The 124,868-nt window shown below is 37.9% G+C and overlaps 4 protein-coding genes across 5 annotated transcripts; 1 reads left to right on the top strand and 3 right to left on the bottom strand.

Moving 5' to 3' along the window:
• Nucleotides 1-3,752: 3,752 nt before the first annotated feature.
• si:ch211-220i18.4 (SRSF protein kinase 3) lies at nt 3,753-19,099 on the bottom strand. 2 transcript variants are annotated; one of them, XM_053481998.1, is made up of 12 exons: nt 19,005-19,099; nt 16,673-16,761; nt 16,442-16,550; nt 15,697-15,784; nt 15,535-15,622; nt 15,233-15,339; nt 8,082-8,205; nt 7,947-7,993; nt 7,758-7,865; nt 6,581-6,650; nt 6,402-6,494; nt 3,753-4,668 (listed from the first exon to the last, which is right to left on the bottom strand). In XM_053481998.1, exons 1-12 carry the CDS (start codon nt 19,040-19,042, stop codon nt 4,484-4,486), a joined length of 1,146 nt encoding a protein of 381 aa, XP_053337973.1. In that variant the 5' UTR covers nt 19,043-19,099; the 3' UTR covers nt 3,753-4,483. The 2 variants fall into 2 exon arrangements, with proteins under 2 accessions (XP_053337973.1, XP_053337974.1); XM_053481999.1 differs by having other exon boundaries at nt 16,673-16,758.
• Nucleotides 19,100-22,334: 3,235 nt separating this feature from the next.
• Nucleotides 22,335-81,302, bottom strand: plxnb1a (plexin b1a). Its single transcript, XM_053482680.1, has 38 exons — nt 81,119-81,302; nt 51,514-51,588; nt 49,930-51,043; nt 49,616-49,798; nt 47,115-47,243; nt 46,902-47,002; nt 46,676-46,808; nt 46,394-46,550; nt 44,640-44,748; nt 42,313-42,421; nt 41,511-42,116; nt 41,096-41,230; nt 40,864-40,992; nt 40,678-40,771; nt 40,354-40,520; nt 40,017-40,168; nt 39,827-39,932; nt 37,835-37,977; nt 37,517-37,693; nt 36,675-36,909; nt 36,032-36,274; nt 34,582-34,758; nt 33,869-34,017; nt 33,673-33,773; nt 33,364-33,581; nt 33,091-33,269; nt 32,782-32,848; nt 31,921-32,067; nt 31,566-31,731; nt 29,954-30,057; nt 29,567-29,651; nt 29,290-29,462; nt 28,977-29,137; nt 28,077-28,224; nt 27,881-27,945; nt 25,912-25,987; nt 25,668-25,742; nt 22,335-24,649 (listed from the first exon to the last, which is right to left on the bottom strand). Exons 2-38 carry the CDS (start codon nt 51,561-51,563, stop codon nt 24,545-24,547), a joined length of 6,468 nt encoding a protein of 2,155 aa, XP_053338655.1. The 5' UTR covers nt 51,564-51,588; nt 81,119-81,302; the 3' UTR covers nt 22,335-24,544.
• Nucleotides 81,303-85,917: 4,615 nt separating this feature from the next.
• On the top strand, nt 85,918-94,594 carry zgc:171775 (STKc_p38 domain-containing protein). The gene is made up of 12 exons (XM_053482447.1): nt 85,918-86,143; nt 86,855-86,984; nt 87,841-87,899; nt 88,827-88,938; nt 89,061-89,090; nt 89,471-89,518; nt 89,642-89,756; nt 90,305-90,376; nt 92,639-92,718; nt 92,871-92,949; nt 93,568-93,741; nt 93,912-94,594. The coding sequence occupies exons 1-12, from the start codon at nt 86,025-86,027 to the stop codon at nt 93,971-93,973; spliced, it is 1,080 nt and encodes a 359-aa protein (XP_053338422.1). The 5' UTR covers nt 85,918-86,024; the 3' UTR covers nt 93,974-94,594.
• A 5,840-nt stretch (nt 94,595-100,434) lies between these two features.
• krt5 (keratin 5) lies at nt 100,435-104,588 on the bottom strand. The gene is made up of 9 exons (XM_053483193.1): nt 103,878-104,588; nt 102,682-102,890; nt 102,516-102,576; nt 102,339-102,434; nt 102,054-102,218; nt 101,840-101,965; nt 101,519-101,739; nt 101,178-101,236; nt 100,435-101,084 (listed from the first exon to the last, which is right to left on the bottom strand). The coding sequence occupies exons 1-9, from the start codon at nt 104,571-104,573 to the stop codon at nt 100,786-100,788; spliced, it is 1,932 nt and encodes a 643-aa protein (XP_053339168.1). The 5' UTR covers nt 104,574-104,588; the 3' UTR covers nt 100,435-100,785.
• Nucleotides 104,589-124,868: the final 20,280 nt, after the last annotated feature.

Raw genomic sequence — 124,868 nt, 5'->3', positions numbered from 1 at the left:
ACTTGATGGAGGGCTTTAGGAAGGACAAGGCCACTGATTGTCCACCAAAATGCCACAAGGATGATCCCTGCACTAAAGGTAAAAATCATCTCTGCATGGTCCAACATTAGCTCTGATACAAGAAGCAATTTCTGCCTGAAATACGTACCCAAATTTAGGACATAAAGTTTATTATTAATTATTCAGAGGCTGTAGTCACTATTATTCATTTCTTTATTAAGTTGAGTGATTCTTTGTTTGGGAAAGAACTGTAATCTTCTTACAGAATAACAAAACCCCGCTGCAACCAAAAATTTTTTTAATTTGTGCTAAATGTGCACTGCATTGTTCTTCTTTTGGCTTCTCCAATTAAGGGATTGCCACAGCAGATTATTGGATCTGCATACAAATTGGCAAAGGTTTTGCACCGGATGGTCTTCCTGATGCAACCCTCCCATTCTGTCTGAGTTTGAGACCAGCACTGAGGATGCCCTGTATCCAGTTGCTGGATTTGGGCATTGGCTGGGAATCAAAGCTTATACATGGCTTAGTCACCATAATATAGTGTACTAACTGTAATATAGAGAGATTTAACACATTGGTAATGTATTAGATGACCTAAAAAGGCCTGGAAATGTTTAGATATTTTTTCCAACCATGGCAGCCTCATGGAGCTATTAGTCTCTGGAGCCAAAATGTTTCCAAATTCATATATTAATGGTGAAAGCACCATTAAAGCCGAGATAATTTACAGGTTGAGGTTAATTACAGGTTGAACTATTTAGGTCATAGACTCTGAGTGCTTTAACAAAGGTTCCTGTATGAGCTCTTCTTGTTAGTGTATAATCTTATACATTTTTTTAAAAATCCATACTTCTCTGCCAACTACAGTATATAAAATATAGTCAATGTAATGCATTGTGGGTGATTAGGCACAGGATTTAGTCAGGTGATCTGACCTTCCTGAAACACCCATGGACCAAAGTGTTTTTAAAGTTTACAATTTTTAAATATGAGATTTTTTAATATAAATAAAGCAATGGTTTAATTTAATTCAATTTGAGTTTTACCGCGTTTCAGGCAGGATAGGGAAATAAGTATTTGCACTATTGTTTTTTTTTGTTGATGTTATTTTTAGATAGAATATCTATAATATCTATAATTTCTATTATATATTGCAGAATATAATTACACATATCTTTTGTATTTTTACTTATAAATATGATCAAGGGCTAATATAATAAAAAAGACTGGTGTGTTGTTTTTATTTTAACTTCAACATGTTAGACTTACTGTATGTGCAGATGCTCAGTAATGGAAACTCATTTCATGAATTTTCAAGCACACAGTTCTTATGTTTATGTTGCAAAACACATTTTGAAACTCTAAAGTAAATGAGCCAATAGAGAACATGTGATTTTTATGAACTACAATGCCAATTATGCTGTTAAAAATTTATGATAAGTTCAGTATTTAAAAAGGTCAGGCTAAATTGCTGACAACATCAGCCAACCCAGACATGGCAGACTTACTCCCTCCATTAGAAAAAGAAGATTACTTGCGGAACATGATAAGATGACAAGTGAATATAAAAAGAGAAATGTGCAATGGTTATAAATTGGAAATGCAACAAAGCAAATTCTGCTAAAAGTGAATCTTCTTATTTAAAAGGTTTATCAAGCATTTATAAGGCAAGCACAGCCCCCTGATATAATCTAGTTTATACAACAGTTGGTTCCGACCGACCGAGTAATCTGATTGGACGAGAAGCTTTCTATAAGTGTTGATATAGAGATTTATTAATTACACTAACAATCGTTTGCCAGCATGTGTAAAAGTAGATCCGCAGTACTGGAAAAAGCAGAGAGCAGCTCTCTTCCATTATTTACATTCAAACCAGTTAGGAAAGCACTTTCAGCAAGAAATGACGTCTTAAACACTTGTCTCAACAATTGTTATTATTTATGCCTGAAGCAAGCTACAAAACTACCTAGCATCTGACACAAGGCTGAATCCTAAATCCCTCTTTAATACATGATCAAAGGAACCACTTGGAATGTCTAAAAAGGGATTGCACACCTTTAGTCCACTACCTAACCAAAAGGTTATCTGTAAAGCAGAATAAGTGGAAATATAAAGTAAATCTTTGTGTAAAAGTTTCTTAGGGCTTTTCATCACCTCATTGGTTGGTTCTCCTGAATTTTTGGCTACATATTACTCATAAGATTTTAAAATGACTTTCACTCCCTTTAATTACATTTAATTGCTCTTTGGTAATGGTTAGTCTCCATGTTCTGGCTCCATCTGGTACTTTTGGTTTGTGTAGAAGTACCGCATATAGTGAATTATCTGCACGGTTAAGTGGCAGTTGTTCTTTAATGTATCGTCTCCCAGCAAAAAGACATGATTGAAAGGCCGGTTCCAGCTCCACCAGTTTGTCATTGTTAACCCAAACCCAGATACAACATACAAGTTCAGACCACTTACAGAACCACTTACAGAAGTACTACAACAAATATTATATACAAAATTCAAATAATAAACCTTTTCTAAATATACAACATACATGTAAGTTAGAAAATGACTGTACAGTGTGCAAAATAGGCTGGCCAAGGTAGCACAAAAAAGTATATATACTTTAAGAGGTGTGCGGTATATTGTGTTAACATAAAGCATCATGCTGGTTCAAGTAGTAACATGTAGGTAAGTTGGTCAGATGGATTCTGTGCCATGATCATGAGGCCAGCTGCAGTTACAAAGAAACTGTTTTCTACAAACGGGTTTTAATCCTAATGGACTGCAGTCTCCTGCCAGAGGGCAGTTTTTTATACACACAAAAAAGGTTGTGTCTGGGATAGAAAAGGTCGGCCACAATCTTTCCCACTCGCTTCAAAGACCAGGAGTCACACAGTTTCCTGTCTGTTCTTGTGCTTGCCAGTCAAGGCAGTGTACCAGATCGTAATGAAGCAGGTCAATGACTAGACCACTTGTTAAAGACTTTTTCTCTTGTATGGGATATATCTGAATGCATTCATTCAGATCATGGAGCTCATATCGCTAAATAGGGTATGCAGGAATTCATAAAGTTGTTAAATATTCAATGGAAGCTTCATTGTAGTTACAGGCCTGAGGCTTCTGGACGAGTCACATCCAAACATCAGAACGACTCTCTGGAACTGTAATTTTCCACGCTCTGCAAGAGTGCGATTTCATGGGTAGATGCACTGATAGCTTTTTCTGCAGCACTGTCCCACAAGATGGGTTGCTCTCAGACCGTACGAGATCGTCAAGGGTCGACCACAGGGTTAGCCAGGCACAATTGATTTTATGTGCAGTTGAAATACTGTGGGGGGCTCACTGGGGAAGTTCAGTTCTGCTCAACAGTGTGTCTTGGAAGTGTGAATCTCACCTGAGAGGCCATACTATTGTACCAGGACATTCGGTGATAATCAAAAATCATGTAGCTGGACTATTGAAGAGAAAAAGGGCCTGGACACACGTTTCCTTCTGTAAAATAGTGTCACCTTCTAAATAGGGTCATAAAGTTTGCAAAACTTCTGGCTACGTTTGAAAAAAATATGTTTTTCTTAAGACTGCAAAAATAGTGACATGAGATGTGCACTCACAGTATATGAGACAACCAAACCAAGTGTCTGCAATATGTGATAAACACCATTTAGGACCTTCACTCATTATTACATCATTTATTTATTCGTTTATTTATTTATTTATTTATTTATTTAGAAAAACCAAAAAAAAAAAACAAACACTCTGTATTCGTCTTACTATTATCAATACTTGTTCTGCTGTTTGCGGTGAAAACATAAAAACTCTAATAACATATTACTGATACTGAATTGCATATTTACATTGATACAAACACATCAGCAGATTGATTTATTCATTGTGACAAAGCTGGACGGTGGATTTATAGCAATTCGAAAAATAATACGAAAATTCACACTAATAATGACAATTTGGGCATAATATTTGGGCAAAATAAATATATAAATAATAATCCTCTAATAGTTTGTATGTGTTTAGTAAAATCAATTCATGATAATACTTGTATAGTTATCATAATAACCCTACATTATCGTAAGGTTGGTGCTAAGTTTTTTTCTATTTATAAAAATAAGCAGGAAAAAACTTTTGGCTAGTGCAAAAAATAAGCCATATTCGACATCATGTCACATTTAGACATTCGCTGATTGTAAAAGATTTGCAGTATACTAGCGAACATGAACATTTTAGATATGGTTGTTTATCCTTTACTGTGTACAAAAAAGCTATAATTTCTACAAGGCACATATTTGTGTGATATTCTGTCTCTTATCATAGTCCATGATCCCTGAGCTGGAGTACAAAAGCCTCATTGTCTAAATGATTATAATACAATAGAGATTTCTGAATGAAGAATGACATTTGTTACACATGAACATTTAAATCTAAAAGGTAAAATATTTTAAGAGTTTTATGAGTCAGAGGGGAATGTACAGTAAGGTCACAATTTCAGCCATGGGTGTTTGAGACACTGAGCGGCTGTCACTCTTTGCTCTGGCAGGAACTCCATCATCAGGAGCAGAAGATCTGCGAAGAGAGTTGCTTCTTGAAGAAGGAAGTGATATTTCTCTATCAGGACTTCATACAACCCCCAGGGACGAAGTGTATGAATTCTCTGCAGGTCTCCTGTAGCAGCATACATAAGACACAAGAAAATTTTAAAAAGAAAATTTGTTTTAGCAGCATTTTTCCTTTAGGGGTATTTCCATTGGGCTCTAAGTCATTCACAGGCACTGCATAATGTTTATTTCTTACACCTTATACAATTACGCCAGCCTATAAATAGGACTCAGTAGTTAGTGTCAGTTGCGAAATACATTCTCCTGAGATGTTATTCAGTATGTTAAACTTTTATTCTGTCTGACCTAGCCTGTTATTTGCCCTGTTTCAACATATTGGAGATTGACCAATCTCTGCCTTTGACCTCCACTTTGGATACACCAGTGTTTGGTTTGTTTGCCAATTTTTGTATTTGATTAAATACTGTTTTTCGCTGCACTTTCATTTATCCTCCTTCAGTACATGTAAATTATATGTCATCATACCACGAAGATAAAAACACATATTTTTATGTACACTACCGTTCAAAAGTTTTAGAACACTTTCTAACTTACTTTCTACATTGTAAAGGAATGCTGAAGGCGTCCAAAAAATGCATTAATCTCCTTTGAACAGTTAATGGTGAGATGTTTCTGCTACTTATGCTCTGTAAAGACTTCATAACGCCTCTAGTCTGAGGTGCTGTTAATTGGTCATTTTTCAGGCTAATAACTCTAAATGAACTTCTCGTCTGCAGCAGAGGTAGGTTTTGGTCTCGCCCTCCTGGGATGGCCTTCATGAGAGCCAGTTTCATTATGGTGCTTGAAGGATTTTGCAAATGCACTTGACAATACTGTTCTTGCAAGAACTATTACAGAAAGGCTGACCTCTGCGTCTTAAAATAATAACAGCTAACTGTAGTTTTTGTTGTTGTTACGTAATTACCTAATTCCATATGTGTTATTTTATAGTTTTGAAATCTCCAGTATTGTTGTAGAATGTAGAAAACAAATGACAAAAAAAAAAGAAATTTGCAAGTGTTTTAAAACTTTTAAACGGTAGTGTAGGTGTTGACTATTTGCGATGGTTTCATTTGTGTTTATTTAACTTTATTTTGAAAAAAAAAATAGTTATGATACCATGTTTAAAACATATAAACCATTGTGAAAACTTTTATATGTAAGCTTTATTTTTTAAATGCTTCTTCATTTAAAAAAGCTCCATTTGCATTTAATGAAGCACCGTTATAATGCAACTTCATTTTATGAAGCCCACATCATTATGTGTACTTTATACTATCTCAAGGTTGTGACTGTGCAGTTAATAATACTAATATTAATAAAATAAATTTTTTAAATAAAAAAGGGATTAAAAAAATTAAGTATGGATTAATAGACCACAACTGATACTTTAACATGATCATTAGCTCTTGTTTATGTAAATACAAAGTCACATACAGCCTCTAATATTACTTTATTAATTTTTCCCCCCAGTATGCTTTATAAGATATTTATGCGGTGGTTATGAATGTGTTATAAAGGCATTAGGTACCCTTCAGATAAACATTTTACTGTGTGTGAATGTGATTTATGCTAATTAAATCCTCTAAAAATTAAATACTGATTGCTGTTACATGTTGTCAACTACTTCCAGTAGTGATCACAAAACCCAAGCCAAACAAAGGGAAATGGCAAAAAAAAGAGCTAATTTACCTTCTTATTTAGTCCCTCTTAATGTAATACTGTGTATAATGGTTAAAAGTTCATCATACTTTTTAAATATTTTAATATTCTAAAAATAAATACTGCTTACTTGCTTACCTTTGCTGTTGAAATACTTTGATGAATATTTCCCAGACAGAGCCATTGATGCAGGGATCTTACCCAGGAGCTCAATAATATGTGCTAGATGGTCTGAAATGTAAACATTGCTTGATTATTTATTCATTGTTTTTTTATTGCTATTTTATATAGTAATACCTATATTACTATAAGTATACCTTCTTCCAAAGAGAAATTCCTTCCAGGTTTGGGCTCAAATAAAGGGTCGCCAGTGGCAAGCTCAAACGCCTATTGGGAAAAAAGAGCAGAACATTAATGTGGCTTTGAAAATTTGCACTCTAAAAGTAATTATAGCTGTTAAGCTTTTACACATGCCCAAGTATTTTAATGGCAATATTATTATTACAATAAATTGAAGTTCAACATATCCCATTACTATCTCACTTATTTTTGTTTACCTTCCATATTTCTTTCAAGTGAACATTCTGCATTTATTGTTTTTGTTTATTTATTTATTATAGTAGCTAGATTTTGACCTATGAATTTTACACTTCTATCAAAGTGCACATTAAGCTACTACCATGCAGTCGGGAGGGCTAAAGACTATCATATGCTTCCTCCAAACCACGTGACACCAGGCGAGCGCATCTTTTCGAAATGTTCGCTCACACACTATTGGGAGCGGCATAACACTCTCAGAGGACAGCGTTATCCGCTCCTTCCGCTTGCATAAGCTCACAGACGATTGGCTGAAGAGCCATGATTAATGTGGGAGCACTAAGTACCTCTCATCCCTCCCCTCTGAGAGGGCTTGGCCAATCAGCTGTGAGAGGTTACAGCATCACCCGGGAATCAAACTTACAATCTCTGAATGATCGGCTGAGCCCTTTACCATTGCGCCACTCAGAGGCCGTTATAAGTTTTCCTGCTCTGCACGCAGACTTAAAGTTGTCTGAGACTCATATAAAACTTCCGCAGTCCAACTGAGATAAATGAAGTTGGTATATTTCAAAGATATAAGGGTGGATTCAGTACAAATGTAACTCTTTTATTTCATAGAAGGTAGCTGTATGGCTAACCGGAACTAGCCGTACAAAAAATGTATGATACGTAAGACCTATGTTAACTTACATGCACCTCAATGTGACTGACAAAAGCCTTGAAAAAACCCAAACTATCACTTTAAACAATTTGCAGTTAGCTTTGTAGCAGCTTTTATAATTTTAATATTCAGTTGAACTATCACATACTGTATAATCCAAGTATAATTTAAACTGATTTTCCATCTTTACATCCCCTTTAAATTCATCTCCACACCACCATAGCTAAGTACTGGCCCAAAGCCTATTATAGTCAATTTTTTTCAAGCTAAATCTACACCCACAAGTGACTCACCATGCAGGCTACACTCCAGATATCAGCAGGAGGCCCGTAATCAGAACCGAGCAGAACTTCCACAGCACGATACTGCTGGGTCTGGATCTTCTCACAGAAGTGCTTGTACTGGAACAGGGTGAGTCAATTTTTTATTTTTTTGGCGATGCAATACTGTGATACACAGAATGTTTGAAGTCTTACACTCACCACCCAGCAGGAGCTGCCCAGGTCTGTGATTTTCACTGAAATGTTCTCTAGATTTGTGTAATGAAAGACAAAGGGTAAAGTTGACTTATTAAATACATTTATGTGGTGGTTAATATATGTTATGCTCTTTTATACCTGGATTTATGTATGTGGTGTGTTCCAGAGGCTGCCGCCCCAGACAGAGCAGAATGTTCTCAGGCTTGATGTCTGCATGGATGATCTTACAGTGTGTGTGCAGATAGTCAAGACCCTCAAGCACCTGTGAATAAATTCATGCAAAGAGGCTTTTATGAAATCCTGACCAAAATATTGAATGTATTAGAATTAGGGCCAATCATGCTAATAAAACACAGATAATGTGTAAGGGGAAGTGGTGGCTAAGGTGGCTAAGGCTCTAGGTTGTTGTTTTGGGAAACTGAGGATCTGGTGTTTAAGCCCTGCTGTCGGTGGGTTGCCACATCCAATACTACCCAGCCCCTGCATGCAGTGCCAGTCCCAAGCCCAGATAAAATGTGTGGGTTGTGTCAGGAAGGGCATCCGGTGTAAAATTCACCAAAGTTGAGTGTGGATCAGATGGTTCGCTGTAGTGACCCCTTGACAGGAGCAGCCGAAAAAAAGTTTTAATGTGTAACTTCTGCATGGTGCTGCCCTGACATTCTTGACCAATGGCAATTTTATTACTGGGCTATTGATTCATTTTAATCAATGTAGTTTTCACAATTGTAGTTTGGTTCATTTGGTTTGAACCAAAGCGTATAGTTATACATTAGTTCTCTTTCAAGCATACGTTTCGGTGTCTCACTATGGGATACGCCCCTTCCGCGTATTCTTCAGAAGTCCTATTACACTACGCCAGCCCCAATTGGCTGGCAGTTGTGTCTGGGAGTGGCCTCCCCCCCCTCCGTATAAAAGGGGCAGCACAGCGTCACTTTGCTATTCAAAAACCTCTTCTCGCTTCACACCAGAAGCCTATCTTTCAGAACGACTAATCACCACACCGTCTTTCGCCTAGCTCCTTTTATCGACACTCCAGTTGATTCTAGGACCGTTTAAAAACAATATGGCTGCAGCAACGCAGACCGCTAAGGCTAGAGAGGGAGGAGACGTGCGTATTTGTGTTTGTGGGAACAAAATTTCGAGCAAAGACACACACCAGGTCTGCTCGTCGTGTCTTGGGCTGAAACATGCGCAACTAGCGCTAGACAACCCCGGTTCATGCGAACACTGCGCACGCTTAACCGCGAAGAGCCTTCGTCGCAGGCTAGCGCGCCAAGCCAGCCTGTCGGGCCTCGACCCACTCCTCTCACCTAGCCCCACTCCAGCTGCCACCCCACAGGTATCCATCCTTGTGGAGCTGCCCACCACGGCAGCCTTATCCTGGGGTGAACAGCTCGACGTCTGCGCCCCTCTACCCAGTGTGCTCAGCACTGACGAAGAGGAAGGCGCGCTAGACTTCGAGGAAGAGGGTCAGTCCGACTTTCTCCTTTCTGAGGAAGAGGAGGATCTCGAGGACTCCCCTTTCCTTCCACCCCGGAGCCGCTGAAGCTATGGACGGGGCACCATCCCCGCTCCTGAGCGTCGACCTGTAGGACGTGTGCAAACGCGCCGCGGAAAAGCTGAATATTCAGTGGCCGACTGTAGTGGCAGAGACTGCAAAGTCTCGCTACGAAGGTAAGAGGCTGCCGAGAGCGAAACGGGCGGCACGGCAGCTCCTTCCAGTCTTCCCAGAGCTCCTGGAGGAGCTCGCGGTGACATGGAAAGAAAAAAACGTTTACGAGCAAGACGCCAGTGCAGGGGGGATCTGCACTCGACGTGGAGGGCATGGAAAGAGAGGGACTTTTCAGGATGCCCCCCATGGAACGGTTAGTGGCTGCGCACTTGCTCCCGAGACACACGGCGGCTGCAAATCCGTCGTTGCCGTCGAAAACGGAGCGCTTCCAGTCAAACATGACGGAACGCGCATACAAGGCAGTCGCGCTATGCGTCAGAGCTCTAAACGCGACCTCTCTGCTGACCGCGTACCAAGCGGAGCTGCAGGACGAAGCCTCGGCCACACCAGGTCAGACACAGTGGGAGGAGATCTGTATAGTGACAGATCTCTCTCTGAGGCTTCAGAGGTGCGCGGTACAAGCCGCGGGGAAAGCAATGGCCACGATGGTCATTCAGGAGAGAGGCCGGTGGCTCAACTTGGCGAATCTCTCCGACAGAGAGAAAGAGTCTATCTTGGATGCACCAGTGGTGGCTGACGGAATTTTCGGCTCGGCTCTCACCCTGATGCAAAAGAGATGTGAGGAGAAAAAAAGGGATGACGAGGCGCTACAGCTTTGTATGCCCAGGAAGGCACAGGCGGCCCCCCCCCCCCCCCCCCCCCCGCCACTCAGGCAGACCTTCGCACAGGTCACAGCCCGCCCTTCCCCCAGTTATCGCATCCCCAAACGGCAGAGGCCGAACACAACTTCAGCTGGCCAAGGCGGAGTCGCAGAGCAAAGATCTCCCTGGCAGAGAAGAAACTATCCGCCAGCGGCAACTCAGACGGCACAGCCTGCTCCTCAACCCCATCCTCATCCTCAACCCCATCTTCAGGGAGTGAGGAGGAAGAAGAAGGCCGTTTGATGGGGTCTTTCCTCGGGAAGGGAACCAACAGCCCCCCATTTCGCTAGTTCCCGACCCTTAAATGTTGAAAAGGACGAGTTCCGAGGTCCGAAGTTGTTCTGTGTGGAGGGGAGAGCCCGGGTGGGCCAGGGGCAAGACAGTAAAGCGAAAGAGGAACGGTGCAGCAGTGTACATACATCAATGTATCACAAGCATGTCTCACGTTCAAACCCCAATAAAGCTTTTACTGAACCCCCCAAAAATATCAAAAAATATATCTCCCCAAAAAATGTTGCAAAACATATCAATAAACCAAAATATAACGTCACCTCGGGAAGCTGTCGCTCTCACAGAGGTGATGGATCACACAGATTCTGTCAAAGCGCTAAGTGCTCGCGCATGCGCAGTACAGACCACAGAACCGTCCGTGACTCAGCCGCGCGAGGGCGCCAGAACACTGCAGATACGCAGCTGGCAAGAATGCACGCAGTCCCGCTGGGTATTAAAGACAATACAATTCGGGTACAGACTGCAATTCGCAACTTCCCCTCCAAAATTCAAAGGGATAATTCATTCCCAGGTGAAGGGGGAGTTGAAGCATGTCCTTCAGGAGGAAATTTCCTCTCTGTTGAACAAAAAGGCAATAAGAGTGGTTCCACCAGAGGAGAGCCACAGCGGGTTTTACTCGAGATATTTTCTCGTTCCAAAGAAGGGAACCCAAGCCCTCCGCCCAATACTAGATCTACGTGCGTTGAACGTATACCTAAGGAGATACAAATTCAGAATGCTCACGCATTCTACACTCCTACAAATGGTGCGCCAGGGAGATTGGTTCACATCAATCGATCTGAAGGACGCATATTTTCACATAAAGATATACCCACCACACAGGAAGTTTCTGAGATTTGCCTTCCTTGGTGTGGTATACGAATATCTGGTGCTACCATTCGGCTTGTCCCTCAGCCCCAGAGTATTTATAAAATGTACAGAAGCGGCGCTCACCCCGCTCAGGGAGAAAGGCATTCGTCTCGCTACTTACATAGACGATTGGCTTGTGACAGCTCGCTCGGAACAAGAAGCGAGAGAGCACACAGCGATACTTCTGGAACATATACAGAAACTGGGGCTAAGATTGAACACAGAAAAGAGTGTTTTAACTCCCACACGGTCCATAGTGTATCTGGGACTGTCGCTGGACTCAGTGAACTTCAGGGCGCGACTATCGGCAGACAGGGTGAAAAGATTCACCTGTTGCATGACCCACTTTCAGAGGGGAAACAAGGTTTCCTTTCGTACATGCCTCAGATTATTAGGACTGATGGCCTCAGCCCTGATGGTTATCCCGCTAGGGAGACTACATATGAGGGAATTCCAGCGCTGGGTAGCGTCCCAAGGGCTGGACCCGGTACGTCACTCACGGAAAAGGGTAAGAGTGACGTCAGAGGCAGTTCTGGCACTGCGCCAGTGGAAACGCCCGAACTTCCTGACTCAAGGGGTATCCATGGGTGTAGTTCGGCACAGGAAGATAATAACGACGCTGTCCGGTTGGGGGGGCATTCACGAGGGCAGAATAGTGAATGGGAGATGGGGTCAGCATATGACCAATCTTCACATAAACTATCTAGAAATGCTAGCTGTTTTTCTGACGCTAAAGCATTTTCTTCCTTTTCTGAAAGGAGAACATGTCCTTGTGAGAACGGACAACACGACAGTTGTAGCCTACATAAATCGTCAGGGAGGCCTCAGATCACTCCTTCTGCACACGTTAGCACGCAGACTGATCTTATGGGGCAGTGTCAACCTTCTATCCCTGAGAGTGACACACGTACAGGGTGTGATGAATCGGGGCGCGGATCTGCTGTCCAGGGGAAATCCCCTCTACGGGGAGTGGAAACTGAACAGAGAAGTGATCGAACAGATCTGGGGCATGTATGGCAGAGCGACAGTGGATCTGTTCGCGTCCCAAGACAATGCCCAGTGTCACCTGTTCTTTTCCCTGAAGGACCAGAGCGCGCCCCTGGGAATAGACGCGCTAGCACACGAGTGGCCTCGCACTCTCCTATACGCATTCCCACCGATAGCGCTCATATCACCAACACTCTGCAGAGTAAGGGAGGAAGGTATGAGACTAATACTAATAGCCCCGAGATGGCCGGGGAAACACTGGCTTGCAGAGATTATACATATGCTGTACGACGAGCCGTGGTCTCTCCCGCAGCGCAGAGACCTTCTGTCACAAGAGGAGGGGGAAATCTTCCATCCTCATCCGGAACGACTGGCACTATGGGCCTGGCCCGTGAGTGGTCCAACTTAAGTAAAACTGGTCTACCCGACAGTGTTATCAAAACCATACAGAATGCCAGGGCGGCATCAACTAGATCTCTTTATGATTGTAAATGGAATGTGTTCGAACGCTGGTGCGCAACTAGACACGAGATTCCTTTTCAGTGTTCAGTGGCAGTAGTTCTTTCATTCCTTCAGGAAATGATAGACAAAGGCAAAGCGTTCTCAACCATAAAAGTGTTTCTGGCTGCTATATCGGCTTGTCACATTGGTTTTGATGATAAAACAGTGGGACAACATCCTTTGATATGCAGATTCATGAGGGGCGCGCGCCGCGCCCTGCCGGTCTCTAAACTACTTACCCCATCATGGGATTTGGGGTTGGTGCTTGATGCATTGTCTATGTCCCCATTTGAACCACTAGACAAGGCTGATTTCAAGGCACTGTCTTTTAAGACTGCACTATTAGTAGTTTTGGTCTCAGCGAAGCGCGTGAGCGAGATTCATGCTCTTTCTGTGCATCCAGCATGCTTACAGTTCATGTCCGGGGATGCAGGAGTAATTATGAAACCTAACCCGGCGTTCATGCCTAAAGTCATTAATGCGATAAACCCTTTTGAGTTAAGGGCCTTCCATCCACCTCCTTTTGCTTCATCAGAGCAGCAAAAGCTAAACACGCTGTGCCCTGTGCGCGCTCTGCGCATCTATACAGAGCGGACCAGAGGTCTAAGGGAAAGTGATCAGCTGTTCGTTTCTTGGATGAAACCTCGTACAGGGAAGCCGATCACTAAACAGCGCTTATCACATTGGATAGTGGAGGCGATTTCATTGGCTTATTCCAGCAAGGGTCTAGAACCCCCAACTGGCGTACGCGCGCACTCGACAAGGGGAATGTCAAGTTCCTGGGCTCTTTTTAAGGGAATCACATTACAGGATATATGTAAAGCGGCGAGCTGGTCATCTCCGCACACATTTGCCAGATTTTACAAACTGGACGTTACAGCTCAGACTTTAGCTCATGCAGTACTGAGCGTAGGGACAGAATCTAAAGACTAAAACTCGTTCAGCCCTGAAGGCTTTGGGTATGGTTGGCAGAAGACTTCAAGACAGGCTATCTGACAATACGGGAGTTAGAATATCCCATAGTGAGACACCGAAACGTATGCTTGAAAGAGAACAATAGGTTACTTGCGTAACCCCGGTTCTCTGATAGCATTAAGTGAGGTGTCTCACCAGATGACCCTCCTTGCTGTGTGAAGCGAGGAAGAGGTTGCTTGTTTTGAATAGCGAAGTGACGCTGTGCTGCCCCTTTTATACGGAGGGGGGGGAGGCCACTCCCAGACACAACGTCACGTCTGCCAGCCAATTGGGGCTGACGTAGTGTAATAGGACTTCTGAAGAATACGCGGAAGGGGCGTATCCCATAGTGAGACACCTCACTTAATGCTATCAGAGAACCGGGGTTACGCAAGTAACCTATTGTTCCGGCTTGCTCGTCCTGGTCCACACTGGCGTTTTCAACATCGGTCCAAAAGACACAAAAGAAGGCATGTAGATTATATATGGTGGTATCTTTACCAGCTGAATTACACTGAAAACAACACAAGCATGCCCTCATTCAATTAATTAGAATAAAAATAAAAATCAAGCAGCAATCTTTAATCATTTGATACACTCTCTCCTCTCGAGAGCACAGGAACATGCATGATAGTTCAGGAAAGCTTTATTCAATAGTGAGAGTGCTCAAAAACATAGGACTTTTCATTTAACTGTTCAACCCTCGTACATTAGTGCATGTTTTGCACTCTTTATTTCAAATGCAGCCTTGCTGTGATATCACGTGTGCTCCTGTACCCTTGTGTTCTTTCCATAGTGATGGTCTTTGGATACTCGTTAAATTTAGCATTTAAGTTGTCAGTGTTAAATTTATTAACAACATTAGGTATTTCATTTTTTTTCCTTTTTAATTTCAGCACTTTTAAATAATGTAGCAAGGTTGTTTTTTTATTATCTCTGCCCATTTAAATCTGCCCACTGTCTCCAGTAGTGTTTGCAGACTTGGTTCAGTTACATATCTTCGTTCAGTGGTGCATGGTCACATTTCGCTCAAACTGCAAAGTTTGTCTGTTTAAACAGAACAACTGCACCAAATTCAATTTAATCAAACCAAACATGTCAAGTGTGAACACACCCTTAGTTGTTTATCAAATAATTAGGTTCAACAGTTTAGAGTAAGCATAAATAAATATAAATATCTCAGTTTCAGCTAAATTAAAATCCACAAAATAAACATTTAAGACTTATATTAAGACATATGAGCTATATTCATTTTAAGACAGATCACAAAATTTTTAATAACATTGGAAACAAAATGTTCAGATCAATAATGTCATTCTATTGTTTTGACTCACCTGAGTGATTATTCTTCTGACACATGTGAGTGAGAGGCCAGGCTGGCCGAAACACACTTGCCAACAGCGCAGATCTGGACCCAGCAACTCCAGTACCAAACACACATCTGTATCCAGAAGTCAAGCCTGAAAACGTCTGCGTTCACTTCATGCCACATTTTGGTTGCAAATGATTAAAATGGAATATATGCTAACGTTATGGATCCATGTAGAGGAGAAATAATTAATGAGTCTGCGAGCGCTATAAACGATTTGCCTTTAGTGGGTGTGTGAAGGAGGATTATAGGGTTAAAAAAGGATACGGATGCCATTAACACCAGCTATTTTGAACTCATCCAGCAACTGCACAATGTGTCCTCTCAGTGGGTGGAAGGCAGAGGGACTGCTGGCCTGGAGGTTCAAGAGCAACAGTCATGTTGGGTAGAGAGAGATAAAGAGCGAGAGATAGAGCAAGAGAGGCTCACACAGCGCAGGAGGGTTAACTCGTCTTGGCCAGCCTGCAGAAAGCCAGGTCCACTTTTCAGGACTTTCACTGCTACATGCCTTCCAGACCTGAAACACACACACACACACACACACACACGCATGCACGCCCGCACGCATGCACACACACACCCACACACACATACACAAACTTCAATGTAAAAAATTGTTATGGCCATTTTAAGCACATACACATATACACACACACACACACACACACACACACACACACACACACACACACACGCACGCCCACACACACACACCCACACCCACACCCACACACACACACACACACACACACACACACACACACACACACACTTCAATGTAAAAAATTGTTATGGCCATTTTAGGCACATACACATATACAGACACACACACACACACACACACACACACACACACACACACACTTCAATGTAAATAATTGTTATGGCCATTTTAAGCACATACACATATACACACACACACACACACGCACGCCCACACACACAAACACACACCCACACACCCACACACACACACACACACACACACACACACACACACACACACACACTTCAATGTAAAAAATTGTTATGGCCATTTTAAGCACATACACATATATATACACACACACACACACACACCCACACACACACACACACACACACACACACACACACACACACACACACACACACACACACACACAGATGCATAGCAAACAACATACACACATACCTGAGGTCCACACAGAGCCACACAGTAGCGAAGTAGCCCCACCCCAGCTTGGATAGAACCTTATACCTCTTGTTAAAAACGTCACCCACTCGTACAGGGTGGTAGCCTCCTGTAAACAATATATACAGAACTGGAGTTGCAGAGGTTTACATACAGTATATATAGTGTGCTGAAAACAGGGCATTCACACTTTTACAATCTGAGAAAGTGAGCATAATAAAAAGTGCAAACCATCGCAATATTCTCTTGGATCCTCCTCCTCTTCTGTGTTATAATCACTCCTTTCATCAAAATAAGGAGCTCTTTTAATATAACACCTACTTTGGGCACACACACACACACACACACACACACACACAAAAAAAAGCATATTGGAAATCTCTATTTAGTGCTGTTGTTCATATAGTACTGTGCAAATGTCTCAGGTATCCTGTGTTTCTGATTTGCATAAACATTAGTATTGCAGCAAAAAAAAAAAAAAAGAAAATAAAATCTTACAGAAAGATATTTGTAGGCCAGAAAAAAAAGCAGCAAATCTTCTGGTTTTTGCAAGCATAAAAAAGAATAAAGTGCAACAGAAGTCCTCAGAAGGACTGTTTCTGGTTCTGCAGGATGATCATCAACACTAAGCAGCTAATGTTCTTATAAAACTGCATAAATTGCACCAGAAACTATATATTATATATAATATATAATGATTAATGTTTATAGTCATTTTTATTTTTTAAAAAATATGTGCCTAAGACTTTTGCACAGTACTGAATATGAAAGTCAATTAGAAAAAAACTTTTGAATGGATTTTAGTGACAGTGTGCTTTGGGTTTTCCAACAACATTTCATCATAACTATCTATAATTTTTTTTTTTTTAGCATTCTGATCTACTGTAACTCTTCTGTGGGATCAGACCAGATGAATCAGTGAGCTTTAGGTGCCCATGACCCATTGCTGGTTCACCATTGGTAGGTACTAACCACTGGATACTGGAAACACCCCAAAATACCTTCTGTTTTTCATACATGCTCTGTTGTCAAGGCATTACAATTCTTTCCTCGTCAGAGTCATTCAGATCCTTTTACTTGGTCATTAATCCTATTTCCAACACATTAACTTTTAAAAACTGAGTGTACACTTGCTGCTCATGAGATAATAATAAGATAATCAATACAGCTAATTTCACCTGTTAGTTTTTTATTTTATTTTATGGCTGATCAGTGTATAATTACATATGTACTTGAGGAATTGGGGACAAAGGACCAATAAGTCTGAATCCCTGGCCCCCCAGGAACTCCCTTAACTCCTCCTAGCCCAAACAGGTGGAAGTGGCTTGGAGTGAGGTGAAGACTGTACAGGGATGTGGCAATAACTCCTAGCTGTGTTCATGTAATGTGAAAGTGATGTTCATGAAAAATTGTGTGTACAGTTCCCATATGAATCTCTTCCGCAAGTTATCCTTCGATTTTCAAGGATCAAAGGTTTCACTCGCTGAATATTTACAGGAACAACTGTAGTCTCACCTCTGCAGTACCACCTCGCTCAGCATCGTCATTCATGGAGATACGGCATAATTAAAATGTTTTACTGCGGCTAAGAGTCTCATCACCGTACTCTGCCTGATGTCTTCTGCAAACTGTTTTTACACTTTCATTTCTTTTGAAAGAAATTCCATCGCAAGTTCCGGTTTGACTTGAATGGCCCTCATATAATGAAACATTTCTATCCTGATGAAAGAAATTGTTTCCAGGGTGACAGAGTCCCCATACACAGAGGACAAAGACTCATTGATTGGTTTGTTTAGGAATGAAAATGACATAAACCACATGCTATCACCTTCAGAGTTATCAGATCTCAACCCAGTGTGTGATTTTGGACTGATGCGTTAGACACTGCTCTCCATGCCAACTGAAGGAGCATCTTTAGAACTGACAGTATTCATACATCAAGTACAGTTCCGGAGACTTGCCAAATTAGTTCTGCTCTGGTAGCTAATTAAAGGCCATTTTTTTTCTTTTCATAGCCAATATTTTTAGATCATCATGAGCACAGCAGTAAGATGGACACAGTGACCTCCTCGACTGTTAGTACTGGGTTCCCAGGCTAAAAAGCATAGCATGGATTTTGGACAGACTGGACAGATGCATATTTTCTCTGCTCACTTCCTAACTTGCTTTAGAAGTTTGTATGAATTCAGTCTTACCTAAAGGCAAACAGCACTTAATAAGAATAGTATCACCAAACAGAACAGTACATTTTCAGTTGGCATATTAATGCATGCAAGAAACAGTCTGTACATTCAGTGAATAATTATGGATTTAGTTGTTCTACAGCAGTTGTTGGATCTTTGTTGCTGTTTTCACAGATACTCTAAAAACAGCATTAATGTTTTTTTTTTTTTTTATTATAACTAAACTGACAGCAAGTCCCTGTCTCCATTCCAACTCCAATAATAAGGTGATGAGTGAGCAAATGGTGCATAGTTACAATGTGGGTTGCAAAGTTTCAAGATGGTAAAATGATTAATTAACACATTAACATTATTACCATAAAGTTCTGTAGATTACTCACTTTTTACTGGAGGTGTGAAGGCTGCTGCTGGTCTGCATGATGGTGGGCTTGGACTTCAGTTTCTTATAAAAACTTTGCTGTGTGCTGTGGACTTGTCACTGGGAAATCTCTCTCTCTCTCTCTCTCTCTCTCTCTCTCTCTCTCTCTCTCTCTCTCTCTCTCTCCAGTATCCACCTCTACCCCCTACCCCCCTATCCCCCCCCCCGACAATAATAATTGGCCACTTGTCGGGTGTGTAAATGTACTTCACTCGGACACTAGGTTATCAGCAAGCTATAAACGGTACTGACTTTAACAAACCAAACATCACAATCCTTAAACACACACCACACAACAATTTCCATCCCATGATGTGAAGAGTTTGGCATGCTGTTGCCAGCCAGTGGGAAATGATATTGTGTTTCTGCATTGTGTGTGTTGCAGAACTGAAATGAGAGAAGGAATAAATATTCCCCAGTAGAGAGATGAAGATGGCAGCCTTCTTGGCACAGACCCTCTATCACCAACCTGTGAATGCTTATTATTGCGGAGAGATCAGGGCACAAACAAAATGGCAAACAACAACAACCTTTAGGTGATATAATGCAACAGAGCAACAAAAGAATAAGAAAACCAATAGTTTAAATGTCTACATTTTAAGACTGATGTGTATTGACTTGAGCTAAATTGCTAGTAGGTGTGACTGAGTGTATGAATGTGTGCATGGTCCTCTATAATGGAATGGTGTCCCAGTCAGGGTGTATATTCCTGTCCCATATCCAGGACCACCACCACCACCATGACCAGGCAAGATGATTCCTGATGATGATTGTATGAATAAATGAATGAATGATTATGTTGTTTTAAAAAAATTGCACATAATTGAATTTAATTATTGAGTGAACTTGAGAATCTTTTCTCACCCTTTGTTGGTGAGCTTAAATATAAATGGTCTGACCCTAGTGACATTGTTACTACAAATAGAAGTGGCAGTCTTTCAAATGGAGAAGTCTTATATAGGTTACTGCTATTTCAATAAACTATAAATACACAGTAAATAATCGAATGCCTATTTCACATATTGTTAAACTTTAAATACTTTGATCCTCCTGCAACATCTTGGAACAATGATTAAAAATAATAACATTAATAATAATTGTATACTGTTAAAGTTTTTGTTTATTTAAAATTACTTCATGAAGTATAAAATCCTCAAAATCCTAATAAAAAAATAACTGATATTTATATTATTCTGAATATTGTACTATAAAGCTTCCGTCATGCAGAAAGCATGCAGACACTCGTGCTGTTCGTTCAGCTAATTTTACACACATCAGTTTATCACAAGGTCATATTTTAGTTCAGGGTCCTGAGTGACATGACCTCACACTTTGATCTAACTGTACTGGAGATTCCTTACATGGTAAACACAACGTCTCCTTTTTAGCCACAGAACCCACATGGATACATTTAGCACATTTAGGAAACAGATAATGCATAAATAAATAAATAAATAAATAAATATTTCTGCCAGATGTAAAAGATACTAATATTTTTTTCAAGTAAAGTCTAGACGTTATGTTGTTAATGTTAGTGCTGACCTAATGTGAGAGATGGACTGTTCCACAATGGAACTGTAACTACAAATGCACACACACTCTCTTCTTTAGCTTGAGATGGACCTCGGAATAACCAGGAGAGTCTGGTCACATGGTGTAAGTGGCCTAGTCAGTGTGCGAGAGTGTAAAAGCTCAGAAAGCATAAAGGACACTAAGTAAAAACAAAATTTTTAGTTTTCCTATAATTTTGGGTACATTCCATGCCTGTTGATAAGTATATATTTATTGAAAGAAAAAAAAGTAAATATATTTTACCTATTAAGGGAAAGCATGTTATGTGCATCCTATGCTTTATACCCAGATTGAAAATTGTCAGAATATTGCAAAATTTTTATGATTAACAAAATAATAAAAAAAATTGAGCTAACAACTACTTTAATTTATTTCAACAGTGTTTTTAAATGCATGTTAAAATGTTAAAAAAGATTTTCACATTTAAATAATCATATTGTCTTTTATTGTTTTCATTGTTGTTTTTATTTTTAATTTCTGTTACTAACAGTTCTGTAACTCAAAAATGATTTGTTGTAATGCCAAGTGACCAGCATCACTTGATCTCCTTCTTTCCTGCGGCTTACATTTCAAACACACTGTTTTCTTTCATCAAAGAAAAAAAAATAAAAATATCTTTGTTATATGTCAATAATAGCTCATTGTCATTGAGTATGACATTTAAACCTACATTTTACACTACAAAACATAAGGTTGAAGCCCATTCCCATCAGTGTTTGATAGGTTGTACATCCTGGCAAGATTTTCTGCTCGCCATAGTTTTTAGGTGTTACAATTACCATACTCTCTCTCACTCTATAAGAAGCAGTCTCTCCTTTCTCCTCTGATTTCACCACTAAGGCATTTGCACCTGAGCTGCTGTTCACAATTTTTTTTTGCACCATTCTTTGTAAATTCTAGAGATTGTTGTTTGAAATTTGCAGGAGATCAGTATTTTTTGAAATTCAAAATACTCACACCAGCCCAAAACATAGTGCCAAGATTTATGCTATGGTTACTGAGATCACATTCTTTTTATATACTCTTGTTTGATGTGAGCATTTTCTGTCTTATTGTATACTGGCACGATTTTATACAGTGTGATGGTGCCACATGATTTGACAATGAACAGGTAATAAGCAGGGCTGAAGCTGTTCCTGTACCGTATGTATGTTCAGTCCATTTGTGCATTTAGAACAAACCTTTTAGATACATGCTGATTAGTGCATGTGCTCATTATTGTATGATTATGGTAGTGCTATAATAATTTATGCTGGTCTGGCCCACTTGACATTGAACTATCTATGTTTGATCTACACTATATAGGCAAAAATATGACAATTGCCTTTTTGAATGTCAACTTACAGATGTAGTTTTACTGTTGCATCTTCTGAGAAAGGTTTTCCACTAGATTCTTCAGTATGGGCAGGAAGATTTGCTCATTCAATAACAAGAGCATATGTAAGGTCTGACACCGATGTTGAGTGAGGAAGCCTGGGATGCACACAGCTTTCCAGTTGATCCCAATGATGTTTAGTGCAGTTTTTCAATGCCAGACTTGACTTTATGGAACATATCATTCTGCAATAGACTTGGGCATCTTAGTTCAAATGAAAGAAAATTCAATGTTATATTATATAAATACATCTTGTACAATTTTAGGCTATGAGCTTTGTGAGTGTGATAATCATGTGTCCACAAACAGGAAGCGGCAGATTATTAAATAAAAAACAGACTCCTAACAGCTTTATTAAATTGGCAGTCTACATACATAACTTCAACTTAACAGTTCAGAAAGTGTATGGCTTATTACATCACTATGTAACATAAAAGCCCAGGTAAAAAGGACAGTGTGAATATATATGGTAAGCAAAAACAGCTCAAAATTACTATATGGATAAAGCATGTTTTACAAAATAACACTGTAACTTTCATGTGTAGTACAGTGAAATTAAGACATACATTTGTAAAAAAAGAAAAAAAAAGAAAAAAAGAAAAGGCAATTAATTAGTCATGGGGGTCCAGAGCAATTAAAAAGAGGCTCAGAAATCATTTTACGGGAATTTGGTCTTCACAAAAATCAACTGCTAGCAGCTAGTCAGAAACAATATAAATAAATAAATAAAACAATGTGGCACGTTCAAACAGTAAGCAGGGTTGACACAGTGGCTGCTTTACGCATTAATGGACCTGTACGTTCATCTCTTGTTCTTTAAAAGCAACAATGAAATAGATACAAAGAGTTAAAAGATGGCAAACAGTTCATGCATTCGAAATGATCTTAACTATGGCATGCTGTGCTTTACATGGATCCACTGATATATCATTTGATTAATTGCAAGTAAATTCCAGTTGAAATTTTATTTTCATTTTCATATAAAACTGCACAAAAGTAGAATATTCAACAGGTCAATAGTATTTTAAGCCATAAAGAGAATGTGGATAAAAATTTCTTGTAACTGAGCCTTTGGTGTGTGTGTGTGTGTTACATGGGGAAACTAGGCTATTAATACTGAACGGTCAATGATTACCGTGCCGAAATTATAACTGAACCAAGGTATATTAACTAGAACTACGATGCATAAGAACAACAAACTGTAATATGACATTAAAACTTTGAAGTTAACTTTTTTCTTTCTTTTTTATGAGAAGCAAATGGATATCATCATGCAGTGCGGTGTAACTGTGTACTGTAAGAGCTTTATGGCACAGAGCTTGAAAAATACAGTGCAATGTTATAAAGGTTAGTATTCAGAAATTGTGCTCACCCTAACAGTTATGCATAGCAGTGTTGTGGACATGAAGTGACACCAACTACATTTTCTTTCTAATGCTGTTATTTCTTCAAAAACCTCTTTTCAGAAGTAGTGGTATTTCAGTGGGCAGTCTTTGTTCCATTACTTCTGATGCATATGTACAGTAGTTTTTTTGTTAAGTGCATTTTATCATCTTACATATATTACTTGACAATATATTGCCATTAAATGTCCTTTTAAATGTGCCAATGCGTCTTTTAAACAGAAAAAGAACTTCTGCTTCATTTACCTTCACACTCGTTTGCGTAAGCGATAAAAACATTTCTCTATGCCTGAAACTTTAACATTATTTTCTGCTTTAACATTATGTTAAAAAAATGGATAAGGCTAAATGTAGCTTATTGTACATTGTACATTATATTAAACATCAGAAAGAGGAGGCGTGATGTCCAAACATACCTTTTATTTTGCAGTAGCTGTTGTCGTCAGGCTCGTCACTGTTTAAGCACTGAGCACTTGCATGTGTATATTATGTTGTTTTTACTGACCGTGCAGTACCAATACATGCAACATGTATGGTTTTATTTCAAACTTTTCTGTGTGTTACTGTACATTAAAAGGTCAATAAATGAGGCTTATGTAGGTACAAAAAAGGGATGCTAGGGTTTTTGAGAAATAAACCATATGTGCAGTGTTTTAATAAGACATTTAAAGATCTCCTTGTTTCTTTAAAAGGCTAACAAGGAGTTAGGACATCCCTCCAAAATTAGAGGAAAAAAACACAATAAGCTCCTAAGTGCAATGAAGAAACTTACAAAAACAACAACAAAAAAACAAGATTACATCATCCTAAAATCTTCTGAATGTGTTCTCAAACAGTCCAATGGAGATGCAGACAAGCCTGCTAGCATATTACAAATATGAAGTTTCAGTAGTAAGCAGGTAAGCAGCAACAATCCAGCTGGAACTATATCTTAACCTCTTTCAATTTGAACAGACTAGATTTGTTGGACAGACGGCTGCAGTGAGATTCGCTGTCCATTAATAAAGAAGGTTAACACTCAAATATCATTGTAGTCACTTCCCACAGAAGCCCCCATCTGTGTGATCATGTTCCTGGACGTCTGAGCGCTATCTCTGTCCTTCACTCTTGTTTCTTTTTCACTCTCCTTAAATTTCAGCCTGACTTAGCAGGTCAAAGGTCAGTAACTTTATTCTCCACAGCTGCTGCAATCTGCTGAAGCCTATACCCCAGCTGCATCTTCTGAGCAGTCAAGTCTTCCTCTAGAGCAGCGATTATCTGGTAGTGGGAGAGAGAGAGAGAGACACAGTGAAAAATTAATGCAGTTAAATCAATTAAAACCTAGAAACTATAAAGTTTTCACTCAAATTATGTGAAGGATCATAAATGTTTGTTAAATGGAAACTTGGACGAGGCTAGCTCTGCCAGATACACTGCCCTCATCTCATTTGCCAAGGGGGAGGCATTATAAATATTTTTGTAATTAATATAAAATTTTTATGTAATATATTTATAAATTCTAATTTATTCCTTTATATCTTTACATTGGTCAGAAATCAATAATATGTTTACATTTCATACATAGAAGGACCCGAAACAAGTCTTAGAAAAATTTCTGTCTGAGCAGTTATGTGCCAGAGTACGGCACAGCATCTAGCACTTTATTGGACGAGTTTAACGTTTTTTTGCCCCATAAGTTAAGCGTTGCTATATGCTTCTTTTTTCGTATTTATAAGTTAGGCATATAATATCACTGATTAGCTAGTCATCTTACTTTTAGCTTTAAGCTTTTAACTATTTTAACAAACTATTCTCCCGTCAATGATGAGTACTAACACTAGTTTTAGATATTTGTTATATGTGAAAGTTAGCTAAACTTAATCTAGTATATTTTCCTCAGTCCCTGCCCAGCCAAACCCTGACGCCACTGATACAGAGAATGAGTTAACTAGTGAAAGTTCTCAGGTAAAGTCACCCAGCCGGTCAATATTCAGTCATCACTGTCCGATAATGCTAACAAAGCACAGCTAACTAAATTTGTGCACTCATTAACAGAATCCAATTTTATCCTCCTTTTGACAACACACCTTAAGTTGATCTGAAATTATTTCTCCAACTCGATTAATCTGTATTTAAACTGACTATATTAAAATATATATAGAATACTGTATATACTGTAATACTATATATTGAAATCTGTTGCTTTGCTGTTGTTGTTCTATTGTTGATATGTTGCTGTTTCTTTTTCCTCCTGATTTTTTTTATTAAAACAGACTGGATGCCAGTACTATCCTACCTGATCATAATATTTGTTGATGTACTTGTATAACTCATTTAAGGCCACTAGATGATTCACGTCACTTGAGTAATTCTGCAAAGGCATAAAAGGAAGTATGAGAAAAATGACAAATTAAGCTTAAAGAGCAAATAGTCCACAGATAAACAGATTCACGATGTAATTATTCATTTTATATTTAGCTTATTGGCAATGACAAAAGAAGTATCTATCAGATTAGAAAGAGACAAGAGTTCACACTTACCCTGGACAGCTCTGCCAAAACAGAGTTCATTTCTTGGTCACTGGCAGTAATGTTATGCTTTATATCTGCATAATACCTGTAGAAAAATAAGAATTCCATCAGTGCAAAACTGGTTAATTAACATGTTAATTCATATCGGTCATTTTGGGCTTAATTGTACTTGTTGATTTCATGAACACTGGTTTAATGCAGGTGCTGAATAATGCCAATATTGTATCAAAAATACTACAATCAAAAGTTGCAGCCTTAAATATATATCCTGAAATACTTTCAAAAGATATATAGCTTATTCATTTAAGAGTAATCTAACAAAGCAAGTCTTATGCCAAACCCAGTGAGATGACGGAAGTTTATATTTTGTAAAGTTACGGTTTTGTCCCCAGGTAAACTTTTGTAGCCAATTAAAAGAAGAAAAATCCTTTACTGTCATTTTGGGGCAAATATCTAAGTTGCAGGCATAATTTTGAACTTTACCCCTTAAAGGTTTTATTCTATTTAAATTTATTTAATAACTGAGTCTTGTGTTTTGTGAGGTACTTCCTTTTTTCCAACCCTACACGCCAAATTAATGAAGCTCTGTTCATAATGCTTTCAAGATACAATATGGGACAGATTGCCATTTGAGATGACATTTTGAATAAAATATTATGTTGCTATTTACATAGGGAAGGGTATGCATATTCAAAGTCAGCTTATGCCCCTGCTTAAGGCTCACCCCACTCAGATTCTACAAATGATCTGTGCATAGTTCATGCCTTTAAATTCTGATTAAATTCTAATCATATCAAGCTCTTGAATTTAAACATTAAAAATTATGGGACAGAATATATAGACTGCAAATTTCAAATGTAACATAAAAACTAGACAATGAAAAAGGAAAAGAAACTATCATCTTGTATTTAATTCATGATGTATTTAATTCTGACAATGAACATCTAATACGAGTCTTGAATTTCAGCTTGTACACTCCCTGGTCACATAATTAGGTACACTTAGCTAGTACTGGGTTGGACCTCATTTTGCCTTCAGAACTGTTCATGGCACAGATTTAACAAGGTGCTGGAAACATTCCTTAGATATTTTGGTCTTTAATGACGTGATAGGACCATGCAGGTGCTGCAGATGTGTCAGCTGCACAAACATGATTTAAATCTCTACCACTGGAGATTTTCTCTTTTACAGACCATTCACTGTTAACCCTAGAGATTGGTTGTGTGTGAAAATTCTCGTAGATCAGCAGTTTCAAATACTTGGACCAGAGTGGCACCAACAACCATGCCGCATTGAAGCCAATTAAATCACCTTTCTTAGCCATTCTGATGCTCGGTTAGAACTTCAGCAGATCGACTTGACCATTTCTAAATGCATTGAGTTTTAAACAGTTTGAACAGTTATAACTAATGAAGTTGCTATATAATATACAATGCTATGTGGACTATAGGCTATTCTATTATGCTTTTAATTGACTATGTTTTATTAATTCAATTTGCTGATTTTTAAAGAAAGCAAAAGGCTTACCATACTCATATGCCTATAGCTCATTATAAGTACAATGTTTGAAAATTTGGAAAAATCTCCTTGACAGAGATTGTCTCATTATGCCTACAATGATGGCTATTCGTACACGTCTGGTTACATGCTAACTGCCTCTCTTACTTAGCTAACTTAGAAAGGTGAAGCTAATCTAATTCAGATAATGTCTCTGATTAAGATGATGTCTGTGTTCTCTGTTAAAAAAATAAAAAAACTAGTTTCCTTGAGTTTCAAGCGGACAATACTGTTAATAAACTGTCATGTTTATGCATTTATCACTGATCTGCAAATTATTTGAGTATATAAATTATTTTATAGCCTTAAAAATTTGGGGTCAGAATCACAAAAAGTCTGAAACACTTTTGGGGACTCTAAACTCAAAATGAATAATTTTCACATACAACTCTAAATAATAAGAATAGCAGAAAACATTTACCTTTCCACCATCTGTTTGTAGCGTGGGATGTCTCGAGCGTACAACAATTTATTAATTGGAGAATCCTGTACAAGAAAGTACAAATAAAAAACAAAATTGTTTATTAAAAAGCTACGTCTAATATATTCCGTTCTTTTGCTTCAGTTTGCTATCTGTTTAAAACTTTTGATGCCACAGTCCTCCCTGATTGGCTCACCCTGCCCAGTTTGTGGTCAGCGATTGTACAGGAGTCCATGAAGGTCTGAGCGATAACAGACAGCACTGCATCTACATTGTCTGAGGTCGGAACATCAAAGATGAATTGTGGGTTCTTCAAAATATTGATCCAGAACCTCAGTGGGAGACTGCAAAGCATTCATACACAGATAATGAACTGTCAGTTTATTTTTGGCACAGTGTGACAGACTCACAACCAAAACACAAAGTTGGTGCTGATTTTATTTTTTTCATGTTATACATATAGTAGAAACATTGTGTGTGCCAAAGAAGCTAATTCTGAAGTTTATGCAACATGGAAGTGATCATTCTTGCTTCCCCAAAAATTTCAACTTGCTAACTTGCTGCCGTTTTGGACAGATGATTTTATATGTGCCCTAAAATGGCCTTATTTCAGTGTTATACTGTCTCGCTTCAAATTGTAAAAATATAAAACGCAAAGGATTCATATTTCGTATTAATACAAAAATTGGTGTAAGGTTCTAGAAGCACATGACCTGCAAAAAAATTGTAGTGTCCGTAACCACGTCAAATTCATGCTGCAACTTAACAATTTTGCATTTAAGAATATTACACTTTTTCAGGTTTATGTCTTTTCATGCAAAATCTAAACTGGCCAAGTTCCATCTGAATCACAGTTAAAATCGTTAAAAGATTTGAATTCAGAAAAGTTGCGAACACTACATAAAATTGTATTTAACAAATGTGTTTTTTTTTATCTGAAAAAAATATTAATGTGCATGCATATTTACAAAAAAAATCCAAGCATGAATAAGGAGATAAAAAGCATTAAGTATTACGATCCTTTTTAGCACCAACACTAATTTTTTTTGGCAACAGCTTTTATTCCTGCTAACACAGTATATCACGGAGCAATTACCTGTTTGTCTTCCAGATGTGGATGGTTTCAGGGTCAGTAATATTATGGTGTGCTGCTTGGGCATCCAGCAGATCAAAGAAATATTTCACAGCCAGAGGAACTGGACGACTGGTACTAAGAATCACGGTGAACAAGTCGTCTACAAATTTTTGCAGTGTGCCCTGCAACACAGAGACTCATGTTAGTGTATGTATGAGTTGCTACATATTGCTAAGTATGCTAAGTATGCTACCTTTAAATATTATGTAGCGCATGTTAGCATTGTTAGCAGATTGTGTGTGTGTGTGTGTGCGTTTATGCGTGTTTGTACCACCTTCATGGACAGCAGGCGCGTGAGGTAGATCTCTGGTATGGCCTTGGCTCGCTCTCGCTCTCTTTCTCTCATACTCCCTCGTCTGTTTTTGGACAGTTCTGGCTCTTCACTGGCTTTCTCCAGATGCCACAGTCTCATGCCATCATCTTCTCCATCTTCCAGCATTGGGGTTTCTGACAAACAGACAAACAGACAGAGGGTATAAAGTAGAGTAACTTGGTTATGCTATAATATTAATATAAATTGAAATGTCGGAGCACTGTACTGGAAGACTCACTCTCTCCTGGTATATAGTCATGGCTGTCACTGTGGACATTTTTGGACTGTCGTGATACAAGTGCTACTGTGGCACCATCAGGAACCTGACACAGTAATCAAAAACAATGTATTTTCAGGATTTGCAAAACAGCAAGTTTATCAGCTCTTTAACTATAGTCATTGCTGATACATTAAAATTTGAAAAAGTTAAGGGTGATACTTAAGACGAAGCTTCAATTTTTAAGATTTCTGTGTGATATTTTATGCTTTTATTTTTATTTAAATAAGTCATTAAAATAGTGGATTACATCGAAACTGAAAATAAATTGAGTTTATAGTGTATACATTTTTTTACATAACATGTAAAATTTAGACATAACATTACACTTAATAACAAAGAACGGACCTTGTAATGCTGCAAAGTGTTAAGGCGTTTCCATGATCCCTGCACCACGGACGTCAGGTCTTCATCGGACAGTATTAGGTGTCCTGCCGTCCCAGCCCTCCATTCTGTGTTAGCAATGAAAAGGACACAATATAAACTTCTCCTTCTTGAAGACACTGTACAACAAAACAATGTTGATATTCAATCTAAGATTAATCTAACAATGACTCCAAAATTATATATATAAAAAAAAATATGTAGATAATAGAGATGAACCGATCAATCGGCTAATGACCAGAATTGGCTGGATTTCAGATAGATTGGCCGTGACCAGCTGATCAGCCTCAGATATACTGTAAACAATTCTATGCCGAGCATAAGAGCTTTCAAGCCTCTGCAAACTCTTAAGTAAATTCTCTTCTTCTCCCTCTCTGTTGAGCTACACATGTTGTTCCTGAGCTGCCAGTGATCCAGACTCCCTCTGCCCTCCGGACCTGTCTGACCCATCCTGGTGCCCCGCTTCTGGTTGGAGATCTCGTCACATGGATGCCCCGTGTGTCTCTTTGGGATGCGTCTGGTGTCTGGGGATGATTCTCTCTACCTAGAAGACGGTTCTGGCCTCGACTGGTGTTGGCAACTGTTTCTCTGGGGACTTGACAGTTCGATATTTCAGGACTGGAACTTCCTACAAGTCTACCTGGGTCTTCAATAACTTAACATCAACTGTTATGAATGCAAATCAATTCCTGCTTTCTGTTTCACCCAAATGAGGATGGGTTTCCTGTTGAGTCTGGTTCCTCTCAAGGTTTCTTCCTATTACCATCTCAGGGAGTTTTTCCTTGCCACCGTCGCCCTCAGCTTGCTCACCAGGGACAAACTGACCATTTTGATTCATACAAATTCACATTTCATACAAACTTAAATAATTCTTTTGACTGTGTAAAGCTGCTTTGGGACAATGACAACTGTTAAAAGCGCTATACAAATAAAATTGAATTGAATTGAATTAGTCTAAAACTCCTTTATTACACTTACACTAATCCTAAAACACTCGGCTAATTAGTGGAAAATCACATTCGTTATACGTGAGAAGCCACACCCATGAGCTCACTGTCAAGTTAAGTTTTGAGACTTTGGAGGCATTTGAGGAGGTAAAACTGAACTACTTTCAACTTTTTTTTACATATGTTCATCCTATGTGATAGAAGTTAAGTATTTGCTAAGTTTGTTGTAAGAGGACAGAGATGCCTGCTGCTTATTTAAATGTTTACCTCTTGTATTTAACGTTAGTTTTTATTGTTTAAATGTCCAACTTAGTTTCGAAGTGAGAAAACCAAGCATAAGTATTAAAGCATAAGTGATAAAGAGATAAAATGTTATGAGGAACAGGGTATATTTTATTACTCTTTAAACTTTTTTTTTTAAAGGTTTAATATTGTTATAAAATTGGGGAAAATTTTTAGGATATTTTTAAAATTGTGATACCTCCAGAACTAAACCAGCACCTAGGCATTGTGTTAATATCGTATCGGGTGGTGACTGGTGATTTCCATCCCTACTGATTACGGTAGCTGGCTTGTGAAAAGAATATCATTACGTGAGTTCACAGGGCTACAGTATATTAATTGATTACCTAAGTGCACTGAGTCTGTGGAGGGTCTCTGAGAGTATGATGTGCCCTTAGATGTATGCTCCAGGATCTTCTCCTTCACTTGTGTAATGGTGTCACAGTCCAACACTTTTACAGGAACCGTCTGAGACTCAGTTGTTCCTCCACTGGTTACCAGGACATTTAGTGTCTGAAGCACAATTACAAAACAGGGGGTGGATGTAAACAATGCTTTGAAGCATATTATCCGGTTTCAAGTCACTTATGAATAGTAAAAATAGCTTTGATAAAGTAATTATCTGTGATTCTATATATGACTAAAGTCAAACATGTGACTATGTTACTAAAACCTTTATACTGTGTGTACAGTATTTCTTACCAAGATGTGGTATTCCACATCATCGCGCAGCAGCCGGTTGTCATTAAGAGTGTATTTGGCTTTGCTGGTTACAGCATCCACAGGGCCCTTCTCCACCTGGTGTTTTATGGCTCGGAATAACATATAGAAAGACTCGCCTGCGGACTCCTGTGTTACATAAAGAAGGTGAATGAAATACAATACACAGCTCAGCTCGCAATACTGTATAAAGCAGTTTTAATCTAAGTAAAAACTTCTGAGCCTTGCAAGGAAGTCACATGTCGTCTGCTCACTGAAACCCAAGAGAAGCCAGTCTTCACCAGTTTTCCAGACTATACTTTTGTCACTATATATTGTCATTTTAATTCTATATACAGATACACTTATTTTAACTATACAAGTTCAACTGAGAAATAAACTCTTCTGTGTTGCTGTTGTCATCTTTCTCTATTTTTCACCGTGTATTTTGCAGTGAGTGAAACAGCGCCTCCCTAAATTTCACGTGGTAAATGTGTGGTGAAACTGTGTACTGCACTTCTACTGTCCGAAAAAAGGAAGTGCCACCTTGTGGTGCTATGTGGTACTACATTTGGTATCACATTACTAAAGTTCTGACTGTGACAGTACTGTATATTGGATAGTGTCAGAATAAAACAAAAAACATCGAAAGTGAAATATCTAGTGCACAACTCTACTTATGTGAGGGTTTAGTCAAATTCTTATTAATGGTTTAGGGGAAGCTGCAGATAGAATATAAGTGTACTACAATGGACAACGATAAAAAGAGATGACGTCACTTGTTCTGACTTTCTTTAATCAGATTGCTAAACTTAGAGCTGCATATTCCTTAGAAGGAAAGTGAGGTGAATATATGCAACCTACCCTGAGGAATGAATAAAGACAGATGGACATCCAGTTGGTAAGCAGCTTCTCTACCACTGACTCAGTCCTGCAACACAAGTGAAGAGCAGCTGAAATGCAGCGTATGGTGCCAAGGCTTCTAAAATTAGTGTTTCTAATAGCAGTGGACATTTGGACAGAATTTTATTATTTATTATTTATTATTTTTCTAATCACTTTTGCTTAACATGGACTATGTGAGAAGCAAGGTGGGCTTTTAAGGATGGCAACATAGACTTTTCTTGACAAAGACGCTTACTGCTTAGTTTATGATCAATACTGAGCACTAACCTGCGCAGCATGAGTTTGGGGTTTTTGGTGGTGTACTGCTCCACCAAGTGACTCATCAGAGTTTTCAAAATGTCTGTGAAATACTCCAGCTTTTCGTGCAGTGCCACTGTGAGGAGGGAGGCCACGTTCGCACGGTCCCGTGGAGAGAATGTCCTCTGGCTCTCCAAAGTGTGAATGAACTGCACATACACACATGCACATGCATCACTATGCAGGAATTCTATCCTATATTATGTCAGCTGTAAATAGAAAATACTGTGTAGAGGAAGTTACCTTGATGAGGAACAGCTTGCTGTTCAGTAAATTGGAGAGCTGGATGAGGCCTTGCTCTACCGTTTTCCGGCGACAAGCTGGCACATCCAGATCTCGCTTCAGTGGTGACTCCCGGTGGCCGGGGAAGAATATTCTCTCTGCGTAATTATGGTAGTCAAGGAAGGGAATCCCTGATCCTACCAAGTCACTAGACATGTCCATCATCTCTGTCATCAAATCTATCAATAAAGACCAATATTTAGATTTATAACATGGGCTCCGCCAACATTACTATACATGTATATACAGTATACATTGTGCAAAGATTACCAGTGAACTCCTTTTTGCAGCGATCTCGCACGCTCGTCTCTAGGTTCTCTAGCTGAATCTGAACTTTCTTGTAATCCCTCAAAGCCTGTTTACTTTTCCTCCTTATGAACACACATACATTCAACACAAACATGTGCATAAGCATGTACACAAAACCATCACCTACTGTACCATAAGAATTGACCAGAATTTGTACCTGTATATAAGCAAGATGACCAGTACAATAAGAGCCACGATAGACGAACCAACTCCAACGCCCACCTGAGCTTCCAGAGGAAAAATGGCCTGGCCCAGAAAGTCATACTCCACTTTTCCCAGTGAGAAGTTCAGGTTCCCCATCTGTACCTAAACACACATAACACAGGATGCGCTGTAATTGGAAAAATATATCCTACTGATTTGAAAATTCGAACTGGTATTGTAGGCCAAAGTCGAGTCATTCATGTGAAATGAAGCACATTCAAATAAACAGTACACAAAATAATTTATTAGAATCTACTAATAATAGAGGAGAGGATAAAGCGGTATAGAAGACGAGTGAGTGAGAGTAATAAATGAATGGGCAGCATGGTGATTTAGTGGTGGTTTACACGTCCAGGATCTGGGTTCCAGGCCAGGTTCCATGCCCACCTCTGTGTGCCTGGAGTCTGCATGTTCACCCTGCGCTTAGTGGGTTCCCTCCGGGTGTTCCGGTTTCCTCCCACAGTTTAGAGACATGCAGATTAGGCCAAATGGCGTTCCCCAAATTGCCCGTAGTGTGTGATTGAGTGAATAAATATGTGAGCAGTGGACTAGCACCCTGGATAGTGTGTACCCCACCTATCCCAAGGGGCACCCAAGTCTCCTGGTATAGGCTCCAGGCCCCTCGCCTATAAGCATAATCTAGTGAAGCAAAAGAAGATGACTTACTGTGAACTCCAGCTGATGATTTTTGGCTTCTCTTATCTTTTTGGCAAACATCGACAGCTGCTTAGCAGAAGGCTCGCAGTAAAGGTGGTTCCTGGTCAGTGTTTTTACAGCACACACCTCCCCTCCGATCAGAGCCACAACCTCCTTCTCAGACATGGCCAAATTCAGATTCTCTCCCTACACACACGTCAAATCCCAGTTATATGTTTTCACTTAATTTATATATACATATTCGGTACTGTGCAAAAGTCTTGAGTCACCCATTATTTGTTCATATTTTATGTCCAAAGATGCAGACTTTTAAGTCTTTAGGAATACACAGATCGACCATATGATGACCACCGCCTAATATTGAGTAGGTTGCCCCTTTTGCCACCAAAACAGTAATGTGCTGTATGTTCTAAATCCTTTCTATTGGAGCCAGCATTAACCTTTTCAGCAATTTAAGCTACAGTAGGTCTCGGAATACATGGGCCAGCCTTCAATCCCCACATGCATCAGTGAACTTTAACTGCCATGACCCATCACCATTCAATGGTTTTTACTTCCTTAGACCGCTTTTGGTAGGTCCTGACCACTGCTGACCAGGAACATCCCACAGTGGAGTTGCACTGATCCAGTACTCTAGCCATCACAATCTGGCCCTTGTCAAAGACACTCAAGGCTCACTGAAGGGGAGCAAAGGAATGTCTGTGTAGTCTGATCCAATAGATGAGCTACTGTAGCTCAAGTTGTTGAAAAGGATAATGGGTTAATGCTGGGTCCCATACAAAAGTGATAGTGATCACCGCCTAATATTGAAGTTTCAATTCAATTCAATTCAATTTGTATAGTACTTTAAACAACGGTCATGCATCCTCATTTTGCAAATGAGGATGCATGACCGTTGTTAAAAGTGCTATAGACGCTATATGTTTTGGCAAGTTTTTGACTCTCATTTTCAGCCTAGTCCCTGTACCTGACCAGTTTCAGAGCAATGTTTTTTGTTAACCCACACAGTGCCTGAATCATTCGATCATAAAAAACAAGCTTATAGCACGATCTAACTTAAGGCATGAATGAGAAATGGATGCTGATGATGACAGACGATCAGGCCGATGATTAATATACTGGTAATGCTGAATGCTGAGTAGTTGGAACAGAATAGAGGTCAAGTAAGGTTTCTGCTGTGTCTAAATTGTGTTTTTAGTCACTTCGCATTTTACGCAGTTGCAGTAAAACACCCGTTCCTATTTAGTTTAATACAGAGAAATATAGGGTGGCTCAAAACTTTAGCACAGTTCTATACAGTAATAAAACTATGTCTGAAAATGGAAAACTAATAATATCTGTTAATTACATTATATCTTAGTACAACCTAATGTATATAATCAGTTGAAAATGTAAAAGTTTTGGTGAGAAAGCTAAGTGCACTATGTGTTAAGAGGTGAAAGATTACTGTATGTGTCACCTCGACAGAGATGATGCTTCCAGCTTTGTGGCGGTAGGGTTTGCTGTGGTCTCCCTGGTTGACTGGATAAAGGATGGGATTTAGCTCATAAGTGAAGGTCTTGTTGGTGACTGCCTTGAAATTAAAGCGGAGGTTATCCAGCAAGAAATGGACAGTAACAGTGGCATAGCGAGCCTCAGGACCCAGCGCAGGCGTGGGACACAGGAGCAGAGTGGAGTTGTTGATTACACAGTGGTTCTCTGTCTAAAACAGAAAAAGAAATCCACAATTTAAATGGTCTGCAAACAAAGACATTGTTGTTGACAAAGATATAATCAATTTCTGGATTATGTGCTTATGAATTTACAGTGGAGCCTCGATTTGTGAACATAAGTTCTGGTCATAGAACCAGATTGATTGGTTGTAGACCAATTCAGTGTTTTCCATAGGAATACATGTAAATAGAATTAATCCGCTCTGCATCACTATGAACTATATTCAACTTTTGATGTATTTTGTTTATATCACAAGATATAAAACAAAGTATGAAAAAAGCCCTATTTATACAAAATATAATATTAAGAAATACTTATTGACCTCACTGTATACATATATGCACACCCAATCGTAAGCCTATCTACTCACACATTTAGTAAATCCATACCTGCTTAATATCACATATGCTATCTTCAGGACAGTGTGATTCCGGAACAATCCGCCGCTCCCTTTTGAGAGGCCAAAGCCTGTCGTCACTCTTGCCACTTGCCTGTCTCTTGCTTTTCCTTTTTCTCCTTTTCCTGCCCTGAAGTTGTGAACCTAGAGGGGTCAGGGTCACTTGGATGCGAGGGTCCTGGACAACGTCCAGGTTTTCACCAGTAACTTCAATCACACGACCCCCACTGAGCAAAGAGAGAGAAATAAATAAATAACGTTTGATCATGATGGAGAGAAAAGTGGGGGTAGCAGTATGTGATTCTGGGAACCTGTGAGCTAAAGAGGATTATCTAGTTTTAACTAGATTAACTTTAAATCCTGCAGTGTCTTGGCTGGGAGAGTTTGGCTTCAAAGAAGAATGAGTGAAGAGAGTTTGGGATTTAGAAACCTGTTCACACTTTCCTTAAACTTTAGTTTAAGGGCAAAACTAAATCTAATAAACAACAAATCTAAGACCCTTTTCAGACTCCTTACTTAGTTCTGGGAGATAATAAACTGGTGCTGTCATACAAGGAGGAATACAGTTGTGGTCAGAAGTTAACATACACTCATCATGTAAATGAATGTCATGGTGATGTAAAACATACATGTTTAATAGATGTAACCCTAAGAATTCGGAGCACAAAATTTATTTTGAGTTTTCTGACATCCACCGCCCAACCTCACTAAGCACATTAAGTGTGAACTGCTCTGTACAGCCTTTATAACGGCTCTAATCTGAGGTGCTGTTAACTCTAAATGAAGTTCACCTCGGCTAAAAGACTTATTTTTTATGAATGTGGTGTCCTATACCTGAGGAAACTTGCAGTGGGATCAGCCCCGCTGATGATTGGGTCTGGAGTATAGTCATAGAAAGTGTCCTGTAGATGGCGCTCTGCTTTACCAAACCACACAGTTACTTCATGATTTCCTGTTCTATTACTGGCACTGGTCACACATGCAATTTGCTCATCATCCAGTTCTGGAGAGCTGCAAATTCAGTATTTGATCAACACCATTATCAACACCATGGCTTTAAATTACACTAACATTGTTGAAATGTCTACAATAAAGTATAAATATGAATAATTAAGCAATCAGTTCGAGCAAACTATTTGAAAGAGTTTATACCTAGTTAAGATACAGGGCACTCCACCAATCAGAATTCTTATCTCCTTAGACGGGCCTGTTCGTAGATCTCGCCCCTCAATGGTGACTGAAGAGCCTCCTGAAATCGGACCTTTCAGCGGGAACATTCTCAATAGCACAGGGTCCTGAAATGCAAAGATAAGGTTGGCTGGTGCATGACATCCAATTAATTCAGGTCTACTTATTTTACTGTCTGTACTGTTGACATTTTACCTCTCATAAATGTAATGGTATAATGCACATATACTGTGCATCTCAAACAATTTGAATGTTTTTTTAAATGTTCATTTTATATAAAGTTTAATACTTTAAGACTTTTTGTTTAAAACAAATCCAGTATGTCAAAAGTACATTGTCTCAATATATTTGTGATAAACAAGTCCGACCAAGTATTGAGTGCATAAATTAACATACTTTTTAGATGTTGGGCATTTTTGTATTGCTAATCATTTTTTTTTTTAATTCCAAAATAAAAATTAAAATCTAGCCTGTAATCAAAATGATTTAAATAAACTTAAAGTTAAGGTATGCTTTAATTTATTATTTTTATTTATAATTACAAAGTAATTAAAGTTTCTAGGATTTAAAGCCAAAGCTGGATCCTTAAACTCACTCACTTATCTTCTATACCGCTTTATCCTGTATTCAGGGTCACGGGGACCTGGAGCCTATCCCAGGAGGCTTAGGGCACGAGGCGGGGTACACCCTGGACAGGGTATCAATCCATCGCAGGGCACACACACACACTCTCCGGGCCTAATCTACATGTCTTTGGACTGTGGGAAGAAACCAGCGTACCCGGAGGAAACCCACCAAACACGGGGAGAACATGCAAACTCCATGCACACAGAGCCGGGAATCAAACCCGGACCCTGGAGGAGCAAGGCGACAGTGTTAACCACCACACCACCGTGCCGCCGGATCCTTAAACGTTCCAGTAAATTAAGTAATCATCATAATAAAACAAAAACAGGCGTGATATATTTCACTTTATGCTCAACGTTTTGAATTATATTACGACAGAAAATCTTTTCTATGATATTCAAATGTTTTGAGATGCATTGTAGTACACATACTGTATCATCAGTGCAATGTAAAAAATGTCTGCCTTTTGACCTTAAAAAGAAAAACATAAAACAAATAATAACTGCTGAAATAAATAACTGTTGATGGAGACTTGATTATATCAAGACACTAATACAAAAATTCAGCTTATAGCAGGATCTTATTGAATATATTATATGGAAATCTAAGTTTAGAAACTAACTCACTGTATTTTTGGGGCACCTTAAATGGATTTTTTTCTCTGTAATTGTTTATGGCAAAATCTTTAACACTAAGTACATAACAGTATATAGTACATAATGGTAATAGTACATTTGTGCTTTTTTGTCAAGAAATGCTCTTTAAGAACTTGATACTTGATAAGTCCAAATTTCATCACTGCAGTATTTAAAAAGAGCCTGATTTTTAATTACCCACACAAGACACATTTTACAGTGAAAGATTATAAATAGTAGCCTAAAGTGGAAATGGTCCAATCTGGCAACATGACTCAGCTTATACTGTGTAATTTCCTACACTGTAGTGATTAGTACTGCAGGTTCACTATTCCCATTACGTCTTATGTCTGTACGTCGTAATCTTGTGCGTGCCTTTCAGTAAGTGTTACTCAAAAGTTTCTAGGGCTGACCTGGTACTGTATGATTAACGGATTCTTGAGCCAAACCCTTAAACTGAAAAGTATTTGCAGATTTATGGAAAGGGGTACATGTCTGAAAAACGCTTAGTTAAGAACAAGTAATAGAACTTTAATCAGGTGATTATGAATTAATTTATCCGAAAAAAAAAAAAAACATTCTTAAAGCTAGATGAGTTTTTTTTTTTTTCTTTTAATCTTTTATAACTCATTCTCATTGACCTTCCAGTGAGGGGAATTCTAGCCTGTTAAAAAACCTGTGGAGTGAAATTTACCTGGTAGTAGAAGTCCTGGATCGATTTTCCAATTCCTCCTCCTTTTACCTCCACTGAAACGTGTCCTTTTCTCTTACTTCCACTCGATGTGGTCTTACACACAATTCTGGTGGGATTTAATATTGGTCTGAAATTATTTACAATAAGCATTAAAATAAGATATAAGAGAAAAGATAAGACTATATTTTACCTGGTCGAGATCTCATATCTTGTGGGAATAACAATGCAGGGTACGCCAGCTACATAAACAGAGTGCTGGATGTCCTCTGCTCTCTGGCCCAGGTTTGATCCTGAGATAGTGATGACAGTACCACCCTCTACTGGACCAGACCGAGGCTCTATCTACCACAGAAAGCACAATATTGTGTGAGCAACTGTGGGAATTCGGATTAAAAGCTGGTCAAAAATTGATAGAAGCTGTAGATAGTTGGAAAACTTATGAACCTTAACAAACATGTAACACAAGATTATAAAAAAAAAGTATAATAATTAAGCTTTATTAAACATAGCACATATAGAGTACGCACCCGGTGTATGTGAGGTGCAGGGCAGGTGTGCTGGATGTGATCTCTGCAGGAGTTGTGGAAGACGCAGCTGGACTGAGCTCCTTCACACCACACGCATCCATAACCTGGGTCTGCCGTGTGACAGCGGCTGCAGTCTGAACGGCCCACCGAGCAATTATACAGCCTCACTGAGAATCAAATATGTATACTTAGTACATATATACACACATCATAAAAACCGAATCACTCGAAACACATGATTGTCTTTATTGCATCATGGTAATGCATAGCACATTAAGTAAAACCTTCCTGAGATTACGTTAACGTAGCTCGCATCGTTCTTACCATGTAAGCCCTGAGGACTGTCTATCTGAAAAGCGCCTCGTCTCCTCACTGTAATCACCGCATTGTATTCCTCCACTGCTGCTGAGTAGGAATACTGAAACACACACTTTAATGTCATTTGTAGTCCATAAAAGATATATAGTAACGTATTGAACTGAGTGTATTTGTATCGGAACTGTATAAGACCTGCTGGAGTTGACACGTGATGTAGAACAGGAAGGGCTCCGATTCATCCCTTTTGACAAATGCAGCCACTACAACAGACCTGCCCTCAATGGCTAACACACACTCATAATCCATCCTGAGATCCTCATCCTGCGAGTATACAACCAAACACACACACACACACACGAAAAGTTTCACATTATTATGACTATTAAAAACAATGTTTGCAATTGATGTTTGTATCTCATGTTACCCGGTAGAGGTGCAGGTTGCGTCCCACCAGTGTGATCTGTCTGGCAATGTTTACAGGTACGAGAGGGGAACCTTGAACTCTCTCCACACATGGACAGGAGTAGGAAGCTTCACTCACCAGTGAGTCCTCGTTACCCTGTACAAAGCCAACCATAATGCATCATTTAAAAATGAAACTAATACAAACTCTGAAACAGTAAGAAAATAGTTTTTTTTTTTTTTTTGCTGAAAAGCCATTTTTTAAAGGTGGCTATAAAAATAAGGGGAAATGCCATTTACTGTAAGCTAAAGCGTTTTAAACTTCATACATTTCATATATGTTCACATGTCAAATTATATCAACTGTCAAATACCACTAGCAAACATGGACTGATTTGAAAGTTCTGGTTCATTTTGGATTTAGGATACCGACTCACCAGGGAGGGAATGTCAGCTGGATCGGACTGGTAGTCCACTTCTAAAGAGTGAGGAATACCGGTGAGGACTTGCATTGTCTTTCCAATCCCAGATAGAGGAGAAGATGTAGACACTGATGATCCAGTCTCAAGAGATGCTTTACCATCATCTGTCTCCTCAAACCAAAGGTTCTTCCCAACAGTAAAAGAGGAAGGAATCGCTCTATCTGACCGTCCTGCATTGACAGACACCACCACCAGGGGAGCAGTGACCAAGTCTGCAGCTGCTTGTTTATAGGCCAGATCATCCATGTCTTCACCGTTGCCACCAGGAGTCAGTATTGACACGTTTACCTTCTCTCCACCTACTGTGCTCTCTTTATGTAGAACCTGGGCTTCTTCAAGTACAGTTGTTGCCTGTCGGGTTGTACGCTGCAAATTATTCGGCAGGTTGGAGAGGGTTTTTTCAGCTGTTCTTGGTATTGCAGTTAGCTCTGGAATGGTGGGAGGACTCACCAAAGCAGTGGACATGGCTATAACTTTGGGTGGAGCAGATGCTTTGCTAGGCTCTGGAGTAAATTTACCAAAGTCTTTTGTTGTGAAGGGAACAGAGGGTAGTGGATTGAACTTGTGGTCATAAGAATGAGAAGATAAAAACACAACATAGAGATGAGTGATTAATGAGAAGTAAAAAAAATAAAGAGACTGCAGACTTTCATTTATAATAATAAAAAGATTAAAAGTGACTGTTTGCTGAAGGTTACAGCTGGCCAAATCAAACTTGGACTAAACATAACTACTATATTTCATGACATTAACTTACATGCTGATTATATATGATCCCTCCTTGTTCGCACGTAGCCTTGTGTGAGCAAATATTCTGGTGAACGCACCAGTTACATCCCCAGCGACTAGTCACACACCTAATACATCTGCATAGCGGGAACATGGATAGGGAAAAAAGGGAGAAAATTAACTTTGGTTAAGAGAGGAGGAAAATGATATCCAATACTCCAAGCAGAAAGCCAACCCACTTTCATAAAGCCCACAGAGGCTCATACTACTTGGCAACCATTAAATTACAGAAATTCAAGCCTATTACTTCCCGGACCTCAATGCTTAAATCAAGGCAACGTGAGTGGTATCTAAAGAAACAGTGCATGTTTGCTGGGAATTACTAGTTGAGAATTAGAAAGCAGGAAATAAATATGGTGTCTAGCCTCGAGGAGGAATGTACAAAGCAGCTGCTACATCACCAAAGAGACATCTGTCACTGAGATGAGACCGGGTCATATTCTCTGTTACTCTCACTGCCCTGATGTTCTTGAATGCCTGATAATCTCCTACTATATGCCCAGAGTAATCAGAAAGATCCTCAAAGAAATGTCAACAAATGCTGCATTATGTTGGGAGTCATTTCCTAACACGAGTCAAAGGCTCTTTGATCCACAATGACCCTCAAGCATCACTGCTCACTTTATCTTGGGGACTGTATTCTCCAAAGCTCCACAACTGAAAAATTCATAACCACACAAGTCACCGACCAGCCCTAACATTAAAACCGATAACATCAAAAAACCCATGTTTTGGGTTCCTTTTGTGCCACCGATGTAGATCTGGCTCCTAGGAGCATGGCTACATACGGGGTGCGGTGCGGGGTGGGGCCACCATGGATCTGACTTGTTTGCCCGGCACTCGCCATGCATCTTATGGATGCTCAATCGGATTAGGATTCGAGGAGGTTGCTTTGTCAGTGTCGAGCTTTGGTGCACTGGGTGTTCTGCTGCCTTTCTATCTTGGCCAGCATTGACTTTATTCAGCGGTTTGAGCTGCATTGGCTTTTCTGTGATCGGACCAGACAGGCTAGCCTTTGGTCCCCGTAGGGATGGGTGAGCATTGGGTGCCCATGATTTTATTTCACCAGTTTGCTGTGGTTTAATTAGTGATTATTGTTGTTCAGTTTACATGGAGGTGGTGTTAATGTTATGGCTGATCAGTATTTATATATACTGTACATCATTCTATAAACTATGCATTTGTTATAATATTTTTTTTGTTGCAATTTACCAATTACCTGCCATGTTGCTTTTTTAATCATTATTTTAGACCCCTGTCACTATTAATACTGCATAATACAGGATGCCAAGAGCAACTTTACACAACTAACCCCCCTGGATCATTGTTACTCAGACAGTCATAATGATGCATTCTTCTGATTAATTATACACAAGGTAAAAAAAAAATGCAATAATTTGTCAGTGTTGTAAATCCTTTCAAACTTTTTAACATTTTTATGTGATCAATCACTAATAGGCTGGTACACAGATAGAGCAATGCTCTCAACTCTGCCCTTTTCTAATGCTTTAAGATTATTCATGGTCTTTAATTTGTAATTAAGTAATGGAGTACACTTCAACTCATTACACAAATTAGCTCAATATGTCTTAACATTTGATTACCTTATTATGCTGGCATTTTTTTTAATTTATGATGAGATAAGTAATTAGAATTACATATGCACAATTACACATTGTGATAGACAGACAGCAATCTATAGTCCTTTGCATGGACACATGAAAGTATTAATGCTGAGACACCTAGCTTAATTAAATCACATGAAGGCTTATTTTATGTAATAGATTTTTATTCAATTTAATGCAAGTAGAAGGGTCAGGCGAGATCCACTTCAAGCGCATACTTGCAAATCCAGTAAGTTGGATAACAGTAAAGATATCATGAAAAGATTCAATCTTAGCTCAGCATCAAATGAGATTTGGAGTTACAGAACTGAGCTAGGAGTAACGAGATGAGAGAGGAATGGATGGCCAGAGGAAACTGACTCGGAAGAGGTGTGGCTTGCTGGTAGATTGTTTTTACTGTATTATTTACTGTAAAGGTAAGGTCTGGCTAACGCACTAATACGATTTTAAAAACATGTTTCAATTTCATCTAATGCTGGCTGGAGAAGCAGGTTTACCATCTATGGCTTTTCTTCTAGCCCCTTATTTAATATCATTTTAAATAAGTACATTAAAAATATATATATTCTAAATTGGTATAACCACATAAATGCACTTTAACCTACAGTAAAAGTGCACAAAACATAAATATCTTTGCTTATTGTAACAATACAAAGATTGAGGAACTTACGGCATGGTGTCTGATAGTCGCTGCACAAGAGAACAGTCATAGAATGTGAACTCCTGGACTGCCACAGTCACATTCAGGAAGCGGAGAGACAGACTGATTGACACTGAATCTGTCAGGAGAGACAAGTAAATAAATAATAAATACTCCTACTGAGCAACACAGCTTAGACCTTGTTACAAATATAGACAAATAAAGCTTTGTTGTGGCTGGACGTTCGTAACATTATTTTCCAATTACATGACTGAAATCAAATCTTATTGCAATATGCCCTTGGGAAAATAACCGAGGCACTGCCTGAAGACATTTAATGAAATGGTTTGGAGATTTCATCTCCTGAGCAGGTCAGTTATATTTCGGTGGGGTATTTTTATGATCAATTTATATATAAAAATTACTTCCAGTATTTCCCATTACATTAGACAAAAGCCACGAGCTCCTGATTTAGCCATCCATTGCTGGGACACCAAGGAAGCTAAACTGGCCCTTCTCTCTGGGTGGGAATGATAGCATCACTCTCTCGGTCGAAAAACACTTGCCTTTTTTGGTGTCTAGACTGCTGTTAGCACTTCACTCGGAATGTTTTTGCTGCTGTAATATAGCATGAGCAACAATTCTGAGGAAGCACAACAACTATCCTTTACCCAGACCAGCTGGTCTGAAGGGGGAACTAGCTAGTGAGGGAAAACTGGCACATGACCAAACTGAAAGGGAAAAAAAAGGGAGGGAGGAAAACCACTAGGGATGGCCATTCCAACCTTATTCACTTGTTCTTGTTCTTTTGGATGCTACCATTAGGAGTTGCCACAGGGAACAATTTGATCCCTACGGTTTGATGCATATTCTTTGCCAGATGACCTTCTTGACACAAATCGCCTATTTTGTATTTTTAGATTTTGTTCATCAGAACAAGCAATCATGATGCCCTGCAGCCCCAGTGGCTGGGATGTAGGCCTTCTACATACATGACAGGCAAAAATCCTACCATTGAGCCACCAATGCCCATTCAGCCACATACACTACATGAGCCAAATATGTGGATACCTGAACATCACACACCTATATTTCGCTTTCTCCAAACTATTGCCACAAAGCTGGAAGCACACAACCATATAGGATGTTTTATATGTACTGTAGCATTACAATTTTCCCTACACTGGAACTAAAGGGGACAAGCCTGTAAGTATGTTTCAGTGCGACAATACCGCTGTACACAAAGCATACATGGCATGCCAAGACTTAAGCAGCACAAAGCTATGACCAATGATCATGTGGCTGAATGGGAATACTAGTGTCAGGCTCCATCATCAGGCAGAATAATGATTTTAAATATTATAATTGCAAAGACGTGACCAAACCTGGAATGGGACATGTGTAATGAAAAATCATGTATAAGTGTTATGATCCAGTGTCTAGCTCCAAATTCCCTAGATCCCAATATGATCAAGCACAAACCAAGCAAACTACTCCTATATTTGGAGGCCCCACCCTGCAGCCTATAGCTCCCAAAGGATCCTCTGCCAAACCTAGGGGTTGTTAATGGTAATGTTTTTAATGTTATGGTTGACCAAGAAGAAACATAGTTATGATTTTTACCTGATATACAACATTTTTTAGCAGTCAAACAAATTACACAAGAGGTTGTGACTATAAATAGGACTGTTGCTCTATGTATGACGTATGGATCTGCACTACATCCGAGCTCACTGCTAACAATAAACACAGCAAACAAGAACCGACTGAGTGTCCTATAGTACCTTGTCCATGAGGTACACGAGGCACCATGTGGGCTGGCGGAGTGAGGCAAGTGACATTCGTTTCTTGAACAATCACAGCACTTTCTGTCTCCTCAAAGAAACATGAGTACCCTTCCACCTCAGATAGACTGGGCAAGCCTGGTATACTGAACGTCACCTACAGAAGCAACAGAATATGAGCTAATTATGGATAGAAATAATGATAAAAATAATAAAGAATATTAATGTTTAACTTTGTGCTAGTATACAGTTAATTAAAGAAACGATGTCTCACACACATACATTTTTCTGTTCACTGAGGCTGATGTTGGATTGGGTCAAAGACTCCATCTCCAGACACTTTTGGTTCATATCAAAACTCCAAAGCCAGTGGCCTTTCTTCGAGGCACGGCTACAGTCAGAACGCATACCACACCTATGCAAAGGCAAACAGAGAAAATCAATTTTCTTCAAATTAGCATACAACAAAGGTAATTGTTAGTGTTATGCAGAATGATTTGAAACTCACTTGCCCTCCAGGACACACCAGCCACAATAAGGATCTTGAGCAGTAAGACAGGAATGGCAACTGATGTGTTTATCACACTCTGCCACAGGCCTTTTCTCTACCTACACACATACAGACCGGGCTGAAGCAACACATCATGCTTTTTTTGAAAAACAAACAAATGATAATTTATTCACAGTTATCCAAGGGTGCTCCTTGGCATAAATGACTCACAGTATTGCTCGTCATGATGAAAAGATGTCTCTTGGATGAGTCGAGCTGTAGGTCTCTGTTAATGGCTGAACCTGGCTGGATGGGAAGACTGGAGTAGTTCTTCACTTCTCCGGTGGCTCCCAGGAAAACCTAGTGATAACACATCACAGCTAATTCATACACTATAAAAGCATGAGGAAGCACTTCCTGAAGGAGCTGACCAGCTATTAATATGTGGCCAAACACATAGAAAATTATACTAATTGCCAAACAGTACACATACGAAATGTTACACTTAAAATCTTATGTAACTAAACAAATGTCTTTGGGGCTTTCCGAGCATATCCCCTGCCAAGAAGTCCAGAGAAACTGAAAAAGAGAACAGCAACAAAATACATCCGCAAAAGGTCCTTAATGCCTCTTAAATCACATCAAGAGTGGAGTGGATTTCAGGAAATCAGATTACTGGCCTGAGAATCCCATCAGCGAAGCAGGTGACATTGCTAAGAGTGTCAGACACCTCATTCTAAAGAGCTGCACTGGCGCGTGCGCACTCAGGTTCGGTAGCTTTAACCAGATTAGCATTGACTAACTGCCAGTTACCGTAGGCTGTGGGAAAAATCATATACAGACTTACGGTACAGGTCTATGTCAGACTGACTAAGACTATGGGTGTGTTTGTGCAGGAATTGGAGCATCTTGCATGAGGCATGGACTGTGCAAATGTGTATGTGTCTGAGTTCCTACTGTTATTGAATGACTTATGTTTAATAATGTTTATAATCAGCATGTGATTTTAAATAATGTCCCATAGTTATTTGATCTGTTGGTCTATTTTACTTTTGCTAAGTTTCCAGCATTACCGAGAATGCTATTCAACTGACTGAACTACTGAGTTTTGCCATTAAGCATTTTAAAAACCCAAAAAACCCAAATCACAGTGAGCCCTGTTCCCACTACATCCTTAAAACTTTGGGTGGAAACTGGTAAGGATTGTATCACTTGACATTGAGCTGCTACTCTTTGTTGTCAAAAACAGCCTGGTGAAGACGTGGTCAGGCAGAACTTAAATCACAGAATTTACCAGCAAACACCTCTTAGGCTCTTCATTAATATACCACATGCATGGTACAAACAGTAAAGATAAGATGGTATTCTGACTAATTTGTTATCAGGATGTCACTGCATTGTTGCTATCTCAATGAAGTTCTCACAATGACCTCTTCAGGCTACTGCTACATGACCATGGTAGGTCCATGCCACGTTTATGGCACGCATGCAGCAGGTTATCGCCTTATCTATTGCACAAATTTAGTAATTAGAACTAGAATTGGACCCAACTCCTTACACCATCACTTTGTGATGAAAAGAATGTTATGTTAATCATTCCAACCCACCAGATGGAAAGCAGTAAGAGTGTGATAAGCGCCTTATCACACTCATGAGTTTTGATCGAGAATAGTTATACCTGTAACTCGGTTTGATTTGAATGAACCAGGTGAGCACATGATCATGCTTGGTGATAGGAAATTAGTGACATAATAGACATGATAGATGCAGTGATAACCTAACAAGGAAATGCCTAGGAAGTAGTATGAACTTGATAAATGGATATTTTTCCATTTTGACCCCAATCCCACTGGGTTCCTCAATACTTTTAGAATGCAGTGGGAACTTACAGTGACGGGGGCATAAAAAGAGTAGTCTTATAATCTTTACGGCTCTTGGACCGTGTCATTTTTATGCTCTGCTCACTATATGGACAAACTCTCTATAAGAGTCCAATGGTTAAGGCATTGGACTACGGTTCGAAAGATCCCAGGTTCAAACCCCACAACCACCAAATTGCCACTGTTGGACCCTTGAGCAAGGCCCTTAACCCTCAACTGCTCAGATGTGTAATGAGATAAAAAAAAAAAAAGTAAGTCGCTCTAGATAAGAGTGTCTGCCAAATGCCTAAATGTAAATCTATAACAACAGAAGTGTTCCTGTAACTGAACAAAACTGACTTATAGATACGAAATTTGAGCACAAAGTCGAATTCTTCGAAGTCATTATAGACTGGATTTTCTTAAAAATATGATATTGACCATTGCTGGAAAATGAGTGTGTTTTTTGGTTTTATTACATGTATTATCTAAAACTTATCTAAAACATTTATTATGTTTTCAACTATAATGAAGGGGCTTTATTAAACTGGACACAGGAGATTTATTTAAGACCAAGCAAGATTTAATGTAAAAAGAAAATGAATTGTGGTATGAATCCCAATTCCTGCATATATATATATATATATATATATATATATATATATATATATATATATGCTTGTAGAATATGTTTATAATGAAATGTACTATTTAAGTAAGATCTACAAAATCATATAATATCTGCACATTTATTTACTTATGCCAACGAAACAGTAAAAATATCTAATTGTCTTCTATAAATTAGTATAATCAGCTGTCCAAAACGCTGTGGCCACACGGTGCGTAACTTTATGCTGACTCTGCATTAAATACCTTGTGTAGATTTCCTTTGGAATCTCCCAAAAAAACGATGGAGTGTCCCTCTCGCACACTGACAGCCACAGCAGTAAGACGGACAGAGGGATTCTCCAAAACTGCTTCGGCTTCCACAGGCTCCAGGCTGGCCATTGGACTCGGGGTGTGGTCTGAGCCACAAGGATAGGTACTAAGGGTGTCCTGGAAGCAATGATACAATCGAATGAAAATTTTGGCATCTCCCTCCCCTTTTATGGTACTAGGACATAACTAGTAAGGTTAACATAAGTTTTGTAAATTAAGAGAATTTCCATTCAAATAAATGTTCTCACCTTGGGCAAGTTGGCACAGCGGGATTTGACCTCATACTCTATATATGCCACCCTGGTGCCCTCTCTCTGACCATCTTGTGTGTAGCACAAGTCTCGGGTACCATCAATCTTCTGGTCAATTTCATCCAGGTTGTAGACGCAAAGTGCTGATTCCTCGCTTGGCTTATTGGCCCCATTCAATGAGGTGGAGAACACTGTCATCAGTACTTGCCCATCATCCACCTCTCTGCCCACCTGTGCTCCCTGGAGGATGTTGTAGGTTTTCCCCGTCAAGTAAGAACGGCACACTAGCGGAACTTCGATGTAGGAATAGTACGCATGATCATCCATGCACATCCGTGCAATGTACGTTTTATATTCTCGAGAAATGGCTTTGAGGTTGCGTCTGAAGAATAAGAAGTAGACATGCTTGTGTCGTGCAAAATTTAGTATAAAATTGTGGTCGTACTCTGCCAAGCGGCTGGCTACACCCAGTTTAGCTGTTTCCTCAAAGGAAAAGATGGGCTCAGAGAAAAGCTGGCGGGTAGAGATCGGTGGAAGGCTACCCCTTCCTACATAGCCCCTTCCCACATAAAGCAGAGGTGGAGCCCCATCTCTTGGTCTTGCAATAAGTCCAGTGGTAGAGATGGTTGGGTCATTGGCAGCCACATACTGAGTGTCCATTGGTCTCTCGGCAGAGAACAAAACTTGGCTGATATTAGTAAGGCTGCGCTTCTGGCACGTACCCTGATGGACACTGCCGCATGTAATGAGCTGGAGGGAATAGGGATCCACCATCAGTAGCTTGTTGTGGTTACTCACTAGCCGGGCAAGGGGGCAGTTCTCTCGAGTTACAGGGGGAAGGCAATCCTTACTGTCTATCACAGGACCTGTAATCTCTTCCACCTTCAGACGCAAGTGATCCAGTCCAGACAGCTGGTAAAGGCGATCCTGCGCACCAATGTAAACTGTGCCCACGGCAGGGTCAGGGTGTAGGGCCAAGTGTTGGAACACAGTGCCATTGGATGAGAAGCGTAGATAGTGGCAACAAACCAATGGGCTTCCCAAAATGCCCAGAATTAAGGAAGAAAGCAGGGTGGAGACAAGTGCCATCCCACAATGCACTGTAAATGCACTAAACACAAAAACAGGAAGAACAAGTAAAGAATCACAGATGGTAGCAATTACAAAGTTACTGCTCTACAGTCTATGTTAATAGCCCTAAAATGTAATGGAATCGTAACAGACATTTATACGGAATAGCTACAGTAATGAAACACACTAGTTATGATCATATCCATAATCAGTTGATAATAAATGCCGTTTGTAGAACTGTTGTACAAATGCAATTTCACACAAGAGGTTGTGCTGAATTTCTCCGCACAGCTGTGATCTCTTAGGCACAAGGCCTGCGTCCTAGTGCTACACAACCATGCTGATATTTAGTACAACAGCACTTCCTCTCAGCCCAGATGGACTGATATTGCTTAAATAAGTAACAGAGCATGCCTCTGTTCTCTCTTCTTAACTAATGATCTGGTCAGCAGTGTTCTACTGTGGCTGTACATGTTTATACTGTATGTTAAAATATTAAAACATTCATACCATTGGCAGGAAGAATAAGTTGGAGTGGCCTCTGTCCTTTTGGTTATCATGTAGCATAAAACATGTCCATGATTCCTAGATAAGAACAAAAATCTTTCTTAAAATGTTGTTAATGTAAAAGGCATTAAAGAAAACATACTATAGATAAATCATGATGAAAGTGCTAACATGCTCATTTTATCCCATGTTTTATTGCTTTTTATCAATTAGATGTGATGACTAGCAGCTTAATAATGTAGAGTACTTAATCATGTAATCAACTGATGGGTCTGTTTATCCTTCACATTTTCTACATATCACTTTCTCCACAGATCTCGCTCTTTCTTTCGCTTTTCATCATGGACATTGCTGAGTTCATTTACCCTGAAAAATCATATTTGATCCCAACCACACCAAGTGTGTTTTTCCTTAGTCAATGGTGAGGTTTATTTCTGTTTCATTGATCCTTTAATCAAATCTTTATCATGCCTTCACTTTTAAAACAAACGTCACACAAAAGACAATACAAAACTACTACCAAGAATACCCTTTCTGCCCGGTCAGCTGACTGGCTACAGGCTAAACGGTAAGTACTGTGGAGCCAAGGGCCAGACTGCAGTGACATACAGTACCACACCAGAGTTACAGAGAGGAGGGACAGACACTAATGTCCGTTGTTGAAAGCTTGGAACCGACTCCGCATTTGATAGTCTAAATAGAGTGCCACGTCTCATTGAGCATGACAATGAACATGAGAAGTTGCCACTCTGGGTGATTAAGAAACCTTTTTTTATTATTCCCAGAGGACAATGTGACCATTCACCATGTGAAAGAGTGTTGAGGCGAGTTTCACGCTGTGAAAAAAAAAGCTTTTCAGCTATCAATTTAATAGCATTAGGAGCTAGAATGGAGCTGAGTTGTCTTCAAACTACTAGTTATTGCAGATGGACACCATTTCTATATAAAAAAAAAAAGAAAAGAAAAAAAATGGCAGCTGCTTACTACTTGGATCTACAAAGTGAGTGAGAGACAACAATAGCAGAAGCCCAAGACGGGGAGACATCTACGATGCTGAGAGAGAGAGAGAGAGAGACTTTGTCTAGACAGACACTACTAGATCATGCTCATCATACAACCTTTTCAAAATCGATTTTCCCAGTAGTCTAACTTACTCTTCTGGTCACTAGTGAAATATAGAAGATCATACAAAAAAAGAACACAAATACAGCTTAAAAAATTATTAATAAATATACTGGACTGTAAGAGGATCTACAGTCAAATGACATCACTGTACATTTTCTTATTTAATATCCACTGATCAGACATAAAATTAATACCATATAATACATTGATTAGCATTGATTAGCGATTACATTCTGTACTAGTAGACTGGTGATGAGATCACAGGCACCCATGGCTCACACATGCCAGCAGCCCACAATGCAGCACAAATTGCAGATACAAGCAGGCAAAGACCCCAGGGCCTTCAAACTCCACAGATCCTATTCCAATTGGGAATCCGTGGGATGCACCGTATAAACAAATCTAATCCATGGAGGACAACCCACAACCCACATCACCCAGAGAAACCGCTGCCAATGTCCTGGTGTCAGACAGTGTAGCACACACCCAGGGATCTTGTGTAGTCATGCCTCGAAGGGCCAGATTCGCCCTGGTGTCATAAGGGGAACCCAAACCTATAGTAGGTAGTTATAATGCTTATGTTTTAATATTTAAGCTGATAGGTGTACTTGCATTGTATATAGCAACTTAAAATTTACACAAATTGTCTTTGATCTACTTATAAATAAAAACAAAAATGACAATATACTTGGTATACCAACTTCAGAGAAGTAGCCCCATATCAAAATGCTTCCACTTTCACTTCACTGCAGGTAAGGTGTTATTAGGATCATACACACAAATCTTGTCCAAATGTGCAAGATAAATTACTGGCAAAGTTCCAATTATTCCAGCGGCACGGTGATGTAATGGTTAGCACTGTCATTTTACACCTCCAGGGTCCTGGTTTGATCCCTGGCTGGGCTCAATTCCCATCTCTCTGTGCATGGAGTTCGCATGTTCTTCCCATGCTGGGTGGGTTTACTCCAGGTTTCTCCTACAGCCCAAAGACCTGCATGATCACAGGGGGCCTGAAGCCAATCTCAGGCACCATAAGGCAGGGTACATCCTGGATGAGGTGCCATACTGCCATCATGGCACAAGCACACATACATGCACAGACACACAAACAAGTTAAAGACATTATTAAACCTACTGTGTTAATTTTTGGATTGTATTTTTTAAAAATCTGGAGGAAACACAAGTACTAGGCGAACATGCACCCTCAACACACATCAAGCAGACGTGAGATTCGATCCCCCAGCCCTGAAGGTGACAGGTAACAGGGATAACCAACATGCCACTCAATCAAATATTTTTTTATAATATAGACCCAAGGAAGCTTGCACCTTCAACATGATTGCTTCTTGTTGCATGTAAAAGTCTTTGGTAAGGGCACCAAGGTGCAACTTGTAAGAAAGTTTTTTTTTTAACATTTAAAAAATCTGTGATATATTTTTATGTAACTTTTACAAAAAATATATTTACAAATATTTTATAGTGTCCAAATACTTTTTATCAATTAATATCAGTTTCATTTTAAACCTATCTGCTTATGTTTATGATTACCTATACATACTGTGCCTTTTTGTTTATATATGCATTATATTCGCCAAATGTTTGTACACACCTGGCCGTTTCACCCACATGTGCTTGTTGAACATCCCAGTACAGAGTTTTGGAGTGTGGCTTTGTTTGCCCATTTACTCACAAAAGCATTAGTAAGGTCAGTTGGGTGAGCAGGCCTGAGGCAGGGTTCATCCCAATGGTGTTCAGTGGGGATCTGGTCACGACCTTGTATAATTTGGGGGAATTATAATGCTACAGCATACAAAAGCATCCTATAAAACCACAATGTACAGACGTGGCCAAAAGTTTTGAGAATGGCACAAATATTAGTTTTCACAAAGTTTGCTGCTAAACTGCTTTTAGGTCTTTGTTTCAGTTGTTTTGTACTGAAATATAATTACAAGCACTTCATACGTTTCAAAGGCTTTTATCGACAATTGCATGACATTTATGCAAAGAGTCAGTATTTGTAGTGTTGGTCCTTCTTTTTCAGGACCTCTGCAATTCGACTGGGCATGCTCTCAATCAACTTCTGGGACAAATCCTGACTGATAGCAACCCATTCTTCCATAATCACTTCTTGGAGTCAGAATTAGTGGGTTTTTGTTTGTCCACCCACCTCTTGAGGATTGACCACAAGTTCTCAATGGGATTAAGATCTGGGGAGTTTCCAGGCCATGGACCCAAAATTTCAACATTTTAGTCCCCGAGCCACTTAGTTATCACTTTTGCCTTATGGCACGGTGCTCCATCGTGCTGGAAAATGCGTTGTTCTTCACCAAACTGTTGTTGGATTGTTGGAAGAAGTTGCTGTTGGAGGGTGTTTTGGTAGCATTCTTTATTCATGGCAGTTTTTTTGTGCAAAATTATGAGTGAGCCCACTCCCTTGGATAACAAGCAACCCCACACATGAATGGTCTCAGGATGCTTTACTGTTGACAACAATCTGGATTATATGCAAATTGCTATTATAAAAACTTAAGCAGCAACTTTTCCAATTTCCAATATTTATGTAATTCTCCAAACTTTTTGGCCACGACTGTACTGTACAACTCTGGCAACGGAAAAACCGCATTTAGGTGTGGTGATAAGGTTCCCACAAACTAATACAATTTGGATATAAATTCTATTAGTATGTGTGTGAGTATACATTATAATGTATAAGTGAGCTTTGGGTGCCCATGGTCCTGTTAACAGTTTAACTGTGTATAATCGATAATTAGTGTTAATATGTTAATGCTCTGCAGTGTTATTTGTATGGCTGCTTGGTGTATAATATAATTGTTTCAGGTTTTCAAAACTGTATTGATCTATTTTTGTTAAATAACAAAACCAGCAATTACCAGCAATTTAATAAAACATTTGAGAAGTGTAGAAGAACAAAAGTTAATGATCAGTGACTGCTTAATATCTGTATGCGTTTAAAAACCTTCAGAGTAATGACAGCAATAACAGATACACAAATCAATTAGAGCTATTGAGAGTCTGGCACATCTAAATGGTATCAAGCTTGACTTGTCTCTAAGTTCTCAGGCTCTTCGAGGCATCTCAAACATCTACTCAAGTCCTCATATACAGCGTTCCCATGACAACTAGACCCTTAGCACTATAAACAGGGCCACCTCTGAACCCAAAGGTTAGGCACAGAATGGGAACATGCACCATAACACAGAGGGGTGTGTTTCTGTCAAAGGGCCCCCCTCTCTCTCCCTCTATGCCAGATGTTTTTGTTTTTGTGAAATTTAATAAAGTTACATGATATGTGCGTAAAATATTAAGATATATAAAATATACAAAGTGATACAAATGTTTGCTTCTGGTTTTTCAGAGAAGTTGTTTTTAGTAGAAGGACTTGTTAAATGTTAATAATTAACAGAAGTTAGAAAGTGCTCACCCCCTTAGCCACACTCACTTAGTGCCTGAACCACGGCAAATCATAGAATAAAAGGGCTGAAGCAGTTAACAAACAATTTCAGGAAAACTACACCTACAGGTGAAAACCTGATTCAGATCATTACACTATCTTGGTCAACAATTTTCTTTCTTTTTTTAATTTTTAAACCTTGTGGAGAAACTACAGTATTTTTTATATTTTGACTAGACCAGCAACTGGCAGCAAAGAATAAATGGGTATTATTATTATAATAATAATAATAATAATAATAATAATTATTATTATTAGTAGTAGTAGTATGATTAGTATTGCTGCACATATATATATATATATATATATATATATATATATATATATATATAAATCCAAATTTGGACTATATGGCAATTTATTACATTAATTCTTGTAGTTTTTCAGTTTGTCCATAATTAGAATATTCTTTTTTTTTATAATTTAGAAGTAATAAATAAATATTGACAGACATTCACTTAATAAGATAATATGTGCCACTATTTGCTGTTAGCCATGATAAATATATTTGAATGTAAAATTGTCAATTTATTAGTTATATATCCCAGTTTAAATTGCACTCACAATATAGTACGTGTCAAAATAATCATTATTCAAATTTCTTACATTTTTATTATTATTATTATTATTATTATTGTTGTTTTTGTTATTATTATTATTATTATTATTGTTGTTGTTGTGGTGTTGTTTTTGTTGTTGGTGACAGTGTTTATACCCTGGATGCAGTCAGCCTATAAATAGAATAGAATAAAATAAAATATAATAGATAATTTTTTAATGATTAAAAAACAAAAACAAAGATTTGTTTTTAGATCATTAGATCCTTTTCAACAAACCCAAGATAAAGCCCCTTGATGCATAATTGTGTACACCGCTTAACTCATACTTTGTTACCTTTTGGTTGTAACCACTCGGTCTTTTTGGGTAAGACTCTAACAACATAACATGTCTTGATTTCTTAATTTCACATCACTGTTCCTTATGAAAATGCAGATCCAGATTCCAGATCTGTGGAATTGTATTGGGATCATCTCTGCACAGCTGTTCTCAGGTCATTCCAAATATTTTGGATAGAATTTTAATCTGGGTTTTGACGTGGCCACTCTCTATTTCACTTGGATTTGTCCTTTGAATCTTTTTCATGCTGGAAGGTGACCTTTTTTTTTTGCTCCATAAGGAACCCCTACAGTAGCTAGTGCTGGGTTTAACCACCTTTAATTTTAGAGCTGCCTTAATTTATTGTGGCATAGATTCGAAAAAAATACAGTAGACCCTCAGCATATGAATTACAAATTTTGCACTTACTATATATGGTGAAGCAGGTTTCGCACATACTTCTGGTAGCCGATCAAAACTTGTTTGCATCAGTGTAAAGCCAAGCAAAGCTTATTTTACATTTTGTGCAAGGTTTAGTAAAGACATAGCACCTGGGTCCCAAGAATGGTTGTAATGCTTGTATTAATTACTCATCGTCCATATTCCTTATCCTGTATTCAGAGTCATGGGGGCCTGGAGCATATCCCAGGAAGCTTAGGGCACAAGGCGGGGTACACCCTGGACGGGGTGCCAATCCTTCACAGAGCACATACACTCACTGACAATCTCATTCACACAACATGGGCAATTTGGGAACGCCAATTAGCCTACTCTGCATGTCTTTGGAATGTGGGAGGAAACTGGAGTACCTGGAGGAAACCCACCAAGCACAGGGAGAACATGCAAACTCCATGCTCATAGAGATGGGAATCGAGCCTGGTCGTATTATTTAATTAACCAGACTTACAAAAACACAGGACTTTTATCACATATGCTGGCATTAACAAAACCCAAGAACATGAAGTCACTCAGTATACTAAACCAAAAAGTGCATTACACAAAACAGACCCTAAACTACACAAAATATCATGTAAATATGACTATTGACAACTATACACAAAATATTCTGCTGTGTATATGAATGGATGTAAAGTCCTGTATACTGTGAGTGTGTGCGTGTGGGGTTGTGGGAGTATTGTATCAGCCTTATACAGCATGATAATGAAAAAACACTCTCTTAACAAAAAACACTGAAAAAACACGAAATCAAAACAATTGATGAAGCAATACATTGTATGGAAACAGATTATAAAGTATACAACTCCAAATAAAAAATGCGGCAGATTTATGAAAACCCATTATGTGACTGTGCTACATGTTATACAAGAAGGCATCAAAAGGAAAACGGAGCCACTGTCTGGTGAATTTTTAAAGCAGCAAGTGCCAAGGTAATTTTTTTTTAATATCTCTTTGTTTTATTCTATTTTATTTTTCTAATGTAAATGTTTTTATTGTTTTTATATGCAAAAATATAATTATAGTGTTAGAAATTGGTAATATTTTTTGGGTTTTATTTTTTTTCCACCACATCCCAAAGACGCTCTACTTTTTTTTTTTTAACTTGTGATTTATATTCTTTATTCATATGCTTCTCATATGCTCTATGGGCTCAGTAGTAGTGGGTTCGATTCCCAGCCAGTGCCCAAACCCCAGCCACTGGATGCAGTGCCGGTCCCAAGCCCGGATAAAATGGGAGGGTTGCATCAGGAAGAGCATCCGAAGTAAAACCTGTGCCATGTTGTAGTGTGGACTTGGTATTCCGCTGTGGCGACCCCTTGCCGGGAGCAGCCGAAAGACCAACAACAAGCATATGCTTTTTATATACCTTGTAGATATGTCTATGTACTGGGTTGAGATCTGGTGACGGTGGAGACTATTTGAATACAGTGAACTCGTTGTCATGTTCAAGTACCCAATTTAAGATGATTTTTACTGTGATACATGGCACGTTATCCTGTTGTCATAAAGGGACGGACATGTTCAGCCGCATTATTTAAGCAAGCTGTGGCTATGGGTGTGTTTGGCCAAAAGTGTGCCAAGAAATATCCTCCACAACCTTATACCAAACCGACCAGCATGATCATTTCATATAAAGCAGGATGGATCCATGCTTTCATGTCCATTTATTAATTCATCCATTCATTCATAACGCTTATCCTGTGTCCAGGGTCACGGAGGGAGACTTGGAGTATAGCTTGGACTGGACATTGCATGGCACACACAGACACACAAAAACACATTTTGGGAAATTTGAAAATGCAAATCTGCATGTCGTGGACTGTGGGAGGAAATCGGGAGTATCTGGAGGAAACCCACCAAACATGGGGAGAACACACAAACTCCATCCCCAGACCGGAGGTGGAAATCAAACCCTCAACATTAAATGTGTGCAGCCGCAGTGCTAACCACTACGCCCCCAAGCCGCCTGTTTTTGTGTTGTTTTTATTAAATTCTGACTCTACTTTCCGGACTTCGGAGCAGAAAGTGAGTCTCATCAGACCAGGCCAAGGTTTTCAATATTCTGTTTTACAATTTTCTTGAGTCCATGCAAATTATAGCCTCAGTTTCTTGTTCCTAGCTCATAGGAGTGGTTAAGCTGAGAAGGTACCCAGTGTGGCCTTCTGCTGCTGTGGCCCATCTGCTTAAAGATACAATGTTTTGTACATTCAGGGATGCTTCTTGGCATCCCTCTGTTGTAATGTATCGTTATTTGTGTTACTGTTGTCTTTCTCTTACCTTTAATCTGTCTGGCCTTTTGCTCTGAAGTCTAGCACAACATTTTTTTTCAACATTTTTGCCCAGAGAACTGCCATAACTGGACATTTCTTTTCAGACTATTCTCTGCAAACTGTGGTGTGTAATAATGGCCTTGATAGTGTTCCATGGTACATCTAATGTTTAAGAAATTCTGCGCATATCTTCTCAGGAATGCCTTTCAAAAACAAGATCCCATACATGCTTTGTAAGCTTTTGGCCAACAGCAGCTTCAGTAGTCAGATGAATTCAGATTAAACCAACTAGATAAAATGTCAAGAAAATCTCACAGCTGCAAAGGTTTTTTCCCCCTGGCTTGCAGCAGATGCTTCGCTTAGTCTGAATGTTAATGAATATATATTTTTTTAAAACCAAGCAACTGATCATTGATGTGTTGAAGGTTTTTTTAAAAAAAAAGATGTTTATTTAACATTTATTTATTTAAGGTTTCGTGCTTTTAAGTATTTTAGTCGTGCTTACCTTTTACGTTTTTTTGGTGAAATGATGACCATCACACCCATATGTTGTTGTTCCCAAACCTTTTTTTATAAAGATGAAAGCACACAATTGTCTATAATGACTTTGGATGATATAGCATTACGATTTCCCGTCACTTGAATTAAGGGGCCCAAACATGTTCCGACGTGACAATGCCTCTGTACGCAAAACAAGTGCTTTGAAGACTGCTAAGGTTTGAGTCGAAGACCTCACCTTGTCTGTGTAGAGCCCAGACCTCATCATCCTTGGGATAAAATGGAACATTAACTGCACTGCAGGCCCCCTCACCCAACATTAGTGCCTGACCTCTCCGATGCCCTTGGGGATGAATGAGCAGAAAGCTGTTGGAAGCTGATAGGGCAGCACTAGGGGGAACAACTTTGGAATAGGGTGACATATGGACATGATCCTTAGGTGTCCACTGACTTTATGGCCATCCAGTGTATACTTGGTACTGTTCTGGCAGTATTAGATTTGTCCCTGAAATTATGACAGTGCCAGCGGGCTAGACCTGTGCACAGACCAACTGTAGATTGCAAATGTGGATGTCATTGATATACAGCACCTGACACAAATAATCATGTTTATTTATTGTAATTTTGAAGACATCCAAACTATTTTCAATCCACAGTTTTAAACACAGGATTTCCTTATGTAAAACCAAGAGGTGTGTTAAATATTTAGCTTTTTTCGTTGTTGCCTATATTTTTCAATAAAATTTTCTGCTTTCAAACTGGTCTAGGCTTTTTTTTTTTAAATTAATGCCAGCTGATGTGATAATCAGGCTGGGACTATCACTGAAGTATGAGAGCTATATCTAAATACATACATTATGTTAATATCTAACACATATTTAGTATCATCAATAGAAATACCCACATCATATTTTCCTTTCCTTGTGCATTTGCTAAACCCCATATCCATATATACATATACTGGACCAAAAGCTAAGCCCAGGTTAAGTCTAATCCCATGATAGCCTTAAAATCCTATTCTTGACTGTTAGGAGCGGAACCTGATGGAATTTTTATGTTGTTTTTGATGTGCTGTGTTCTAAAATGCTTTTCTGCTCTTATGCTCAAGTTAATGCTGAGCCGAACTAATAGTGATTCCAAGTCCTTAACCTAGGTCCTGTTTTGATGCCGAGTTTCAAGTTATGTGCCTATCCCAAAAACTTTTTTTGAAGGGTTATGTCCCTAGTGGTTAAGACTTTGCTAATGCTAATGGCAAATCCTTGCCCTGGTTACCGGCCTTTCTTTTGATTTAGTGCACTAACTAATATGCTTTAAAAAACCTCACCTGCTCTTGCATCCCACCTACCCTTATTTCCATCCCAGACATCTAATCTCTCTCATTAAGAAAGTGTTTCCAGGATAACTATATTTTATTTAATACATGACAATGAACCCAAGTAAAAGAGTGCTTTAACGCGAATGTAATGTCAATGTGGTTTTGATCTCTCATCACAAAAAGGAAAATCATGAAAAAAGTGTAGGAGGAATGAAAATGCTGCTAATTGCACCAAATATTTTCTCTTTTTTTTAAGAATAAAAAGGTTTGCAATTTGTAAGAATCTGTAAAAGAAAGGAAAAAAAAACCCAAAGCTTACAATCTATTACTGCTGCTTTCATGATATAGTTTAGTAGACTGAAGTCCAATGCTCCCTTAGAGGAACAAATATCGTCAAAAGAGAGCAGAATAACTAGACATGACATACAGAGGAGAGGCACACCTGCTTCTTAAGCAGAAAAGCTATTTTAGCCCTTCGCCACTGGCCCCACACTAACAGCTATAGAGCCAAAAAGTGGCCAGACATCCAGGGGAGTTTTGCCAAAGCAAAGTGGTCTCGGGGCTTTTCAATTATTCAGCATGGTCTCTTTCTATTGGACTCCAACCAGTCATTGTCCACTGTGTTCAGTCATGCTTCAACGGTCCCAGTTGTGAGTACAGGTTAATTAAACCGTCAGATGAATACTAGATTTTATTCCACGAATATAATAGGGTTGTTTTTTAAGCCAACAAATAAATTTTATTTAAGATGAGTTGATAATAAAATTAGAATTACTCAGCTTTATCTCAACCTTAGAAATTTAAATTTAAACTTCTTTGCTGCTGACATGAGCAAAACTACAGCTGGGTTTTTTATACTCGAATGGAGTTTTTCTATAGCTATAACGGAGTGTATACATGGAGTTAACTTCTGCCGATCAGAGCTCCCACGGTTGAGCTTCAAAACCGTTCTGTAGAAAACCTACGTATGGGTGGAGAATCTCGGGTTGGAGATTCCAGCACCAGAAAAGCACATTGATGAGGCTGACAGTTTGCCAGGATGACAAAACCTATTCAAAACATTTATTTGAGCTTGATACACACAGGATCCCACACTGAGCTTTTGTGGTTTTGCTTCTTTTTTTAAAAAATGTATTAGCAATCACTACGGTAGGATAAATAACAGAACTGCATGCATGAATGGTTACGCACTGTGTCTGTGCTGGTGACACAAAATCTTATTTTTATGCAATGGTTGAAGTCATATATATTTATACCAAGATAATTGAACAGTTTAAATTTTTTTGTATAAACCTCCCTATTCTTGCAGTTAGCAAGGTGACTAGACCATGAGTGGGATCTGCTGTGTAAAGACAGCTTAGCCTATAGGGTAAAGCGACTATGTAACTATGCAAGTATATTTGAATGCAGGTGAATTAAATGCGGATTACTTTTCCCAACCCTATAGAGAGAGAGAGCGATATCAGAAATTCATATTTTCAATAACGTTATCAGTACTGTTATTTAGAGTGATTTTCCAGGTTTAGTATGAAGCTGTTGAATTTGCAGTATTTTTGACTGCTATTCGTTATTGTCTGGGGAGAAGTGCAGCATGATGTGCTACAAAGCCTTATAATGACTTGGTTCCTGTGCAGACTTGTTATTAAAATCTGTCCCAGGTGTTCAAATCATGAATGGACAATTGAGAAGGATAGGATCGTCACACCTGCTCTAATGCCCTGCAGTCACACAACATGCCACTCGGTGTGTTTCATGACAAGGATGTCTCCAGACCCAACATAAATTTTGCAAGCTCCAGACAGTTTTACTTATATAATAAAATGGGGCTGATCATAAATAAACATCCTGATACAGAGAAAGACACATAAAGAAACATAAGCAATGTGAGCATGATTTAATAATATGCAGTGCCTCCGATGTCATTTCTTTCACAAGTCACTACGGCATGCTTTTGAAAGTGCTTTCCCGCAAAAAGAATTATAGACTATTCATGTCAATAAGTGTGTTCATAAATCTGACTCTTAAATGTCTCCTCAACTCATTTTCTTCTTGGCGTATCACAGATCTCTAGAAGATAAATATCTGCGAGCCTTAGAGGCAGTAAGTATGCTATGAGACAAAGATAAGCTCACATGCTTATTCATCTGTCCTGCAGATAAAAATGCATACATTAACACCCACCCAGAGCGCCACAACCCTGCACAAAAGCCCCTCTCTCTCGTGCCTGTGAAAGAGACTGAGAAGGCTCTTTGTGGCTTCTGGTTGTCTTGACGACATGCTCTGGTCCAGCAAGCAGAGGGACTCTATGGAGGCAGGCTCCATTTAGGAACGACTAGTTAGATCACTATGAAGGAACACTACCTCCTGCTCTACCGCCGCTAACACAGGCGCTCCTCCCTCTACTAAATAGCAACTTGAACTGTATGGCGGGAAACTTTGCCAAACAATATATTTATAGATAAATAATTTGACATGTGATGTCACAGTTCCTATAAAATATCAGGGTGGCAGCATGCATCATTTTTGCTACAATAGAGCACAAACTTGTGATTGTTGAAATAGAAAGCCAAAAGGAAAGTAAAATCCATTAGCAGCTCCAATTCGTAATTAGGATCCATTAACAACTCCAAAATTTGCAGCACATTTTTATTTGTGGTAACTCGATTTTTTTTTCAGAATCTACTGTACATCAGGCTTGATACTTACATAGCTTCAGGAAAAAGTGGAGAAATTACACATAAAAAACTTGAAAATGAAATTAAAGCCAGCTATGTCTCCGTCTTCAAAAAATTTAACAGTATTCAGTCAGTGTAATTTGCTCTCATAGTCCTATGGGGTGTATGATGTGGAGCAGCCACTCGGATATTTCCTCACTAGCTGATTGTACTGGCCTAACCTACTGACCCACTGATGGGGAGTGTAATAAAAACGTGCCAGACATTCCAATTCCCTCTGCGGCCGGGATGGCAGGACGCATTCTGCTGTTCAAAAAAACGTATCTGAATTTTAAAACATTGATTCCTGCTCGTCACAATTTTACAGCTGAAGTTCAAAAGGAATTCGGTTAAAACATTTTAATACTTCTAACATTTAACACAGCATAGTTTATTCCTTAAGCTTTGAAGCTTTATTTTACTTTTTTTTGGTATAATACCTTTGAGAACTGACCTCATTTTACATCACATCAAGACTGAAGTTGTAATAGATTTGACAGTTACAAAGGGTAAGGTAGGGGAAAAGCAATACACATTATTCAAATTCGATATAAGACAATACATTTGTGTCTCAGTTATAACATCCAAAATAAACCCTGCCTGAAAATTCCATTTCCAGCTTAAAAGGTACGATTTAGTAAGGACACATATGTCTTGTGTGATGCATTTAGACTCTAAACAACACATAATAAAACAAATGATGTGCAATATAATGCATAAAAAATTAATTTTATTAAACATAAGCTCTGAAATTTTGTTTCTTGAAAGCAAGTTGGACACCATGCTGGATTTAGTGTTTGGCACTGCGGCCTCGCACCTCCAGGATCTGGAGTTCGCATGTTCTCTCTGTGCTTGGTGGCTAATTGGCGTTTCCAAGTTGCCTGCAGTGTGTGAGTTTGTGTGCTTGTGAGCGCTCTGTGATGGATTGGCACCCTGTCCAGGGTGTACCCCGCCTTGTACCCCGAGGCAGCAGCAACCCTGTATAGTATAAGTGGTACAGTGAATGATTGAGAGTGAGAACGAGTAAAAACAAGTTTACTGGGGTGCATGAGCATGACTGTTTCATTGTTTAAGAATGATCCCAAATTTGCATTAAAACATCAACATTGCAACGAAAATGTGACTGAAGGGGGCGGGGTTACATATTACATGTTTCTTATAATATTTAATATTAGATACTTATAATTTATTTATCACATATTTTATATATACCATGCGATGGATTGGCACAGTCTAGGATGTACCCCGGCTCGTACCCTGGGTCTCCTGGGATAGGCTCCAGGCCCCCCGCGACACTGTACACAGGATAAAGCGGTATAGAAAATTAATGAACTAATGATTTAATGAACATTTCATATACAGAGTAAGTGGTATGTGTGTATGTGTGTGTGTGAGCGAGAGAGAGAGAGAGAGAGAGAGCGAGATTGGTATTAGCAGCAGCCATTACGTTAGCAGAACATTAGTATCTTTTTGTCCTGATTAGTGGTACAGGAAAGTCATTTTAAACAATTGTACAAAATGAGGGCTTGATTAGGTTGACATGACTATTACGTACACGTCATTAAATATAAGGGGTTTTTATATGGAATAGTAAGGGCGGGGGAAAACATAATTCAATATTTTGCGATACAAAAACCTCACAATATGGATCATTTGATCTCACGATACTTATTGAGTGGACTGCTTTACTTTTATCTTTAAAATTTAAGATAACAGGACAGAATATATGCATATTTGAATATATATACTGTATATGTATATGTATATATGCATATTTGGACAAAGTGGTTCTACAAGACTTCTGTCCTGTTATCTTAATTTTAAAGCTAAAAAAAAAAATATATATATATAAAACATAAATCTTCGTTTTATTAAGTTTAGTTTTTTGTTGCATGGCCAGGGTTTGCACACAAGCGGTCGTACACACAGGTGTGTGTACATTTCAGTCACTGAATCAACATAAGATCAAAAATCATGCTGGCGGGTACCAACACCGTGACTAATAAATCAATAGTATTCCATCCCAGAGACCTAATGTTACTGTACACAAATGGTAACAAAGCCATTAAATTCATAACAGGCAAGAGAGGGGAAAAATCATGCATTAGACATCTTCAAATAAAAAACACTGCCCTAAAGCTGTGAAAATTATCAACATACAGTTCATTCTGCGCTAACAGGTAAGATGCAAAAATGTACCATATCCAAAATCATATATCCAATATACATAGATATTTCTTGTGAGTGTTGGGGCTGTGCTATAGTTATCCAACATGTACAGTAGCTAAAGCACCCCCAGGCCTCTTCCTGGCACCGCCCATGTCTATTAACATAGCAGCCCAGATTGCTGCAGCACAGCGTGACACGTGTGACACACAACCAGCCAAATAGGGAGTGGAGATCATTCTAATTGGCAGTTTCAGATAATACATCATGCAGCCATGTTCTTTACAGAAACAACCACAAAAACACGCAATCTTATAAATCTGTGCTATTTTAAAGTCTTTTTTGTATAGTTGGTTAAAATTAAGTTTATCATATTGCCTAGATTGTGCTGAAAAAAAAAAGGAAATGTTATGATACACAGCACGGTGGCTCAGTGGCTAGCGCTGTTGGCTTACACCTTCAGGTCCTGGGTTTGATTCCCACGTTGGGTCTGTGTGCATGGAGTTTGCATGTTCTACTCCCGCAGGCCAAAGACATGCAGATTAGGCTAATTGGTGTTTCCAGATTGCCCGTAGTGTGTGAATGTGTGTGTGAATGTTGACCGGAGGTCCAACCTTACAAAATGGGGACAAATACAATGGTCACCATTGGCTTCCAGTTGGACTACAGAGGCTATAACGCCGTACAGTATATGTTTTTTGGGCTACCACTGCAAGAATCTTTAGACCTGTGGCAAACACTGATAATGAATAGGCGACTTTAATATTCAGTCAATTTTATTTGAATAACGCTTTTAACAATGGTCATCAAAGCAGAAATAAAAATGAAAAAAGTACAACTTATCAGTTTGTTTTGAAAAATGCTATATGATGGGTCATACTGCCACACTTAATAAAAAGGGGATTATCAAACGTTCTCCTTTAGCATGATGATGGAGAGCTGAGTTCCTTATCTTGAGTAATCTTGAGATCTTTGCGAGACAGAAGGGCATGATCAAAAACTTCAGTTAAATAACACTTTGGCTACATCAGCAAGTCTAATGAGCCTATGGAGACAAAAGACCTGTCTCTCTCTTATCTGTATTGTTTGATCCGTTGCCAATACTTGTTGAGAATTCATGCAGAAGTAATGGCTTCCAGTGGAGGAACACTCCAGGCCCTCTGATTTATTTACATCTTCTCCTTATGAACTGAATAAGAATTGAAAATAAGTGTCTGGTATTAGTCATAAGAAAAAGAACTCAAATTACTAAAACAAATGCTCCTCCAGGATTTGGCATCACGAAGTCCTCTGCTTTGTGTGCTTTCCTTGGCATGCCGCCAAAATGAACAGAACCAGAACAGAACATCTGCGTTTCGACCGGGGAAAAGGCCCATACATTTACTGTATGTCTGTTAAACTGCTTTATCTATAAAATATTCAGCTTTACACAGTTTTACTGATCATCTTGTTATCTTTTTTTCCCCCCAATAAGTTTAGGCTCCAAAATCCTCGTTAACCGTATAGGGTAATGAGTATGTAACAATCAACGTTCTTTGTCAATGACTGCAATCATCTGAACGTGGCTAAAGGGGTTTGTCACTCTCTCCATTGGGAAAATAGCTAGGAGGAAGGGTCACCAACCTTCTGTTCCACTTTTGGAGGATGGACAAGTTCATTTGAAAGATAATGGCCTACAAAAGAATATGCACATTGTCCTCTGTGCAAATGAGATGGACAAACATAAGTTTTGCGAATGAGAGGTCAGCAGTTGTCAAACGCTTTATAAACTACTGCTTTTTCAAAGATCCACCCATTCACATATAGCTCAAAGTATGCGCGCGCACACACACACACACACACACACACACACACACATACAAATGCACATACACATTACCATTTTCAAGTATTCTATCTTCACATCTACTGACAGGAAATCGTTGCAGATCAATAGCTGCCAAGTTGAAAAGCTCCAGTGTCACTGACAGTGGGCATAAACGTGGGTCTGGATGCAGGCTGCAGAAGGAACAGCGCTAATGAGTAGGTGGAGAGGTCTGCAGGTGGTCGAAAAGAAGACATCTGTCCGTTTGTTTCTCTCCCTGAGTGATGGCAGAGGAATAAAAGGATGTGGAAAGTGAAGAGGTGACAAGTTCCGCTTGGACGGAAAGACAGCGAGCTTGGAAATGGGAAGTGAAATGAAGGATGGGGGGTGGGGGTGGAGGTGTCTTTGAAAGACTGAGCAGATGCTGTCCATCATGCCACAGGATCTGGAATCGGCAGTAAAGACAAAGGGGCACGCCTGAGCATCTGCATCTGTCTGTCAAGCACACATGCCAGGTTCTCAAAAAAAAAAAAAAATCTAGTTCATTGTGATCTGAGTTTTTCTTTCTGTTGTGTCTGCCCTTCAAGGGTGTATAAATAAATAAAGAAAGGGGAAAAAAATCATTTCCTTTTTTATTTGTCTGAAGGAGCATGAATTCGACAACCAAAAAAAAAAAAAAAACCCATTTCATAATGGTGGCTAATGGCTTATGGAACCCTGCAGTTTGCTTAATTGAAGCAATCTTTCCAAATTCAGAGATTGAGAGATGTAGAGCCTTAACTCCTCAGCTGGCTGGCGTGGCCTCAGGAGATTACAGAAGAGAAGGAGAAAGGGATGGGGTGGGTGGTGTTGGGGGGGGGGGGTGGACTAAGGAAAAGCAACCAGGCTTACCCTTCAACATCAGTGCCAGCCAAATAACAGCTCTAACACCTGGGAACCACATTAATGATTAATATGAGTGGAGTCACGCTCTGGCCAAGTCCCAATGGGCCGTGGGCACAGAAACATACTGTTTAGTCCGTGAGCCTCCGGATTCCTTGCTCGCCAGACCACAAGATGAAGAATACATCACAGCTTAGACTCCACAGAGACTGAGCCAAATCATTTCTCGTATCACAAGAAGCTTTCATTAGGGATTATTTTTAATCCAGACATTCAAGCAAGATATTTGCACACACACACACACACACACACACACACACACACACGTTTGTATTAGGGCTGCACAATTCTTGCAAAAAAAACTTTTTTCTAACCAAAACATTTATTCCACAGAACTTTCAACTAATGTTAATAATAATAATAATAATAATAATAATAATAATAATAATCGACTAATATAATAAGTTATAACCTGATTTGCAAATGACTGTCTCTGTTCAGATAATAGTATATATTTTTGTTTTTAGTGTGTGTGTGTGTGTGTGTGTGTGTGTGTGTGTATTTGTGTGTATTTGTGTGAACACAGACTGGCACAGACTGGCACAGATGGACTCGCACATGTAAGTGCCTTTGCATGTGTAACATGTAGAAATTTCTTACAACTGGTAAAAATTATAATGATACAAACTAACACATGTGATGCAACATGCAACAAAAGAAAATGCAATGGTTTGACACAAGTGCATTATGGGTGACCGAGAGCAACAAAAGGAACCAATCAGAAACTGGTTATCATAATGTACCGCCTCCAGCTATAAGGAGTTTTATCGCTCAGGTTTTTGGCAATAAAATAATGGTAGGATACTGTATACTGCTCCAAGTCCACCAGGGAAACTGACTAGTCTGTTTAGGTCTGTCTCCTTGTTACACGACAGTGGAACGCCGTTAATGAGGAACAGACATGAGAGAAGCAGTTGAGTTTTATGACTGAACCATTTACTAATCTCTGTCCTGATTGGCGAATTAATAGGGTTTTATCTTACACTGGGTGACCAGTGACAGTGACTGATACAGCAATCTGGGATTGTCAACTACTAAATGAACATTTGAATGCATTGTGATCTAAATGAAGGGTATGCTGGGTAATGAATACTGTATGCTAGTAAATCATGTATGTATGAACCAAGATTTTTTTTTCAATTAATCGTCTATTTAAAGAATCTTTTATTTGATTATCTTTTATCTTTTTTAATGTTTTTTTCCCCTGCTACTTGACCACGCCCCTTCACCCTTTACCACAACTTCCATAATTAGGTTTAGATTTAGTTTAAACAGGTAAGTCCATAAAATACATAGTTTGTAATGATTTTATTTATCTTAATTCTTTTGCTTGTTAGTTACCGCATGCATCAAACAACCTCAAGCTGCATTTAAAATCTGATACTAAAATGAAAGCTATTAAGTAATTGTGCTATTTGTAAACCGATCAATCAATTAATTGGCTCAGTAATCGATAGATTTATCGATTATCAAACTAGTTACTAATTGCAGCTCTACTGTATTAATTATATTCCAGTAAACTTGTGACAATATCATGGGCAGGCAAGGCTCACCAATAATTATAAATAATAAAAAAAAGATAAAGATTAAAAATAAAAATCTAAGTTCAACCATGTTCTATACTTTTGCAGTATAACCAATTAAAAATAACACTTCTTACCCAGGGACAATAAAAAAGTCATGTAGTATTTACGGTTTGTTCAGATGTCATCATTACAGTAGGTGTCATGCATTTACCAAACTCTACATCAATAAAATATTAAGAGATTAATGAAGAAAACCCTTTTGTTAACATATTTTTTGGCCAGTTTAAAAGAAATAGGATTTTGGAGTAGGCTCCTCCATGCTCTAAATAACAGCTCTTGTCACTAAAGACTGGCACAGATGGAAGTCTTTAAAGGCACAACAGCTCGACTTTCCACCATTAACCTAACTGCCACTATCTGTGAAAGAGTGATCTCTCAGAGCTCCCAGCTGGTACTGTAGCAGGGGATATATTAGTGCTAATTACTATTAATACAACTCTGAATCTTGTTCCACATTTGTGCAGGATTTCATCTACACTGGTCCCTGCAGCAGCAGTTTCAAACGAGGTTTCAGGTTTTATGTCAGGTGCACAAAATGTTCACCTTCACAGCTGTGCAGTACAAAATGTATACAAGAAAATAAGGGAAAGGAGAAAAGTAAAAAATCTATATAGAATATGCAGAGGATATTAGGCAGATTGTTACATATGCAGTTCCATAAAGTAATATGTACTGTAGTGATTATATATCTTTAGGTCAAGAATGGTCAGCTTTCTTCCATTCATTTGTCTATGGATCCCCAAATGGCCTATAAATTTGTTTTGCCTCATTTAGCTTTTTTTGTGCTTTTTCTGTCTTCCCATCTAATATCTTAGATGCTTTGGAAACAGCATTATGTACATCATTGTAGTAACACTTGATGAACTCGAGTGGTATTAATATGTAGAGACATATAGGCCAAATATTACTCAAGTAAAAGTAGAAGTCCTCCATGTACAGGTCAACTAGAGTAAAAGAACTCAAATTAAAATATACTTATTTTAAGTATCAAAAATAATGAGCCTGTATGAGCCTTTTTCTTAGCAAAAAAATCTCTCTCTCTCTCTCTCTCTGTGTCTCTCTTTGTCTCTCTCTCTCTGTCTCTCTCTATGTCTTTCTCTCTCTCTCTCTCTCTCTCTCTCTCTGTCTCTCTCTCTCTCTGTCTCTCTCTATGTCTCTCTCTCTCTCTCTCTGATTCCCTGGTACCTGCTGTTGCCGTTACTGTCTGCAATCAGCTCCACTTCTGATTTCGAACACCTGTAATGTTATTAAACGTGTCACAAAGAAAACATAATTGTCAGCAGGTGGCAAAATGGCTGCTTCAAATACTATGCCAAAAACGATGCCATGCAGTACATATTAAGTACAGTACAAATATTCTTTGTAGGATGTAGTGGAGTAAAAAAAAAATTAATATATAATAAAACTAATTAGAGGGCAAATTTGTAAAATTTTCACTTAAGTACAACACCAAAGTAAATTTACTTCGTTACCTTGGAGAACACTGTGTACATGTGGAAAGTTTCACTTTTCAAAATCAAAGGTTTTTTTCTGACCTAATTCTTTCGGTTTTGCTGATTAAGCCCTATCTTTTCAGGATTTAATTATTGCACTATAGAGGTTTTACTTTTCTTGATGCAGGCCAATAATGTGACTCTTCTGAAACACAGTAACATATTTTCCACGACTGTGGTTGTTTAATGAGATATTCACTAAAGCAGTTACGGTTACAAGAATGAACCAGCTGAACCATATTAATATCTGCAGCAATTATACAATGGAAAAACAGTATTTGCTTACAATATTTGCTTATTATTGTGACATTTTTGGGTGGACAATGTACTTCCAGTGAACATAAAATTATCAGCTAGGCTGCATTCACAAGGTCTACTTGGTGATTGTACAAGTTCAGACCCCAGTTTTTCATCAGAAAAGATGACAAACAGTAGAGGTTCAGTGCCACAAATATGTAACTAATGCCAAGTAATCCTACGGCATAATAGACACAAAGATATTTACAGATTTACAGATAACTCACTCACTCCTTGTCTATACCACTTTATCCTGTATTCAGGGTCACAGGGGGCCTGGAGCCTATCACAGGAGACTTAGGGTATAAGGTGGGGTACACCCAGGACAGGGTGCCAATCCATCGCAGAGCACATGCAAACTCACACACTCATTCACACACTACACCAATTTGGAAACGCCAATTAGTCTAATCTGCATTTCTTTGAACTGTGGGAGGAAACCGCAGTATCCGGAGGAAACCCACCTGGCATGGGGTGAACGTGCAAACTCCATGCATAAAACACAGAGACGGGAATCGAACTTGGCCAGGGATTGGACCTGGACCCAAGTTGCTGTAGTTTCTATAGGTCTGTTGTGTGTACTGTATAACCCATATCTCTGTTTTGTAACATTCTTTATATGTAAAAGTGATAGGAATACACAAATTGCCACATATTCCATGACTCACTTCATAGGAAATATTAGTAGTAAATCAGGCAGTTAGTAACATGTCTGCATTAAACTCTCAATAACTTTTAGTTTTCTCATCTGTAGTCTGACAGTTCATGGAAGTCATGGTTGTGATGTCTGCCAGATTTCCCACTAGTTGTTTGGTTTCATAGCATCTGCTGAATGTGTTCTATCTGTTTGAATCTCCTCTTTATCAGCAAGAATAATAATTAAAAAAATACTTAAATCTCACTTTTTAAGTCTGTCTGTGAAACTTGTTTCCTTTAATTGCACCCCTGCTGCTTGATGCAATGTGCACGACTCAACCAAGCGAATCAAATTAGCATGAAATACTTGATTATCATAAAGCCAAAATATAAAGGAAGTACAGAACCAAAACTATCAAATGTTAAAGAATCAAATAATTAGCTATTTTGTAAATAGTAGATTTCTAGGTATATTGTGTGTAAGTCTAATTTCCTCAATTCGAAAAATTTACTGTATGAAATACGGTGGCCTGAATGACCAGAAAGATATCTCATCTCATGCTAGTTGGTCATAAGGAAGAACTGTGTTCTCTCTTGGTTTTTACCATATCTACAAAATCAGTCTTCTCTGGTGATAATTAAGTTCACTCACAATTGAATAACCCTGAAATGACATATTGGCCCACTTTTCCTCCGCATTAAAAAAACAAACAAAACAAAACTGTATTTTGTAATTATATCACATATCCTACCTACCATGCGGAAGGCCCGGGTTCGATTCCCAGCCAGTGGCCAAAACCCCCAGCCATTGGATGCAGTGCCGGTCCCAAGCCCGGATAAAATGGGAGGGTTGCGTCAGAAAGGGCATCCGGCGTGAAACCTGTGCCAAGTTGTTGTGCGGACTGGGTATTCCGCTGTGGCGACCCCTTGCTGGGAGCAGCCGAAAGACCAACAACATCCTTCCTATGCCACTGCCCAGGGTTTTCCTTAGACTTCTGGCCCATGCCACGCACTGCTACCTACAGTGTTGGATATTTTTTCTGCATCTGAACCTAGGAGCTCGAACACCCTCTGTCAAAGACGAGTATTTGGGAGCCTAGTGTTCAGAAGTTTGGAGTTCCTCACATGGTCTTGTTTTCCTGTTTTCAGTAATTACTCACATGCCATTAGACTTAGCCCATGTGTTTCTCCTTTTCAATGGAATTAAATATTTTTCCCTAAGGTCGAGTCGAAGATAGGGGCTAACTAGATGTGTACCTTGTTGATGGCCAAAAATGTCCACCATCTCACATCGAATTCCTCAAACAGATGAAAGAACTGGTATGGAATAAAAAGCTCAAATGCATATGGAGTTGTCTAGTTGCATCTCATTATAAATAAATAATATCTTTTTTATTTTAGTCAGCTTGATCATTTGAACATTTCAATGTTTAAATATCAAACTTTTCCTGCTAGCACTAAACTAAGTGTATTGTGTCCAGTGATGAAAGTGTATTTATAATATAGTAATATAGTGTCAGAGGTCAGACCCCCTCTAGTGGCATGTGACATGCTGGTTAATGGGTTAAAGCTGAGAACAGATGCAGCTGTCAAGAGTCAGAGTCAGACTGTGGCCCTGTTGCACTTCTGTTACTCATCATACATGAGGATCCATATTTCAAATAGCTGGCATACCCCTGTTAGGCCAAGAGTATATTGGTGCAAAGTGTTAAACCGCCCCTCACCCATTACACATATTCTTGAACAGGCAGGCACAAAATAATTTATTTTCCCGGACAGCGATACATAAATTTGGAATTTAATCTGATTCGTATGTGTGGTTTAGATAATAATTAATTCTTCTCGCTGCCTCTAACAGAACAGGAAATTAACTTGAGTACAAATCAGTGCACTTGATTATTTTTAGCACTGCATTTCCCACTTGGTGTGGCATAACACAGCGGGTGTCTGTGTGTGAATGCATGTCTTTCAACATGGAACACACATTAGTTTGCAGTAGTACATCTGTTCACGTGAGCAACATGTAACAAAGAATGAGCAACAAATAAGACCATTCTAATAAATCTTCATCTGGCCATTTTGAGTGGTACAGGGTGATGCTGAAATGTTCTGTAACAGCAGCTGACATTTCTACGTCCTGTCTGCCTTATGTCCAACTTCACAGACCAATAAGACATGCCTTTCTAGCAAATTAAACACTTCAGCTCACTCAGTTCTAAGAAAATAGTTATTTACAGAGAGTGCCAGGAGACAAGCATTAGTATACTGGACAAATGAGGCATAGCCAGAGTAGTCATAAACAAGGAATCAAATTATTTATATAAACTGGTGAAAATCTATCTATTAAGATTATATACAGGATACTGAAGGTAGGCATTACTTTGAGCAATGCCACCATAATGAAAAGAAAGGCTTGGGTCAAGGACTAACAAAATAGCACACATAAATCCTACACAACACCATTAGGGTTCTGGCAAGAGTAATTTAAACAAAGGCTTAGGGATGAGTGATGTTATGTTAATGTTACAATAACTTAAACTCATGATAAACTTCTCTGAATATCCTATCAGAGGTGGATAATATCGCAAATCAAATCAATTCAGATTTATTTCTACAGCGCTTTTACCAATGGTCATTGTTGCAAAGGAACTTTACAGAACCATTTTATCAATCTAAATAACTAACTAACTATATATATATATAAAATCATAATTATTACATAATTATTGCATTGTCCCTGATGAGCAAGATGAGTGGCAAGGAAAAACTCCCTGAGATGACAAGATGACCTTGAGAGGAACCGGACTCAACAGGGACTCAACAGAACCCATCCTTATCTGGGTGGTATCGAATAGCAGAGATTGATCTGCAGTCATACAATGCCATGAAAAGTACTGTATTTGCCCCCTTCCTGTTTTTTTTTTCCATATCACCAACCAAATTTTAATATTACACAAAGCTGACTAAAGAAACACAAAATAAGGTTCTTAAATGATGATTTCATTTATTGAGGAAAAAAGCTATTCAACCCTACCAGGCCTTATGTGTAAAAAGTAAATCCTGAATGAAGTGTTGTGGTAACACTGTTGCCTTGCACTGACTAGGTTTAATTCCTTCCTGTGTGCATGGGGTTTGCATGTTCTCCCTGTGCTTATGGGGCTTCCTCCAGCTACTCAGGTTAACTTACAGATTATTCCATCTGACATTCCCAAATTTTCTGTAGTGTGTGAATGAATGTGTGAGCATGTGTACAATATGTGTGTACCCGGCGATGGACTGGCACCACATCCAGGTGTACCCCACCTACAGTAGTGCCCTAAGTTTCCTGGGATAGAATCCAGGTCCCCCACCACCATGTATACAGAATAAAGTGGTATAGATAATGAATGATGATGATAAGATGAATGAACTGTAGTTTTTGGAAAGATGAGTTGAATTCATTCCCACACCAAGGCCTAATTTACTGCAGGACCTGCTGAATCAAGAAATCACTTTAAAGAATCTGTCTGACAATGTAAAGCACGCTAAAAGATCTAGAACAAATAAGAAACAATGTGATTGATATGTGTCAGTCTGGAAAGGGATGCAATGCCATTTTAAGCTTTGGGACTCGAGTGAACCACAATGAGAGCCAATATCCACAAATATAGAAAACTTGGAACAGTGGTGAACCCTCTCTAGCAAATTTACTCCAAGATCACAATGGCGGCTCATCCAGAAACTTTATAAAAGAACTCAAAAACAACATCTTTAAAACTGCAATCCTCACTTGTCTCAGTTATGATCAATGTTCATAATTTAACAATAAAAAAGAGTGCAAAATTAGGATGCATGATAGAGTTCCAAGGTGAAAGCCACAGCTGACCCAAAACAACAAAAAACTCACATTTGCCAAAAAATATCTTCATTATCCCAGGACTTTTTGACCACTGGAAGGACAAATGTTGAACTTCTTGAAAGGTCTGCATGCATTTCATCTTGTGTAGAACTAACACAGCGTTTCATAAAAACAAATGCTGACTCATTTAAGTGTGACAAATATGTGAAAAAAAACAGGAATAGAGCAAAAACTTTCACCTGCAGAACTACTAACCTCAGGATGTTTTTTTTTTAACTTTGCACCACTCTGCATAAAAACTAAAGACTGCTGTGCGAAAATCATCTTAGCCCCTGACACAGACAAAATCGCTGAGATTCATTAAACCCCACATGCATCATCCTGATGTGTGATGTGAAAATGAACTAAAGTGCTTGACCTGTATCTGCATAACTTATCGCATTGTCCTAAAAATTGGATAATTGAATTAATAATTGAATGAGCAGGTGATATGAATGAGCTCATTGATAATTGAATGAGCAGGCGTTGAGGAGTTGGTAATAAAGTGGCCCTTGAGTGTTACTATTTACTTTGTTTCAGGTGGCTAATTTATTTTCTGCCACTGTACTGCTTGACGCTGTAAATTATGAAGGATATTTGCTCCTGATTTATACTGCCTTAATGCGGCTTTGTAAGAAATGAAATCATAATAAGCCATAGAGCTACACAAATGTTTCTTTTTCCTTTGATTGGAATCCTGCCGAATTATCTGTAGACAAATGCTTCATGCCTGGGTAATGTTCTAGTCTGTATTGTTTATCACATTTTCGCCTGGTTAATTCAATTTCTGAGCATAAGGCTATTCAGTTAGATTGGTGCTGTCACTTGACTGGCGGGCTAACTTGTAAATGCATCATTTGTTAATGCCTGCATCTGTATCATAGGGTGCCTGTTGGTGTTATCTCCGTTAAATCCTGTAATATTAACACATAAAGACATTAAGGAGCAGCTGCTTAACTGCATTTCTGCCTTCTAGCTCCTAGCTAGGGTGGTACCCTTTGATGGACCAATGAATTTCCACCTAATGCCTGGTTTTGCCACCACTGGCTTCACATCCATCACAACCCTGACCAGGATAAAATGGTTACTGATGAAGAAATAAATGAATGAATGAAAGAATGAATTGATTTATTCATCATTGACTAACCTAGATTTAGGGCTACATGTACAGCATGTGTAAGTGTATTTAATGCTTTGGAATACTGTTTTATCAAGAAGAACAAAACTATGACTATAGATTAAAGCACACATCCTCACACACTTATTTGGATAATCAAATGCTCTTTTGAAATCTTTCATCTGATTGCCAAACATTTAAGCTTCACTGTTTGGGAAGCTTGTTTGCCATGCAAAACCTCACAAGCCTTTGGGACATTGTGTTTCTCTGAACAGCAAAAGCCTGATAAGCCTGAAGAGTTATTTTCGACGGCTCATTAATATCCAGACCAACTAAATGGGAAATTGCTAATGTCCAATTTGACAACATCAACCACAAATCATTGCCTTTATATTACAGCAAAAAACAATTCAATAAATCAAAACGCAGACCTGTGTTTATTCATTTGCTAAAGTGGCGTCTTTTTTTTTTTTTCACCTTGATAGAGATTTTTACGTTCATAGAGAGCAGAAACAACTACTGGTTCCCACACAGATTCTCTAACTAAAACCTCACCCTAATCTCTCATCATCATCATCACTCCCACAGCATAGTGATTTTTTATCAGCATTCAACATCAAAACCAACGCCTTGCTGGAGTACCATTGGATTACTTTGCTATTGTTTAAACCACCTTGTATATCGTCACCTCAGCTACAAAAAACCTGCAGTGCATAGTACCTACTTTCTTCTCAAAATGAAAACAGTATTAAGAGCTATATTCACATTACCAGCCTAAAGTAAGTCAAGACTGATTTTTTTAAGCCTAATGTAACACAGATACGATTATTAAGGCTGTCTGAAAGCACAAATCTGATGTTTTTTAGATTTGAGCAGCTTGTCAGCGGTGCTGTGGCTTAGTTGGTTAAAATGCCAGCCTAGTAAACAGGAAAAGCCTGGATTCGAATCCCAGCAGTGCCTTTTGGACCACTGGTGGCTCAAACGGTTAGGGTGCTAAGTTACTAATTCAAAGGTCGGCGGCTCAAGCTCCAGCACTGCCAAGATGGCACTGTTGGGGCCTTGAACAAAGACCATAACCTTGTCTGCTCCAGGGGCGTTGCATGCTGGCAGACCCCGCGCTCTGACCCCAACATCTTAACTGCGATGTACGAAAAATAGGTACATGTAACAAATATTTACATTTTAGTATTGTTATTAGATCTAAGTCACAGAGACATACTGTGCAGTATCCGATATGCAATTATGCAACATAAATGAGAATGGGCAGATGAACTCATGCAACTTTTACACGAAGAGGGCTGCTGATGTTAGTCAGAACCAGCAGCACTTAACAAAGTAGACTTAACAAAATATATCAATAAGTGAGAGGACCAGCAGCTAGGCTGGTTTCTGATCACAACTGCTAAAGGATAAGCACAGTGTTTCCCTGGATAAAGTGGTTAGAGTTAAGGCTAAAAAATAAAACAAATAATAAATTGAATCCATGGTGTGTCCGCCATGCTCCGATACACTTGCCAGTCAGCTCTGACATGCTTGCAGATGATGTGTTGAATGATCTCTGTCTTAGGCTGTTTCCTGAGTGAATACAAAGTACGTACATGTCATGTCCATCTGTTATTACATCAAAAGAGAATGAGCCGGGGAAAACAATGAAAGGGAAGTTTTTACAGACAACCGGCACTGAGCCATAGGAAGTGTTGCCATATAAGGAATGAAGAGGAAAAGGGGGAAGCCTTTGAATCAAAGACAGACAGACAGACAGAGAGAGAGAGAGAGATAGCAGTGTTCGAGACTTAACACATTCATATAATTTTTTTAATTTAAATTTACTGAAGACGAACAAAGAATGAATGAATTAATCAATCAATCAATGAATGGTTTGACATAATACCAGTTGTGAGCATGGTACCTATAATACAAGCTAAATATTTTTTTTGCCAACTTTTGTATTAATGAAAAATACTTTTATATAATTTTTTGTCAAACATGCTTAATTATATCTAATATTCTCCAGTGACATCCATGTATTTATAACACAGAACATAAAAAAAAAATCTAATTTTATTCGTCACATACACAACCATACACAATATGATATGCACCTATAAGCATTTAATTTCATTTTTTGTTTTTTATATTAAAAAGACTCCGTTCCGGGGGCAAATGACAAAAAACGACTCATGTTAAATGTGTGCATCTAATTCATCTGTAAGTGAGGGGAACAAATGGCACACACACACACACACACACACACACACACACACACACACACACACACACACAGTGCAGCTGAACATTCATATCCATTACACATTAAAGTGATGGGTGTGAACACACATGATCAGATTTCACTAAGTGACAGCAGGAGGAATGAAGTTTAAGTAATAAATTGTGTATTTGTGCCATTTTAGCTTTAATAATGTCTCGAATGTCAAAATTCACTTCATGCCACCCAGAAGTGGCACTTTCTCTGAAACTCAATTTTTAATAATCAGCTATCAATCGGAGCAAGGTTACATGTGCTGAGGATGACACAGTGCACCTTAAACCTTTGTAGTAACCTCTAAAAAGCAAAGTTGCAACATTAACTGTAAATATTCTAGAATGAGTGTTTGATGTCCTTAAGCTCCTCCCTGAGGATTAATTCAGAGAGTCAGTTAGACAAGCCTAATTAAATTCAATAGCGAGTTAATGCACTTGTTTGGGATAATAATAATAACAACAACAAAAAAGCAAACACCTGAATCTAAATATAAATCCGTGCCTTGTGTGCTCTAGAAAGTCTGTTTTTATTGTGAGGTTTCAAAGTATAAAGTCAAAGCATCGTATATTTAACCTACAACTAAAACCCGGGGCGTCAGGAACAATGTGTCCGCTCCGGATGTCAGGAGTTTTAAAAACGTTAAGAGAGAGAGAGAGAGAGAGAAAACCATATAAAGTATTCTTAGAGAAATAACTTACCGTTAAACAGGATTCTGTCCGGAGTTGCTCTCAGTTAATCCCAGCTAATCCTGACAGCCGAGCGGGGAATGGATCAGAAACACAGATCTGAAAGCAATTACTTTGTTACTTTTTCCAAACTACAAACCTGCAACAAAAGCCAATCTCCACTGTTCAGAAACGCGGATAATACGAGGAGAGCAGTGTGCATGGACTCCTCCTGCTCAATGGAATGATGTGAATAACGGCAGGCAAGCGCTCATCATCATCATCATCACTCTCATCATTGTCACACCGCCGTTACTTGTCCGCTACTGCCCCCCTGCGGTCAGCAAGGGAAAATTACGGGCTGCAGGACTACTGTATACTGACGCCCTTTTGTTTGTTTTTTTTCTTTCCTCAGTAGTCTTTATTCTTAAACGTTCTAACAACGCTTATCTCTATACACTTATTGTCCATTTAATTAAAAACACGTTTAAAATCTTAAATAAATAAATATAAATAAGTATAAATGAATAAATAAATATGTAAATACGTAGGGAAAATTCAGCAGGAATAAATAAAAGGTCCACTTTGAGTCTGTGCTTATGATAGGCTCATATACCTTTTCTTGGCTGGCAAGAATGAAACCTATTGTTGTCCTCTGCTGTTGACCTCTGTTTTAGTGGTGAAAAGTGATTATATTTGTTACTATACACTATATGGACAAAAGAATTTGGGCAAACCTGTTAATTATTAAATTCATGTGTCTCCGTCAGGCGCCTTATCCCTAGTGAAGGGCAATCTCAATGCTACAGCATACCAAGACTTCTTGGACAATGCTATGCTTCCAACTCTGTGGCAACAGCTTGGGCCCTTTATATTCCAACATGACTGTGTCCCAGTGCACAAACCAAGGACAATAAAGACATAGGTTGATGAGTTTGATGTGGAAGAACTTGACTGGCCGGCACAGAGCCCTGACCTCAACCCCATCAAGCAACTTGAAAAGAACATCATGAATGAACTTGAAAGGCACATCATGAATGCTATACAGAATGAATGGGCACGATTTCACACAGAAACACTCCAAAATCTTGTTTACAGCCTTCCAAGAAGAGTGGGAGCTGTTATAGCTGCAAAAGAGGGACCAACTCCATATTGATGTATATTTATTTGGATACAATGTCATTGCAGATTAGGCCAAATATTTTTGTGCATATAGTGTATATTTGCAGCTCAAACCAATCTGGCCAATCTGTCTCATCAACGAGGTGGGTTCCCAGCCATAAAACTGTCACTCATTCAATGGCATTGTTGTGTGTGAAAATTAGAATATCAGAAGTTTCTAAAAATATTTTAATAGAGCCAGCCTTAATGATAACAACAATCATGGCACAGATAAAGTTGCAGAGCTCTCACATTCTCCATTCTGATGTTTAATGTGAGTGATAATTGAGGTTCTTGAATATGAAGGCGAACAACTATCTATTTATCTATTTATGTACAAATTTTAAACCTGCATTGACTTTTTCTCAAATATTTTCTACATTAACAACAATATGTGACTGCCTGATAATAGTGATGTCAATGGGCATTCCTTTGAAACCAAAGTGACTGGTGCAGCAGAGCTTTTAATGTTTAGTTAATATCTCATAATATATATGCTCTACCTCAAAAGCAAATGGTTCCAAACTTTCATGTTAGCAAACATGCCCACTTTGGGCCATCATGTGTTCTAGGGTGCTAATACTCATGTCACCACATTGGCTTTAACTATGTTTAAATTGGATTTGAGCCAAAATGTTTAAGCCCAGTGATTTTTTTTCTCTACTTTTTAAGTGCAATGTCTGCTATTTCAATTAAAAAATATGCTTTTCAAGGTGGGTTTTTAAGAACATAGAGCTACAACACTGTTACACAGTCTTTGATCCAAGTTTGTGTTCCACCCTTCTCCACTGTACACACTTACCAGATCTCAGTTACAGTTACCAGTCTCGTCTGTGCATTATATTATCCAATGGAAAAATTACATTTCCATTCTGCAGCAACTAAATCATTGTCTTTCAATAGTCCAGTTCGAAACAGGTGGTGGGAAGCATTGATGCTTCACAGCTTCAGGGTCTTTAATTCGATTTTGAGTTCATGTAAATGTTGGTGTCTATATTCTCCCTGTGTCTGTGTGGTTTTTTTCCCTAGGCTATCTGGTTTCTCACACCAGTGGATTGAATAAGATGAATTGCTCATAGGCGTAAATGAGGCTGTGTGCCCTGAGATGGACTGGCATCCTATTCAGCACTCAGTGTTTACGGGATAGGCTCTGAATCCATCATAACCCTGACAAGGATAAAAACAGTTACTAAAATCATAAAAAAAAAAAAAAATCAACAATTGCTTTGTTAAGATTCCTTTTAATAAGATGAAGTTTACTGAAACTGCTTTTAGTGTTTATATTAGCAGGATCTGGAACTCACTCCCAGTGTATATCTATCAGGCACCTTCAAAAACTAAACTTTATTTAATTAGCTTTTTAATTAAGCAATGTATTATTTTAACCATTATGATATTTTAATATTATATTTTCTGTGATTACCTATTTTTATTTATTACTAGATTTATTACTATTTTAAGTTTATATATTGTATTTGTAGGCCTTGTTGCATTATAAATGTTTTATTGAATTTATCTTTTTGTTATATGTTTTACTGTTAAGCTACTTGAACTGCTTTTCAGGTAAAGGTGCTATTTAAATTATGCTATTATTATTATTATTATTATTATTATTATTATTATTATTATTATTATTAACTTTATTGTTGTCTGGTGCATCTAGAAAACATTGTATGTTTATAATCCAAATCCACAATCACGACTGACTGCTCAAAACAAACAAAATCAAATAAACAAACAATAGCCTATGCACTCCATGGGCTGCAAACTTCTTGGTAGATCAGAATCCAGGAATTTTTTTTAAGGTATGGAATTGTTTCTTACCACATTTATGTTAATTAAAATTAGCTGCTGTGACCCCCGCCCCTAAATAAATAAACAAATAGATAAATAAATAATATGGTTCCATAGCAGACTTATATAGAAAGGGGATATATGGAGAAATAGATGTGTTTGGAGAAATTAATGATTCTGAAGTCAAGTTTTGTTCAAGATATCTTTTGTTGTATTTACACTTACTGGCCAGTAGAGGTATATGGTGTTTTGAGCAATGTCAGCTAAAGAAGCTAAAATTTTACTTTGATATTAATATTTATGTCTATACGAAAAAATAACTTTTAACACGGTAGTGCCTGAAATCCATAACGCTGTATACCGAAAAGACCTTATATTGATTATTGTATCATACTATTTATATAAGATTTTGTCCACATTAAATGTTCAGACTCAGTGCATTCAGACACATTTTAAAGTTTTACATGTAAAACAGTGTAATCCACTAATTTTAATAGTCAAGATCACCATAAAAGTAAAAAATCCTCTACTTAACCAGAACAGAAGCATTACCATATTTATAACCAATTAATAGAATTTAAATTATGCTTTTTCTTGGTGGATAGCCATTTATATATGGTGAATATGCTTGAAACGAGGAAGGATTAATGAGTAAAGAACAGCGAGATGAAAAGTTTAAATAGGCTGCTTGTGTGCCTAGCATCTTTGATCTGTAGCTATGTGAAACCTACACTTTGACCCTTCATGACAGGCTTCATTTATTCCTGCAGGGTTCATCAGATTCTTTACACACCAAGGCCATCAGCACTTATCTGTAGTATTTGGAATAACACTTTAGTGTGAAGAATATGCACAACCTCACTGAGGTACTGTAGTATCAGTAGATGTATCAAGATGACATTCAGTGTCAAAGTACCAAAATTTAACTACAGCTTTTTGGTGAGTTTCTGACTAGTGATGCCAGGATTTAGCAAACTACTACTATAATTACCAATTCGGATTAATGCTCATGCCTGCTCATGGAGATCTACAGTACTCCTCTCAGTTCAGGACTGGAACTGACTTAGTGATTACTGATTTACAGGTCAGGTTTGATCCATTAAGAAAACGTTGCAGACAGGAAACCAAGTACCAAGGGAGCTAATAAAAATATTTAGGTCATTATTCATGATATGGCCAAACGTAGTTGCACAAATCTGCAATGGTAAATATGTATACTTTAATTTGGAGTTTGTCCCTCTTTTGTAGCTATAACAGATGATAACAATAATCATTCTGTAGAGCATTTATGAAGTCAGGCACTGATGTTGCATGAGAAGGCCTGGTTTCTCAATTCTAGTTCACGTCAAAGGTGTTTGATGAGGTTGAGGTGCGGGCCAGTCAAGCTCTTTCACACTCAACTCATCAAACCATGTCTTTATAGTCCTTGCTTTGTACACTGGGGCATATTGAAATAGAAAAGGGCCTTCGCCAAACTATCGCCACAAAGTTGGAAGCATAGCTTCGTCCAAGACGTCTTGGTATGCTGAAGCATTAAGATTTATTAATAATTAGGGGATTGATTGAGACACCTGAATTCAATAATTAAGAGGTTTAACCAAATACTTTTGTCCATATAGTGTATATTTATTAATAATGTCTCAAAGTTCATCAAATTCAAATAAATGTAGCAATATAATATAATAAAAATAGTTGACACGTGGTGCAGTCTTCAGCGTTTATCTTCCTTATGTAGGACGCCTGTGTAGGATACAGGAAGTGGTTTGGGAATGTGAAGGAGACCACGTGACCGTGCTAAGGTGCGCGCTGAGGTGGGCGTTACTCTAACCTGCAGGAGCTCAAGGCCCTCGGAGCTCTCTCTCTCTCTCTCCCTCACACACACACACACACACACCACAGCGCTGAACTACAGTAGAGCAGGCTTATTGGGAGCATACTGTCTTATTGTTATTATTGTAATTGATAATATAAATATATTTTTTGCATGGCTTCCCCGCTGAGAGCGGGCTTCCACCGGATGGAGGTCCAGAAAACCTCATGGGAAATCCCGGACCGATACACAACATTGAATCCGGTCGGCTCTGGGGCATATGGGACAGTATGGTAAGTGTGAGCGAATTTAAAATCTAGTTTATATTACTGCATCATACACAGGATATAAATATAAACCTATAGCAAACTGTGATTATGTTGATTCCTGCATGCTATACGCAATACTATAGCCTTAGGCTACGGTTAGTGACACGCTTAGAGTAAGGGTTTCCTTTTTTCTTTATCCCCCTTTTTCTATTGTTTTTTCTTTCTTTGGAAAAATAAACACGCTTGGATGTTGTGTCGCATACCAGAGGAGCAACAAGTTTCAGCAGGTAGCCATGGGGGCTGCAGTGACGTCACCAGTTGACGTCCCATTGCTTGATGAGCATCATCAGTTTATTAAATAAACACATTTGATTTTACATTCCCTTAAAGATGTTATACATGTTGTTATATACTTCCGTTAACTTCACAAATACAGAACACATGTAACACTGAAGTTACAGGTGTGACATAAGGGCATCTCCTAATTTTTTTTTACAGTTTTTTTCCTCTTATAATTAGAAAGCTAGCTTTGTTTTGTAACACGAATGGTAACATAAACCTGTGTTATTTTGTGTAGCTATGGATCCTTGCACAGTCGAGCTGGTTGCTAAAAAGTATCTGCCATCAGCTCACATACATTTTCTCTCTATACATCCCCCACTCAGACGATCCCTTAGATGCCAGTAAAACAATGATTCTAACTACGTATTGTCCTTGTCATGTATGTGTATCTAGCTCTGCTATTGACCAGAAAACGAAGGAGAAGGTGGCCATTAAAAAGCTTTACAGACCATTCCAGTCTCTGATCCACGCCAAGCGGTCCTACAGAGAGCTCCGACTGTTGCGTCACATTCAACATGACAACGTAAGTCACAAGTTCTTACTAATCTCACAACAAAGCTTGTTAATACTTTAGTAAACATGTTATTACCTGAAATGTATACTGTAAATAAAATTTATATGAATTATAAATAAGAGTGTTAATTCTAGAAGGGTTTGTTCAATAACACAAGCAGAATTAAGATAATAAGGCAAGCTTAAGGCAATAAGGTAAGCAGATTTGCCTTATTGTAATCAGAAATGCCTAAGCTTATAAAAAATGTAAATTGCTAAGTTAGCTTTAAATAAACAAATACAATGCGTGTTAAGAGCATGAATAAGTTATAGTAAGTGGTTCTTACCAAAACATGTATCAGTTCCTTGCTTAATCATTGCTTAATAAAGCGTAATTTTGCCAAACATGTTTGGTGTTTGGTAAACAGTCTAGTTGTTCCAGTGTCTTTGTGCCTAGAATTAGTCTCAAGGACTACACATGCAGTGTATACTAAGTACCTCCGTTTGGTTACCATTCCTAAAATAGAATTTTACATACAATCCATCAAAACCGTGGTATTATTGGTTACTCTGATGATAATTACGGGAAATATTGTAGGTTTCTTTCAGAGGTCTGCGACTTATAATAATTAAGTTATCTGGAGTTTTTATAAGAATGTAAACTGAATACTTTCTGGATACAGGTTGCAGTCATTTTCCTGCATCATTAATCCCTTAAAACTGACTATTTTATTGAATATTAATAATTATTACTTCTGTTAACAGCACATCTATTACTTTCATGGTAATTACTGAATACTCTGAATAATCAACCAGGATTAATGGGTAATTTTTTTTTTTTAAACACTCATTTTTATTAATGTATGTATTATTGATTGTTCAAAAAGGTGATCTGCCTTCTGGATGTTTTCACGCCTGACTCCTCACTGGATAAATTCCAGACTTTGTAAGTACAGTAGCAAGATAAGCAGATCTCATACCTGAGCAGAAATTCTCTACTTGTCATGGCAAGTAAAATAGCTGAAAAGTGTGTGTTTGTGGCATGTTGGGGATTTAGGGGTGGAGGTAGAGGTATACATTTCTGTGCAGGTTCTGTGCTGCTTTCAGGTAAAATTCTAGTTCTTCTTCTCGGTGCTAGTTCTTCTGCGTCTTCTTCTAATATATGAGTTCTAGTTTCTGATTGTATATTTTGGGGAGTGTGTGTTGTCACTAATGTCTAGGTGAAATTTTGATAGTGTGTTCTGGCAACCCTGGTGAGCACTGAGTTTTTCACCCAATAATGAAATAAAATGCAACACCGCTGCAATAAATCTTTATTTTGCACCATAATGGTTAAACCTGATGTGTGGGAAGACATCTGTATGGAAATGAACCGTTTTACCATAGAAAACCTTGTGTATCAGGGAAAAGTAATTTGCCAAAATAAGTAAAAGTCAAAAAAATGATGTTTAGCACATTGTACTGTATAAACAGTATATACGACTTGCACACTTATAAGCACGTTTAAAAAAATGTTCATCTGTTGAATTTTGGAATTAACTAAAATTTTTACGGGTTACTGTGAAGTGCACAGAATAAGACTGAGAAATTGCATTTATTAAGTACATTTCAAATGCACATTCATAAGCGCATATTAAGAAATGGACAGTTCTATCTGTTAAATTTTAAGATTTACTAATTATTTTTTCAAGGTATTTTTTTTATGATATAAGGGCATTTTACATTTTAAATTTAAAGAAACATATCTTCAATTTCCATGGGGCGATTGCAATCAAACAAAGCCTAGAGTATATGTTACTTTTTACCTATAGAACAGATAAGATAAAAATATGTATTGATGTGTGTGTGTGTGTGTGTGTGTGTGTTTTCTCAGCTACTTGGTAATGCCTTTTGTGGCTCAGGACCTTGGCCACATAATGAAGAGGCGAAGGCTCACTGACAAAGTCATCGTCTATTTATTCTACCAGTTATTTAGAGGGCTGAAGGTATTCAGCTACTTTTTCTATCTTTTTGATATTCCAGTGTTCACTATAGCAAAGCAAACAACAAAATATTGTGGTCTTTGTTTGTTTTTAAAGTTAATAGTAACCAAATTTTTTGTCTTTAGTATATTCACTCTGCTGGAATCATTCATCGGGTATGAAGACACCTCACATCCTAAAATTAATTATTACAATGCTTGAAAATCAAAATTTTCTTGAATTCATATATTTTTTTATTAATCGATTCAAGTTTATATACATTTATATAACAGTATAGTTTTGTGTTTTGTGTTAAAGAATACTGTTGTGATATTATTAAAGTGGATTTATATCACAGCTCTATGGAGTTCTCAAATCTAATTGTTCAGATTTATTTTCAGTTACAGCACAGTTGGGCTGGCTGTAACTCCAAATATAATTTAGAGCTTTAGAATAATGTAATATAACTTGTCTTTGTTAATTTTCCAATAATATCATTCCCTGTTGTGTTTTATGCTTTTTTGTCAAGTTCTTAATTTATAATATACTTTATTAGGATCTGAAGCCAAGCAATCTTGCTGTTGATGAAAACTGTGAGCTAAAGGTAAATTAGGCATTTTTAGAATGTTAACTTGTAGGATGCATTTTTGGTTAAATAAAATGCCTCCTGAGCTGACGATTTCTTTTTCTGTTTCTCCCAAACACTTATCCTGACACACGACCACAGATATTGGACTTTGGATTGGCGAGACATGCAGAGATGGAGATGACTGGATATGTTGTAACTCGGTGGTACAGAGCTCCTGAAGTCATTTTCAACTGGATGCATTATACTCAGACAGGTGACTTTTGGTTCCTTTATAGTATCAGTCAAAAAATCTTAACACAACACAAGACCAAAACTTAAAGTAAAAGTTACATTTAGAGTCACCAGCCTAAAAAAATCATCAATTTACAGCACCTCAGATTAGAACTGTTATGAATGCTTTTTACAGTATAAGTATCAGACACATGTTAATATCAACTGTTCGAAGAAGATTATGGCATATGTTTGGATGCCTTCAGCATTATTTTACTATGTATAAGAAATAAAAAATAGGAATGACCGTGGAATAGAAGGTTTGTCCAAACGTTTGACTGGTAGTGTAGTTGTTGTCTGATCATCAAAAATATATTAGTATAGGCAAACCATGTGTGGAGTTCCAGGAAGTTTTGGCTTTATTCTGTCTCAGAGTAAGTAATATTGTTATCTTTGATATGATACCGTCATAATCTTTATCGAAATGTTGCCTGATGTAGTAACATAATACTGTACAAGCTAGAAGCTTGAAGTCTGTACACTCAACTGTGATCAGCATCCCAAGTGACCTGAATTCTGTTTTGTGTGCAGTTGACATATGGTCTGCTGGTTGCATTCTGGCTGAGATGATCACCGGTGAAGTGCTTTTCCCAGGAAATGATAGTATCCTTTTTTTATTTTTTTACATTTGCATCTCAGTGGACAACCTTGTATTTTTAATTTTTTATTGGAGACACTTCAACATACTTTAAAAACATTTGAAAACAAAATATTTAACCAAACATTGTAAAAATGTTTTTATTTAGAATACTTTATCATAAAAAGCTAAAAAAAAATTACTAAAAAGGTTTACAGACTCCAAAAAGACAAATAACAAGAATTGTAGTGAACGGAATAGAACAGATTGAATTATTCCGTGACTCTCCATCCAGTTGGTAATATGAACACAGAATAGTGAAGTAAAGAGATGAAGATGACGATTGTGTTTAACTGCTTTATCTCAGGTATTGGGACAGAATGTAATAATTATTGCCTAATTGGTTTACTAACTTCTAGTGTAAATTAATTAAAGTGGTTTCTTAATAATGTTGTAAGTGGCTAGGCATCTTTGTAAAACGCCTTTTCTAGATTCATTACACATAGAGTGTTTTTTTAATTATTATTATTTTGATGATTACTTTTTCCCCCGAAAACTCCAGTATCTTAAAAATGCTTTCTGGAATATTTTTCCAAGAAAATAATAATAAAACAGGATTATAGACAATATAGACATGTTTAACTTCTGAAAAGTATGTTCAGTTATGCACTTAATAATTGATTGGGCTGCTTAAACTCAAATTTAGCTGTGTGGCATGACATGGAGGTAATCAGCATGTGCTACTGCTGAGGCATTATTGAGGAACAGGTTGCTTTGATAGCATCATTTTCCCCTTTACAATGCTCCTCTATGGGGTGCCCTATGGGGTTTAGGTCAGGCAAGTTGGCTAACCAATGAATCACAATAATTTTGTGGTCAGCAAACCAGTTTGGCACAGTTTTGGCACTGTGGGAAGTTCTGTTAAAAAAAGAATAATAGAAAAAAAATTAAATTTTTTTAAAAAAAAAATAGATACTGTAACAGGGCTAAAATCTTGTGGATTTTGGACTTTGTAAGTCACAGGGACTAACACCAGCAGATGGCACACCAAAACATCACCACGTGTGGAAACTTTATACTCGAACTTTAAACAAATTGGATTCTATGCCTCTCCACTCTTCCTTCAGGCTTCTGGGACCTGATAACCTTCTGTGGCTTAACCTCCTTGTGGTGGGTCTCTCGATGATTATCTTTTGGAGAACTGTCAAATTATAATCGTGTTTGCGTGTATTGAACTAGACCATGAGATACATGGTATTCACAGCCAGGCCCATAAATTCCTATGACTTTTGAAACAAAGACAAGTTTTTTTGTTGGCATTTGGCCTCTGTATGCCACCACACTGAATTTAAAATAAAACACTCAAGACTTTCAGTTTTAATTCAAGGATTTTGGCAAAATGTGGCATTAACGATTCAGGAATTACAGCCATTTTTCAACATGCACACACACACACACACACACACACACACACACACACACACACACACACACACACACACACACACACACACACATCAGGGGCGCATAAATCCATCATTAAGCAGATAAAAGCCCTTAAGGTAGTTCTTAGTGTTACATTTAAATTTGGTAACTGTTTACTTTAACACTCTCGATACATAAACTTATCAGAGAGATTACAAAACATCAGGACAACAGTTTGGAAAATTCTTAAAATAGCACAAAATGTTATGGCCTAAGCATGGTATGGCCTAAACTGCCAATGGAACTGAATCACTGGTGTTAATTGATGATCTGACTGCTGATAAAAGTAGCAGGATGAATTCTGAAATGTATAGTGCTGTACTCTGTGACAAAAGACAGACAAATGCTGAAGGGCACTTCTTACTGCAGATGGATAATGACTCGAAAGAAATAGTGAAAGCTACCACCACACTACACTGCTTTTTACTGATCAAGTCAGGCACCATATAATATTTTGAGATACTGGATATTTGATTTTCATGAGATGTTAGGCTATATAAATCATTCAAATTCAAACAAAAAAAGCTTAAAATATTTTAATGTAAATGTAAAAAATCTAAAATGCATTTTTTAAATATAATTTTTTTAAAATGCATTTTCAAAAATAAAATTAATAAGAAAATTCTTACATATAATATTATACATTTTTGAGATATTTACTGCATCATTATGCAAATATTATATTTCCATCGGATTAGATTACGAGCTTGCGATTCACGTAAGCCAAAGATGATGAATCTCTTTTCCCCTAAGTTGCCCCTATTTTAAACCCTGTCTACAGGTTCCTTAATCCTATTACCTAGGTATGGACCAGCTAAACATGATCCTCCATCTGACGGGAACACCACACTCATCACTGGTGCAGAAGATGCAGAGCAAAGATGTAGGAATCCATTATGGTTAATTCAATTGCCAGTAATGTTTTTAAAGATTATTTCATTTTAAAGTTTGATTTCATGATATTAAAGCTGTACTGTAATCCACTATGTTTTCAAAAAAAAGGAGAAAAAATTAAAGTTGACCATGTGCTTACAGGCAAGGTCATACGTACAGTCTCTCCCAGTCCAGAAAAAAAAGGTTCTCAGAGATGTCTTCCCATCCATGGATTTAAAAGGTCTGTATGTTCCTCTGTTGGGATAAAGGACAGATTTTTAAGAAAACAGAGATTAATTTGTGGTGATGTTAGTTATTCAGCCATTGTTGCTGTTATCACAGTTCTTGTACACTAGATGGTGTCCAACGAAATGAAGTAAAGGTCCCTGCTACATGGTTTACCTCTGTTTGGATATTATGGCATTAATTTATTATTGAATGGTAAAAAAACAACAACTTCTTGTCTAAGAAGTTTGTGAGTAAAGTAGTAAGATTCCTTTAACTAACATTTTCTGCAGTAATTAAAATGGACAGACAATAAATATCATAAATCAAAATTAATGTTAACAAAAACACATGTATATTAGTTATTTTTTATGTTAAACAGAGTAGTGTGCCACTTTTACTCGTTGATAGTTACTTACATTGACTATATAAATAAATAAATAAAATTGTTACTTGTTCAGTACATCACATGATGTATTAATTCATTTATAAATAATTCATTAATTATTTTAAAATAATTCAATAAGTCATGAAATAATCTTAATGGAAAGTGTAACCATGTACTAAATGGTGTGTGTATAAAACAAGCTCTTTTGGCAATCCATAGTTGTAATGTAACTTTTTATATGTCAAGCTCTTGATCTGCTTGAGAAGACTCTTATGTTGGACCCTGAAGCCAGATTGACAGCTAAAGACGGACTGTCTCATTCCTATCTCTCTGAGTTTCACGACCCAGAAAATGAACCTGAGTCCCCTCCTTATGATGACTCATTTGAAAGTCTGGAGCTGGCTGTGAGCGAGTGGAAGAGTAAGGACACATATACAGTACACGCACGCTCACACATGCATGCACAGACTGCAGCAAGTATTTATTTGCTCCATACGTTATATCTGAATTATAACACATATAATACCTATATATAATATTAAATCTGTTATATAGACTAATTCTGGTGTGTGTCCTCTTTTGTCTTACAGGTCTTATACACATGGAAATAATGACATTTGACCCTGAAAATCCGAGACAAACTGCAATGTAACACCTTATCGGATCTGTGAAAATTTTGCTGTAAAAGTTACTAATGGTTAAGCTACACGTTATGCAACACAACAGCAGCAATGGGATGTGAGTTTATTTAATACACCGTCTAGAGGGCGATATTTGACTTCTGTTTCCATCTGTGTGATAGCTGTAATATTGTGTTACATAAATATCTTTCTTCATCTGAGCTTTTTTTTCTTTCATTTTTTTGGTAGTAAAACTATTTCAGAAAAAATAAACCCCTGCATATTCATTGGAGAAAATATTGCAGAATTCAGAAAACTGTTGGACCTAATTATGTTTTTGTAAGCTGACTGTAAGCCCACTTAGAGGCTACAGCTTGTCTTTCCCCTGCACAGTTGGCATAAATCCTGCTCAAGCCCTTTATTGTTGTCAACCCAATAGTCACATTAAGATGTTTAAAAGTGGCAGCAAAACAGCATGTATAACGTTATCACTAAGGTCATATAAGTGTCAATTATTAAGCCATCTTTATCACTATTTGGTAAGGCTTTTGTACAGTATGTATGTAAATGGTTTTATTAAAAAGTGTAAAAATGGTCAAATTCAATAAAAAACAAGGTCTAAAGTGGTCTTTTAATCTAAAGCTGTCATTAAACAACACCAAATAATACTGTACTCAGGTCAGACAATAATACTGTTTGAACACAAACGGTGTAGATACTGTAAACGGTGTAGATACTGCTTTTCTTTATTGATTTATTTAATCTTTATTTTCTTTATCAGACACTCGAAACTAAATAATGACACAGAAAGAAATGGATCATTAATGTAAATTAAAATAACATCAGAGAAAAAGTGGAACCATAGTGCAACAATAACGGTTTAACGTCGGCATGTTGATTGCAGTGGAACAATATATAAGGAAACATTCGGTATAATATATGTAATTTAATTTATTCCAATGTGTATGCTGATGTTTCTGTATTTTTGTTAAACATTAATATTTTATTAGTCAGTACTAGTCTGGCATTTCTAGTTTCCAGTGAGGCAACAAAGTTGCTTTTTGATCCTTCAGGCGCTGAACAGAAGGGAGGATCAATGTCGTTCTACACTTTTTGTTGCTGTGCGGCATTTTGCGATCATCCCTAAATCATTCGTTGCGCCGTAGAGAATAATGGTGTTTATGCTTTTAAACATGTATAATTAAAGGCAGATGTAGCTTAAAGACAATGTAGAGAGGAAATATATCTGGGTATCTTATTTGCGGGTTTATTTACGCAGCTATTGAATTCAGAGATGCGAATATCAAACTAACTTTACCGCCGTCACAAACAGGTGTTATGCGCTAAAATGCCCCCCTTTTTTTAATTATATATATATATATATATATATATATATATATTTTTCCCCCTATACAACCTTTTTTTTATATATTGCTTACTTTATAGTTAAATTCATTTGTTATAATTTGTCATTTGTAAACCATAAACCTATGTATTTAGGTGGGCAATCCGTGGCCTAGATCGGGGGCATTTTAGACCATAACACAGTAGCATACTGTATGTAGTGAGCATAATAACATCAATGGATACATTTATTACATGGACCACAAATAAGCAGGTGATTCAGCACTATCAGCCTAATCAACCAAAAATCCAGCCGAAAGGAAAACATGATGAAGCCTATGTTGAGCTTGGATTTATGGTGGGGATGGGGGCAGAGGAAAGACCTCTGTGTGTTTTGTGTCTTAAACCGCTGGCAGCAGACAGCATGAGACAAAGTAGGAAGACACTTATCGACAACACACCCCAGTCACGTTAATAAGCCACTTAACTTCTTTGAAAGAAAGCTCTAGATAAGTGACAAAGTAAGCCTGTTATAACAATTGCACGTGCATTTTATCTGTTCTGAGCTTGGTGTTATTTGATCTTACTGGTTTAGAAATAGATTTTTTAATAAATAGTACACTTGGCCGTTTTCGTTATAATTTTGTTGACAAGTGGGGCTTGAAAATTTGCCCACCACCTTAAGTGGGGAATGACAGAAAATGTTTGAGAACCACTGCTGTAAAGAAATAGGGAGTTATACCATATTATTTTAAAATAATTTTTACTAAAATAATTAATTTCATTATTTTTATTTTTTTACATGGATTAGTTTGTTTGAGGGACTGGGTGAATGATCTGATGTGACCCCACAGGGCCTATTAAAATACAGTTGTAGTATTATGTCAGAATTCTAAATGTGTTTTCGGGGGTATTTTATTGCATTCTCAATAAGAAAAAGTACTGTCTGTAGTCCAGTAAGATGCAGAAATTTGCTGCCGGATGAGAATTGCAGATAAATGGCTTGGCCTTACTGTACTGTACAAAATGGTCTTTTTACATTTATTTCATTTTAAGTTCAAGTTCAAGTAGGCCTTTTTGTCACTTGTCACTATTGTCCACCATATACAGTTAGTACACAGTGAAACGAAACAACGTTCCTCCAGGACCAAGGTGCTACATGCAACATAAATTTACAACATAAATTAACAGAAGAGCTAAAACTAGCTAACCAAGAGGCCTAGTTAGCTGGCTAGCGGAGACAAGACAGATTGACTTAAATTTTAACAACATAAATTAACAACATAAACTAAAAAAAACTAACTAGCTAACCCAGAGAGATAGACTACTTTTTTTTTATAGACAACATAAAGTGCACGTGCAAATGTGCAAACAAGAGCAACAAAGTGACGGTGTGACAAACACAACATAACATAATACTTTGTGGTGTTGAGGTGATGGGTTGAAATTATTTTAAAGAATAACAAATTATTATTGTTCAGCAAAACTAAAGCACTAAAAGTGTTGGCCGTGACACCCTAGTGGGCTGCAAGACGCCATTTATAACAAATAAATTAAAAAATCAATTTTTGTGATTAGGTTTATTTCCCATAAATTATTTCTGATTAAGTATGTATATTTAAAAATGTACCCAAAGCTAATAAAACAAAGCCATGGGATTTAAGCAACATGATATTCTTCTCATTTATCTTAGCCTAACGTGTTGATCTGAACTGTGATCAGAGTAAAGTTTTTGGTCGGCCGCATTTTTCACATTGGGCTCCAACCTTGTTAAGTTTGGGAATGGCTGCTCTAGGCTTTGATCCATTGCCCTGAGCAACTCTTTAAGGTTTTAGGGTGCCCTGAGAACTCCTTTGAATAGCGCTTAGCTGTTTTTGATCTTTTTGCAGAACAACTATTTTATGCAAAGTAGATAGCTAAAGGGAGTTTATTGTAATATTATCATCATCACTTGTCGACCTTGCAGACGGCACTACACGTGATATGACTTTTTGATCTTACATTTGCAGTTACAGTTATTTCTTTTTGACAAATGCTGTTATCCAAAACACCTTTTTATAAAAATAATTACTAAAAAAGTCATTTTCAATAGCATTTTTAAAAATATCTTCACACATCCCTCTGGACAAACACAGTTTGCACTAAATGCACTATAGTGATCAAAACCCTGTGAACACATCTCAAAATAAACTCTTTGCTATAACACTTTTTGCTGGTCTACATAGCATAACCAGTACGAAAATGGATTGATCTGTCCAGTGCAAACTATGTATACTGTATATAACCCTATAACAACATAAACAAGAAGTGCATTTAAGTCAATAAGTACTGTATTGAGACAATATTTAAGTCATTTATATAATGTGCTTGCAGAGAGCTTGCATTCACTTCAATATTTACACATGTAATGATGATTTGACTTTGTATGTAAATATAAACATAAATTATGTACTGATAATCATCTTTCATTTTCCAAGGTCACATGGTTCATCAGGTGGCCTCACATTTCCAGGGTCATATGCATTCATTCATTACATGGATGTTCATTGCATATTTGCTTAGGTTTCCTTTCGCCACCCAAAAACATGATAGTACTGTAGGTGCATTGGCTAAGATAACTTGCCACGAAATATGAACGTATGAATGGATTGTTTGTTCCATCTTGGCTGTATTCTCACCTTAAGTCCAGTATAGGTTTAACCAGGATACAGGAACATGTTAATATTTTATTTGTATTTATTATATAACTTGTATAAGTGGCACTCCTAATAAAACAAAATAAACATGGAAATAAGAAAAATGCTATGAACCTTTTTCTGAACAGGATGAGAATGTGGCTTAGCTGTTACCATTTCTTTCCCACAGTTTGACACTGAGCTTGGGTTACACCTCCAAGTAATAAACGTGTACAGTACAGTAGGTAGACTGGATCCATAGTGTTGCTGTAATAACAGTTGCTCTCCACTGACTCTTCCCCTTTTTTCTTCAAGAAGTTTAAAGTCTTCTATCTTTGCTTTTTGAAATACACCGGTTCTGCTATTGCGGGAACCAAGTTGCTGGTTAAAGTTCTTATCGTGTGTTGTGTTCATGTTGTGATGAGCTAATTATGTTAAGTGCTAGTGCTTTCTCAACATGTATAACAGTGCTAGAAAGGAAAGAAAAAAATCTAACCATAAAAGGAAAATTGTACAGGCCAGTATTATTCAGGATTTATTATACGATATTCTTGCCATCACAGTGCTATTTTGCTACCTTTCTGAGGCCTTTTTTTTTTTTTTTACTTTTTCAACTGTTTTTTTGCAGTTCGGCATAAAGTATGTAAATGTTTGCAAATCGCAAATGTATGATAGAGCTTTAAAAACTAATAGTAAAAGAAATCTTGTGAAATTTTTGAAAAATTTTGTAATGTGAAAGGACATACTGTACTAGGCTTGAATCTACTAGTCACGGTAAATAACAAATCGATGATCACATGACATAAAAAAATATTCACCTTAAATAATTAACAGTGCAGCAACAGAACGAACATGAACTGTAGGTCAGATTATTGTTAATCCAACACACTCCTTGCTATCTTTAGGTAGATACAGTATCTTCCAGGTTGTAATTTTCTGTTTATTTGTATTGCCTAAAACTGTGTCTTATGGTGTTTTTATATAAGGGGTTTAGGGGTTTCAGATCGCAGCAGGGTATGCGTACGTTTCTAGAACATTTGTGTCTCATGAAATCAAAGTGGTCCCAATCCACTTCATATTTTGCTTTATAGATAAAAAAAAAAGGTTCATATGCTGTCCATAGCAGCAGTTTTCTGTCCCTATGCAGATTAAAAACAAAAAACAAAAAAACCCAATACACCATTACTACTACTACTACTACTAAAAATATACTTGTATGCCTTTGTGCCTTTCTAAGTGTGTAGTGTTTGCATGTTCTGCCAGTGCTTGGAGGGTTTCCTCTGGGTGCTCCTGTTTCCCCACAGTACAAAGACATGCATTATTGCCTGGCATTTCTAAACTGCCTGTAGTGTGTGCTTTTCCTTTACAATGGGTAATCACCCCATCCAGTGGGTTCCCTAATTTGTTTCTTGGCGTCCCGTTACTGTACTGAAATTAAATTTAAACACCTACTTCTGCTACTAGAATTTCATGATAATAATAATAATAATAATAATAATAATAATAACATAGATCATTCCTAAAGAAAGTGTAAACTGGTGGAACAATGTTGCAAAATTGTGGAAATGGATTAGTCCTTGCTCATATGGTTCTTGAGATATGAGCCTAAACCCTGGTTGTGTCTTTACAGATTGTGTTTGTGTGAGTGTGTGTCTGTGTGTGTGCTGGGTAGGGTTGGGGTTGGTGGCGTGATTTACACTAGTCCTATCTCTAAAAAAAACCCCTCTTGGATTCAACCTCTCGCGTTCACTTTACTGGCTTTTTCTGTACTGTTTCTGTACTGAGGGTTCGATCGGGGCGACTGTGCCATCCAGAGCATACGAGTTTTCAATTTATGAGAGAGAAGGACTGAGTTTCACTTAAAAAATTGTGGTCACTGGAGGACCTTTGTAGGTGAAAATAGTCAGAGTGAAAACTTTATGCATTTCAATAGAGAAAATGGGTTAGGTGCTGGTCTCAAACAAATTATTTGAGATAATAATAATAATAATAATAATAATATATTGCTATTTTACAAGTAGGTCTTTTGCATAAACCCTGAGTTTGATGATTCTGCACCAAAAACCTTCCCTGTATTTTTCCCAAAAGTCATACACAATGTTACACAGTTGCGTTCTAAAGACATCATACAAGTGGCCTTTTCCTACAGCTGGATTGCTTAAGAACACTTTAATGATGTATGTTTATGGGTAAATAATGTGCCAGTTGCATTTGCTACTTGGAGTCTTTTTCCTATCACATTCCCTTCAACACAACTACTAAGCAATTGAATTGTATCAGGACTATTTTTACTGTCAGAAGAAAAAAAGAATTAAAACCAAAAAATACACTCTTAGAATTATTTACATAACCACAGATTGAATCAGTAATTTAAACTAAACTTGTTTCTCTTAACTTTTAGATGAAATACTTTTTCTAAGATTTTTTCCTAAGTTATTCTAGAAAGAGAATATCAGGTAGCAAAAACACGAGCATATGTTTTCTGTTTTTAATCATTTTATTCTTTACACACTTGACATCATCATTCCATTCTGTAAATATAAAGTATCCAGTGTTGCACTGAGATGATATGTTATGTGTAAGACACATGAAAACACATTTGATACATGCCAGTGGATGCTTTATAAACACATGTAGCAGGGCTGGACTTGATGAATGAGGTGAGTGGTGGTAGTGCTGGGGAAAGGGCTACTGAATTACATGTGTTTGTGTTGTGTGTGTGGGTAATAAGTGGGGACAATTTTTTTTTCTTTTTTTTGTTTACTAAAGCAAACTCAGAAGGGTGAACCTGGAGTTAGTTAGAAATGGACTGGGTAAAACGTTGCTTAGTAGCGGGAGGAAGATATCGTGGAGGCACGAGATATGGAATATCCACTACCGCCGGCTCCACTTAAACTGTATCCAGAGTGAGATCCAAATGCTCCTCCACCACCACCACCACTACCAAGGGCCAGGCCACTACTAAGCCCAAAGCTGCCACCACCACCACCTCCTCCCAAACTAAGGCCAGCTCCCCCGCCGTAGCCCAGTCCACTGCCGAATCCGCCACCACTGCCGCCACCAACGCCGTAACCACCACCGCCGTAACCACCACCGTAACCACCGCCGTAACCACCGCCAGATCCTGCAAAAATAAAAAAGAATGATCTGAAGTTCCTGATTTGTGCAAAAAAAAATTTGTTCAGTCATATTAACAAAAAATGTATATAAAACATACCACCACTAATGGAAGTGTCCTGAATATGGACTGTTGTCTTTCCACCACCAGTTGCAATCCTGTGGATGAAATCATATACTTTAGAGACAAAGCAATCATCTGATTTTATTTTAAGGCTCGACTCATGACTTTTCTAACCATTTATTGCAAAAATGCAGCCGGTAGATCTACCGCATGACTGTTTCATCAATCAGACGCAGCAACGATAATCACATGACTCTGTTTGACCAATCATTTCAGACAGCATAGTAGAGAAAAAAAACCTTCAGCAAGTGTTCTTTAAATTCATCCTACCTGTGAATCCGTCCTACATACGTTCACTTTTTAGCTACTCTACCCACCTAATCTCTTCTCCTTCCAGGAGTTTCTTGTAAGTGGCGATCTCAATGTCCAGAGCCAGTTTGACATTCATCAGCTCCTGGTATTCACGCACTTGTCGTGCCATGTCCTGCTTAGCTCTCTGCAGGGCTTCTTCTAGTTCCTTAATACGTTGTTTGGCATCATTTACTGCCAATTCACCTCGTTCCTCAGCCTCTGCAATCTGTGACTCCAGGCTGGCCCGCTACAAAACCAAGGAAAACAAAGAAACCATCTTCAATTAAACCAGCCACTTGAGATGCATGTATTCACCATAAAAGCTAAAACGGTTCACAATGGTTCACCTGTCCCTTGACTGCCTCAATTTCATTCTGGAGTCGTGTGATCATGCGGTTGAGCTCTGCAATCTCAGTCTTGGTGTTACGTATGTCATCACCATGGGTGCCAGCAGACACCCTCATTTCCTCAAACTGGTTAATGAGACAAAGGAAAGCGCAAACTTAGTGAATCATTAACTATGTTACATTGTTTTACTCATGATCGAAGTCTTGCACTTACTTTCGCCTTGTACCATGATTCAGCCTCAGCCCGACTGCGATTGGCGATGTCCTCATACTGAGCACGGACCTCAGATACAATGGCATCCATGTCCAGGTTGCGACTGTTGTCCATCTCGACAACAACTGATGTGTCCTTGATCTGTCCTTGAAGCTCCTGCAGCTCCTGAATTTGTAAAGCACCAATGTAAAACATTTAACAACACATGAGATATTGTATTATATAATTTAAAACAGAATTTTGATCACATTACAATAAGAAAATATAATTGGATAATTCTCTTACCGCGTCGTAGACAGCCCTGAGAAAGTTGATCTCATCCTGAAGTGCATCAACTTTAGCTTCAAGCTCAATCTTCTGCATGTAGGCTGCATCAACATCCTATTGAAATACAGATGTGGTTTAAGACGATGTTTCAACAATGAAGTAAATCTGGACAAATAAAAGAATAAATTTTCCTGCCTTCTTAAGGACAACAAATTCATTCTCTGCGGTAGCACGCTTGTTGATTTCATCTTCATATCTGCAAATTTAAAAACAAAAATATAAATTAATATATACAAAATCTTGCAAATATGAGAAACAATTTCATCTGCATCAGCAGAAAACTATAAGCTAGATAATTTACTTGTTTTTGAAGTCCTCTACCAAACCCTGCATGTTTTTCAGCTCTCCCTCCAGCTTAATTTTCTCATTTCCAAGGCCATCCAGTTGTCTGCGCAGATTAGCAATGTAAGCCTCGAACATTGCATCAATGTTTGAGCGTGACGTGGTCTGTTCCTGAAGGAGGCTCCACTTGGTCTCCAACATCTTGTTCTGTTGCTCTAGGAAACGCACCTACAGGAAGGGTAAACCCATAAGAAAAATAAGTTTAATCTTTGAAAAAGAATTCATGATTTCTAATGTTTTTTTTATTATTATTCTCAAAATATTATCAGAAATGGGTTATATTCCTCTATATATTCCTAACTCCTTTGTGCCCATAAACAGTCTACAATCCTTTATGTAGATGTAATTAACATAGATCCAGATGAAACTTCACTGTCTTCCTCAGGCCATGTTCTTTCTGGTGTTTGCTTTTTGCACATTTCCAACAAAGCACCTTGGCAATATTTCCAGGCCTAAACATCATGATAAGACACTCCTTGCCCCAGGGGCACAGGCCTATACTGACAAGTACCGTGGTTGTGGGTATTAAAAGATAAAAGAATGGCATTTAAATTCTGCATAGACATAATAATATGGATATTATAATACACGCCTTAGGGATTCTATAAATGAAGCTTCTTCCTATTATGGAAATGGATCTTGCCAGAACCACAAAAAAAAAGTCAAAAGGATCGACCATATTGTAAAACACTGAAATTGTATTTAAATTACAAGTCTGTCTGCATGCACAATTCTGTCTGCGCTTCTACCACCCTTCTTAAGAGAGTATTTCTAAATTAAATAGTGTTGCAACACTGCATCCAAACCACACATTCATGCCCCCCACCCCAACACACACCTACCCACCCATGCCCTCATTCCCCCACACCCAGACACTATTGAAATCCATGTTAAACTTGATTCATACACTCATTTGGAGTGGCCTAGGCTAAAGTCTCCAAGCTAAAAACTCCCTGAATGCATGAAAAATCTGACAATATTTCTAAGATTTGTAGCGTGTCTACATTTTTCACCTACCTTTTAAAATTTTAATGTAAATTAATATCATTTGAATAGGCACCACTGTGTAATTCCCCTAGTTAGAATAAGTTATATCTTACAGAAAATACATTTTATAGACATGTGCATAAGAGGGTGAGGAAGTAGAAAACCCACCTTGTCAATGAAGGAGGCAAAGCGGTTGTTGAGTGTCTTGATCTCCTCTTTCTCTTGGGTGCGAACGAGTTGGATGTTGGGGTCAATCTCTAATTTTAGTGGAGTAAGGAGGCCTGGGTTGACTGTGACAGCAGTGATTGTGGGTGGAATAAAACCAGCAAATCCTCCTCCTCCTCCTCCTCCTCTTCCAAGAGCAAAACCAGCACCTCCACCAAAACCAGTACCTCCACCAAAACCAGCACCTCCACCAAGACCAGCACCTCCACCAAAACTAGCACCTGCACCAAAGGCGCTACCTGCACCTAAGCCACCATAGCCTCCTCCATAGGATCCCGCACTGCTGCCCAGACTGAAGCCTGAGCTAGCAACAATGCCGCCACCACCACCAGCACCAAAGCCTATACCAGCACCACCATGGCGGAAGCTAGCACCATAGCTCATTCTGGAGGAGCTGGGTGCACTATAGGACTGGCTGGAGAAGTTCCTCCTCACAAATCCACCTCCACCGCTACTTCCAAAGCTGCCACCTCCAAAGCTAGCTCCACCGCCTCCCCTGGAAGACATTGTGGAGCTCTGGAAACTGATGCTCATGGCTGCTGGTGAGAGAATGTGAAGGTGGAGAGGGCTAGGGCTAGAGAGCGAGGATGGTCCCTCTGAGTGCCTTCTCTGTGGAGCTGTGCAGCATTTATAGTCCATTCTGGGGAAGGAGGAGTCACACAGTACCTCTCACTCCGCCTCTTGTGCATCCTCCCCCAGCTCTCCTGTGCAGGTACTGTACTGACTAAACCTGTGTTATGTTCAACAGGGAAGATGGTTTATTGGGAGAGGAGGCTTTGACACACCCTGTTGCAAAAACACTGGAAAATGCTGTCAATATAAATTCTCTTTAAACTTAATAATTAAAAAATTTCAGGCTTTCAAACATAACATCAAACAGCTGAAGTGCATAAAATCATGCTCTCGAGTTCAGTTTAATGTCTTGTAAGACAAACTGGTTTTTGTACACTTAGGCAGGTTATTCGTCCCAACTACTGAGAACACCAGGTAACTTGCTGGTTTATGAGACAGAGGATTGAATTGCATGTTTTGTCAGGGTTCGTTAACTTTATGTGCTTTCTGCAGTAAATATAAGACACACGCTTGAGAGTATTATTAATCATTCATTAAATAAGTATTAATTTTTGTGTTAATGTTACTTTATGTAATGCATCATCATTATGTAATAGCATCATGATATCTACAAGGTAACTAGATAACATACCGTAATTCCAGTACAGTATATGACAATCTCCCAACAGTATTTTTCTTGTATCTACAGCAGCCTTTATAGGTGTATGTAAAAAAGTTGCTGAGATATTATTTATGATCCTCTACAAGAGAGTACACTGAAACCAAACACAAAGTAAGGTGGCAGAATATAAAGTGAGCAAAGTATATAACGAAGTAATTATAACTAAATACTGGTACATTAAGGTGCAAGGACAATATGGGTAAGAGTGTTTACTTACTCAAAGAAAAACCACACCTTTTTTTTTTTTTTTACAAAGAGACATGAAAGTCTCTGATGATTCGACTTCGATTTAGAATGAATTAAAAAAAATACAAAAGCGGGTAATCTATATATAATTTGAATATGCATATAGGCATGCATTTGTACACATTTATACATACAAGTTTATATACAAACACAAATGTATGCTTTATGCTACTATTAGGTTATAATATCAGAGCAATGTATCATTTAGAGATTTCCTTATTTATTTACCCTGTAACAAAAAACTAAAACTATCACACCAGTCTTTCTGCACACTTTAAATTTGTCACCTTGAAATTAACTGAAGCACCAGATTAAGTAGTAAAAAATATAGTTAAACATAACAGTAGATGATTTTTACACTGTTTATGGCCCCAAGGTACACTGTGGTCAGTGTGTGTACTTAATCATGTCACTCTGCATGACAAACGTATGTAAGTGGATATTGCACATGTTGAATTAAGTAATTATTATTATTATTATTATTATTATTAGTAGTAGTATTATTATTATTATTATTATTATTTATTCAAAATTATAGAAGAAAGGGGCAGTAATGGCTCAGGTGTCTGAGGCCTTTGGATTGCAAATTGGAGGGTTGGGGATTGGAGCCCATCCACCACAGTTGGATCCTTGGGCAAGAGCCTTAACCTCAATGCAGCCACCGCATGCAAGAATGGGAGGGAGACAGAAAGGGGATCCCGCAAATCCAGTGCCAAAAATCTGTCAAACAAATTATTTAAAAAATAATGATAATAAAAAAATTGGCTCCAAGACCTGAGCTTAGTGAAGGTCTTCTCTTGGAGATGATCTTACAAATCAGCACACTAACAACACACTAACTCTAACACAGTAACAGTAACACATATTGTTCAACAGTAACACATATTGTTCAACAGTAACACACATTGACACTGCACTAATTACACACCTGTTCTGGACTAAGAATCAAAGGGGGCTAAACACACACCTACTGTATGCTTCACTAAAGCACAAGCATACTGCAATACTGAGGAAAAAAAATGAAACTAAGCAAAACAATAAAAAAAAACAATGCATGACATTTTTTTTCACATAACGGCAAATCCTCTCTTCTATTTGGGGTTTATCTTAACATTTTTTCGTATCGGACAAAACCTGCTGTCTACTTAAATCAGTGGGTTAAGTTTGAAAGCTTAAGAGATATTTTGTGGGAAATTTTGTGTATATCAGAGTTGAGTTACACAAGTACTTCAGTTTGTTTTCTGGGAGTGGCATTCAGGTTATGCAAAGCATCTGCCTGTAATTAATTCCTTTGAGCTTGCTTGATATTTCTTGTGTCCAAAATGGGGTTTTTCAGGTTTTTGATACCTCAGCACATACTGGAATATGTAAACAAGTGCCTAAGGGCTTTCTGACCATACCCAGCCCTAAAGAGATTCTTCATGCTGGTTGTTATAACAGAAAATGTAATAAATGTACAAAGACATTCCTTCTATCTTGTCTTTAGATTGGAGGTGGTGATATGACGGGACAATCTGAAATGTATTAGAAAATGTTAACCAACCTTACTTGTTCTTAGATTCCTGGATGTCCTGAGGTGAGGGAGACTCGTAGAGTAGTACTGCAAAACAAGACTAGAACATTTTCTAGGGTTGACTTGGTTTGGGCAAATTAGTATATTTAATACAGTGCAACTGCCTTCCTGCTCCTGGAACCTGATGTGGGTATGAGGATAAATTGGAAATAAAAAAGTGAAGAACATGGCCCACATACCTTGGCATGGGTTTAGTCTTTTGACTGAATTGACATACTTGTGGTCATCCATAATAAATGAAAAATTGGCTTATAGCCATTGCTACCAAAAAGCAACTTGATGGCCAATAGTGGCCACAACAGTGCTGCTGATTTTTTATTTGTCACACTTTAATGAGTTGGATCATCAAACAAATTTTAATATAGCACAAAGATAACCAACGTAAATACAAAATGCAGACTTTACATTATAACTGCTTATGCCACCAACCACAATCAAGCACTTGCAATAACTGGCGATGAGTCTTTCAAATCTTTGTGGAGGAATTTTGACCCACTGTTATTTGCAGAATTTAACTGCACTAGCTTTTGCCTTGGAACTTTCCCATGTATGCCATTTTTCACCCAGTTTCAATTTTATAGAAATGAAACACTAAACTTAACTTAGACAAGTGAGAGCTGCAGTTCTTCAGATGTAGTTCTGGGTTCTTTTATGAGCTCCTGGATGAGTCATTATTGTGCTCTTGGAGTAATTTTGATAGACGGCCACTCCTCATATCATTCATCACCGTTTCAAGGTTTCTCCATTTGTGGGAACTGACTCACAATATGGTTCTTCCCAAACCCTTAGAAAGAGCTTGATAACACTTTCCATCAGGCAATAACTTTTTCAATAGGGCCAGATAGGTTTGGACAGTCTTTTTTCCCCCTTAATAAATGTAATTATCATTTAAATATTGCATTGTTTTTACTTATTTACATGGTTCGTAAGTATTAAGTTTGTGTTGTCTGTGTAATATTATTTATTTTTTGATCATCTGAATCATTTAAGTGTGGTGGTTGACTTTTCTTGGTCAGGCTCATAGTATTGTCTAGTCATGTCTCGACACCGGTAACTGTTTATTTGTCACATACACAGTCATACACAGTACAATATGCAGTGAAATGCTTATACGACCGCCAGTGACCTTAAATTTTTTAAAAAACAATTAAAAAGAAATTAACTAAAAATACAAAAACAAATAAAAGTAGGTCGAAGCAGTCGTGATGCTTGAAATGTCGTGATGTGAAAACTTTCTTGATGCTGCACTTAATCTTCAACAAACAATAAACCAGATACATTCTTAAACCACAAAATAAATAACTGTATGCTGCTTTTCTTTTGTGCAAATCACATTTGGGGCATCGATTTTTGCTCATATCTCAGTTACAAATGAACCGATGTAACACATTCACTGTAACTGGGGAGACAGGAGCTTTGAACCGAAAGTGCTGATAAGACCATATGGACAAAGGAATTTTTAACAAAACCAGAATGTGTACATTTTTTGACTCACCCTTGCATATGCATGCACACACCTTTATTTCATGCTTTATTTCATTAATGTGGGTAATTTGATATCGAATGAGAAAATCAAACATGTTCATTTACATTAATTTATATATCAATTAATGTACAGTTAAGATTTGTGTGACGTTCCTTAAAAGCTGTTAAAGAAAATATCCTACATCCATTCTGAAACCTAAATACAAATTGTTAAGTTAATTTTGGGGAAGAATTTTATTATTATTATTATTAATAAATTAATTAAGTAATTAAGTGATTAATTAATTAATTAATCTATTTATTTATTTATTTATTTATTTATTTATTACGAGAATCAAACATAGCAAGCCAAAATAGCAAAGACTTTTAAATTATTGTATTTCAGTGATGAGAATTTTGTATATTGTTGTACTTGTCACAGTAATTTTTTTTAATTACTGATCACATGACAAGGTGTTCAGTAAATATTGAATTTGCAATATATTACTGCTACCTACCTTTGTTTAAAGTGAACAGATGTTTTACTGGGATAGAGTTGATGTTTCTGAATTTTCATTTTGTCTGCTTAATCAGTACCAGGGATTCCTGAATGTCCAGGTATCCAACAGAACATTATATTAAAATGATAATTAGGATTTCCACAGGATTGTTGGGTAACCTGTTATTATATCCCTTACATCCCTTATATTAAACTACAGAAACCGCAATTATTAGATTAAATGCAGGGAATAAGAGCAATGACAGGTGGTCTGTCACAATATGTTAGTACAAACATAATCTAACATATTGTGCCCATTATTGCAAATTTGCTGGTGGAATTTGGAAGAAAGATCACCACATCGAGTACACTCCAAAGTGTGTTGTACATACCTGCCCCTATCAATTGCCACACAAAATGTGGTTTGTAATACCGTAAACTCCAGTCAATGCTCAACATGGGACTAAATTGAAGAGCAGCCAGTAATTTTTGGGGTTGTGTTGGTGCCCAAGTCCGAAGAGACAGTTTTGTTACGTGTGGCCTTTAGAAAAGTCAAAGCAATGCCTAAATTTCAATGCATACCCAATGCCACATATTGATAAACTGCTCACATAATTTTCTACAGTCTCATAGGCAAAATTCTCTCCAGAGCCCTCACCATGTCTTTCACTACTGCCTATCTAGATGATAGCGATATTTATAGTAACGGTTGGCAGCAGTAAATATATCAGGACTGAGGCCTGTCCCGAGATTGTTGAGATTGACAGGACTCACAATAAACCCAGTGCACAATTGTATGGATCAAAGTATCGTATCTGGGCTTTCCTTTGGTCATGGGCAGGTTCATCCACAAATTGGCAAGACAGCAACAATTGCAACCATTATAGCAATTGCATGTGGTCCCACGTAATGGAGGAGGATGAGCTATGGACCTATAAGCTCTCAGTGTGAGAGAGCAAGTTCAGCATTATAAAAAAAAAAGTCTCAAGCCAGCTGTTGAAACAGGCCTTCATTCCCTGTGCAAACCATGGGTATTTCCAAGTCACTTTAATTGGGGCACATGCCCTAGTATTAATTTGATTCCCACAGAAAAATCTCACTTTTAGGTTATAACAAACTACTGTATTTGCCAGTAAATTAACAATAACTAAAATAAAATTAGTAACTAAAATGTAACCCCAAATATATCTAAGGCACTTTGTATGGTCTGGGTCTGTACAATATGGTAGCAATTTATGAGGGTGCTGTTACTCTTTCTGGCTCTCTAACCTGCACCATGAGATGTAATAACATTAAAAGGAGCCCTAAGGCAGGGCTTCTGAGGGGGTCAACGAAATAAGAGGCTGTCAGAGTGTTTATGACACACACAGGAAGATCTTCTCATTTGGAGGTAGCATTATTAATTATAATGGGATTATTAAATACAAAATAAAATGAAAATTAAAGAGAAATGTGCCGTCTCCTTAAGACTGAACGGGCTCTTGAAAATAAAAATAAACTTTGTGATCCTCTCGGGGCGTATGCCCTTACTGAGGATTATGTGTGCTTATTGTGTGCTTATTTACACAAACTAAGACTGAGAGTGCACACTTGACAGGTGGTGTGCCGCTGTAGCTCTCTCTCTCTCTCTCTCTCTCGTTCACCAGAATCTTGCGTGGACTTGATTGGGTCTTTTACCTTGTCTTTGGGCCTAATACCTTTATCCAGTGCCACTTAATGATCGCATGATGAAGTGTGCAGGTATCAGGGCCCTTAAGTAGGCACACCACCAGATGCAGCATGTCCATGTTTATCTTTGCGGTGGCAGCGCCTAGCAACCATGCGTCTAGGTGACTGCGCCGCAAAACTTGGATCAGCCTCGGATCAGCCTGTGGAGCTACCTGTTCTGAACAGTGCGGACTTCTGTATCTTCATGCAGTTCTGCCCCTCACTTGTGCAAGACAAAATCAAGAATGAGGTATGATAAAAGAACAGTATGGATGACCAAAACTGCCAAAATTAAGGCAAAATAATAATAACTCAATTACCAAAGTGCAATTAATTAAAAATAAATATGCACAGAAATAAAAAATAATTTGGCAAATTACTTATTGTCTGAATTGTTTTTCTGTTCACATTTTTTTCATATTTATTCATGTACCTATTTATTCATTTCTACATTTATTTAATTCCACATTTATTTACCTCCTGAATTTTTTATTTCTGCTTTTACTTGCTGTATTTCTTCAACCATCCTCCGGTTCTGTAAAATAAGTTCAACCTTGGAGGTGTCAAAATGACATGTAAATGACCATTGGTTGGCTCCAAAAGTTAGTTCATTCTCATAGAGCCCCATGTTAAAATGTCCAACTTTACAACTGTAATAAATATGTTTGCAGATTTACCAATCATAGAAACTGTACTGTGATTTTCTTTATGTAACTTATCAATTAAGATGATGTTAATCCTTAAAATCATGCACAATTGGGATGTGGGCAATTTGCATTGCATATGTCAGACAGCTATCTGCTGTGCATCACTTCAGCTATCCAGCTAATTGATTTTGTTGTAGTTTAAATTAACACAAGAAATTTTGGATTCAACAAGGTATGAGTATGTAATAAGGTTTGTAGGCTATGAGAGATGGTGATCTTTCAAATGTTAAGTAACTTTAAAATATAAATGAATGTTAGCCACCTTAACATATTTGCATGTTTCAAACAACAGTCAGGCTCCATTTCCTTCTGCCTATTCGCTCATTTATGGATTAACAGGGTTTAGGCAGAGCCAGCTAGCGCAAAGATGGTGATGATCAGAGCTCCCACAATTGTGCTCCAAAACCCCTCTTCAAAAAACCTATGGGTGACATCACAATCACTTTTATAGTGATTGTCATTGTCAGCCATCAGCTTTACACAATAAAAATATATATATATGGTAATGTGAAAAAGATTAGATAGGACTTAATGAGCAAGCCGAGAGTGATGGTGGTAAGGAAAACTCCCTGAGATGGCAAAAGGAAGAAACCTCAAGAGGAACCAGACTCAACAGGGAACCCATCCTCATTTGGGTCATAACAGATAGCTGGGATTGATCTACAGTCATGCTGTGTGTTACATGGCTGGAGATTCAATAACAATTGATGTCTTTAAGTTAATATGGAGTTTAATTAATTATTGGAGGCTCAGGTAGACTGTAGGAAACTTTAGGCCTGGAATATTGAGCGAGAAGTCCTCCACAGAGAGTCACTGTGCGCATTAGATGAGGCCATGACCATCTTCATAGTAAAGTGGAACCGTCCCCAGTCACCACATGCATCCCAAGCATGCCACATGCTGCATCCATGCAATGAGATCTCCAACCAAAAGTGGGGTTTACAGACAAGTCAGACAGGTCCAGGGGGTTTGAATTACTGGCAGCTCAGGAGTAGCAAGTGTAGCTTGACAGAGAGAGACATAGAGAGGGAGGGAGAGAGAGAGAGAGAGAGAAGACGAGAAGAAAGAGAAAGAAAGGGGAAAAATAACAGTTAGGTAAGGTCACAGTCACATAATGTATAAGGTGAATGTATATTTAGTGCAGAGTGAAAGCAGGGACACCTAACTATCATAGCATAACTGAAAGAGAGATCCAGAAGGAAACACAGACATTGAACCTGGGATGTAAAAGCAACTAATCACTTTAATGCCAACAAACCTGAGTGATCCATAAGAGTGGGGAAGACAACATCTAAACAAACCAGTTCATAATACTCTAAACTGGTTCAACCTGATAATCTCCATCTCCATCTGATTCTCAACCAAGCTCACATTCTTCTAGTGCTCAATTCAGACTGGGAGCTGTCTGGCCTGCAGCTGATACCCCTTCCCCAGTGGGAGAAGCAATCTGTCACCACCTTCTGGGACAGGGAAAGAGAAGTCATGAGAATTGGAATAACATTTCCTAATGACTCTTCATGAACAACAGATGGGTCATCTCCTCTTTAGTGTGAGTGTTATGCATCACTCTGTGTATAATCTCACTCTTACTCACTCATCTTTTGATAGCGCTTTATCCTGTATTCAGGGTTGCGGCGGCCTGGAGCCTATCCCAGGAGGCTTAGAGCACGAGGCGGGGTACACCCTGCACATCGCAGGGCACACACACGTACACTTACTTACACACTCATTTACACACTGCAGCAATTTGGGAATGCGAATAAACCTAACCTACATCTCTTTGGACAGTGTGAGGAAACTAGAGTACTCGGAGGAAACCCACCAAGGCTGGGGAGAATGCAAACTCCATGCACACAGAGACAGGAATCGAGCCGGACCAAGAATAGAACCGGGCCGGGAATCGAACCCGGACCCGGACAGTGCTAACCACTACACCACTGTGTGCCTCTGTATAATCTATTCTTAATAATTGAGAAATACATGTAGGAAAGCACATTAGGCTGAATGTCATTTATTTAACTACTTTCATGTGGTCAAAGCCATGCTCATTGCATTACGGTGTGAAGGAGAAATCCCTTGCAAGTAAATCCTTGCTAAGACACACAGCTGACATAAATGAACCTGCCACCACTTCTCCATCCAACACTGTGCATCCCACACATTGCCTCTTACTACTACAGAACCCATCCATATTTATTTTCCTAATGTTGGACAATCTGACCAATGAAAATCAGTAGACCTCCGAAGGCATGGACTAACTGCCACCCTATATTCCATGTATTGCTTCTCGAATTTAAAGGTGTTGGGTGCTACTAAGTAGTTCAATATCCCCACTAAAGCACTAATACATTGAATTTATCTTTAATGTATTATAGTTGGATCACATCAAATGTGCATCAAGCCCTGATGGGTATCCCATTTTATGCTTCCCTAAGAACACCCTGATCCTGGTTGGGAAAATGAGCCTCATTTCTATACTGCAGGGAAAGGAGATGGGAAAAGAAAGGGAAAGATGGAAAAAAGAAAAAGGGGAGGGTCCCCCACAGGATCCTCGACCGGCCAGATTACCACATTGAACAACATTGGTCAGTGGCAATGCATTGCAAAAAATAAATAGCACATTTTACGGTAAAAGCTGTGGTTGACAGAATTCTACTGTTAAAAAATTAGGGTACCACCGTTAAAGTGTAAAAAAAAAACCAAAACCCCCATAAATTTTACGGTAAAAAAATGGTAGCTGTGGTTACCAGAAGTTTACCGTAAAAAATATGGTAGCAATGTTTTTGGTTGTACTGCATTGTCCTCATTATACTGTATATTTTACAGATTTTCATTTTTTTTTTTTTTACGGTTTCTAACTGTCTAATTAACATGTTTGTTGTTATAAAAACAGTTTGTTCCCATCAAATTCCACGGTTTACATTGTAACAAATACACATCATAACCATGTATTTTACAGCTCAGAACTGTCTAATTTAAATATTTATGTTGTAATAATAATGGTTTCTTTCCAGCTTAGAACTCACTCACTGTCTATAGAACTTAATCCCGTATATTTGTGTGGGTGGGGGGTTCCCTGGAGGAAACCCACCAAGAACAGGGAGAACATACACACTCCATGCACACAGAGACGGGAATTGAACTTATATCCTGGAGGTGCAAGGCGACAGTGCTAACCACTACACTACCATGCTTGCTACACTATTGCTATCGTTGTTGGACTTTTATAAAATTATGAATAACCACAGTGAATTAATTCAGCAATTCTGGGAAAGCATCATTTTATCACACTAGCTGGAAGCTAAAAGAGATAGAAGTTACATTGCTAAGCATTCGAATTTTACTGTTAAGAAACTATAAAGAATACTTTTATACTAATTGATGAATAAAAACCTAAATCAAATGATCAAAACCCATCAAAATGTATTTAGGACTCAGACATCAGCATGGTCCCATGTATTTTTAATAAAGACAGCAAAACAATATTTAAATTCTTAACATCAAATATACTAGTGTCAGGGTGGACATTTTTAAGCGTTTTGGGCAGACAATCTAAGCATATAATTTTAAAAAGGGACTTTTATTACAACTTTACACAAAAAATTATTTTATCACACACATGTTAAAATTGTTTATGTCCTCTGTCCTGCATTGTGGTTTTTAAGTGCACACTGCACTGGAGTGTTAAATATGTTCATGTATTTTGTAATGGGTTTGGCACAAGAGGGGCAATAACAAACACGGACAAGGTCTTATGGAAAAGAAGTAATTTTACTTAGGGAAGGAAAGGGTTAAAGGAGGGAGGAAGGGAAAAAGGGAAGGAAAGGTGTACATGTGCAGGTCTGGTAAATTTCTGGCAACCACAGCTGCCAGTTTTTTACTGTAAAATTTACGGGGTTTTTTTTACAAAGCAGATATTTTCTGATTTTTAAACTCTATCAACAAAGATTTAGTAAAATATAAACTGATGCTTCATGATATTAGTAACAAATACCTTCTCTGAGAGTTTCCTTTTTATAAATAAAGTATATCATAAATTTTACCGCAATAAACCATATTTTCATATGTTTTTAACTGTTAAATTTAAGGTCTTACTCTGTAAAACTAATTACGGTTTTTCACTGTAAAGTTATCCCAAGTTTAGTAAAATACGGTTTGATTCTGTAGCCTTTATATGGTATTTTACTGTTAAAATTACGAACATTTTTTTTACAGTGTAGACACTTTCCACTATCCACTGTGGTAATTGAAATGACCTCAATGATATCCTGCACATCCACCAGTAGCTACCAGTGACAAGCATCCCAGAGCATGATGAATGAATGCAAACAGACAGAGTCAGTAAGCAGACATGCAGGTAATGCTGTTCAGGAGTGTGTCCAACCAATTGTATCTTTTGCGGTTTGTTTAGTCCAGCATGTTGGTGACCAGATGCCACTGGGCTGCAAGTTAGACTTCCTCTGACAGGAGCTGCAGAATATACCCACTTGGATTTGGACTAGCTCCATGCTTCAGCTACATGCCGAAAGAGTTCCATGAAGGCTTATAGCGTATCCTGTTGCCACATCTTAGTGAGAACAACATGGGGCGAGCCATATACTGTAACTTATCAGATGTTTGAGTCGGCGCATCTCCTGACTGGACCAGGCTCCAGAGCTAACAACTAGTCCTCCACCTGCACTTGGAAAAGAGACTGGAATTGGTATTTCAGTTTTGTGGAAAGGTGGAGGAGCTTCTGGTTGTTGGGTTTGGTGGAATGGTTTTGATGATAACAGTGAGTGGTTAGGACTCCATGACAGTATATTTCTTTCTCTTCTAAGTTCAAGGATTAGTGTGACACATTTGTGGTTTGGCACAATGAAGAAGCCAGGGGTGTAACTGTAACAACTCATACAGGTGGTTTATTTTCCTTTTCTTTAAATCTGATTTCAGTTATTTAAAATACATACAAATGCATAAATACACTCACTTAGCTCAGGGTGTATGAGCACCAGGACACTGTTTTCCTGAAAGCACAAAGTGAGAAACAAATTAACTTGTAGTAATACATTAACAATCCCCCACTGCTAAGGTACTGCATAAATAAAAGGCATGAACTTATTTGTGTGCTGAATAAAGTTAGCTAGCTAAGTGTGTCCAATATTGGTGCCCATACTGTGTACAAATTACTTAAGTTACTTCACTGTTTAGAATAAAGACAGCAAATTCAGTGAATTCTTTGTTAGGGATCCACTGGTTGTTTCAGGAGTGGTGGGTTATAAATGAGTGGTATGTGGTTTTTCAGCATTCTGTACTGATCATCTCAAAACTCCTGAAGGAGAAAGGTACTTTTGCTGAGCATGAGGAGCCCAGGTGCTAGCTTTGCTGGAGATGCAAAGATTTTCTAACATACTGTACAGTAAGGGGTGTGTTCGGGAGTAGGAGCCACACTTGTATAACCAGGGCATCTTAGTCTTCAATCAACTGTCAAATGTGTCTCACTAAGTATTAATCTAACTGAAATTAGTCTTTCATGACTTCCGATACTTTTTAACACTTCTGAGAAATTTTTGTGTTGTTTTGCTCAGACAGTATGAACCTCGGCTGTATGAAAATTATTCGAAAAAAGGTCAAATGTGTCCCTTATTCAAAATCGTTTCACTATTGTTAATAGTCTCTTCATGGCGGCGCAGTGGCTTAGTGGTTAACCCTGTCACCTTTCACATCAGGGTCTGGGTTTGATTTCTACCTTGGGATCGGTATGTGTGGAGTTGCATGTTCTTCTCATGCTTGGTGTGATTGTGTATTGTAGTTGATTAAAGGGACCCCTTTTTACACAGCCTTGTTAATCGAAAGAGTTTTACTAAACATGCCTAAAGATTTTATAATGTATATGCCCCTTTAAAAAAACATGTTTTCCTAGTTTGATACTAATGTATAATTGGGGCAGTAATGGGTAAGCTTGCAAACTATAGTACATTTTTCAAATTTTACTTAGTTTTCCTTTTTTTGCATGACATTTTTCTTTACTGCAACTATTAGTAACTTCTTACTTTCAACAAACTGCTTGGACTCAGAAGATAAGAATTCAGTCTCACTCAGATTTTAGACTTGACAACGGCAATTAATAACTTGTTTCTTTTGTCAGTCTGCACATCCTCCTAATGACTAATCACTAGCTCAGCTTAAGCATTGCTGATTGCAAAAGAGAAAATAAAAGGCACTTCCACCAATTCAGAGACTCCAGTTTCCTTTTTTTGAAGGGCCATGTCCTGTTATGGTAAAGGTCTGGTGGAATGGTGATAATCACTGCATTTACAATCTCCACCATGCATTGTAAAGGTTGTTTTCCTACACAGACACAGATCTTTCCACTAGTAGTTGGAACTGATACCACAGGACAGATTTTTCTGCATCCAGACTAAGACTCTCTCTCTCTGTATATATATATCACCCTTATTGAAACTAGGGTCGCCAGCAGATCAACAAACAATGTATCTTTGGAATTACCAAAACAGCCAAAGACCTTAGAGAGGGCATGATCCTTAGCTCACCACTTGGTTTCCCCTATTGGGCACGGTCTTAATTGTCATCGCTTGTCTATTTCCACCTTTGCATACACTTGTATAACTCTCTGAGGAAATCGGCAATATTATTAAGCAGTGAAACAGCAGAGATGCACTTTTTATAACATTTTCTTGTGATGCATTTTTTATAACACTGTTTATAACACTGGTTGTGTCTGCAAGAACCAGGTTAAAAATGTGTGCAAAACACCACACAGTCATTTGTCTAGGAGATTATTTGGAGAGAAATGCAGAGAACTCTTGATCTTGTCCCTGCATGTTAGCTGCACCATCAGTGGAGTTGCCCACACATGTGGTAATGTCTATGCTGAGATTTTCTAATGTCTTTTTTAGCAGCTCTGTGAAAATGAGTCACAGTCCACAATAGCAACCAGACATTCATGAATGACTGAACCTGTAAGATATCTTAGAATGACTGTACATTGGTCCTGTTCAGTAGGTGGCTTCTTGGGTCGTATCTATATGTGCTGTAAACATGCCTGTCTATCTAACCTCATCTGCAGTTGTGCCCTTTATTAATGACTGATGATGACATCCATCAGTTTTCCCAATGATGTCTTTTGATAAGAAAGTCACAAAAGAGCAACTGACCTCTACACCAGTGGCATGGTGCTTCTTGTTTTGTAATTTTTACAAAGTTGAAGGCACATGTGGCACTTACTCAAGAGTTTTATCAACTCCAGAAAGTTGCCATAATTGACTGCAGAATTTTGTAATCTTACTGTCATCTTACTGAGCATATTCTCCTTCCTCCCTCTTCTTTATCGTTGTTACCTTCTTTAGTAAACAGCATTGAAAAGTCAAAAGCTTATAGGCATATTGTAACTTCTTAATAGTTATAATAGTTACCAGGAAAACAACAATAATATATTATTATTATTTCAATATATATTCACTAAAACATGTGCATGTTAATTTAAATATACTTGATAGAGCCATGTTTTCATTTGAGTCCACACTAAACCCTAATATAGAACCAACTCTTCAATACTACTCTGTGTTTTTCTACAGTAATCTGCATTCACTTAATTCATACTTTGCATATTTTATATTCCCTCTAACTATTTTCTCAGCACTCTTGGTCTCTTCATGGAGGCTACAAAAGTATTTAATGAATGGGTTATTTTACTGCATGCTTGATAATATAATGTGTTAAAGTATGTTTTCCCCCCAGAAATGACACTTTGGCTAGCAAAATACGTTAAACATGCTGGCAAAATCTATGTGACATATTTAGTAATCAACCTTCAGAAACTTTTTATTCTCTCTCTCTCTCTCTCTCTCTCTCTACTGTGTGTTCAAGAAGCTCTTAAAAATATGTGTTGCCACATTTGCTTCTTCCTCAAGTGCCTTTGTATTTTAAACCCTTCTGATCTCTTCCTACCGCCCACCCTCACTCAAACCTCCCTTTGACACATTACCTACAGGTGGTGCAGTAGTATCCATCCAGCCTAATGCCTTTGAGATGCTGCAGTGTCACAGAGGGACAATGTAAGTTACAATTTAAAACAAGCATAATTACTGTCAAACTTCAATTCAATTCAATTCAGTTTTATTTGTATAGCACTAGACAATTGGCATTGTCCCAAAGCAGCTTTACGTTTATTTAAGTTTGTATGGAATTTGAATGTGTATGAATCAAAATGTGTATGAATCAAAATGGTCAGATAGCCCTGGTGAGCAAGCCGAGTACAGTTAAAACTAAACTGCTTTGTTTCCCAGTCACAAGTGCAATGGTCGAACAACCTGCTGTGAATGCTCCCAGAACTCTCAATTATCCATTCTGGCTATGCATTCGGCAATTACAACATGCATTATATTGCTTTCAGTACCATCAGCAGTACCATGCACAAAGATCCAGACATGTGAGCAGTTGTCTTTAATGAGTGATAAAATAAATGCAATTTTAGAGCTGGACAACACTTTAAAATCCTTTCTGGAGCATTGACATGGGGACATTCAGCATGATGAAACATGCCTCAGTATCTCCCTGCAATTGGTATCAATGAATTCAAAGAACTTGTTAAGCACTTCCACTTTTTAGAATAGCAGGAAAGCTGGCTAAACACTTTCAAAATGAGTGCCTCGGTATGGCAAACTGCTGCACTAAAGATTTGATTTGTGGTTTTTAATTGTTGTGTATAATGTACATGCAGGAAAGATTTGTACTTGTATTTCGCAGCACAGTCATGAGTTAGTGAAGCACATATGGACATCTTCAAGTTTATCAGAACATTACCTGAGCACCACACAGGTATAGTATGTTGTCAGGCCTTTATGTGTTTTAACTCTATAACTTAACTCTTTACTATATGTTATGTACATATTGGATGGGCTCCATTTAGTTGTCTCTAAGAAAGTTATTTTCTATTGTTTCTATCTATCTAATTTAGAAAAACAGGAAAGCATGTTCTGAACATCATAACCATGACCAATGACTGTAAATTGTTTATAGTGTTTAATAATGTAACAGTTATCAGCTATAAAGTGTTATGCATTGTGGGAAAGATCAAATGGCCCAAACTATTTAAAAAATTCTATGAGTCATAAGCGTATGTTTCTTTGCCCTGACAGGTTGATTGTACATGTCTGATAGGTGTAGCTGGGCTTTGGGGTAATGTTGTTGCCATCTTTTCAGGAATGTAAAATCAGATCTGCCAATTGGAAAGCATACCAGTAATAGAACCAAAAGGCCTTGTTTATTTAATAAGCTAAGTTAATTCAACTTATATGTATTAGCAGAAGTCCTTTTCTTTCAATGCACATTTTAGAAGAATGTACCCTGTCAGGTGCACAGTGATGTTTTTGCTCTTTCCTGATTCTTGTTTTGCATATTTGTCACACTTAAATGATTCAGAACATCGATCAAATTTTAATATTACACATTACCAGAGTAAATACAGTTTTTAAATGATGATTTCATTTATTAAGTGTAAAAAAGCTGTCCAAACCTGCCTGGCTCTATGTGAAAAAGCAATTGGTCCTAGTGTCACCCTTGGCAATAACAACTGCAATCAAGCTTTTGCAATAACTGACAATGAGGTGGACTTGCTGGTGTGTTTTGGATTATTGTCCTGCTGCATAACCCCAGTGCGCTTGAGCTTTGAGGGGTCACAAACTGATGGCGAGACATGCTCCTTCTGGTAGAGCACAGAACTCTTGAAGCTCCAAAGCAGCTCGGACGATCGCACTACCACCACTATGGTTAACTGTTGGTATTATGTTCTTTTTTATAAATTGCTGCCTTAGTTTGAACCAGATGAAACGAGACACACACATTCCAAAAAACTTTTGTCTCATCAGCCCACAGATCCAGAATATCTCAACAAAAGTCTTGGGGATAATCAAGATGTTTTTTGGCAAATGTGAGACAAGTTTTTGAGTTCTTTTTGGTCACCAGTGGCTTTCGCCTTGGAACTCTCGATGGATGCCCTGTCTCTTTTTTATTGTTAAATCATGAACTCTGACCTTAACTGAGACAAGTAAGGCCTGCAGTTCTTTGGATTTCATTATTTTATGAGTTAATGGATGAATTATTGTGCTTTTGGAGTAATTGTCGTAGGTTTTTCTGAAAATGTTCACCACTGTTCCAAGTTTTCTCCATTTGTGGATAATGGCTATTACTGTGGTTCTCTGGAGTCACAAAGCCTTAGAAATGGCTTTGTGACCCTAAGTAGACTAATAGCCTACATGTCACATTTCTTCAGTTTTTGAATTTCATTTGATTATGGCATGATGTGTTGCTTTTTTCAGATATTTTAGAATGCTTTACTTTGTCAGACAGGTTGTATTTAAGAGGTTTCCTGATTTAATGGATCTGGCAGTAATCAGGCCTGGGTGTGGGTGTGTTAAGTAAGATTTAACTCAGTTTTCCTAAAAAATTCAGGCAATTGGGCAATTCCTTGTTAACACAGGCCCAGATTGCACAGCTTTTTCCCTTAATAAATTATTTTATTTATTATTTTTCGTTTTTCCCTTTTCCCCATCATTTAAAAACTGCATTTTGTATTTTAAGGATTATCTTTGTTTAAATATGCATAAAAATCAACCAGAGGCAAAAAAAATTCACAGTGCCGTAGTTGTTTGTACAGTTTGGCCCGGCATTATTATACTACATTTAACTGCAAAACAGCATTAGGATGTTTAATAAGTTTGAATATTCTTTTTTAACCTGACACAAAGTTGTCTGCATTGTTTGTATAAACCTTAATAAATAGGCATCACTGTTTTGAATAATGAAAATAGAGGACAACAATAGTTTTAATTCCTCCTTTACATAGATCTGGAGTTTGGGAGTTTTATGATAATGCCAGTCAAAAAAATTATAAAAAAGGAGTAGATTTTAAACTAAAAAGGATAGATTAAAACTTGTTCAGACACATCATATCACTCAGGAAAGCACAGGTGAAAACCTTCCTACCACTGTACACCCTTCCCTCCAGGCCTAAAGAACCCCACCTATCAGAACAGCCAGATTCCCTAAAATAAATTTCTTAAGTCACGTACACTACTCCATACTCTCACTCCCAAAAATGGTTATGACTATTGAGAGGAATATGATCTAAGAAATTATTATAATAGGGCCTTATGATATTAGATACTGTATCAACTTAGACAGATTGCTTTGGCTTACAGATAAGCATACAGATCATCAGTGCCTAATTTCTTCCTTCATAAGGTAGTTTGCCACCTTATATACTTTAATCTAAGCTGAAACTAGGTTGGATTCACCACTCACATTAAAAACTTGCAATGAACCTAATATTTTTTCTTATTCTCCTGAAACAACTTTCATTCATAAGAAAAGTAAAATTTCTCAAAGAAACTCAACAAACATTTCATTAAGGTCCGCGTTATATGTTTAGACACGTTACAGAATGTGAAAAATGGTGTGTGGTATTCATGCTATTGAAGCTGATTTATTCCACATGTCCGGTCATAACCCCAAGTCTTCAGATTGGAGCAAAGATTTAAATGAAAGATGAAAGAAAGGTTCATCCATATTTGTCTTTTTATGCTTTGTAAAATGATTGACTTCTATCCTGCAGAGCCATGACAGAAAAAAGAGCAATTTCAGCTATAGTGGAATAATAAAGCTTATATTCCAAATATGTGAAAGTTCTAAGGGATATTGAATGATTTGCATGAACACCTTGAAAATGTGCGCAATTATATGTGTGAAGGCCAAAAATTCTCAGTAAAAAGCACCTTTCAAGGGAAAACTGTGCATGTACAAATTCAAATTCTAATTTTTATTTGTCACATACACAGTCATACACAGTACGACATGCAGTGAAATGCTTATATGACCGCCCGTGACCTTAAAAAATAAAAGCTTATAGATAAAAAAATAAATATGGATAAAAAGAAGTACAATAAAAATAAATTTAAACTAGGATAAAATAAAAATATTCTTTACAAATAAGGACATTACACAATATAGCAAAATATAGAAAATAGAGAAAAAAACAGAATAGAAATAGAAAAATAGAAATTTAGTGTAAGGAGTACACATGTTTTTCAAGATCCTTTGATCTCATATATAGGGCATTGCCCATTGCTACATGTTCATGTACAGTTGTATAAAAAACCCAAAATTATGTTATATGATTTTTTAGCTTATGGAAGTCACATTTTCAAATAAGATTCTTTATCATCATACTCTTTGCTATTACAATACTAAGTTAGATACAATTACAAAGAAGGCGTTTTAGATTATTTTATAATATGACTTCCAGAAACTCAATGAAAATAGACATATGAAGAAAGTAAATGCATTTAAAGCCAAGGTATTTGAAGGGCAATGTCAGGAGAGTTATGTGCCAAAATTGAAAGCATAATGAAAAAAAAGAGGATTACAGACAACTGTGAGAAAACTTACATTTAAATTAGTATTTTATGGGACTCTTTGTACTTGCCGGCTACACTGTTTCACACACAAACCACAAACAAAAGATTAATTTACATAGAATTATTGCAGTACTGAAGCAACAGACAGTTAGTAATTAACTGGTCCTCCAAGTTCATGAATCAAAGTTTTAAAAAATGTTGAAAGTTTTGCAGTAAATAAAATACATGTATTAAGTTTTTTTCTATTTACTGCAAATCTGTGATGAGTTTCCCAAAAGCCTTGAAACATGAAGATCACTCTTGAAATATATAAGAAACGTAGAGATCATGTGATATTTAATATATAAAGTCCTAATTACATAGTAATTACTCCATACATAATTTTGTTTACTTCAGTATTGAGTGTGACTCAAAAACATCAAATATCAGGTTTTCTGAAAAACATCAAATATAATATGCTTGTGATTATTACGAACATTTAAACATATAAATAATTCCTGTCTAAACTCTCACAACTATCCAAACTATCTAGAAATAAACTCTACAAACGTTTACATTGGTCCTTGGAGGTCTGAATGTAACATAACTGTAAAAATTAAAGCTGACATAACCAGAAAGCATTGTACTCTGGAGTAAATTTCTATTAAAACAGCACAAAAGCAGAAAAATAAAGATATTCTCATTAGGGAAAGCAAAAAAACATGATTATATTATATTGTAATGGTGAAACACTGACTTTTTGGTAATCAATTTTGCTTCACACCATAATTGAGGGCTGAGTATTCAAATATTGTTCCTCAACTGCTAGTTAGATGTTTGAATTGTGTACAATAACTTTATTGTAAATTTAAGCACTGCAAAAGCTGTCCAGGCCTTAGCAAAGTTTACATGCAACTCCATCATAAAATGGTTTGCATAAAAAATTTTGTTTAGAAACACAGCTCTTATGCAACAGCTGCTATTTTTTCCTCCCTGCCATGAAGGTGTGGTGCCCTCAAGGCCTATAATGCTTTGACTGATAAACTCTAGCAAGTAGAGATAAAAAAGGATGCTATAGCAAAATGTTTCCTGTAATTTGAGCTTTATTT

Source organism: Clarias gariepinus, chromosome 22, assembly GCF_024256425.1.
Source record: "Clarias gariepinus isolate MV-2021 ecotype Netherlands chromosome 22, CGAR_prim_01v2, whole genome shotgun sequence".
NCBI lineage: Eukaryota > Metazoa > Chordata > Actinopteri > Siluriformes > Clariidae > Clarias > Clarias gariepinus.
This window is presented reverse-complemented; position numbering and strand designations above follow the sequence as displayed.

Coding starts and splice junctions, on each gene's coding strand:
- plxnb1a (XM_053482680.1), bottom strand. CDS start 51,563: ATGATAACCAAAAGGACAGAGGCCACTCCAACTTATTCTTCCTGCCAA. Junction 40,169..40,353: donor CTGCACCTCACATACACCGG/GTGCGTACTCTA, acceptor TTTCTGTGGTAG/ATAGAGCCTCGGTCTGGTCC. Junction 25,988..27,880: donor TACAAACAGATGGTGGAAAG/GTAAATGTTTTC, acceptor ATTTTTCTACAG/GTATTATGCAGATATAAAGC.
- krt5 (XM_053483193.1), bottom strand. CDS start 104,573: ATGGACTATAAATGCTGCACAGCTCCACAGAGAAGGCACTCAGAGGGA. Junction 102,219..102,338: donor TCAGGGCTGTCTACGACGCG/GTAAGAGAATTA, acceptor TTACAAATTCAG/GAGCTGCAGGAGCTTCAAGG. Junction 101,740..101,839: donor TTGAGGCAGTCAAGGGACAG/GTGAACCATTGT, acceptor TTGGTTTTGTAG/CGGGCCAGCCTGGAGTCACA.
- si:ch211-220i18.4 (XM_053481998.1), bottom strand. CDS start 19,042: ATGCAGACCAGCAGCAGCCTTCACACCTCCAGTAAAAA. Junction 16,762..19,004: donor CTTCACACCTCCAGTAAAAA/GTGAGTAATCTA, acceptor GTGTGCCCAAAG/TAGGTGTTATATTAAAAGAG. Junction 6,495..6,580: donor GAATTTCTCTTTGGAAGAAG/GTATACTTATAG, acceptor TTTACATTTCAG/ACCATCTAGCACATATTATT.
- zgc:171775 (XM_053482447.1), top strand. CDS start 86,025: ATGGCTTCCCCGCTGAGAGCGGGCTTCCACCGGATGGAGGTCCAGAAA. Junction 86,985..87,840: donor GTCACATTCAACATGACAAC/GTAAGTCACAAG, acceptor TTGTTCAAAAAG/GTGATCTGCCTTCTGGATGT. Junction 87,900..88,826: donor CTGGATAAATTCCAGACTTT/GTAAGTACAGTA, acceptor GTGTTTTCTCAG/CTACTTGGTAATGCCTTTTG.